Consider the following 144179-nt stretch of genomic DNA (forward strand, 5'->3'; position numbering starts at 1 on the left):
TGGTTACATCAACATTTTGTTTTCTATAGGATTAATCATTTATCATTTGTCATATAATATTTAATTGTCCTATTTTCCTACTTAGATTTTCATTTAACCCATTTAATATGATATAATGATACATCAACACTTATGACTGTACAATTTATCTGATGTGTTTCATCACTACTGTATGATAATGTCAATGGCACTATTTGCAGCATGCCTACTGTAGTACAGAGTAACACACTATAGTAAACATAACACATTGCATCTCATTTAGTTTTTACAATCTGCTTAACTTTGGTTCTACAGACAGGAAAGGTGAGATTGAGGACAAAAAATGTAACTTCCCTGGAAAATCTGTTTCAGTACAAGCCAAATACTGACTTTTCTATTATTTAAGCAATATATTATATATGAACTGAGGAATATAATTTGCTTTTTTAAATTATATATCATTATCAAAGAGTTCCTTTAAGAAATGTAGTAAGCTTTTGTGCAGGATAAAGGCAGCACCCTTATAGCAAAATTTGATAAATACAGACCAGAAATTGAATACAACATCAGATCAATTTCCCTGTTGAATATAGATGAAAATATTTTCAATGAAACATTTGCAAGCTAGTTTCAAGAACACTTTAATGAATCATACAACATAGTGTACAATGGGTATCATCCAACTGATATCAGGTTTATTTAACACATTCTATAAATACATTTTTAGGTCTAGAGACATGGGTCAGTGATTAAGAACACATACTAATTTTGTGGAATACACAAGTTCTGTTCATAGAATTTTGCTGCTCACAAGTTCTTATAATGCTAGCACCAACTTCCTCTTCAGGCATTTTCACTTAAATTGTGCATGAATCCACACATAGACACATACATATACACAGATTCAAAAATAAAAAATAATAAATGAATAAATTAATTAATTAATACATTTAGTGACAAATCACTGGATCCTCTCAATAAATCCAAACATGTATTTGTTGAAAAACAGCTTATTATCAGAAACAGTCATTTTGCTCTTTTGTTTAAAGAGAGTGCATTTTATAGTTATCATACTTTTACAAATGCTTGAGAAAATAGTACTTCAGGAATAAAAACAAATAGTAATAGTAAATATAATAAATGAGCCTGATGTTTATGGACTTGCCAATACAGATACTTATTTTAAAATTATTTTATTAACTAAATTTTTCTGATATTTAGATGTAAGTTCATTTGTATTTTATACTAAATTTTATGATTCTGAATCATTTCCAGATTACTCTAACATAAATACAAAGATTTGTAAGATTTAACTCTTTTTATATTATTTTTTAACTTTTCTTATTGAATTTTATTGAGCTCCACATTTTTCTCAGCTCCCCTCACTGCCTCTCCCCTCCCCACTTTAACCCTCTCCAAAGATCCCCATGCTCCCAATTTACTCAGGAAAGCTTGTCTTTTTCTACTTCCTATTTCCCATGTAGATTAGATCTATGTAAGTCTCTCTCAGTGTCCTCATTGTTGTCTAAATTCTCTGAGTTTATGGTTTGTAGGCTGGTTTTCTTTGCTTTATGTTTAAAAACCACCTATGAGTAAGTACATGTGATAATTACCTTTTTGTGTCTGGGTTACCTCACTCAAAATAATGCTTTCTAGCTCCATCCATTTTCCTGCGAAATTCAAGATGTCATTGTTTTTTTTTTCCTCTTGTGTATTACTCCATTGTGTAAATGTGCCACATTTTCTTTATTCATTCTTCAGTCAAGGGGCATTTAGGTTGTTTCCAGGTACTGGCTATGACAAGCAAAGCTGCTATGAACATAGTTGAGCACATGTTCTTGTGACACAATTGAGCATCCTTTGGATATATACCCAAAAGGGGTATTACTGGGTCTTGAGGAAGGTTGTTTTCTAATTTTCTGAGAAATCACCACACTGACATCTAGAAAGGTTGTACCAGCTTGGATTCCCACCAGCAATGCAGAAGTGTTCCCTGTTCCCCAAAACCTCTCCAGCATAAGTTGCCATCAGTGTTTTTGAACTTGGCCATTGTTACAGGTGTAAGATGGAATTTCAGAGTTATTTTGATTTGCATTTCTCTGATGATTAAGAATGTTGAACATTTTCTTAAATGTCTTTCAGCCATTTTATATTCTTCTGTTGAGAGTTCTCTGTTTCGGTCTGTACTCCATTTTTTACTGGATTACGTGTTCTTTTGATGACTAATTTCTTGAGTTCTTTGTATAGTTTGGAGATCAGACTTTTGTCTGATGTGGGTTTAGTGAGATCTTTCCCCATTATAAAGGCTGTCATTTTGTCTTGTTGACCATGTCCTTTGCTTTACAGAAACTTTTCAGTTTCAGGAGGTTCCATTTGTTAATTGTTTCTCTCAGTGTTTTTGTGCCACTGGGGCTATATTTAGGAAGTGTTGTCCAGTACCAATGCTCTTAAGTGTATTTCCCACTTTCTCTTCTATAAGGTTCACTGTGGCTGGCTTTATGTTGATATCTTTGATCCATTTGGACTTGAGTTTTGTGCATGGTGATAGATAAGGATCTATTGTCATTCTTCTACATGTTGATATCCAGTTATGGCAGCACCACTTGTTAAATATGCTTTCTTTTTTCCATTTAATATTTTTTACTTCTTTGTCAAGGACTTAACTCTTTTACAGTACAGTAATTTCTCCTGTAATGCCTCACACATCTATTTTTTCAGAGAAGAAGAGGTTAATTCTCTCACAAGAATATGGCTAGGAAAGTCATATGAAGGAACCCTTGTAGACAAATCAGATCACCAGATTAATGACAGTGCTAAAAGCTACTTTATTTAAATAAAAATTCACTGCTACCATGCAAGGCCCTAGTGGCCAACAACTGCAAAACATTTTACAGTCACCTTTAACAAGTAGGTCTCATGACAACCTAGGGAAGATGAAATAACTAGGCATTTTCCTCCTAATAAATATGTCCTCTCATTCAATATTTATTGTGCACATTCCACATCCAAAATATATACTAATCATTAGGGAAACAGAATACACGTGAGAGACAACATTCTCGTTTGTTTCTATGTTAAATTACACTTGCATTTTGAACTGAAGGATTTTAGAGATTTGTGATTTCTTTCACCAGTTGAAATTATGAATTATAAATTTTTCATTTACTTTCAATAATCTGCCATTCTTTAGTTTCTTCAAGGTTGCTATGTATGCACTCTATTACAGACTACTCTTTGTATGACAAAGACAGAAGGTCATTGTTTCCATGGATCTTAGAACGAGACAAAGATTAAAATGGAGAGTGACTGTATGAAAAAATCATAATTGCCATCAAAATAAATAAGGACAGATTAAAAAATCTTGAAATTCATAGATCATAGGAAATTCATCTTGTAAACAAAGCCTTTGAGGGGAAAATCTAAAAGAAATTATGACAAGAAAAAGTAATACTAAAAAAATATGCTTGGTATGATTCCCAAAGAGTAAGAAAGACAGTGGAAGAGAAGAGTGGCCAGCTGCAGCTGAGGTCAGATGCATGGAAGTCACTCAGGCTATGCACAGCTTGTTCAAAATTGTACAGAAATTGGATTTAATTCTAAGTTGTCTTGGAAAGAATGAGATGGTTTTGAACAGAGAAATGATATTGTTTGCTTTAGATTTAAAAGGATCACAGTGTTTGATGTGTAGAGCATATTTGTAGGGGGACACAGGTTGAATAAGGGAAATGAGTTAGGATAGTTTGGCAATAATTAAGACAAAGGATGGATGATGGCCTGAATTAGGATGGAAGGCATGCATCTGCTTAAAAGTTATTGAAATGGTAAAATTTCTGTCTGCTAAATAGGAAAAACTTTTGGAGTAGAAGTATGGAAGGGAAACCACGATTTTAGTAGTGAACATACTAGATTGGAATGCAAGCATCTAAATAGATGTAGATAAGTAGTTGACTATATGAATCTCAAGTTCAAACAACAGGTGTGAGCTAAAGATAAACATTTTAAAACCCTCAATACGAAGATAGCATTAAATGTCATTTGAGTAGATGAAGTCAGCAAGGGGATATGTGAAGAGCTTTAGAAATTTAAAAAGTAGCTAGCAAGTGTAGGAGAGAAGCCAGGCAAGAATGGCTCTCTAGTATGTTCATTTAAAAGCTGTTTGAGGTGGACATGATTGGCTATGCCAATTCTACTTCAGTTATTCAATAATTTATCACTAAAACCTCACTGTTTTATAGGCATGCTCTAAGGTTTTTGATTCAAAGCTAAAAGAATATTTTTCTTTTTATTCTGCACCAAAGATACACAAAGCTACAGATCATGGTGACCTGTGATGAGCAGTGCTAGAATGATTGCATTCCTAGCTACAGTGGGAATGCATGCCTTCTCTAGTATGTGATATCCCTCTTAAAATCTTATGATTTTAAGAAATGATTGGCATGAATAGATCATGCTTACTAATGGGGTTCACTGACTGTTTATTGCCAGAGATATACTAAATCATTTTCCAGGTTTTTTTTAAGTGAGTTGTGTGCAAACCACATTTCTTGGGAGCTATTCCTCATGCTAACAAAGAAAATCCTATATCCATGAAGGAGGTTGATAAACAGTCTTATACTTTGTATTATCATTGCAAGTAAACATGGAGAAAGGTATATAATGGTTTAAACATATGGAAGTACCAAATGAGTGTTCTTTATCTAAAGCAAATGATCTTTGTTAGGAGCACATGGCTTTCTTCAGAGGTAGAGAAATGGTTAAATCAAATTCTATAGCCAGGCCACCTTGCTTTGAATTCTGGTCTCACCATTTACTGGCTGGAAGAACTTGAAATCTTCTGTGATTTCTCCATCCTTTAGTGTTCTCTACTGTAAAATGAAGATGATAAGAATAGAACATGGCTCGCAGGGTTATTGTGAGTTCTGAATATGCTACTTACATACTTAGCAAGTTGTCCCTAGCACAGTAGTACATTCAAAGAGTTTGCTATTATTATCTGGCTCTGTCTGGCCTCACCAGCTGCTACTCAGAAACATGCAGCCTTTCTCCAGCCAATCAAACTTGCTTAAAGGGAAGAGCAGGAAGAACAGCTAGAAGGTTATTCCACTGTTGTAAGCAAAAGCTGATGGTGTCAGGGGAAATGGAGAGATGTTGACTGATAGGGATTATTTTGACAGTTGAGCTTTTTTCTGTAATGAATTACACGTGTAGTATATATGAGGAAAAATAAAACAAAAATACTCTGGCTACCTGACTGGAGTAATTGGATAAAGTGTACTTTGAAGAAGGTAAAATATTCTGCTGAAGATGCATTATGGATTCTGTGCATATTTGAGTACACATGCAAAATGGGAAATTGGATAATACATCTGGGTTTGAGTGTAAAAGTCACAGATATGTTTGCAACTCACCAGTATATGCATATTATTTAAAAAACAAAGCCATAGAAATAGGGCCAATCCCTTAGTAGCTACCCGCACTAATAGTATATATTTGGGGATTTTTTTTCAAGGTTTACATGAGAATGTCCATGTTTTTCACGCAAAATTGCTGTTATAATGTAGAAAATATATAATTAATATTATTGATATTATTAATAATTATTAGTACTGCTATTATGATAATTATCACAAACCTAGGTTATTCTTTAGAGGCATGCCTCCAAACCCTACCTCTATCCTTTCTCATGCAGCAAATGATGTCATTTGAACAAAAACTGGGTTAAATTACTTTGCATGAGATACCTGGTCTTGTCCAGCTTCTCCTAGAGATTTAGACATAAATACCCTCAGTGATGGCATTCCATTCTCAGAACATTAGTGCAACAATAGGATTGGGACTGTCTAGACTCTAACCATAATATTTGGAGTATGACTCATAGACTAAAGTATGACTATACTTGGGAACTTGGTTTCCAGTACAGCATTTTGAACCCATTTATTATTAATATAAGTTAATAATATTCATCATGTAATTTCTCTGTTTCTTAAAAAGTGAGGAGCATTGATTTATAAACTAATTTTGTAAATCCTAAATATCCATCATGTGTATAGACTAACATATGACTTTCAAATTAAGGATGATCATTCTTCTTTCTGATTTCCAACAGAAGCTATATTTTGTCTGTTAGATCCTGATAAAATGGGGGAAATTATAGCATTTTTTGTTTGTTTGTTGATAAACTTCTCAGTAATATGTGAAAGTTCTCAGGTCCATATTTAATTGTGTTCCATTTGACAAGGATACTTTATACCTCCACTGTGACCATTCATGTGCATTACGGCTAGCTTGCGATTATCACTTGAGCTTGCAGGTCTGACATTTGCTCTCCAGAATGGAGTTCATAGGAGAAAACCCAATATCTCCCTGGGGACCATGGAAATGCCTGTTGAACTGAGCAAATTCCAAATTCGTTTTGATCTATGAATTGGTCAGTTAGTTTACTCTTCAAAATTCTTCATAATACAGACAGTGTCAAAGACTTCTTTAAATTATATGAAAATAATACGTTAACATTTTAACATTGATATGCACGTTTTAAATTTTTCACTGTTTGAGAATTGTGTACAGAGGAGGAGACGACAGCTGGATAAGGCTGGACTGAGAAGTGAAGACAAATGATGCAAAGAGCTGAATGGCAAGGTGAGAAATTCATATTTGTTTGCTATGGAGCAGTGGCACACATCTGTATGCATACATGAGGAGAAAGGAGGCACCCCACAAAGATAAAATTCATATATTCTCTTCACAGTCTCGTGTATTTACAGCATGTGCATGCAAAAGCCTCATTGCTTTACTGTCTTTGAATTAGGCATGAATTACCTTATGTCTCAACTAATTCCCTTCAAATAATTACAACGTCCTTTAGAAGACAAAAAAAAATTCCTACATTCATATGATATGCTTTCATCAAGTTAATCACCATTTCTCTCCTCTCTTATTCTCCTGCTTACACTGCTTACAACTATTCAGTACCAATCTCTTTCCTCTCTCTCTCTCTCTCTCTCTCTCTCTCTCTCTCTCTCTCTCTCTCTCTCTCAATTCATAGAGTCTGCTAGTGTAAGGGCATCTATTCTATCATAGGTAGCCTATCATAGGCTACTCTATCACAACATCCATTAGTTGTCAATTACTCCTCGGCTAGTAGTGGGATGTAACCACCTCCTCACTCTAGGTTTGATTTCTGCCTAGCTTGTTCTTGTACAGGTTTTACATGTGCTACCGCAACTGTTTTGAGTTCATGGGTGCAATTCTCTAATAACCTGAAAACAAGGTTTCCCTGTAGCCATTTACTGCCTCCAGCTCTAACAGTCATTTGGCTTCTGTTAAACATCTATGAACATTGGGAGGTGGGACTGTGATGTCCCAGTTAGAGTTAACCATTCTACAGTCTCTTATTATGTGTACCTTGACCAATTCTGGTTTTCTATGTTAACTGCCATTTATCACAAAAAGAAGCCTCTCTAATTGGGACTGAGAAATGAACTGATATTTGTATTTAGTGATACAGTTATTAGGCTTTGGATTAATACTGTGTCCATTTAGCAGAACAATTATACTAGGCTTGCCTCTAGGGTCTATGGCTTATTTAGTCACAGGTTATTAGTTCCAGTTGTTGTGCACAGTATGGGATAGATCTTGTGGAATGGGTTTTAAGTCAAATCAGAAAATTCTTTATTACTTCCATAACATTCATGTCACAATTGCACCAATGGGCCTATCTTACCAGTCTAGTTGCTATCTTATTTTTCCAGGGTCCACAGCTGTATAAGACTGATGATTGTTTCTCATGCGAAGCTTTTAGAGTACCCTCTAGAACTCTGAAAGCTGGCCAGTTAGAATGAAGCTTCCAAGAAATATAGAATTGATTTCTACATGTTCCAAGAATTGAGTATGTGGATCTATAGGTAGCCTATAATGTTAGGGGGATCTATAGGACCAAGTGGCCAACAACATAAAAGAATGTATTGATGGTATTGATTTTGATTTTTTTTTACTTTTGTTTGCTTTTCTGAGACAGGGTTTCTCTAAGTTTCTCTAGCCCCAGCTATCCCAGAACTTGTTCTTTAGACCAGACTGCCTTCAGACTGAAAAGATAGCCACCTGTCTCTGTCTCCTGAGTGCTGGGATTAAGTGCATGTGTTGCCTCCCTTTTTCATTAACCATCTGTGGCTAAGAGGCATTCATTGCCCTTCAGTTATAAGGTATCTTTTTTCAAACTATATAATATAAAATATAATGTAATTATATGTATATTATATGTAAATATATTGTAATTATATGTAAATATATTAGGACGCTTCTGCAGTAATAGGATTCTATATGACATTTTTCAAAAAGTATTTAGTGTAGGGCCTCCCCACAGGCCCTAATCTACTCTCCCCATCTATCCTATCTATTACTTCCTATTGTGTGGCAGTCTTGAGGAACCTGGGGACATTCTTTATGCCTTCACTATTGGAAGATAATGTTTTATTACAGTGTTTAGAGTCTTGGCCATATATGATAACACAGGTTTCAGAGGGTTCTGAAGACATTTTTGTATAAGGTAGAACTACTCCCTCTTTGAGAGCTATCATTGTGAGAAACAGTCTATAAGTATCCAGTTGGATGGCATCCGTTGAATAGTGTTGATAAAAAAATACTGTGATTGAAACGTTTAAAAGATCATGAAATATGAAGTCTGTGTATGTATCTAACCCTTGATTGATATGATACATGCAGGCAGAACTGTACAGTCTAAATAGACCTGTGAAAAAGTTGAAGAAAGACTAATGAGTAAAGAAAAAGCAAGAGAACAGGACCCTTGATGTAGTTAAAACCAGCTACCAGAACATCCTGTGATGGCAGAGAAGAGTATTCTTTCTTGTGCCCTATCTAATTTAATTACTTGTCAAAGATGACGTGGGTTAAATTGAGTTAAAAAAAACTCTACTAGCCCTTACCTTCTATAATCCTAGTCAAGTTGGTAAGGTCAGTTTGAATTTTAGTCAGCATGTTGAGGATTCCTGAAAATAAGTATATGACCACAATCACAATATTAACATATATTAACTATCCTGAAAAAGAATCTTCATGATCGTTAACCAATAACAAGAAAAATTTTGACAGTTGTGATGCATGATATGAAGGAACAAAACAAAATTCTTGGTCCCCTTGGACATCATCTGAAGCCCTACAGAATGAAACCTGGAAAATGCAACAAATAACGCGTAGAAGAAAGATGACTTTTAGGTGTTCATGTTACAGTGCTTCAGAGACAACTTTCACTCACTATGACCAATCAATCATCATCAATGAATAGTCAGACTCTTTGAGAGGAGAAAAACCTTTGTGTACACAAAAATTAAGCAAAATGCAGTGAAAGCATGTTATTTTTAATTGCCTCTGAGGATTTGAAGAGAGTGATTACCATACTCTTTATTCACAATCTTTGTTCACAGTGCAGTCTGCAGGAACACAGGGACATGGCAGAAATTTCCAATTCTCTGAAAGATTGTTTTTCTTTGCAGGACATATCACTGTCACCCTAATTAGATTTTGTTAGCCAAATACTTTAAAATCCCCATGCATTTGAATCACTGAGTACATTTCCTATTCTGATTAATATTCATGCAAGTGAAAAATCATAAAATTGCAACGCGAAATTGAATAACAATAAAATGAGTAAGACCAACGAAAATGAAATGTAAATATTTAACATGCTTTGCTTTTTCATTTTAAGTAGTTAAAACCAGCAGTAGCTTATAATTATAGGGCAAACTGTGGAAATCCATCAGCCAAACAGACAAAACTTGGAAAGCATCATATCTGCTTACATAACCTCCATTTTAGAAAGATATTTGGGAATACAAATTGCAATGTCAGCAGTTTTAATATTGGTCCTATAAACAAAACAGGTTTCTTCTTAATGGTAGACAACCTGGGCAGAATAACCTGGAGCTTGAGATTGGAAGATATTTGAGTTCTTTCCTACTCTGCCTGTATTCATTGCTATGTGATCTTTGGAATATCATTGCATTTCTCAGAATTTTCTTCTCCTCAATCATAAAAGAAATGAAAACATGTTTCACGAGGACAGCTGAGTCAAATAAAATACAATAGAAGATTCTTTCCATACAAAGAACTTCCATACAACTGTATCTTGGTGAATCTGTTATGTAAATAACACTACTTTCCATGGGGGAGTCTTAATATGTTAATGACCTAAATCTGTCTGAATTTTTTTTATTTTTTTATTATTTATTTATTCATCTATTTATAAAAAATTTCCACTTCCTCCCCTCCTCCCAATACCCTCCCACTCCCCCCACTTCCTCCTCTCCTCCCTCTCCAGTACCAAGAGCAGTAAGGGCCTGTGCCTCCCCGCGGGAAGTCCAAGTTCCTTCCCTCTCCCTCCAGGTCCAGGAAGGTGAGCATGCAAACAGACTAGGATCCCAGAAGCCATCACATGCAGACGAAACAAGACCTAGCGCCATTGTCAATGGCCTCCCAGTCAGCCCCCATGTCAGCCACATTCAGAGAATCTGACCCAATCACACGCTCCTTCAGTTCCAGTCCAGCTGGCCCTGGTGAGCTCCCACCAGATCAATCCCCTTGTATCAGTGGGTGAATGCACCCCTCGCGGTCCTGACTTCCTTTTTCTTGTTCTCCCTCCTTCCGCTCCTCATTTGGACTTTGGAGACTCAGTCCAGTACTCCAATGTGGGTTTCCATCTCTATCTCCATCCATTGGATGAAGGTTCCCTCCTATCCTGCCTTCCTTGCCCGCACTCTCCCTCCATCCACTTCCCATGCGGACCCAGGGAGTCAAGTCCAATGTTCTAATGTGTGTCTCTGTCTCTATCTCCATCCATCGCCAGATGAAGGTTCTATGGTGATATGCAAAACATTCATCAGTATGGTCATGGGCTAAGGCCAGTTCAGGCACCCTCTCCTCTGCTGCCCAGGGAACAATCTGAGAACCTCTCCTTGGGCCTGGGAACCCCTCCAGAATCAAGTCTCTTGCAAACCCCAAAATGGATCCCTTAGTTGAGATGCACACCTCCCCGCTCCCACATCCATCCTTTCTCCCTCCCCCATCCCACTCCCCCAAGCCATCCCCAATCCTCCCCCTCTCCCTTCTCTCCAACCATCTCCCCTTACTTCCACCTTCCCACGCTCCGTACACCCAAGTTTGCCTGGCAATCTTGTCTAATTCCAATATCCAGGAGGATAACTACATGATTTTCCTCAGGTTCACCTTCTTATTTAGCTTCTCTAGGATCACGAACGATAGGCTCAAAGACCTTTAATTAAGGCTAGAATAAACTTATGAGTGAGTACATACCATATTCCTCTTTTTGGGTCTGGGTTACCTCACTCAGTAAAGCGTTTTCTATTTTCATCCATTTGCATGCAAAATTCAAGATGTCATTGTTTTTTGCCACTGAGTAAAACTCTAATGTGTATATGTTCCACACCTTCTTTAACCATTCTTCTATTGAGCGGCACCTAGGTTGTTTCCAAGTTCTGGCTATGACAAATAGTGCAGCTATGAACATAGTTGAACAAATACTTTTGTAATATGAAAGGGCATCTCTTGGGTATATTCCCAAGAGTAGAATTGCTGGGTCCTGGGGGAGGTTGACTCCCAGTTTCCTGAGGAACCGCCACACTGATTTCCACAGTGACTGCCCAAGTTTGCATTTCCACCAACAATGGATGAGTGTTCCCCTCACTCCACATCCTCTCCAGCATAGCCTATCATTGTTTTATAGTTTAGCTATTCTGACAGGTGTAAGATAGTATCTCAAAGTTGTTTTGATTTGCATTTCCCTGATCACTAAGGAGGTTGAGCATGACCTTAAGTGTCTTCTGGCCATTCGAAGTTCATCTGTTGTGAATTCTCTGTTCAGTTCAGTATCCCATTTTTTAATTGGGTTAATTAGAGTTTTAGTGTCTAGTTTCTTGAGTTCTTTGTATATTTTGGAGATCAGAACTTTGTCTGATGAAGGGTTGGTGAAGATCTTCTCCCAGTCAGAAGGTAGCCTTTTTATCTTACTGACAGTGTCCTTTGCTCTACAGAAGCTTCTCAGTTTCAGGAGGTCCCATTTATTCATTGATTCTATTATTGTCTGTGCTACTGTCTGAAAATTTTTTAACAAACATTTTTTATGAGGAAGGTTGGGGTGGGAGTAAATAGAGTAAAGGGGATATTCTGTGAGATGAAAGATAGAATTTTCATTTTTTTTACTATTTACTGCTATTATGCAGGTATTTGAGTGCTGTGCTATATCTGTCAGAAAGCAAGACCTCAGCAAGTGTTCATTGTTTGCCCTTAACCTTTGTCATACAGAATGAGGAAAAAGTCACTATTTACATACTTTCATTAATAAGAGAAGCATGGTATTCAAGAAGGAAGCAAATAATTTAATTAATGATAAATATGATATGAAATACTCTTATACTTTACATTGTAGTGACTCTTTCAATGTTTGTGACAATGAAGCTGTCCTGGCTACATCTTCAATTGTATTTTAGTGACGGTCAAATTTATCAATTGCATGAGATCAGGAAAAGCATATTACTTGTTTGAGTTTCCATTTATTCAACTACAAAATGGGATTGTTCAAGATTTCCTTGTAAAGTTGAAATTATTGATTTATGGAAAATATATGCTATGAAATGCAAACTTTACAAAATGTTATTATTTTAAATTTTTGCCTATGCTTGTTCATGAGATGGGGTTGGGTATGGTGGGTACATGTGTTCATGTGCATATAGAGACCATTAAGATTTCTCAATTATTTTATTCAATATATTTTGTTTATTTAAAGCATGTATGAATGCATTTTCTTTCAAATTATCTTCATGGCTATGAATTGCATACACTAATCCATTTTCAGCATTATTCTGAAGTATAGGCAATGTACTCCTCATAAGAGTTATTTAAATGCAGTTTAATTTATTACTTGAGAATATTACATATAAACATCATGTATTTGGAGCATATTCACCCCTTACTCTGCCCTCTGTCTCTGCCAAGCTATCCTTCAACAAGTTCTACTCCCAACTTCATAACCTATTTTGAATTTTGTTTTAAATTGCTGAGTCCAGCTAATGTTACTCAAATGTACATGTGTGCAGAGTCATCCTTTGAAACACTGGGGAGGTACCATGAACTATATCAAAACTGACAAAGAATGATTTCTTCTTTTACTTCAGAAATTTCCTATTAATAATTCTTCAGGTAGGGGTGTGGCCTTCAGAGATCATTTCTTGTTTATCATAAAAGTTTTAACTGGCTTGATTCTGAATAGGTCTTGTGTAGGTAATTATATCTATTTTGAGTTAATGGGTGAGAAAATCACATCATGTTCAGAAAACAGCATTTGACAGACCTTCTCTCTATCCTATAGCTTTTGTATTCTTTCTGCCACTTTTTGCTGGATGTTCCCTTTCCCTTAGGGGAAAAGGTTGATAGAGATGTCGAATCTATGATTGAGCACTCAGTGTAGCTTGTTTTCAGCAGTGTGAAGTGTTCTAAATCTCTGTACTAATCACTGCCTACTATGTAAAGAAACTTCACTAGTGAAGACTGAGAGCTCTACTAATCTATGCACCTTACTAGGTGGTAAGTTTAAGGAAATTTTTTCTAGCTAGTTTCATCTTTATAGCAATCTGTGATCAAAACCCTTTAAAACTGATTTTAGGTTTACTATTTATTTCCCAAATGAAGCATAGCTACCTATGCTTATAAAATGTATTGTGCCCAGAAATAATGTGCTCCCAAACTGCACATCTACTATATAAAAGTACCAATATTTAAACTTAGCTTTGCTGACTCCAATGTCACTAACTACTCTTTTCCTGCTTCCTCTCTCATCTTCAGATCATTAAAATGAATTATTTCCCTTTTAAAATGCATCATTTCACTTCAAAAATCCTGCAAGTTTCCTCACTCTCTGCATTGTGACTTCCGAAATAAAATTTAACAGTTATTGAGTCTTAGCCATAGATGGTTGGACCCTTATGGTTAATGAAGGGGGACATAAGTTTTTCTTCATTTCAACTTGAGTCTTTGAACATGACATCAATTAAATAATCTATATTATTTTCTTCAATATCATGTCCTCTATTTATCTATTTTGTCACCATATAGTAACCATGCTGAATATTTGCAAAGTGTAAAAGTTCTTCTTTTAAAGCAGAATATCTGGAATGGCAAGTGACTACACATATATAACTAGTTCCTAAGTTGTAGGGACTCAGTCTACAATTCCAAAAAGAGTCTGTTAGGAGTTTAATTGATGGTAGATTGTGAAGAGAAAACATTAGTAATAAGGCTGATTCTTCCTCGACTTGCTCAAAAGAAATGCAGTTGAGACAGCTGTTTGTGATGATAAGACATCAAGGGTGCTTGTATACAAAGGATGTTAATTTTTGATTAACCAATTTAATAAGATTCATACTTACACTTACTTTCACAGGGAAACAAAGAAAATCTCAGCATGAAACTAGCCAATCAGAGGGCTCAGAAAATCCCAATAAAAGTTATTTCAATATAAATAGTTTTTGTGACTTTTCAACAACTTATATTTCTTATTAGTCATAAATAATTGTTTCAAATGCTCATTCCATCTTTATGCAATCTCTCTTCCTTCATTTCTCTCTTATATTCTTAAGTCCATTCTATACAGAGTAACTGAGGTCATCCTTGGAAAACACAACTCTGGCAATGTCATTCAAATCACCTTTGCAATTTCAAGTCTTCTAATAATTGTCTAATAAAAAATAAAAGTTTCTTCAAAGTCACTTATGAAGATCATATCAGGAATTCTCAAAGAGACTAACCAGTCACTATCACTTCTGAACACTTCTCATTGTGTCTGTTTTTAGTCATCATTGCTTTCCCATTTTTGAACATGATTTGAAGACCTTTAATAGGTGTCTCTGTACTGCACAACCAGATAGAAGTGCTTAAGTCAGGCTTGGTCTAAAGGGCTATTTTTATATGGACCAAATTAGATTTGTGAGCAGGCTGCCAGACATTACTGGAAACTAGGCAGTATTTTCCACACCCTGTACTCTTCAACCAGATCACTAAATCTACTGCCAGAAGCATCATCACCAGGATTTGTGCAGGGCATATTCCTCTGCCAGCCATGACTTCTTGTCTCTTGCCTTAATCTTCTGCAGCAATCTGAAACCTTTGGTTCTGTACTGTAGTTAGACTTCATCTTCTGACCTTGTGTGTTCTTGTGACACATTTGAAACCCTTTCTTCTGATGGAAGACTGAAAGGTTCTCCCAAAACTTTGTTGCCACTGCCCTTTGGCTCCACATAAGACAGCAATGAACTATCTAATTCTGGCAAGCTTGTAGCAGCTTAGAGGTGATGACCAGCACTACTGAGTCCAGTGATGCTACTCTGAGAACAGGAATGGGTAGTAGACAGATGCAGCATTTTTACAATAGTCTTGATTCTGCCTAATTTAGTTTATAACTATGAAGATAAAAATTGATTGAGTAGTACATCTGATAATATAATGCTAAAATAATAATGAGTATCCTATGAGGTAATACAAAGTTATTTAGTGACATGTTTCGTACCTAGACTAAAATATTTTTGGCAATGAGATTTGTTAGAAATAATAACTGTCACTGATTGCCTTTCATTTGCAATCATAAAAGTAACTAAAGCTATAAACAAACAGGTTTTCACTGGGATCTAGATTAAAATTCTTATTCAATTTACTTACTATTTCTTACCTCTCAAGAATTCAAGTATACCCATAACCCATTACTAGTTTATCCAAATATTCTAACAAGTCCTTGAAGATAGGTCAAAACTTTTGATATTCGGACATGATGGCATCTACAAAGCTTATGCTCTAGAACTCCACAATTGAACTGCAAGCAAATCAAACCAAAGCCAAAAGCCCCACATAATATTTTTAATAAGTTTACATGTTTTAAGTAAGTATACAATTTTATGTTAGGTCACAGTCATATATCTATCCTGACATATATCCATGACTTACTGATAACCCAGAACATTTTTGCTTCAAACTCTGCAATATTCACCTTAATTTTGAAATGGAATACTTTACTTTGACCTTTTCATTTGTGATAATTTGGTGGGAGACTCCTTAAATAAGGAAAGCACTAAGGAATCTACTAGGTGATTGTTCACATGTATGGTCTTTTGTTCTTGAGGTTTTTTAAACCTCAAGATAAATTTTCTCAACAGTATCAGAGGAATTCTGACTTATATTGAGGCATTTCCTTACATATATTTTTGCAAATTTCATATTTATATAACAAGTTGAAAATAAACAATATTTTGAGTATTATTTAAAACACGTGATATTGAATAGACAATGATTGCAAATCTTCTTGTAATCTAAATCCTATCATTGAACTTTTACTCTACTTTACTTATCTTGTATATATTTTTCCAGTCATTCTTATGTTATTCTTATTATTGAGTGTATTTCAAACTAAAATATAGAAATTATTGTATCTCTGGCAAAATAGTTTATATTCAGCTCTACTAAGCCCAGTGAAACCATTCACAACTCAACTTCACTGGGTCTCAGTTTCTGAATATTAAAACAAGGAGGGCATGTTCAGATGTCCTCCTTTGGCTCAGTTCTCTTTTCTGACATTCTGTAGTTGTCTGATATTTGCCTTTTTAATTGATTGACATGCTTGTGCAAAAATGCCTTCTAGTTGGATTCAAAAAGGATTATGACAGAAAGTGCGTTGTGTTTATCCATGGGTTATTTGCTTAGACAAAGCAAGGGTGGCTTAGAATAGCCCTGCTTATGAGTCCATTGTGCTTTTTAGACAAGGCAGATGGTTACAGGTAGCTAGGGAAAAAGACAACAATATGTCAGATGGATGTTTACAAAGTTAATGGAAAAATCATTATGTACTGGAAAAAAAGAAAAGTGAATAAACTTGCAATTAAAAATGAACTGCAATAAAACTTCTGGCCCAGTTTTGGGGGAGGGAGATGAAATATCTCATAATTGAAAAGCTGAGCAAAGGAGGTCAGAGGACAGATGCCACAGAACCTGAAAGCACTATTTCTTGTTTTAAGAAGGTTACGTACTTCTATTCTTGTCATGTAAGAAAACAAATTTAAATAAAACAAACAAAATAAGTAAAACTGATTGGTGTAATAGGCACTCTCAGAGGGCAACGTGGATGCTTCTAGAAACATGTATCAAAAGGAAGAAATCTCACAGAATCAAGTAAAAGAAATTGAGAATGCAAGCCTGACCGGCTGCAATCAGCCTCTTTCTGTGGACTAGGTTATGTTGAAACAGGCCCTACATGCCATTTTCTGGGAATCCCTGAAATAGCTCCTGCATCAAGCATGCAACTTATCGATTCTAGCACTGGTGGGACAGAAGCACTTTCCATGGATAGAAGTATCAGCTCCAACTGAAACAATGCTGTACAGACTGTGCTGTATTCTTAGATCTCACTACAAAGAGATTATTTTCAGTAATCTCAGTGAGATTAAAATTATCTGTGCATTTGTTTTTCAGAATGGCCATAGATTCCCTAAAATTGCCTGTTTCAGGAAACTTCCAGAAATCACACATGTCAAACAGAAGGATCACAGAGACAGATGTTCAGTACTATAAAAGGTAGAATATGAAGTCTTAAGTAAATTTGGTATCAAAGAATCTGTGTTAGAACATACTTCCCCCCCCCCTTTTAATCACATTTCCTTGGTTCCATATCTAAACTAGGAAAGATTAATGATTAACATGCTATTTACATTAAGAAAATAATATTGTGGAAAATCTAAAAATAATATGGAAAACTGCATTTCAAATACTGTTTTCCTTTTTCCATCTTAACACTCTATTGCTTATGATGATGGCTCATTAGGCACTGTCAAACATTTCAAAACCTAATTCTAAAGCTTATTTGAAAATGGCTTCATTAATTTGGCACTCAAGTACCCAGTTACTGAAGGCATGGTTAAATTTGTTAACCTTGTATAAGTTTAGGTTAGGTAATAATCCTTTTTATATAAGCTCTATTGGTTGAAGGTTATATCTGTGTATATATATATATCCTATGTCTGCCTTGACAGTGGAGAGAGAAATGGAGGATTGTATGGTACAACCATAATATAAAGGTTTACATTAGAGTTACATTTTGCAATTCTGGTCAGTATAGATTATGAAAATTAGCAGATGTGAGGCTTCTTCATTAAATTTTTTTCATATTAGCAACCTATTTGATTAGTCCTCCACCCTTTTAAATTAAATTACAAAATAATTATGAGTTCTACTCCTAAAATATTTCACTGAGAATGACAATAAACTGTTCAACACAGAAATCAGTGTATGACACATTAATGTGAATATTAAATGCCTGTAAATTGCCAGTTAACCTGGCATGTCTTTAGTACCTAGTAAAACAAGTGTTGATCCAGTTATTAAACAACTGGAAAGCATTCATCTTTGCTACAGCCAACTGCAAAACATTCATCTTTGCTGAAGTCATTGTTTTAGCTTGGTAAAATTCTATTGAATATATCAACAGTCTGCTAGTCAGAGAGTTAGTCAGAGAGCCAGTCGCCAGCACGCATATCATCTTACATCTGCATTTATTAATGGCTTAGAATGTTCATCTGTTGTTCTTAGTAAGTGGAGCCCTATGAAGCAAAGGATTCTTTGAGTAAATCTATATATAACTGTTCTATTTATGGGGAAAAGCTCCTTGGAATGTTCCTCATAAATGAAAAACAAGGACCAAGTGTTTGTCAGAGAGAGAGAGAGAGAGAGAGAGAGAGAGAGACAGAGAAATCATCAGAGTCTGCAAAGCTTGAAATGTAACACAATAGAATCTTCTCATCCAAGCAAAAGATAAATTCGTTTGATTCAGATCAAGAGAACATTTTCTCTCAATATCATAAAATTGTGTTTGTTTAGATTATTGTGATGGTTTGGGATGATAGAGAATATAACAAAAGAGAAAACAGCAACAGCAGCATCAGAAACAAAACTTTAGCAAGTATTTCATGAGTTATGTGTGCTTAAATAGCGTCACATACTGAATTTAATTTCTTTCTGGTTTGGGGTTACACCTGGAATTGAAGAACACCATGATTAAAACATTGTATTACAGTAGCTTTTTAAAGATAGTTTCCAGCATTCTTTGTGGTCTTTTCTTAGAAAAGTGCAAAAGATTACATTCTAGTGTAGAGCACTAAGGGCCAGCATAATTCCTGCGAATTTGTTCAAGTGACTACAATGGAAAGGCTGACAATTTCATTTTCAATGTAAACAATATAGTATCCTAATATACTCATAGACAAGAGTAGCTAATCCTGGAACTAAAACAGCAATGCCTCAAATTAGGCTAGGAATTAAGATTCATAGAAAGGTTTAATTTTACCAATGCATTCCAATTGGATCATATAGTTTTGATATACCACATACAGGAAGAAGGAAAATAAAATTGTTCATTTGGAATACATAATAACATCACCTCATTCTGATGCCATGGAGTCTAACAGCAATGTAATTAGTATACCCATGCTGATCAGGGTGGTGATATTAAGAGATAAATTTCTGGGAAAGAAAACTGTTGACATGCTGCATGGTATATAATTGGAAGAATAACATCTAGATATAGATAATGTAGAAAACAAAGTACAAATAAAAATGCATCATTTTTGTAGAAAAGAAACAGATTTGATTTAGAGAAATCACAAGTTTAGCTTAATAAGATTCTCAATTCATGTTAAATGAAATAATTCAGTCTGAAGTATACTTGAGAAATTAGCAGTACTTTTATCTGGTTGTTTATTTGACTTGGAAAGGGAATGTGATAAGAACTTCTTTTTAATACAAATTATCGAAGGTTGATGTGCACAAGTTGTGTACAAGTTACCTTCATCTTTCCTTCATTTCAGACTGCTTTCATCTCTTCTTCTGAAGGTGAAACAAAGAGAAAACTAGGTCATGATAAAGAGGACATTTTATTTCACTTCAAGTCAGCTTTGTAAAATCTTCCAGTTTTAGATAGGCTTTCCATCCCAGACTTTTACAACTGATGGTAAATAATGATGAAAATGCAAATCAGGATTCATCTCTTTTTGATAAAGAACTGAAGGTGTTCTATTTACATATAACTGGAGGGCATCTAAACTCAATATTGGTAAATATTTACACTTCAGCAGTCACCACGAACCCTCATGTTCATAGCAATACATATTATTTTGTACATGGAAAGAGTACTTGAATTGCTGGTAATTTTATTTGCCTTAATCTCCTATCTTCCTTCACAGGAAACATTCATTATCACTGGCAGCATTAGCTAACACAGAAGACAATGGAATTAAGTTTATGTCTCAACTAATAAAGTAATCTTTTAATAAGTGTCTGCAGGCATCTTGCAGATAGAGTGGAGCTGCTTCATCAATATTTCAAGGAAATAACAAGGGAATAACAGAATGGGTTTACATCCTCGTTTTATCTTTTTTGCATGTTGTTCTCAAGTGTTTTGGCTTTGAAATATATAGCTCGTGTTGAATACAATATGGAAGATTCTGTGGCCACACAGAATAAGACATCAGATATGTAACCATTTGTCCCTGGACCCAGATTTGTTCCCTGAAAGAAAATCATCACGCTCTGTGGGACTCCCCAGGAGCTCCAATTTTCCTCAGAAAATCACATAGAATTTGATGCTAAGAATTGGTATTTTTCAATCAGATGGTTTTTTTTCTCTTTTTAACCTAAACTTGAGAGTCAATCAGGTTTGTCTTCTTTGCCATCTCCCTACAAGTGCAATCAATAAACCCTTTCCATTCCGTTTGACCAGTCAATGACCTAGCATAGGCCTCCTCTTCTCTCAGGTCTAACATTGTCACAGTCTTTTAAATGATTTTCCTGTCTCTAATCCTGCCTAGCTCTAATTTACACTCAAAAGCCAGAGTGATATATCTCTTAACACCCCCTCCATCGCTGCTCTCTCCTGCTGTGCATTACCTACAAAAAGAAGAACAGCATTATTTTTCACATATAGCAGCATTATATTGGTTATTTGTCTCATTGCTGTGAAAAACAAACAAAAACAAACAACATAAAAATACCTGTGTAAAACAATCTCATGGCTGAGAGGTTTATTCTGGATAACAGTCAGAAAGTATAGTGCATCATAGTAGGGGAAGTATTGAGGTGGGAGTGTGAAGCAGCTGGTCTACTGCATGTCCAGTTAGGATGCAGAGAAAAATAAAATATGCTGCTTAGTGTTTTAGTGCTTTCACCTTCTTAAATATTTTATATGGGTGAATGTTTTGTACCTTTTGTGTGCCAGTTCTGGCAGAGGTCAGGTGGGGCATTGTAACCTGTTGTCTGAGTTTCTGTCCTGCCTGGTTCCCACAGTCATTAAGTCCCAAAGAAATCACACAGAGGTCTACATCACTTATAAACTGAATGGCCCATTATCTCAGGCTTCTTATTAACTCTTACTATTTATTCTTGTCTATGCTAGTCACATGGCTCGGTACCTTATTCAGCAAGGTAGTCACATCTTGCTTCTTCTGTGATGGACTCACAACTGCAGAAAGAGCATCTTCCTTCCCGGAATACTCCTGTTCCCATTGACCCATCTCTACTTCCTGTCTTGTTGTCCCACCTATACTTCTTGCATGGCTACTGACCAATCAGTATTTATTTAAAATATAATTGACAGAATACAGTTGTCCAACACCACTTAGCCCTCTTTTTTTAAAATAACAAGAACTCTGAATCTAATATCCTTTGTTTAGCTTTTCTCCTAACCATTAGCCATAACATGTAACCAACATCCTAAACAAAGGAAAATATCTATCGTCCATTATTTTTGCAAATGTGGGCATAATTATCCAAACTACTTCCTGTTGGTTGAGGGTGCTTATGAGGACCTAAAGAAAATTTAGAATTATGATCTAATCTTGACTGGAGCATTCTGTGAGGCTTGGTTATCTCAGGCAGCATCTTGAATCTGCTATGGATGTAGAACTCAGCCATCTGGGCCATCTGTTTCTACTGGATATTTCCCAGGTGGTCTTCCTTGATCAAATCTGATTTTTCTTAGCTCAGAATAAATCCACAGCCTCTCATTTTCTGTGGAAAAAAAAGGTAAAACTTCTTCTCCAAAGTAATATATCTTTTGACTGAAATTTTGAAGTCAAGGTATTTTCAAACTACCTATCTTGAATTAATTCATCAGCATTTATTAACAAATATCTTTTTGGCAGCTATTGCTCCTTCCTCAACGTTCAAGCAATTCAAAGGCAGCATAATAATAAACCATATCCAGACTCTCTGTGTATTATTCATCTTTATGTGGCTTTATTTTAACCTCTATTTCTTTTACTTTTAATTTTTGGCTTTTTGAGACATGGTTTCTATTTATCTTTGTCCTGTAACTCACTCTGTAGACTAGTCTGTCCTTAAACTCACAGAGATCTGCCTGTCTGTGCCTGCTAAGTACTGGGATTAAATGTGTGTGCCACCACACCAACTACTCTGTTTTTTGAAAAGACTTTAACCTTTTTCTTCTCTCTCCCAAGCATTCATATATTTTTAACACACTGTAAAACATTTAGAGGTTTTCTTTGTCTTTGAAGCTCTCTTTACTATATATCTTTCTTTTTCTGACAATGTGAGTCTTTAATTTGCTAAGCAACATGGAGAAAATTAAAGCTGTGGCCTTGACAGCTGGATCAACTCATTCCTTAGCTTTCTGAGATTCCAGCCTCATGGCAGAAGTACCAGCTGTAGCCATATCTATTGCCACACGTCTCTGGCATTTCACGGTCTCTGCCAACAAGCAAGTTGCAGCAGTATGCTTACAAATCACACTCAAATGCTCTGTAGGTGGACCTCCTGCCTAAAAGAGTCAGAGTATTCACTGGCAGGATGGCTCAGAAAGCCAGCATTTTAAAATGGTGCAGCTTTTTTCATGCTACAGCTGAAAACCAAGAAGCATGAAGTTTTTCATCAACATCATTTAAGTCTTATGTGGCAGGACCTATTAAAAGAGCTGCAAGGTTTTACAGCTAAAACAGAGTCAGGAATCCTCTCTTAAATGAGAACACTTGCCTCTAGTAAGCAGAGCCCACCAGAGAAAATTCTGCTATCAATAAGCTGTTCTTAACTCTATTAGTTTAAGTCTAATATTACTTCCCATGTTTCCTCAGGCTTTTTGTGGATACAGTTGTCCACATAGATGCCATTTGAAATGATGCACCTTCTCATATTCTGTCTAGAACTCCAAATGAGAACTTTGAAAAACAAAAGGAAAAAAAATATTAACTGATCAGAAATTGTTTGCAACTATACTAGCCAGTAATTTTGGAACTTAACTACCACCTAATTTTTACAGGATCTCATTAAAAGACCATCACCCCCATGACAGCAGAAAGCAATTTTAGAAGACGACACCCCCTATCCTAAAAACGTTTGTCCATAGGGTTGAGAACACTATTTAAGGGTTGTTGTTGATTATTACTTGTACTAGATAGAGAGTTGGAGTGAAAACTGTTTGTTCAAAAAAAGAGAGAATAGTAATAGTGGACAATAGAGTGAATACTTGTGAGCTATTATTTATGGATAATTTACATTGGTATAGTTTTTGTGTATTGATACAAGTTCAAATTATATTTGTTACTTTTGTTTACATTATTTGTACATATATACTAAGTTATTTTGTCAGATTGTATATATGCATGTTTCTACTTTGGTTTAGGACATTTTGTATATTGACACAATTTTTTTTTTTTTAGTAAATTTTATTAAATTATAAAAGTTTCCATTTCCGCCCCCCCTCCCAACATCCTCCCACTCCCCCCACTCCCCCCCTCCTTCCCCTCCGTCCCCCAGGGCAGTCAGGGTTTCCTGCCCTGTGGGAAGCTCCAGCTCCCTCCCCCTCCCTCCAGGTCCAGGAAGGCGAGCGTCCAAACAGACTGGATCCCCAAAATCCAGCATATGCAGAGGAAACAGGTCCCAGTGTCATAGTCAATGGCTTTTCAGAAAGACCCCGGGCCAGTCACAGTCAGAGAATCCGGCCAAATTCCGAGAATCTGGCTAGATCACGTCCTCGTTCAGTCCCAGTCCGACTGGCCCTGGTAAATTCTCATCAGATCCGTTCCCTTGTATCAGTGGGTGATAGCATCCCTCGCAGTACTGATTTCGTCTTTCATGTTCCTCCTCCTTCCGCTCCCCCTCCGGACCTCGGGGGGCTCAATCCGTTGCTCCAATGTGGGCCTCCGACGGCATAGCCGTCCTTCGCCAGACGAAGGATCTATGGTGATAAGCAAAATATACATCAGTATGGTCATGGGCCACGGCCGATTCAGGCACCCTCTCCTCTGGTATATTTTCATATTATTATAGGTCAATAGTTGTTCCTGTTTACTGTACATACAGTTAGATCAATTAGGTTCTTTAGATACATAGAGATTGTATTCTGTCTAGATAGGTAATCTTCAACCACTTCAAGGATCTGTGTAACATGGCATTTAAATAACTTAGGGTTCTGTTGACATGAGACATGATTGCTTCTGACAGCACCAATCCAGTCCTGAGAGAATGTTGAGCACCAAAAACACTGCACTTGGAGCTTGTTTTCTTCTTGGCAAAACTGGACTTTGGACAAGGAACTAACAATGCCTCAACCACAGAAAAGTTGCATAGTATCCAGAAATGGATAGGCAGGACTGTCAAATCTTGCCAAGACAGGGTAAAATGGTTTTGAAAAATTTCTTGCCTCTGAAAATGGTCTGTCAGTTACACTAGGCCTTAGCCAAAATTGTTTGCTTCAATGTTGCAAAATGAGACTTTGGGTGATTGCTCAGGTATCTAATGGTCTCTGTCATATATTGCTTACCTTGGAAGCTACTTGATTGTACTTCCTGCCTGCACAAGTATTATTATCTCCCTTTTCAGGTCTTTGATGGGGTTGAAGATTAGATAGTCATATTTACTGTATTCTTATGATCTAGTCAAACAAATTCCTATACAAGACTTAGACTCCACAGAATAGAATGTTTATTAAAACATTTAGCATATGTTCCTTGCTAAGTATTGTCTATGCTGGATGTAATTTTAATTTTCCTTGATATCTATTCCTAGTGTATATAGTTTTGTATTGGGTTTGGAATTCTCTTATTTAAACAAAATGAGGAGGGGCTGTGGGAGCACATTCTGATCCTTCAGCCAATAGTCTTTAAGATACCAGCCCACAGGGGCATGATCTCTTATACTTTAAAAAACAGCAGGAACTGTGCACGCTCTCTCTCTTGCTTGTTGGTCCTGTTGTAGTGACTAGGCATTCTGTTTCCTGTTTGTGAACAGAGGACTATTGTTTGTGACAGTGTTCTTTAAGTTTTCCCCCTCAAATAAATAACCTTTTTTATTATTCATAGTTCTTAACTGGTGTGGGATTGTTTTGCAGCTTCAGTATCCCATGGAACTGGAGTTTCAGATTGTTGGGTATGGCCAAGTGGAGCTGAAAATTAACTACTGAGCTCTCTGTCTCTCTAATCATGGTTTTGTATTTTTCATAACCCTCTCACACTAGTCCAAGGATTTGTGTGTTTTGTCATTAAGGTAGTTTTTCTTACATCAATATACCAATTCCAGAAACTCCTTCACAGGCATGACTTGAAGCTTATTTACATGGTGATTCTAAATCTCACCAAGCTGGCAATCAAGATTAACCATCAGAATTTGGCTAGTAAGAAGACAATAGTAATTAAATGGATGTGGCTTCAGGCAGAAACTATGGTATATGTGAGAGCCTACAGACTAATTGAAAGGAGATATTGCACATTCTCCTGGGATTGTGGACTACTAGTTTACAAATTCTGTCTAAGAGGAAATCCAAACTGTTTAATGTGTTCTACAAAGTCCTTCATGGACACCTTTAGGTTTACATACTGAACCTCATTTATTATACCTCTTACCAGTTCTACCTACAAAAATAGACTTCAAAATTCTATTTCTTTCTTTCTTTGCTGCTATTCCCCTATTTTAGGGCATCATAATCCTTTCCCTGGATTACTATAATAGCCTCTTAACTGGTTCCTTTGTTGAAAATGACTTCTAGTTCTAAATCGTTTTATTCAAAATGTGATCTTTATAAATGCAATGGTGTGATTTATTGAGAATTTTATCTAATGGGGTGACCTATTGAGAAATTACCTAGTGTTGGTTTTCCTTGTCAATAACTCATCTAGAAAGGATAAAAAAGCATTTTCTATCTCCTAGGAGGAGTAGCTACAGCAGTATATTATAAAAGAGATGGAGAAGAATGACTGTCAGCAGAATTTCTTTACAGTATCTGGCTAGGGAGCTGTACTTTGAGGTTGAACTTGATCCTAGGACACTATAACCTCATAGACAGCAACCACCATTAAGTTTATGCAGAACCAGTACCTACAGAGAAGAAAGTTGCATGTCTCTGAACTCTATTAGGGTGATAACTGTTTTATTAACATTTTTGAACCTAGATTTCATCATGGTGCCTAAAATTCAGTCTCTACTTAGTAAAAATACTAGGCTTCATGAAGAATTCAGTAAGAAACCTGGCATGGATCTTTGAAAAACTATGGTTCTTCTACAGGCATTTTAACATAGATAGGAAGACTTCATGGACTTCTACAATATTATTGCTGATAAAAAAAAACATTAATGGAAAAAAATATATATCATTTATTATAAAGCCAATATTACCAATAAGAGCCTGAGAAATTGCATTTAGATTGTTGCCAATACCATGTTTCAACATGCTGCTTCTTAAGATGTTTATTGTTACAGAGGTAAGTAAAGCCATAAATCTATGCATTTTTCAAATATATCTATGAAAATAGAGCTAATGGGTTACAGTAAATTGTGGAAATATATGTAATAGGTTATAAATTCTGATGACTTTCTTAGCTTTTGCATCAGGTGGAATCTACTGATAAGCTAAGGTAATACACATCAAAGGGTTTCACCTGATATTCATTCACAAGGATAATATGTCAAATAAAAGTTGGTCAAAGTTATAGGGACTAAAGACTGCCTAACAGTTGGCTTAGTATTTTTAATACTCCAACTGTACAGAATTGCAAAATTCTAATTAATAAGCCTTGTATAATTTTTAATGTGGGTGTGGCATTCTCTCTCTCTCTCTCTCTCTCTCTCTCTCTCTCTCTCTCTCTTAGCATGTTTTAGTTGGGGGAGGGGAACTGAGGTCACATCATTTACATATGTGTCACAGACTTAGCCATTACTTGAAAATACAAAACTTTTATACAGAAGATTTATTTCTGGCACATGTATTTTCTGTGTCTACAAGGGATTAAACTAGGGAGACTATGCTGACCAAGGCAATAGCAAGTAAGGGAAATTCCAGTATGATAGTAGAATACTGGCCATAGACACGGGTGATCAGAAATTGTGCAGTGACACTTGATCCAGATACATACAACTTGGACCACATAACTTCTTGCCATTGGACATATATGAGTTACATGTACTTTGGGGGCTATGTAGACTACTTGGTTGAGGGTTGTTTTGTGAAAGTTATTTTGTGTCTTAGGTATTTTTCTATTTCCATGGTAAAGCAATGTGACCAAGGCAATTTATAAAAGGAGGCATTTTAATTGCAAGCTTACTTAGAGTTTCAGATGGTGAGTTCATGACCATCATGCCAGGTAGCATGGCAGAAGACTTGCAGGCATGGCATTGGTGCAGTAGCTGAGAGCTCACATCTTCAGACAACGACAAGCTAGATAGAACTAACTTGGAATGATGTAAGTTTTTGATACTTCAAAACCACCCCAAGTGACATACCATTAACAAGGCCATACCTTGTAATCCCACTTAAAAAGTTCTACCCCCTTGGGGACCAAGTATTCAAACATATGTGGTTATGGGGGGCATTCTTACTCAAGCCACTACATATTTATTTCTCTCTTATTTTTTTATATAACTGCCTATAAATAACATTCACTTTAGAATAAATTTGAGCTTTCACCATTAATTTCAAGAAGTTGGTTTGATTTTGTATTCGTTTAAGAAACCATGTGTCAAGACCTTTAGATAAATTAATGAACTTAGTAACATTTTTCTAATCCTTTCTTTTCCCAAACTCATAAACTTGGTTTTCTGTTTGTTTGATTGTTTGTTTGTTAATTTAGACCTGAGAAATACCCTGAGAGTGGGGCATTAGTAGATTCACACATGAAGAAAACAAGTCTGTCCCTGATCTTTGTCTTTGATCCTTTTGCACTGTCATAGTAATTCTAAAGAATATAAATTCAACATATACTTAGTGCTGAGTGAGTGAGTGGGTGAGTAAGCCAGAGCCCTGAGAATGTAGATGGCTCTGTGCTGTAGAGATGGAGACTGCAATTCTGCCAATGAAGAAATTTTATCTCTTTCCTGGTCTCCTAAGTTCACACTTAAATCTTTCCCTAATGACAATACTCTTCTAATTTAAAAAGATAGTAGTTTTCATTTACTTTTAACTATATATCCTAGAAATATATGTATTTTAAGGAAACTATTTTTCTGAACAATGAAAAAAAGAATACTTTTTTTCTCCAAAAAAGAACTAGAAAAACAACTTTATTATTAGTCAAGCATGAAGAATGCTACCTCATCTGTTTTCAAACTTGAGCCTCAGTTTCTCAACTACAAATTGAACGTGTTGCTCATAATTTCTGCAGGATCCCAGATGGAGGAAGATAATGTACAGAAAAAATCATTTAATGTATAATTATTTATACCATGGTAATGACGCAATCAATATTAATATTATTTCCTTAACATTTCACTAAATAAAATGGGGGAAAGAGATAATTCATATTCACTGATGGGGGAAAGTTTAAGTATCTTATTCACATTTTTAGAACTATTTTTAACAATGTATTTAATTTGTCAATATCCCAGTTAGGATTATAGTTGCTCTGATGAAACGCCCTGACCAAAGCAACATGTAATCCTATTTCTCCAAAGACAAGCTTTATTTTAATTTTGTTCCACATCATTGATCATCACTGAAGTAAGTCAGAACAGAAACTCAAACGTGACAGAAACCTGGAGGTGGGAACTGGGGCAGAGACCATGAAGGATCGTTGCTTACTGGCTTGCTCATTGCTACTTGCTCAGCCAAACTTATTATAGAATCCTGGACAACCAGCCCAGGAGTAGTACCTTACAGAATGAATGGGATGAGCCTTGCCCTGTTGATAACTAATTGATAAAAAATGTCCTATAACTAGATATTATGGGAGCATATTCTCAATTAAGATTCCCTTTTTTGCAGATGACACTGGCTTGTGCCAAACTGACACAAAACTAGGTAGCACAATGTGTATGTGGGTGAAGTTTTTATTTCCTCCTTTCACCAGGTAGGTTCTAGTGATTGAACTCAGGTCATTAGGCTTGACAGCAATTGCCTTTATCTGAAAAGACCTCTCTCTCTCCTAGCTGTGAATATATTTTGAGTAGTTCAATCTGAAATCTCATGGATATAATAGAGCAAGAGAACTGCTAAATGATGTGTATTTAAAACAAAGCAGCAGTCGTTTTATAACACAGCATCCATTTTGATAATCAATTAGGCCTTCAGAAATTTCACTGGTCCCAGTTCTCTGTTGGAACTGATCTCTACAAAATCGACATACCTTTGTATACTCACACACACACACACACACACACACACACACACACACACAAGTTTGTGTGCTTGCATAACTGTTAGGAACTACTTAGTTAACTCAAGAGACTGTAAATATTTGCTTTGCAAACTTAGCTCCTAACTATTGATACCTTCCAACAACAGACTATACTGTAAACTGTAAAGAGGCTTCTATGATACTTAGTCATTTTTGGCAGCAGCTAATGCCAATCTTCAGATGCTGCTGGATCCCTGCCAGTATAAAGAGAGTTCTGGCCTCTCATACAAGTCATTACATTATACCAGAGCTTAATAAGCTCAGCCAGAGGCTTTCTATACAATATACACTCAGAATCTCTGTCATGTTTTTAGAAGGAACAACTCTTCCCTCCTCCCCCGTGGAATGTTGCAAAATTGCCATAATTACATGTGAGCTACAGAGACTCACAGTCAAATCAAAATAGACAATCAAAATAAATATATTTCACAAACAACTTTCAGAATGAGTCAAATCAAACCAAAATACACTACTAATTACTTAGGTGTATGAATGGAGACATACTCATTTTTATTGACTTAAGGAAATTTAGCTCTGTGCTACTTTAATTTAAGTAGAGAGACCTTGCTTTAAAGCAATCTGTTAGAGAAACTCTTATTTAGAGATTAAAATGGGGTTTTTGTTCTTTGAATATTTTTGTCACCTTGGAAGTCTGTTGAGAAAAACACACAGGACAATTATAACAATCAAGTTAGAGATCACAAATTACCTTTTCTCACTCAGTCTTACTGAAGCCCTTAAAGAAATCACATGAGGAAAGAGGAAATTTTTTTTCAAACTTTTTTTGTATGCATGAAACCAAGGAATCTCTCTAGGTTGTCAGTTTTGTGAATGGTAAAGCCAGGAAAAGGACAGTTTGATGATTTCCTCCTAATCAAAATTAGTGAGTCCTTTGCAAGTGATTTTGGCACAGATTCAGATGAATAAACACAAAGCCTATTGACATAACCAAGAGCATCTACAGGATTTAATCAAACATGGTTGATTTTTGATGAATTAATCAATGCAGGAATAAAACAGACTAACAAATGTTTAGGAAGAAGATGTTTGAAAATGACTAAGTTTTGAGAATGGTAGTCTATGGAGTGAGTCTTACCTGAGCTTAAGGATGTTGGTGAAGGACAAAAATGTAAGAATTACAAATTTCTATACCCATTGACCTATTTTCTTCTCCCTTAAAATATTCTTTCAGGTTTCCATCCTTCTCTGAACCCAAGATACCTTTATTTAACCATCTTATTGAAACTGAACTGATTAGTTATGTATCTCATATTATGACAAAATACAAGACAAAAACTTACTTTGGCTGACAGAGTGAGAGGGTGCAGTTCATCATGATAAAGGAATTGATGCCCCATGTTAGCATGTGATTGGGATTATTCACTTCTCTACTGCAGCAGGAATAAGAGACTGGGGACAGCTGGAACTTGTCTGATTTACTCATTTTTCTTTTTCAATTAATCTAAGTGCCTAGTCAATGAAAGGCTTTCACCCATTTATACAGTGGGCCTTCTTTCCTCAGTTAGTCCTCTGTGGAAGGTATCACTGACACACCAGAAATATGCATCACAGGTGATTCTGCCTATTCGACTCAATCAGAAAATAAGGATTAACCTTCACATCAACTTAGATTCTCACTCCACAGAAATGTCTTAAATTCTTCTTGTTACTTTCACAGTTAGGTAAAATGTATAGTAAATGTTATACTTCATTGAAGATGCAATGTGCATCCTGTTCTTTTCATTGTATACAAGCACCTTCACATTGAAGGCTTGTAGAATTCTGCTGGGTTCATAAAACGATGTTAATAAGTCTTTGCTAAATGAAAAACAATTATTATCAAACTACTTAGTAAGACCTATTAACCCTCCAATCCAAAGTTCCTTCCATTACACGATAGTGGATATTTCTTTCAAAAGTTTAGTGTAACTTCTAAATAATTGTTGTCTTGCCTTCCCCTTCCAAATTTTGGCATTAAAATTATGTATGAATGTATGTACAGATCTTCTGTTGACTTGAAGAAAAAATATAGTTTTAAAAAGCTTTTTTGTATAACTTCTAGACTTTTACAGCTATAGGTTTTTAAATTAGATATTGTAGCAGTCAGGCTTTTTTTGTTTTGTTTCATTTTTTTGTCAAGCTGACACAAATTAAGTTTATCTGAGAAGAGGTAACCTCGACTGAAAGAATGCTTCCATCATATTGACCTGTAGGCAATTCTGTCAGTACATTTTCTTGATTAATGATTCATGTGGGAAGGCCCAAACCACTGTGGGCAGTTATGGTCTAAGAAAAGTAAACATTTTCTCAGAGAGCTCTCCAGTAAGCAGCACTCCTCTGTGGTTTCTGCTTCAGTTCCTGATTCCAGACTCCTGGCTTTCTTGAGACCCTCATGTAACTTTCCTCAGTGATGGAATATCGTCAAAACATTGAAGATGAATAACTTTCTCCTTTTCAAAGTTTCCAAAATTGGTTTTGGTTAGGAATTTGGTGTGTGTGTGTGTGTGTGTGTGTGTGTGTGTGTGTGTGTGTGTGTGTATTTGTTTGTTTTTTTTTAAACATAGCAACAAAAACATACTGGGGCAGATGTGTATTTGAATTCCATTCTGAATCTGATTTTTTAATTGCATGATATTGTGAATTAATTGTTTTTCTGTACCTTTAGTGACCCAACAATTCCACTCTTGGGAATATACCCTAAAGATTCCCTAACATACTACAAAAGCATTTGTTCTATTATGTTCATAGCAGCACTATTTGTAATAGCCAGAACCTGGAAACAGCCTAGGTGCCCCTCAATAGAAGAATGGTTAAAAAAAGGTGTGGAACATATACACATTAGAGTTTTACTCAGCGGTAAAAAACAATGACATCTTGAATTTTGCATGCAAATGGATGGAAATAGAAAACGCTTTACTGAGTGAGGTAAGCCAGACCCAAAAAGAGGAACACGGTATGTATTCACTCATAAGTGGATTCTAACCATAATTAAAGGTCTTTGAGCCTATTATTCATGATCCTAGAGAAGCTAAATAAGAAGATGAACCTGATGAAGATTATTTAGCTATCCACCAGGAGGTAGGAAATAGACAAGAGTCCCAGGTAACCTCGGGTGCATGGGGGGGGTGGGAGGGCCGATGGAAGGGGAGAGGGTTAGAGAGAAGGGAGTAGGGGAGGAATGGGGAAAGCTTGGTGGCTGGGGATGGGGGGGGGGAGGGAGGAAGGATGAATATGGGGTCAGGGAAGAATATATTTCAACTAAGGGAGCCATTTTAGGGTTTACAGGAGACTTGATTATATATGGGATCCCAGGTCCAAGGAGAGATCCCCCAGATTGCTCTCTGGACAGAGGAGAGGGTGCCTGAATCGGCCGTAGCCCATGACCATACTGATGTATATTTTGCTTATCACCATAGATCCTTCATCTGGCGAAGGACGGCGATACAGTTGGAGACCCACATTGGAGCACTGGACTGAGCCCCCCGAGGTCCAAATGAGGAGCAGAAGGAGGAAGAACATGAAAAACGAAATCAGTACTGCGAGGGATGCTATCACCCACTGATACAAGGGAACGGATCTGATGAGAGTTTACCAAGGCCAGTTGGACTGGGACTGAACGAGGACGTGATCTAACCAGATTCTCGGAATTTGGCCGGATTCTCTGACTGTGGCTGGCCCGAAGTCTTTCTGAAAAGCCATTGACTATGACACTGGGACCTGTTTCCTCTACATATACTGGATTTTGGGGATCCAGTCTGTTTGGACACTCACCTTCCTGGACCTGGAGGGAGGGGGAAGGAACTGGAACTTCCCACAGGGCAGGAAGCCCTGACGGCCCTGGGGGATGAAGAGGGAGGAGGAGGGGGAGTGGGGGGAGTGGGAGGGTGTTGGGGGGGGGCGGAAATGGAAACTTTTATAATTTAATAAAATTTACCAAAAAAAAAAAAAGAAAAGTGGTGTTGACAGAGGTTTCTGTCCCACCAGGTCCCACAGTCCCAAAGAAACACACAGAGGTCTACACTAATTATAAACTGTTTGGCCAATTATCTCAGGCTTCTTAGTAACTCTTATAACATTTTAGCCCATAATTCTTGTCTCTGTCATCCACATGGCTTGGTAACTTTTATTATTGAGGCATTCTCATCTTGCTTCCTCTGTATCTATGTCACAACTGCAGACTGACTTTCCTCTTCCCAGAATTCTCCTGTTCTGGTTGCCCATCTACACTTTCTGCCTGGCTACTGGCCAATCAGAATTCTATTAAACCAGTACAACTGATAAACCTTTACAGTACAAGGCAATTGTCTCACAGCAAAGTGGGGCTATGAATACATATGAAACATGCAGATTTGTACTTCAATAATATGCATACACACACACACACACACACTTCCTAATATCCTGATAATTTTGTGGTTAGTCAATAGATGACTGTGACCAAATGGTAGCATTCATTAGGTTGGTAATGGGCTGTTTTCTTCTTTTAATTATTTTTTGGCAAAAATCAGTGTTGTGGTAAGTGTAACAGAGAAGCAGTCATCAAATTAATTAATTCCCTACCAGTTATGATTCAATTATTGTTCAACTGCATCAAAAATTATTTTTTTCCTTTGCAGTGGAGGAAATGAGAATAGTTCTTAATCTTCTCAGAAAAATGAAATCCACTCAGTTCTCTATACTGTAAGTGTAAGGATCATTCTATCTTGAGTTTTCTTTGAGATGAAAAGATTAGGGAATTTAGAAAACACCATGGTGGGGTATCATAAATTTAGGTCATGTTCTCTACGGAAACAATTAGATACAGAGGATGGAGATGCTAAAATAAGCTAAGGGTTCAGGACAAGTTGCTTCAAAAGTGGTGCGGGAGAATTGTCTGTATTCTGTCAGTCATGTTTCAAATAAACGCTGATTGGCCAGGCAGGAGGTGTAGGTGAGAAAACCAGACAGGAAGTGGAAATGATGCAAGGAGAGCATGAGAATTCTGCGGAGGAGGAAGTTGATTCCTCCCACTCTTGCCCAGATCACCGAAGCAGCAGGATGTGAGCTACACCAGTGAAAAAGGTACAGAGCCACATGGCTAACATAGATCAAAAAAATGGGTTAATCAAGATGTGAGAGTTAGCCAGTAAGAAGCCTGACCTAATGGGCCAATCAGCTTTATAACTTAAGGAGTCCTCTGTGGTTGATTTTTCTCTGGGCCTAACCAGCTAGGGGGCCGGGCAGGGCAAAAACCCCAACAAGCCTTCCCTTCATGTTACACAAAAGAGGTAAGTGTGTTAAGAATGAGAATAAGAGAGTAGTCACCAGAACCTTTGGGAGAAAGAAGATGCTGATAATAGGTAGGTATTAAGCTTCAGAGATCCATTGTACTATAAGGTTACCATAAATAATATGTGATCCATATATTATACATAGATAGTATATGACCATAGATAATATATAATATAAAAATATTTTTTGCTAAATTTCTCAGAAAAAAAAACAGATTTTAATGTCTTCACCAAAAAACTTGGTAACATGATGCATATATTACTTATCTTAATCACATTTTCAACAATATATACATAGATCAAAACATCAAATTGTAAATTATAAATAAAATAGCTATTATTTGTCAATTAAAAATAACAAAATAAACATAAGAAAAACTTTAAAGCACAGAAGATAGAATTGAAGTCTTATAGTGGTGGTCATTACTTACAAATTTAGAATAGATTCCAATATATATTTGACTTATATTACTTTCTTTTCTTATTTGATCTCAATAAAAATGTACTAAGTGTTTTTGGTGATGTCATTCAGCATGATATTTTAATTATTGTACTGGGCACTAACTGATCAAACCAAAATAATTAGCTTTCTTTTTCTCTATCACATTCAAAATGGTTGGATACTTTTGTCTCTTCTTTTCTCAGTCATCATAAAACATAAAAATGAGTTTTGATGACCTGTTGCTATCCCACTGAGCTGCAAAATAATAGAACGCTAAGCTCAGTATGTACTTTGTTACCTGTTATTTGAATTACCCCGAGCATACTCTCCTTTCTTTGTATATGGGTGCTTTGTCATCATGTATGTCAGTGTACCATATCTATACAGTGCTCATGGAGGTTAGAAGAAAGATATACTCATACTATTAATTCAAGTTACTCAAAGAAGAGATAACTCAGGAATAATTGTCTTAAAATGCAAGAATCTTCACAGTGCACAGCTTGATAGTTATCAGAAGTCCAAATATTAGTATTACTCATAGAAATTACCAATATTTTGTGATTTTTTGCTATATCCCTGATATAGTAAATATCTGACACCACAAGCAATATGCAAAATAACATTATCCATATAGCTATCACGTAATGAAATATATTTTATAGCTATGGTATGATAAAATTCACACCCCTACCCCCCTATACAGACATTTTATTTTTAAACGATATGAAAAGAAAGTAAAACAGGAATAATTATATGTCTGGTTGGTTTGTGATCCTCTAAAAAGGGAAATGGAGTCTCAGAAAAATTTTCCTTACAACTGAGTATGTAGGAAATTAGCAACATATCTAGTATCATGTCAGTAAGGAGATTGAAAGTAGGTATTTTTGTAATAATGTTCAAAATTCATGGGATTGCAAATTGTTACAGTCAAGAAGAAGTAGAATGGAGAACTGATTACTTGTCTCTGGGCCTAGCAGATTTGTGCTTTGTTGACAGATGTATCTGGCAGTGCCTGGTACAGCAATGTACATAATAAAATCTCAGTCAACGATATCTTGCTGCAATGCAGCAAAATGTTGCAGTGCATATATGTTTTGATCTCTAGGTAACATTTTTTTTTCTTTTTTCCCAGCAAGCATTTCTACTTGGATGTGTTTTTGCCAACTTTCATTGCAAGAATGCATATGCATGAGAATGGCAGAAGTTAGTGCCTCAACTAAACTAAAAAGCCACAATAGGACCCCCCATGGAGCTTCTCAAGCATAGTCTTCCTAAACTCGGCTTATAAGTGCACTGAGTGACAAGGAGCATAATCTTGAATGATGTTTCTCTACTGTGAATAAACTTTCCTTTGCATTTCAAATTTTCAGAAATGGAACGAAAAAGGAGAGTAGACAAACATTTATTAGTGTTTACTCATTCTGATAAGGTATTTTATATGTATCTGTGCATATATGCCAATCTTATAAAGGTTCTTTGATCCTTTGCATTTTAGCCCTTTAGGCCAATGTAGCATATAATGCTGGGTTAAAAGCATTTGACAGTGAAACTGAATCTTAACTTGGTCCCTAGCAGTATCATCACCAGGAGCATTTGCTATTTGTTCCTTTTTTTCTCCAACCTTATACTTTGAATTAAGCAAAGCTGCTATTATTTTTAGCTTGTTGCTCTACTTCTAAATACCATCCCCTTTAACTCAAGAGATTAAGAGCTAGGGGGTCTGTGCTACTCAGTGAAAGTATCTCCATCTAGTGGTTGCAAAAGAAACTATAGCGTGAGCCCCAGAGGGGTTTCTTGAGCCAGAGCTATCTAGGTGAGGGAACCAAAGTTGATGTGTACTGTTTCAAAGGCACTATTAGGCATGGGAGTGAATGAGAAAATCACCTGAGGCAATAGATAAGAGTAAAGAATAAATCCAATTCTTAAGATAAATTATATTTCATTAATTAATAACAACAAAATAAAAAAATCATAACTAACAGATTTATGAAAGAATCATTTAACTAGTATTACTTCTTCATGGACTTTATGACATTTCTATGAAACAGTGGATTTCTATGAATGATATAAAACTTTTACGTACTTGAACTGTAACCATACTGAAGCCAAACTCTACTGTCCTGGCCTAAATTCCTAGGTCATAATATGTAACACTTTTTTTGGACTTTTATCTTTTATGTTACACAGAGGTTATTGAAAATGAAAGTGAATTTTGACTAAAAAGCATCACGACTCAATGATGTAAATGGTTGTAGTCATAATGACTAATGTATTAATTTTTGTATGGTGAATTCACTTTAAGATACGCTTTTGTGAACTGGGAAGATGGCTCAGCATGGAAAAAGTGTTCTTGATATTCAAACATTAAGACCTGTGTTTGGATATCAAGCATCTATGTAAAAAGTCAGGTGTGGCCAGGTGGGGGTGATACACACCTTTAATCCCAGCACTTGGGAGACAGAGGCAGGCAGATCTCTGAGTTTGAGTCCAACCTGGTGTACAAGAACTAGTTCTGAGACATGTTCCAAGGCTAGAGAGAAATCCTGTTTTGGAAAATAAAAAAAAAAGACAGGACTGGCAATATGTGCATACTTATAACCCAGAATTAGAAATATTCGTGTAGAGTCAAGAGAATTGTTGGAACTTGCAAGCTCCAGGTTCTGTAAGGAATCCTTACTCAAGGTAATGACAGACATTGATAGAACAGGACAACCAATGTTAACCAACATACCCACTTACACAGACAAACACAAAAGATGACCCTTTGGTCTGACTCTTCTGTTGAAAATGGAAAACATAAATGGAATATCTATTGCATCATATTTGAATCAACCAACAACTATAGTTTACAGTTATCAGATAATTTAAAGTGCTTTTGTACAAATATGTCTACTCTGGAAAACAATATAAAAGATATTCAATTAGTATCTGAAATTTTTATTAGATATGAGCATACATTGTTTTAATTGTCTCTTGTTAATACTATAAGTAATATGGCACATAAATTATTCTTCAAGATGACAAGTAAAAAGTACTTTTGTTAAAATCTGTTTGGACATAAGCTCTAGAATTTTTAAGCACCTATTAAAATATCCACTAACCAACAGGAAAAAAATCAGGAAAAATCATTTGCTTTTGTAGCTGTTTGTTTTCTTACCTAACAGTTATTCTGTTTGGAGAGACCCTAATATCAAAGCTCTAAATATTGTCTGACAGTCTCAGACTACTACTAATGTTTCTACCTATCCATCAGGCATGCCTTTCAACAAATGTAAGAGTAAAGCAATCTCACAACTTTATGCTGTGCAATTTCAAAAAGTCAAGAAAATATTTTCTCCATTGGTACCTATTTACTTCATCTTAACAGTGAATAATGTGATTTATTTGAGGGGTATAATTAAACTGTTGATTATTTGAAGCTAATGATTCACTATTAATGAACTTGTCTAATTGTAGATTGTACAAAGATAACTGACCTGTGTAATGCCATATAGACTTAACTAAATTCTGGAGATTATCTCAGAGGCAAACTGCAAAGAACGGTTGCCATGGTAATAGCAACAGGAAGATGCAGCCATCTTGATGTAGGCTTTCCAGGAGAAGAGGGAGTAAGGAGAAACATCGACATCTTGGTAGAGGTTGCACATCCACTCAAACTGAGCTTGAAGGTAGAAAAAGTAAAGGAGCATTCTGATGATGTTTGATATTGGGGGAACTATCTTTATACTGATCATATTGTAGAACCAATTGAAGGAGTCATTTTCCCAAGTCTCTCACTGAGAAGTATTATACGATGAAGAGCCTACCTGAGGATATGAAATTCATGTAAAATTCAGGATACAAGGAACTATTGTTTTCTGCAGATTATTTGTAAGAGACACTTTATTATATAGACAATGACTGACTTGGCACTTTCTATCATTTACCTTAGTTCAGTAACATAAATAAAATTATATACAGCAAAAATATACATGTTAGCTACCCATAGCTGTAAAATATTTGAACGTAATCAGGCAACACACACACATGAGCTAGGCCTACCTTGACTCTTTGTAAATGAATCAAGAGCAAGAATTCTTTTTTTCTTTGCCCTTTTTACTCAGACCCCGGAATAGTGCTCTTGATACTATTTTCTGGCAGAAAGACTCGATCTTAGTCTTTACTCTGCATCACTGAGCAAACGTCAGTAGTTTCTATCTGAAAACTTCAGAAGACACTAAAACTATTTCCTGCTTAGTACTAGGTTTTCCCGTTTAGAATGTATGTATTTATTTTTATTTTTTGCAATATTTTTCAATTTATTTTAAACTAGATTTTTTTGCTAGGTTTAACTAATGTATAGTACACAGGATAATGTGATATGAGATTCCCCTCTGCATGCTGTGATTACCATTGGTTAATAAAAATGTGTCTTTGGATTACACAGGGTAGAATAGAGCTAGACAGAGAAAACTAAACTGAATGCTAGGAGAAAGAAGTTGGATTCAGGGAGATGCCATGTAGTGGCCAGAGGGGAAAGATGCAAGCTGCTAGCTGGAACCTTACAGGTAGGCCATGAGCCTTGTGGTAAAATATAAAATAACAGAAATGGGTAAATTTAATATGTAAGAGCTTGCTAGGAATATGCTATAGAGTCATTGCCCAAGCAGTGTTTTAAATAATATAGTTTATGTGTGATTATTTCTGGTCTGAGTTGCTGGGCAGTCAGGAGATGAACTTGCAGCCCCCTACTACAAATTAGTGCTCCAACGTGTGCTAGCTAAATTCACATAAAACCTGAGAAGACTTGGACAAGAATTATACAAAGTTTAACCGCATGTTTTTGTTTTTCTTTTCTTTTTTTTTTTTTCAGATGAGCTCTGCTTGCTGGTGGCCATGTCACAGCTCCTTTAAGAGAGGTCTTCCTGATTCAGCAGTAGCAAAAGAAAAAGATATGGAATTTTGAAACTGTGGTTTCATGGTCTGTGAAGTCATCATAAACTCTGACTCTTTCAGGAGACTGAGCATTTAAATGTGGTTTGTGACCAGAGTGCTACAACTTGCTTAATGGTGACAGAGACCCACTGTGTGACTGAAAGTAGGACTGAGAGCATGGACCATGCTGAACAGATCTCCACCATGTTGGATTGGGTGGAGCCAAGATGCAAAGAAGGCTTAGTTTTAGTAACAACACTTGGCCATTTAGCATTTTAATAAGTGCTCCTGGGAAGAAAAAGGTTTTAGATACATAGTAAGAAAGATTAGGACATAAAAAACCTCTAAATGAGACATGGTATGTTTACAGAAGCCATAGATTAAAGAAGTAAAGATAATAAAATAAATATTAAACTTGAGGAAACATTAATAGAGTAAGAAAAATAACCAGCGTAAAGATGGAATATACAGAGAGTCTGGATTATGTATATAATCGCATTGTCTTTGAATTTTTTTTTACTGTGAAGGACCTAAGTACAGAGAGACATTTCATTGTACAGGCTGCTAAGCTAAACCAACATATACATCAAGATATACATCAAGGTGTCTTGACTTCAAAATATGGATCTAAAGATATGTTGCTTTGAAAAAGAGGTTCTTCTTTTGTTTCCACAGAAAATGAGAACCAATGGAATCATTCTGGACTAATGTGGTTTGATGAACCAATACCCTCTGAAAGGTCACCATAAACACCCCCACCCAAATTACTTTGACCAATAAACAGCAGGAAATAGTATGGAGATAACTAGGCCCAAAATCCTTAAATGATTGTTTGTACATGTTTGTTTACATTTAAACGGGGGTATGCAATAGAGATCAATACTTTGCATTGTTATGAATATTGGTTTATTGATACAAATTTGAGATCAATTTTGTTATATGTATATTTCTTCTCTTAATTAAGGTGTTGTGTTTGTGCGGTTCATTTAAAAATGTGATGTATAATTTAAAATATAGTTTGATAGATGATCATCAATAATACTCAAGTTTGTAGTCTTATTAGTTAGATTTTCTAGATATATAGAGATATATTTCAGTGAGATACGCTTTCTTCAAACCTTAAAAAGACAACATAATATAATATTTAAATGTTTAAGAACTTAAGACATTGCATGACATGAGACACATCTGCTCCTGTCAGCACCAATCTACTTAAAGAGGACGATGGGCATTGATGAGTCTCCTCATAGAGTTGGTTAGGCATTTGGGCAAGAAACTGATCTTGACTGGACTGCTTGATGCTATACTGTGTGAACTGGACATGCAGGACTCACAGAGAAATGACTGTTAAACTTGCCTAAAGGTGAGACGTTCCTTTGGGGTTCGTGCCTCACAAAAGTGTCTGCTAGACATTCTGTAGGATACAGAAGAAAGTGACTGATAAACTGCCAATATAGGCAAAATTGTCTTTGAAATTTCCTGCCTCGTGGAAAAGTGTGCCAGATACTATGGGCTTATGGGCTGAAGATTGGATGGTCCAATGATAAAAAAGAACTTTGAGTGACTGTCCAGGCAGCAAGATGTCTCTTTTAATTCTAGAGCTTTAGAAGTTTCTTACAATGCTCCTGTTTACTTAGGTAATACTATATCCTTCTGGAATTTTTAATGGAGTTGTAGAATAGCTAGTTATAATTATAGTTTTCTTTAGTTATGATAAAAATAAAGTAGATATAAGTGTTATAACTATAACACTCATATGATACCTGTTTTGTTATATGTAATTTTTCTGTGTTAAAGTTAAACCTTCCTTTTTATTTTAACAGAAAAAGAGAGGTGATGTGACATTTTCCTCTGTATGATGTGAATACCATTGGCTAATAAAGAAATCCGTCTTGGTCTGAGACATGGTAGAGTAGATCTAGGTGAGGAAAACTAAGCTGAATTCTGGGAGGAAGAAAATGGACTCACAAGACACCATGTAGCAGCCAGAGGGGAAAGACACGAGCTGCCAGTTGGAATCTTGCCAGTAGGCCAAGAGCTGCATGGCAAAATATAAAATAATAAAAATGTCATAATTTAATATGTAAGACCTTGCTAGGAATATGCTATAGTGATTTGCCAAGCAGTGATTTAATTAATACAGTTTTTGTATGGTTATTTTGGGGCTAAGCAGCCAGGAAGAAACAAACAACTTCCCAACTACAATAACAGGACAATTTTGTCTTTTGAAATTTTTTGTGAGTAGGCAACACAAAAACTGCCTGCCACATGAACACATAGGGCTTAAAATGTTAGAATGTCAAGTGAGATTAAACCATAATTTTCATATATTATAAATAAGGAAAATGATGTCCAGAAATGTTTTAAAAGTTATGCTGATAGTCTTCTCTCTGTTCCTGACCTCATGGAAGTTTGCAAAGGCTATTTTGAAAGTATAATTCAATAGCACAATTATGATCTGTTAATATCAAATGATGGCAACCATTTGTGTTTAGTAATGTATTCAGCAGAGCATGTAGGTTAAAAGAATTGACTATGCTGAGAGACTTCCATGAGTCTTCACTCTAGTTCCATTGTGTACAAGTTGTACAATCATGACTGAATTAGTAAAACATTAAATTCTCTAGAGATTAAATTCTCACATGTGGTATGGGGCTAATCCTCTATGCTTTATCACAACTTGACACACAGAGATTTAATGGTGTTGTCTATGTAAAAGTTCATTGCTTTAAATTTGATTTTCTTTTTTAATTTATTTACTAAAAAATTTGAGATAAAATCTCAGTAAAACTTAGCCAGGACTTAGGCTCATTATTCTCTGGCTTAATTTTCCTGAGTACTTGGATTGCAGGCATGTCCAACCATTCTCACTTTTCTTTAACAATAATTTAGCAATTATTTAGTATATTGCAAGTACTTTTCTAGTCCCTGTGTGTTGTAGGAGGCTGCTTATTCATTTTCTGACTGCCCAGACTTCCAAAATAATCACACAGAAAATACATTATTTATATCACTTTTTGGCCAATACATCTAAATTATATCTTAACTTGACCTATTTCTATTAATCAGTGCATTGCCATGAGGCTGTGACTTATTAGATAAAGTTCCAGTGTCTGTCTCCAGTGGGACTACATGGCTTCTCACTGACTCTGCCTTCTTTCTCCCAACATTCAGTTTAGTTTTCCTCACCTATATTCTGCCCTGTGAAAGCCTAAGACAGTTTATTTACCAATAGTATTCATAGCAAACAGAGGGGAATTCCACATCACCTCCCTTTTTCTGTTTGAATTTAAAAAAGGTTTTAACTTTAACATAATATAATTACATATAACAAAACAGGAATCAAGCAACAATTACAGTTACAATATTTATAGCTACTTTATCCTTTACCATAACTAAGGAAAACTATAACTATTGATCTTTCATCTCCATCAAAGACTACAGAAGGACATGATATTAACTAAGTAAGCAGGAAGTACATTGTAAGCAACCTCCAAATCTCTAAAATTGACAGACTTCTTTCTGCCTTGGCAGTCACCCAAAGTTCTTCTGTAGAGTTGGGGCATTCATCTTCAGCCTACAGGCCAATAGTTTCTAGTAGAGTTTTCCACAAAGCAGGAAATTTCAAAGACTGTTCACCTATATTGGCAATGTGTCAGTCACTGTCTTCTGTGTCCTGCTGAATGTCTAGCAGAATTTTTCATGAAGCAGGAACCCCTAAGGACTATCTTACCTTCTTTAGGCATATTCATCAGTCATCTCTCCATGGTTCCCACATGTCCATCTCACACAACATAGGATCAAGCAGTCCAGGCAAGTGCAGTTTCTTGCCCAAATGGCTAACAATAAAGGACTTCTTCAGTGTCCATCATCCTCTAGAAGTAATTGGTGCTGCCAGAAGTAGATGGGTCTCACTGTCATGAAAAGTCCTAAGCTCTTAAAACATTTTAAATGCCATATTCTGAATGTCTCTGAAAGATTTGAAAAAATACCTATGTAACTGAAATTTATCTCTATATATCTAAAAAACCTAACTAACATGAGTACTAGCTTAATGGATAGATGATTATCCATTAACCTATATTTTTAATTATATATTACATTTTTAATGAGCTGCACAATCACAATATCTTAATCAAGAGCAGAAATATATATATATATATATATATATATATATATATATATATATATATATATATACAGTATAGCAAAATGACCTTAAATTTGTATCAATAGATCAAGATCCATACCAATGCAAATTATTAAGCAAAATTTTCAAATTTGGGAGTAGTCCTCTCCCAACTGCTTCCTGTTTATAGTTGGACAAAGTATTTTTGGGAGTGTTCACAATGACCTTTTGTAGGGTCTTCGTTCATCAAACCACATTAGTCTGGAAGGATTTCACAGTTTCTCATCCTCTGTGGAAACAAAAGAAAAACCTCTTTTCCAAAACAACATTTCTTTAGACTCCAATTTTAAAGTCAAGAAACTTTTAAAGCATGTATGTTTGTTTAACTTAGCAGTCCCCAGAATCAAATGTCACTCTGCAGTCAAAAAATTCAAAGAAAACACAATAATGTATATAATCCAGACTTTCTGTATATATTCCAATTTTATGTGACTTATTTTTTTATTCTATTACTTTTCAATATTTATTTTATGATCTTTACTCCTTTAATGTATGACTGTCTATACTCCATCTTTTAAAATACTTTGTTTTATTTTTTAAACCATTTACTTCTTTTTATAATTATACCCTTTTTCTCTCCCAATCCTATGTACATTTATCCAACATTGTGACCCAATTAGAGGTCTCTTTTTTTGCTAAATCAGTCTTTGTTGCCAATCTGTAATCTTTTCCTGACCTGAAGCACTTTTTTTAATGCTATGTTGGTGTGGCTAAGATCAACTCTGCAGCCCTACCTGTTGGCTCTGTCCAGTCCATCATGGTGGAGACATGTTTGCTGTCTCTGAGAGCCATGAACTTTGCCCCATTTTCTGGCACACAGCAGGTCTATGTTGTCATTAAGCAAGTTGTAGTACTCTGATCACAAACCCCATTTAAATGCTCCACAGCAGGACTTACTGAAGAGTCAAAGCCACTTGTGCTGATGAATTGGGAAGCCACTGTTTTTTGTTTTTTTTTTTTTTTAAAGAAATGCAGGGTTTTTTTTTTTTTGTTGCGACTGATAAGTCAGGAGGTCTTCTCTTAAAAGAATCATAGAAAAGGTTAGGTGATGTGGAATTCCTCTCTGTATGCTGTGAATACCATTGGTTAATAAAGAAACTCTCTTAGGCCTGTGATAGAGTAGAGTAGAGCTAGGCATGGAAAACTAAATTGAATGGTGAAAGAAAGGAGACAGTCAGGAAGAAGCCATGGAACTGCCATCAGAGACAGACGTGCCTGAACCTTGCCATTAAGCCACAAGCCTCATGGCAAAATATAAAATAACGAAAATGGGTTAAAATAAGATGTAAAAGCTAGTCAGTATGAGTTAGAACTAATAGACCAAGCAGTAATTTAATTAATACCGTTTCTATGTGGTTATTTCTGGAGTCTGGTTGCTCAGGAAATGAACAAATGGTCTCCTACACCTGTGGGTGTGTGAGTTCACAGAAGAATCAGCTTGTAATGCCATGCAGCTCATATTCCACAGGTGGAGACAGTTAACAAACTGTTAAAGGCAGAGTGTCATAGGATGCTGACCTCTATGGAAAAGCATAAACAGGAAACAAAGAATAGATTAACTGTGCTCTACTTCACATTCCCTGGAGGAATCAGAGAATAAATTTTTACATGTTAGAAAGTTGGAAAATATATTAAAGGAAATGAAAGGACAAGTCAGAGAAAGAGGTGAAGGGCATCTGACAGAGGACACAAGTATAAATATAGTGAGTTAATAACATAAGATTTTTAGAAAATTCAGCAAGGCTTTCATGATTATAAAAAGCTGATAGTTAGGAAAGGCAGAAATGGAGACGAAGCCAAAAATTTTAGTGAAACTTGTTTCTAAGTGGGCATGTGATTGACTGTAAAATTTAGATTTTACTCTTAATGAGAGAATGACACTAAGGTGTTGATAGAGAAAAATAGCTAGTATAAGACATGTCTTAGACTCATACCTGCATATTTGGTGATAACCGTTATCATGTAGCTTATCTATAAGGTGCGGGTAGTTAGAATCACTTGAACTAGATGAATGTGAAACACTTTGATTAGACATGTGATGAAAGTGAACCAGTTAGAAAGAATTTCACAAGTTTAGTGAAAACTCACTCAAAAGTCATAGGTGATGATAATGGAAATTCTCATATTAAGGTGCTGTGGGATAATGCACTTGTACACTATAAAGATTTGTTGCTCATATTGGTTTAATAAAATGCAGACTATTAGTATTTAATAAAATAGCCTATTAGTAGCCAGGAAGGAAGAATAGGCAGGACAACCAGACTAGGGGAATTCTGGGATTAGGAATGCCAGAGAGTTAGTCAACAACCAGATGCAGAGGAAACAATATGAGAATACCTCACTGAGAAAAGGTACCAAGCTACTTGGCTAAACATAGACAAAAATTATGGGTTAATTTGAGCTGGTTAATAATAAGCCTAAGCTAATAGGCCAAACAGTTTATAATTAACATAAAACTCTGTGAGTTACTTTGGTACTTGTGAGCTGTGATATTGGGTGGTACAGATACGTCCATCTACAGTAAGATATACCAGCTAAAAGTTATTAACTTCTATAAAAGAAAAATGACTATATTTAGAACAGAAAACATTAATAATTTAATTTTGTTCTAATAAACATTCATAGTAGTATAAAGCAATACCCTTGTCTTTGGACATATAATACCTGTGTCTGTAGAGTAGCAAAATAGCTAATGGAAAAGTTTAAATTTTAGCCATCAGATTAAAAAAAATAGTGTAATAGGCCTTCTAGAAACAATAGGACTGGTGTACTTTTGAACTCACAGAGGCTGTGACAGAATGCACAGGGTCTACATTCATCTGTACCAGACAGAGTCCTAGAGCTGAAAGAAGTAGACATATACCTATGACCAATTGATTCCCACTCAGAAATGGAATTTTAGTTTGATTCAAGGGATTTTCACTGGGGAAAAAATTCTCCTAAGGGAAGGCCCCATGCCCAGCAGTAGCTGGCCAATGTTAAATAAACACAAGGATATTTTTGAGAGTTCTTTTTCTTATAATGTTATGTAAAAACTTTAATTAATTAATTATCTTTATTTATACATAAAATAATAATGTTATATATTATGTATTTGATATATATTTTATAAAGAACTTTAATTAATTATAATATTTTAATTATTTAATATTTATGTAGAGGCATGTTTCCTATATATTATGGCTTCTTGTTTTATGTTTTGTTATTCCTGTGTATACAAACTTGTGAATCTCCACATCTACATTCTTCTATTTTCTTTGGCTCTTTTTTGTTTGATATTCTGTCCTACACTAATTTGTTTGTTTTATCTTATTTTATTATTATCCCTTAGATGCCTATTGGTTTTCAAAGGAGAGACAGAAAGGGATGGATTCAAGTTGGAGGGGAAGTGGACAGGAACTATGAGTAGTAGAGAGAGGGAAAACCATAATCAGTATATATATATATATATATATATATATATATATATATATATATGAAACAAATTTATTTTTTAAAAAAATATTTTATTTATTTGTCTCTCATATAGTAGTTCCCAACTGCAGGCTACCCACCTTCTCATCATCCGCCACTTCCACTCTCCCCAACATCCACTGCCTCTTCATTTCCTTTTAGAAAAGAGGACCTCCAAGTGATTTTAACTGAACTTGACATAACAAATGCAAAAAGACTAGGCATAAATCCTCATATTAAGGCTTTATGAGGCAATCCAGAAGGAGGAAATGGGTCTCAAGGACAGTTAGAGTCAGAGACACACCTACTCAACAACATCAAACTAAAGAATCATAGCAGGTGTACAGAGGACCTAGCATAGACCAATGCAGGCTCCATGGTCGCCACTTCAGTCTCTGTGAGCCCTGTTTAATTGACTCTGTAGGCCATGTTTTCTTGGTGTTCTGGACACCTCTGACTACTATAATCTTTATTCTCCCTCTTCTTTGGAGTTCCACAAGCTCTGTGTAATGTTTGACTGTGGTTCTCTTCATCCAGAAGCCTCTCTTCTGATGACTGACCTAGCCACTGATCCTAAGACTATAGGAAAATATCATTAGGAATTATTTTATTGATTTGTCAGTCGTGTTTGTCTTCAAATTAGGTATTTGAGCCTTCCAACTTCTGGATTCTGACCTGGTTATAGAAGATGACTATCTAAGGCTCCATATTCTCCATTACTAGGAGTTCTTATTAGGGTGACTTAAAAGGTTCTAGTATGTTTACACTACACTATGTTTCCATATAGCCCTCTAAGTGCCTATCTATATCAGTTGTCTATCCCCATGGTTTCTTCCTCTATCTCTTTGTCCCCAACCCAATCCCTATTTATTCCTGCCACCCATCAATCAAAAATATCTATTCTATTTCCGATTTCCAGGGGAATCCATGTGTCTCCCCTAGACCTTTCCTTTCCATTTAACTTCTTTTTATCTATGGATTGTAGTGTGAGTATGCATTACTTAACAGCTAATAACATCTTTATATAAGGCAGTTCCTCATCAAATTGGAAATCAATTTATATCAAGACACAGCAATACCACTTCTGGGCATATACACAAAGGATGCCTGTTGTGAATAAAGCCACTATAATCATAGTTGAGCAAATGATCTTCACAACAGCCAGAAATTGGAAACAAGCTAGATTCCTCTCAACTGAAGAATGGATAAAAGGAATTTGGTACATTTATACAATGAAGTAGTACTCCAGCTCTTTAAAATAATAACACAATGGAGTATCATTCAGCTATTAAAAATAATATCATCAGGAAATTTTCAGCAAATGGATGAAACTCAAAAAAATAACCATGAGCAAGTAACCTAGACACAGAAAAAAGTATTTTCAATAAAAGAAAAAAAAGAAGAAACACAAAGAAATGGTATATATTTGGCCCATTATTGCTGTGGGGCAATGGTCTTGTACCCTGTCACTGGTATTATTTTAATAACATGCTGATTAGCCAGTAGCCAGGCAGGAAGCATAGGCAGGGCAGTCTGGCAGGAAGTAGGGATGGGGCAACAAGAACAGGATAATTTAGGGAAGGGGAAAGACTAAGTCTCCTGGTGTCACCCATATACAGAGGGAGCAAGATGAGAATGCCTCACTGATAAAAAATTCCAAGCAACATGACTAACACAGACAAGAATCATGGGTTAATGTAGGCTGTAAGAGTTAATAAGAAGCCTGAGCTAATAGACAAATCAATTTATAACTAAATTAGACCTGTTACATGGAGTGCGGGCCCTTTGTTCTATTCTGGCCGCCCGACTAGCTTACACCCAAAATAATCACACAGAAACTGTATTCATTTAGACACTGCCTGGCCCATTAGCTCTAGCTTCTTATTGGCTAACTCTTATGTCTTGATTTAACCCATTTCTATTAAATCTGTAATGCCACATGACTGTGGCTTACCAGCAAAATTCTAACCAGCATCTGTCTCAGGCAAGAGCTCCATGGCGTCTGCCTGTCTGCACTTCTTTCCAGTATTTAGTTCTGTCATCTCCATGCCTACCTAAGTATTGCTCCTATCAAAAGACCAAGGCAGTTTCTTTACTCAATCAATTAAAGCAACACATAAACAGAAGGACTTCCTATACCATAATGGCTGTGGGATTGGGAGGGACAGAATCCTCTGTCAATATATTATTTATGACTTTGAAGCTAATATGAGTTTAATTTGAAAGAAAGAATATTAAAAAAAGAGGAGAGAGAGAAGCTGTTTCATTTACTAAATTTATGGAAATAAAAGGCATGAGCCTTCAATAGTTGATTGTAAAATTACTTTTAAATTAAATTGCTGTATTTTATTCAATAGTAGGATATGCTTATTATAAAATAAATTGAAATAAAAAGATGCTAGGCAGTTAAGAAAAAATACCTATACAAAATATACATGGCATATTTCCTTCTGGTTTATTAGGTTTGTTGCTGCCACTATAATTACTTTAAATATTTGATATTTCATGCATTTCAAATTTCACATATTATCAATTGGTTTACCTACATTCTTAAATTCTGTGTAATTTTTGCTATATTTGCACACTGTTGTGATAATATAGGTCATGATTTACTTTCTTGTAAAATAATTTCAAAAATTGATTGTGTACTATAAATGATGTCACAATGTTATTATTGTATATAAAGTTTGAATTCCATATTAAAGAACATTAAGGAGAGTACTCATAACTGAGATCATTGCAACAAGTAAACATTTAAGTAGAAGCTATAAGATAGATAGATAGATAGATAGATAGATAGATAGATAGATAGATAGGTAGGTAGATAGATAGATAGATAGATAAATAGATAGATAGATTGATAGAGTGTTTGAGTGTGTGTGTGTGTTTGTGTGTGTGTGTGTGTGTGTGTGTGTGTGTGTGAGAGAGAGAGAGAGAGAGAGAGAGAGAGAGAGAGAGAGAGAAGGTGATAAATGCCATAGTTGCTAATTAATAAATATGGTGCAAAAAACTAGACTACTTAAGTTCTTGTTAATTTTATGTTAAAGACTCTTCAGAGATGAAATTTAGGGATTAATGTAAATTTAAAAGGGAAATAACATATAAATCCCAAGTCAAACTCCAAATCGTATGATCATAGATTATAAAATATTAATGAAGAACCAATTACTTTTAAATACTAAGTGCATGAAATCAAATAATTTCAGCATGTGCATTTAGTTAGATATGCTTTCATATGTTGTCAATGAATATCATGTATGATACTTATTTATGAAATTATAAACTCTGGCATTTTGAAATCATATTAGTTTTATTAGTCAATGTGAATTAAATCATGAGACAGGAAGCTATGGGAGTTTTTTTCTATTGTCTCAAAAATTTTGCTCAAGTTTCAAAAGTGAGAACAGTGCATACTCACACATTTTATGGAGAGATACTAGTCATATTCTTGTAGGGTGTGGTTAAAGAAATAGGGTGTTGTTAAAGAAATAGGGTGTGGTTAAACAAATGTCGGGTAATTATAACTATTACCCGACACTCACTTCTTATCTATTTCAAATATGTTAGGAAATTCCCATGGCATGTTTTAAATGGAAATTTATAGAAATTAATTAGTATTTGTCATTTGACTTTCTATAACCAAACTCGGCAAATTTTTACTGAGAAAATGGAGGCCCATAAAACAAACAAACAAATAAACAAACAAACTCCAACACCTTTCTTCCTATCTGATACTTTGTTTGGTAGTAGAAAATGTAGGCAGGCAGCTTGCACCATGAAGGTGACAGACAATATGACAACTTCTAAGAACAGGGTCATTAGGGTTCTCTTGATTTTGAAGGCTTTGGTAAAAATTAGAGTCAGGTGACAATCTCTAACACAGAAGAGCCAATAATGGGAAGTGATGGGGTGCTCACTTGATATTGTACTAATGACTAAGTGGATGTTTTACTTGAAGAGGTATAAACATTTCACAATTTCTGGGTTGTTATAAGTGATGAGCAGTAACATATATCATTCAAAAGAAATACTAATAAAAAGGACATTTTGCTAGATAGATGTAGTAGGTGGCCACTTGTTTGTTTCACAGCCACCCTGACCCAAAAGAGTCACAAAACTATATTATTTGCAATACTTTTTGCCAATAACTTAAGTGTATTGGTAGCTGGCTTTTACATCTAGAATTGATCCATTTCCATTAATTTATATTTAACCTGAGGCTCATGGCCTACCAGAAAGGTTCCAGCTAGCAGCTTGCGTCTTTCCTCTCTGGCAGCTCCATGGCGTGTCTCTGACTCCACCTTCTTTCACCCAGAGTGCAGTTTTTTCCCCTGCCTATCTCTATTATACCCTATCACAGGCCAAGGCATGTTTTGCTCATTGACCAATAAAAGCAACACATACACAGAAGGACTTCCCACACAATTTCCCCTAAAGGAAGGGTTTAACTTTATCATAAGCTAATTACATATCAAAAACAGGCATCAAGCAAGAATTACAGTTACAGCATTTATATCTACTTTATCTTTTATCATAACTAAGGAAAACTATAATTATAACTATTATTCAACACTTTCAAAGACTTCAGAAGGATATAGTATTACCTAAGTAAACAGGAAGTGCACTGTAAGCTACTTCCAAAACTCTAGACTTGAGAAAGACATCTCACTACCTGGGCAGTCAAGATTCTTCTGTATCGTTGGGGCATCTACCTTCAGCCTACAGGCCATAGTATCCTGCAGACTTTTCCATGAGACAGGAAATTTCAAAGACAGTTTTGTCTGTATTGGCAGTTTATCAGTCACTTTCTTCTGTATCCTGCAAAATGTCTGGCAGACACTTTCATGAAGCAGGAACCCTGAAGGAACATCTCACCTTTAGGCAAGTTCAACATTCATTTCCGTGTGGGTCCTGCATATCCAGTTCATACAGCATAACATTAAGTTGTCCAAACAAAAGGAGTTTCTTGCCAAATAGCTAACCAATTCCATAAGGAGCCTCTTCAGTGTCCATCATCCTCTTGAAGTTATTGGAGTTGCTACAAACCGATGTGTTTCATATAATAAAAAGTCCTAAGTCATTTAAACATTTTAAATGCCATATTCTTTAGTCTTTGAAAGATTTGAAGAATACCTAACTGAAATATATCTCTATATAGCTAGAAAACCTAAATAACATGACTATAAGCTTGACTATTATAGATAATTTTCTATTCCTATATTTTTATTTATACATTACATTTTTAAATGAGTTGTACCAACACAATATCTGAATCAAGAGCAGATATATAGATATAGCTATAGATATATACATAAGAAAATGGATCTTAAATTTATATCGATAAACCAAGATTCATAAAAATGTAAATCTCTATGGCAGATGGAAGTTGGTCAGGCTATTGTAATAAATGCCTTGTTACATTACTTTAACTTAGAAGGAACCTATTCATTTTTGAAACATTATCTCTGGAGGCCTTTTAAAGTCCTTTACTAATAAAATATTCTAGTTACAATTGCAGTAGAAAGAGAAAATGCTCAATAATTAAAGTTTTGCCTGAAACTAAATTTTAACTTGTTATTTTTTGATTTTATTTGTTAAATGTGTTTTGCAAAATCTGTCCAACAACAGCAATATGTGTACTGGTGAGCATAAATATTTGTATATTTGTGTTAGTACCTTTGTTGTTTATACATAAAAAGAAAATATTACTTGATTTTTTATAGTTCTCTAATTTACAAAAACATTTTATGTGATATTAACCAATTATTTAGATAAACTCATTTACAAACCTGCTCATGTACATACGTTGTTACTTACTGCTTTACAATCACAACTTGCTTTAAACTTTGCAATGACTCAAGTAATATTCCCATTTCTACATGGTTCAAGAACTACTGAAACCTTCCAAGATCACAAAACCAATAAGAGGGTAAAGGGAAATTCAGGCCAGGTTCATGTAACTAAGTTAGGAAGTTTTTTTAACCACTTGTGCTCTACAGTTCTTCAGTGTGAGCCAGAAAAGTAAGAAAACTGCCTCATTAAAATGTCCCCCACAGGGATATTTTAAACCAGAAACAAGAGAAAGGAAAATACTTTTCATAAATAGAAACTCAAGTGTGACTTTAATTTGTGGGAGATAGTATCATTCTCATAGGGAAGTAAAAATAGAGTGATTTTTCAGGAGAAAAGGAAAATAACAAGCTTTAGTATTAATTAGATATGATTAACAGTTCTAAGCATCTGATTTATGGAAATGTCCTTTGCATAGGCATGTTTAAATTTTCTTTCTAAACAGGATATCAAAACCATGTCCTGAGGTGAAATTTTTATTTGAAAATAGAGTGGAAGAGTGACCCTTCTTCAACAAAATAGAGGTGTGACTTGTATCTTAAAATTCATTGTACATATATTTCAAAAAATAAATAGAAATTTGCCATTTCTCCATCAACTTGATGCTGTTGGTTATATTTGACTGAAAGGGACCACACATAATAGCTCCTAGTTTTCTAAGAATAACTTTATTCTTTATGTTTCTACCAAATAGAATGGTATAATTGGTCTTTAATGGATATGAGATGACTATTACTAGTGAACAGTCATTTGAGATTGCCTTTATATAATCATCAAATTATTCAGTACTCAAAGATGTCATTTTAGGTCCCCTCAAATAATTGAATGAAATGAATGAAACCCCCTTTCAGCTGCATCTCTAATTCACCAATCAAAAATGCATTAATCTCTGTCATCTGATGGAAATGATAATAATTCTTTGAAGAAGTGTTTCTGTAAGTATCTACCTTGGAAATTCTTTTATTATCATTTTGGTATTTCTATTCATTTAAGATAATTTTTGTCCTAGGGTTGTATTTTTAAAGTTTTGAAATAATGACATGAATGCTATTGTATTTTTTTTGACTCCATGCAGTGTTTTTCAAAATTTGCACATCTATTATTGTATACTATTAAAGTAAATGCCTAAATTTTTACAGTCTACCATTAACCAAGTTATTCTTGGAACTATCTCCATTATTCTGGATGGTTCCAGAAGAAAGGTACTTAAAAGAAATCTCACACTAACTCAGAATTGAGTATAGTAGAGGGTTCTTTATTTAGGGATAGGCTTGCAGATTATAGTCCTCTGCACTAATGGGAAACAGGAACCGAATCACGCTGCTGGAAAAGAAGCTGGACAAGTACTTTACATTGACAAATATATTATAAGAGACCATGCCCAAGTGGGTAGGTAACTTAAAGGCTACTGGTTGTAGGAATTCCTATAGCAAGCTCCTCTTGCTTTTTAAATCAGACTACATTTCAAAAAGTGTCTTCATTGTGTTTCTGCAAATCACAAGACACATTTTTGTTCCAAATTGCAAACATGGACATGTAGCTGCTTTCCACGAAGAAAGAAAGTGAGAAAATTATTTTGTGTATTGGTGATGAAAGAATTCATTCATATAGCTTCTCATTGGTATCTGAAGGTGACTTGATTCGTGACTGATTTTATTTTTATCTTTTTCCTTTCACTTTTTAGCACTTTTTATTTTGCAAATAGATTCTTCTCTCATGCAATGCAACCAAATCACAGTTGCCTTCCCTCCACTCATCCCGGTTTTATCTTTGCTGCAATGACATCCCCTCTTTCCCAGATACACTCCTCTCGTTCTCCCTTAAGAAAAGAATAGGCCTCAAAGAAAACACAGCCAGGAAAAACAAAAGAAAATACCATAATACAAGGCAAATCATCTCACACTGATGCTAGACAAGGCAACCCAACAGGAAAGAAAACAGCCATAAGTACAGGCAAAAGAGACAGAGACATCCCCAACCCAGATCTACATATCCTCAAATTTTCACATGAAGTAGCTTAGGGTGTGTACTTTCTCCTTTATTCTGGAAATCACGTTGAGAGTATTTGTAACATCAATTATATTGTGAATATTATACAAATAATTATTAAATCACATTGTTTAGGGACCAAAACCAAGGAAAAAGAGTCTGTATAGATCAAGAACCATTATATTCTCTTGGTCCAAACATTTTTGGTCTGTGATGATTGAATTACAGGTACAGAACCCATGTATATGGGAATATGAAAGCCCTGTCTACTTGAAGAAACACTTCTAGCAGTAATATACAGAAATCAGTGCAAAGTCACCTATACTCCCTCCATTGGACTTACCATCTGCTTCTGTTTAAGTTTGTTAATCTAGACTACAATTTTAAAATGTCACAATTGACCAAACATAGTCATGTGTGTTTAGGTTGTTTGTTGTCGTCTATGTGAAGAATGGCTTGGGGGAAGTGGTTAATTGTCAGGAAGGTAGGAAGAGAGAAATAAAGGTTAAGTGGAAAGAGGAATATGTGACTTCTTGTAGGTGTTTTATCATGTAATATATATTATATATAATATGTTACAATATATTATATATAATAACATTCTATAACGGTTATAAATATAAATGGTTATAATAATTTCCTAGTTGGATATATTATTATATATTATATGTGATGATATTGTATTATATATAATATATATTTTGTATATCATATAATATATATAATTAATATACAAATATTATTATAAATTATATTATTTTTGTGCTCACATTCACATATATAATTTTATATGATCTAATCCTAAAATCAGTCTTATGAAGCAGGGCATATCATTGTGAGGTAAGGAGAAATATTCATATAAGATGAGTGATATAGGATTCCCCTCTGTATGCTGTGAATATCATTGGTTTATAAAGGAACTGCTTTGGGCCTATAACAGAACTAAAGGGGAACAAAGCTAGGTGGGGGAAAACTAAGATGAATACTGGGAGAAAGGAAACAGAATTCGAGAGAAACTATGTAGTCCTGCCAGACACAGATTCTGGAACATTGCCGGTATGCCAAAAACCTTGTGGTAAAATATAAAATAAATTATATGGGTTAATTCTAGATATAAGAGCTAACTATCAATATGCTTAAGTAATTGGCCAAGCAGTGTTTTAAATAATATAGTTTCTGTGTGATTATATTGGGGCTAATCAGCCGGGAACCAACAAGCAGCCGCTCTTCTTCCAACAAATTGGTGCCAACTTGACCAACTAAAATCCACAAAAAAAATACCAAAAAAAAAAAACCACACCAAAAAAAAAAAAACATAAATTAAATCCTAGACACAAAAGAACAGAGTTAAACATGGTTTGGTAGCAATATTTTCTTGTCTTGGCTCTGTTTACTAGAAGAAAGCAGAGGCATAGCTCCTTTAAGAGAGGAATTCCTGATTCAGCAGTAGCAAAAAACAAAATCCACAGTTTTAAAATGCCGACTTTCTGGGCCATGCTTCCAGTGTGACCTCTGACTCTTTCAGGAGGCTGAATATTTAAATGTTTTTTGTGGACAGCATGCTGCAAGTTACTTGGTGGCAGCAAAGGGTCAACTGGTTATTAGAGTTGAAATGGTGAGGACAGCTCCCACCCACCAGTCTTAGGCAATGAACAGACTTCCACCATGTTGGACTGTGTGGAACAACCAGGTAGGGCTGTATATACCTTAGTAATGACACAGCTTAAGTTTTTAGAAAACACTTAGCTTTTTAAGAAGCACTTCTGGACAGTAAAGAATTACAGACACACAATAGGACAGATTCAAATGTAAAAGACCTCTAAATGAATCACACTGTTCAATGTATGTAGGCTTAGGAAAGAGAAGAAAAAGAGTATAGAGAGTGAGAAAAAGAAATAAACAGTTTAAAAATAAAATAAAGTCTTTAAAGAGACAGAGTATAGACAGTCATAGATTAAAAGTAGTAAAGAAAATTAATCCATGTAAAGATGAAAAATTCAGAGTCTGGAATAGGTATATTATTGTGTTTTCTTTGATTTTTTTGACTAAGAAGGAAATAAGTACAGAGAGACATTTTATTTTATGGATTGCTAAGCTAAACCAACATATATACTTTAAAGGTATCTCGAATTCAAAATATGAATCTAAGGATATGTTGCCCTGAAAAAGAGATTCTTCTCGTATTTCCTCAGAGTATGAGAACATGTGGATTCATTCCAAGCTAATGTGACTTGATGCACCCTGAAAGGTCACTGTGAACACTCCCAAAATTACTTCACCTAACAAAAAGCAGGAAATATTTTGTACACAACTATACCCATATTCCCAAATAATGTTTATAAATGTTTGTTTACATTAGAAGGGGATATGCTATAGAGATTTGCATTAGTAAGGATCTTGGTTTATTGATACAAATTTAAGATCAATTTTGTTATACTGTGTATATGCATATTTATGTTCTTGATTAAGGTATTGTGTTTGTGCAGCTCATTTAAAAATGTAATATATAATTAATAAATATAGATAAATAGATAATCATGTATAATAGTCAAGCTTGTCATGTTAGTTAGATTTTCTAGTTGTACAGAGATGTATTTCAGATGTATAGGCATTCCTTAAACTTTTCAAAGACTACAGACTATGACATTTAAAATGTTAAAGAACTTAAGAACTTTTCATGACAATGAGACTCATCTGCTCCTGGAAGCACCAATCTACTTCAAGACAATGATGAGCATCAAAAAGGCTCCTTATGGAATTAGTTAGACATTTGGGCAAGAAACTTTTCTTGCCTGGACTGCTTGAAGAAATGGACATGCCAGACCTGCAGAGAAATGACTGCCAAACTTACCTAAAGTGAGACGATCCTGTGGGGTTCCTGCTCCATGAAAGAGTTTGCTAGACATTCTACATGATACAAAAGAGAGTGACTAACAAACTGCCAAAATAGGCAGAACTCTCTTTGAAATTTCCTGCTTCGTGGAAAAGTCTGCCAGGTACTTTGGGCCTGTAGGCTGAAGATAGATGCCCCTACAGTACAGAAGAACTTTGGGTGACTGTCCAGGCAATGAGATGTCTCTGTAAATTCTAGAGTTTTGGAAGTTGTTTACAATGAACTTATTGTTTACTTAGGTAATATATCTTTCTGGAGTATTTGATGGAGTTGAAGTATTTGTAGTTATAGTTTTATTTAGTTATGATAAAAGATAAAGTAGATATAAATATTTTAACTATAATTCTTGCTTGATACTTGGTTTATATATGTAATTTTACTATGTTAAAGTTAAGAAAACTTTTTTATTTAAAAAGAAAAGGGGAGGTGATGTGGGACTCCCCTTTGTATGTTGTGAATATCATTGGTTAATAAAGGAACTGCTTTAGGCCTATAGCAGAGAGATAGGGGAACAGAGCTCGGTGGAAGATACTCAACTGAATGCTGGAAGAAATGAGACAGAGTCAGAGAGTAGCCATATAGCCCTGACAGAAACAGATGCCTGAAACTTGGCAGTAGGTTATGATCCTCATGGTAAAATATAAAATAATAAAGATGGGTTAATTCTAGATGTAAGAGCCAGCTAGCAATTTCTTAGTTGTCCAAGCAGTGTTTTAAATAATATAGTTTCTGTGTGATTATTTTGGGGCTAAGTGGCCTAGAACCAATAAACTGCCTTTTTTCCTCCAACAGATGAGCACTTACTCCAGGTTACAGAGTTGCAAACAGTCATAAACAGGAATAGAGCTTTGGTCTTTTTCAGCAAACCAGTGACTTGTATTTACTAAATAAGTGTAAACTAAGACTATAAGTTAAACTTCAGTAGACTTATTCTATGCCCTTTCCATTGGCATGGGAAAAATTAAGCCCTTCTAATTTATGTCAATGAAAATCATCTCCATGAGGTTTCCTTTAAAGCCCATAGGTCAATAAGTGAAGAGAATATAATGCAAAATATAAAAGTTAATATTAATTATCCTGGTACTGATATAATAAATGACACTAACCATGCTGCTCTGAGTCTGTGTCTATCAACTCTGCCTAGGCATCAAGAGTGAATTCTGGTGGTTGTAAAAACTCTGTGCATAAGTCTCTCAAGGTGCCTTCAATTTACTTGGACGTGTTGTGGGATGTTTGTATACTGTGTGAAGGAGTATTGTGGAGTTGGTGTAATAAAAGGGTGAATGTTACATAACTAGACAGGAGGTATAAGTAGGACTTTTGGGCAGAGAGAAGAAAGAGGAGAAGGAATCTAGGTGCAAGAGAGAAATGTTAGGAGACATGGAAGAAGCAGGATGGATAGTATGCAACAGAACATAAATTACTAGAAATGGGTTAGTGATGACTGGGACTTCACCCAAATAATCACATAGAAACTATATTAATTGCAATGCTATCCAGCCAATCATACAGGCATATTTCTAGCTAGCTCTTACATTTTGAAATAACCTGTTTTTTATTAATCTATATATCAGCACAAGGCTGTGACTAACTGGTAAGGATCTGGCATCTGTCTCCTTTAGCAGCTACATGACCTTTCCCTGACTCTGCCTACTTTCTTTCTCTATCTCTGTTCAAATTTCCTGCTTGGCTTTACTTTGCTCTTATTTGCTGAAACAGCTTTATTTATTAGACAATAAAAGCAACACATGTAAAGAAGGACTTCCCACAAGACTTTAGTTTAAGTTATAATAGCAAAATAAAAACAAGCTTAAGCTAAGGCCAGGATTTTATAATTAATATGTCTCTGTGTCATTATTTGTGAGCTATCAACCCAAAGAAAATTCCAAAAACATGCATGCATATAATTTTGACAGAATATTTTAGTAAATGCTATGTAAGCATGATATTTTTAACCAGAGTTCTCAAGACTTCAGGGACTAAATATTTTAGTGTGTGTCAACCCTGTGGTTTTTGAAATTTGCTACTGTACCCTAAATCAATCTAGGTATCTATGCTTTAACAAAACTATATTATGAAAACAAGTAGTTATCTGACAATAAATTGACAATGTTTTCTCTATAATATGAGCTTACTGGATGAATATTACTAAAATATACACACATTCAAACCTCCTGCCTTTTCAATACAAGTAAGCTATTATAGAACATATTCTAATATTGTAATATAAATCATGTATAAAATTACTAATAACTCACACTTAAATTAATTAATTAATTAATTAATTATTTTTAACACATGTTGGAGGATTTTTTTTTTTAGCCATGGAAGCAGTAGTTATTAAATAACAGACAGCCATGGAGCAGTTTAATTACTAGTCACATGAGCTGAAATTGAGACAGTGAATGAAAATCAGGTTACAAGTTACTTTAGGAAAAACTGTATTTGGATTTTGCTTCATAGTTAATGATTATCCTTTGTACGTGGAGTACCATAGTTAATGTGGAGAGGTCAAATGTACAACTTGGCCTAAGATGGCCTCAATGAGGCATCAGTTTCAATAGCAGCTTTCAGGCACTCCTATATCCAAGTTCCAAGACTTCCAAGCCACATACTTCTAGTACTACTAGGTACAGGTTTGTGAAACTTAATGGGGTTCTTCAGTGTAGGATACAAATGATTTGCTCTCTGGCTGTATCAAACTCCAGCGTTGTCAAGTGAAATTTTATTAATAGCATCCAAGGTGAAAATTATTTATTTTTATGCTATACTGGTATTTCTGTATAAACTACTAAACACTTTAAAATATGATTGGTAAAACATAGCCTGCTACTACATAGAGAGGACCAAGTGGTGAGTGACCACCCACCCAGTGGGATACCTCACTCTCTAGGCCTCCCATACCATGGCAAAACCCCAGGCCCTTCCCCCACCTGCCTTAGTTTCTCTAGCCAGCCAGTAGGCAAGCTTCCTGTAGTTAGGCTGATCCAACAATCCCATCATAACCATTAGACCTAGTAAACTATAAGTCCCACTCTGTCCCCCAAACACTCCTATAACCCACAACCTCAGAGGAACTCTGAAACATAGGTTTCAAATAAACAGAGTGGACCAAGAGGTAAGTGACCACCCACCTGGAGAGATACCCCACTCTCTAGGACCTCCATACTGGAACAAAATCTGGACCATTTCCCTGTAGGTACCCATGTTTTTTTTCCCTTTTCTTTCCTGACAATTTGCAGGGCCTTTTGACCTCTGGCTCCCTGGAGATTCTGCACTAGCACTGGCTTGAGGGTATAGCTTAGAAAGAATTTGACTCTCTTTTGTTAGGGTAATTCCACCTGTAAACAAGGTTCCAGCTGCAGGCCATATACCCTGCCACACCTGGCTCCCCCAGCTGATTCTGCCTGAAGCGCCAGGCACCTATCATCCTATTCCACTGCTCCTGATGGGAGGGGGCCATGCCCTTTTGAACCCTCTTGCCCACTGGTATAAATACCCAACTTGAGTTTAATAAAGTTGCCATTTACTCTTTGGTAAGTGAGCAGGTCTCTTTGTGTGTCTATTTAAACCCTTAGGACAATCATCCATTCTCATGGACTCGAGTTCAGGAAAGCGCACGCCTGAATCGGGCCTGGGTATCCACAGAAAAGTGCAGAGGCTACATTTCCCTATTTACCTCAGCTTCTTTAACCAGCAAGTAGACAACTTCCTGCAGGTAGGCAGTCCCTAAACCATCATCCTATTCATTGGACCCTGAAAATTACAAGTCCCACCCCTCCCTCCAACCTCCTATCCCAGGAAATCTGGGACACCATGAAAAGACCAATCCTAAGAATAATAGGGATAGAAGAAGAGAAAGAACTCCAGCTCAAAGGCACATTAAATATATTCAACAAAAGCATACAAGAAAACTTTCCCAACCTAAAGAAGGATAAACCTATGAAGCTACAAGAAGCTTAAAAAACAAAAAATAGACTGGATTTTAAAAAAAAGTCCCCTCTCCAAATACTACTCAAAATGCAAAACGTACAGAATAAATAAAGAATATTAAGTGCTCCAAAGGAAAAGGGTCAAGTAACATATAAAGGCAGGCCTATCAGAATTATACCTGACTCCGCAATGGAAACCATCACAGTCAGAAGGTCCTGGACAGATGTGCTATAAACAACAAGAGATCATGGATGCAAGAATAGACTACTCTATCCAACAAATTTTTCAATCACCACTGATAGAGAAAACAAACTAATCCCTGACAAAACCAGATTTAAAGAATATTTATCCACAAATCCAGCCATATAGAGAGCACTAGAAGCAAAACTCCAACCCAAGGAAGTTAACTATACCCACAAAAACACAGGAAACAAATAACCTCCCACCAGCAATCCCCAAAGAAGGAAAACACACAAACCCTACCACTGATAAATAGCAGGAATTAGCAATCACTGGTCACTAATATATCTTAATATCAATAGACTCAATTCACCTATAAAAAGACACAGGCTAAGAGAATGTATATGGAAGCATGATCCATTCTTCTGCTGTATACAAAAAAGACACCTCAACATCAACGATAGACATTGACCAGAATAAAGGGTTGATAAAATTTTCCAATAAAATGGCCCTAAAAAACAAGTGGCTGTATGCTATAGGAATTCCTTCAGTCAGTAGCCTTTAAGATACCAGACCACTTGTTTATGGCCTCTTATACTACAAATGCCACGTAAAACATGCATTATGCCGTGCACCGTGCCCCATGTCTGCACTCTATGCACTAGAATCCATTTCATGAGCTTCAGGCAAGGGGCTGGAGGTTGAGGAAACACATGCAGAGAAAGACCAACACACAGACTTCTAATCGCTGGTACAAAAGCCCTTCTTTAATAGCACCAAGGAGGCTTAAATACCCTGCAGCCAATGGCCAACAGGTGAAAATCCCATTCTCTGATCCTCTAGGCTAGACACAGCTTCAGGTAACTTCAATTAGAAGTCTCTAGCAGGGAAAAGCAACTGAAGTCCAGGACTCAATTGGTCCCAATAGCATTCCATCTCTCTTTCCTGGCTTCTGGATTTGGTTTCTGTTCCTTGTTCTTGCAGAGAACTGTGATCTATGAGTCTACCTCTAAATTAATAACCATTTATTATGCTCAATTATGAGCTAGTGTGGGATTATTTTTTAGATTCCATCTTCATCTGGCTTCCATGTTAATCATAAATCCACACCTATGGTGATAGGCCAAAAAAGACCAAAGGGTCTACAACCCTGAAGGACTCCCATTCCTTCCTGTCTGGCTTGATTTCACTGACTAAGCAGCTTTTTTTTTGCCACACCCTCCATAGCCACCACAAAGCTACCATGTAGTGACTTGGCAATTTTCCAGGCTCATGCATGCTTTCCCCTGCTTGCCATTTTCTTTGCTGCACAGTGACTTGCACAGCTTCTGATTTGTGTTCCCTGCTCATGAGCTCTGTGCTCCTTGCTACATGCATGGAATTTATTTATTTGCTCTAAATTTGTCAAACAAAGCATATTTTTCAGTATTTAACCAGGCACCAACACATGGAACGAAAGTGCTGAGAACAGTTCCACTCTACCACTGGTTGTGTCTCCCTGCCACAAGGATGCAAACATGACACCTTCTGGTCAATAAAGATTATTACATCTTTAAAAAATTACTGAAAACTAATGGTGGCAAGTAATTTAATGAATTTGAAAGTTATATGATTATATTATTAGGAAAATGGTTTGATAACAGAGCCAAGAATGAGGCACTTTTAGAAATGATACACTCTTTAGATACTAATAATGAGCAGCTAGTTGAAAAAAATTAATACTATTGAAAAGGTTAACATTAGTTTGACAGAAAAAATCCAGTCAATGTTTGTAACATGAGGGGGCCAGCTTGTTGGGGTTTCCATCCCGCCCGGTACCCCAACAGCCAGCAAATCCCAAAGAGAAATTACACACAGGACTCCATAATGTTATAAACTGATTGGCCCATTAGGTCAGGCTACTTGTTAACTCTTATAACTTATATTAACCCATTATTCTCATCTATGTTAGCCATAATGGCTCCGTACCTTTCTCAGCTGGGCAAGTTACATGCTGCCTCTTCAGTGGTCTGCACAGGAATGGCAGAGGAACCTCTCTGCTTCCCAGAATTCTCCTGTTCTCATTGCATCACCTCTACTTCCTGTCTGGTTTTCCCACCTATACTGCCTGCCTGGCCAATCAGCGTTTTATTAAAATATGATTGACAGAATACAGATAATTCTCCTGCAAATGCTGGAGGGTGCCAAGGAATTATCTGAAAGAATTTGTGTTCTTAAATTTAATAATCAGAATCTGTTGAAAAGTTATGATAAGTTAATAAATAGGTATCTCCCAAGAAGGCAATGTGCATGCCATCAAATTTATATCTAAGGAAGAGACATTATTGTTACTGGACAAAATTCATACCTTGGAATCATCAATGAGGGCATTTGAACAGAACACTAGACAGGGAGATTCAGACTTTACAAAAGACAGTGGTAAAGAGATTTGAAAAGATTGAAGAAATTATTGAACCTAATAAGCAGGGAGAAAAGGTACAAGGACAGGATTTAGCCTCATCAGTGTGTGCCAGAATCCAATATGACTTATTCAGAGCTTTAGCTACCTATCTGTTATATTCTTTGAGTAGCCATCTGGCACAAAATACCCTAAAGGCAGTCAAAAATATACATGCACCCTATACATATGAACAGTCTAAAAGAAATTAAGCAAGCAACAGTATCTTATGGACTGCATTCACCATGTTAGGGAAAGCAATAAGGCTACCCCACAAGATTGGCTTCAATTAATCTCAGTGGTCCTAGAAAAATGGACCACCACTACTATGAAAATGCTATTGAAGAGGCAACAATTTTAGAAAAACAGGGAAAAGCAAGAGGATTTGAAGATTCTCAAGATCAAATTCTTGGTGAGGCCCATTAATATGATCCTTAGGAACAGGCTTTCAATTAACACACCTTGTCCTCATACAGCACAACAGTTCTAAATTCTTGGGACAGGATTCAGGAATGAGAAAAGATAATTGAATCATATATCATGGTTATAAAGGGCCTAAGAGGACCATTTAGTGACTTTTTACAAAGATTAACTAAGGCTGTACAAGTAGGAGAAAAAGACCCAGAAGCTAGATGTGTACTTATTGAATCTCTGGCTTTTGAAGATGCCAACTTAGAATGCAAAAAGATACTTGGCACTTTAAAAGTTAGATCAGCACCAATGGATGAATGGATCCTGAATACAATGAACATTGAGACATTTGACTATAATACTGAGGCTTGGGTAAGAGAAACAATTTCCAAAGGATGAGGAGACATCAAAATGCCAAAAGTTTTAATTGTGGTAGAACAGGACATCTGAAAAGGGATTGTAGACAAGCAATTCCTAGGAATGTCTCCTCTGGGAATGGTAAGAATGGGTATTCTCTGCTTTCTGCAATGTGTAGGAGGTGTGGCAAATGCCGATACTGGGCCAATGAATGCACATCTACAAAAGACAGGCAAAGCAACCAAATAACATCAGATAACACTTTGGGAGGGACTTCTTGAAGGATCCCATGTCTAACATGGTCCAGTCATTCCCACCCACTGTGCTGCAAAAGGTCATGACCCCATAAATTCATTGCAATATTTGCTATGCATGACCTCAGTCTTTCTTTCTGTCCTTATGGTCCTATGCATTCAACCCATCTTGCATTTTTTTTTCACTTGAGATAGGGTTCCAATTCCTAGGAATTAAACATCTGCTTATTGAAGAGGCCAATTCAGATGTAATTCTGTAATAATGATACTCATATTTCTACCCTCAATTACAGTGTTATTTCTCAGTATTCTTAGCTTTGGTCTTTGCTCATTTATGGAAGTCTGCCAAAATATATGTTTCCTATTTTATACTGGAGTTTTTGATTTATTCTTCATGTCTCTTTCATCACCCAGAACAGGATGGTTTTTTACAGTAAGCACTGGATTTTTTAATTTTCCTTGCGAGACATGTTCTCCACAGTGACTCAATATAATTACTGATTCACAATATACAGAAAGAATTGTCTTGCATATAGAAGTCATTAAATTTATACCAGGTGATACAGAATTGATTTCATTATTCATTCAGGTTTAAGACATAATCAGGAATAGGCTTTTCCCCATATACATAACACATGTCTGATCCCATATGAGTATGCCATGTCCTCTAGCACAAGCATAAATTGACTAATTATTGATTGGAAGTGTGCTGAAAACCTCAGAATTTCATAAGAAATATCTTGTCAGAGCAAAGCTTTAAAGAAAAAGTTTTCTATTACATGACAAGAAGCTAAGAATATTATAAAGAGTTGTTCCACTTGCTCTTTCTGTAATCAAATACCATTACCTGCAGGGAGTATCCCAAATGATACTCAAAGAAATTAAATCTGGCAGATGAAAATATTCCACTTTACAAAATTTGGAAAGTTAAAATATGTTCATCACAACACAGACACTTATTCAGGTTTTCAGTGGGCAACTGCTTTGAGTTCAGAAAAAGCTGATTCAGTAATCATACATTTATTAGAAGTTATGGTCATCCTAAGTATACCTGTACAACAAAAGACAGACAATGATCCAGCATATGTGTCTAAGAAAATAAAACATTTTTTGCTTATATTAGGCACATTCCAGGTATACCAAATAATCCTATAGGTCAGGCAGTTATAGAAAGATCAAATAGAACTATAAAAGACATGTTAAACAAACAAAAAGAGATGGAAAATACTCTCATAAATGGACTGCATAGTGTTTTACTAAGTTTGAATTTTCTTAATGCTAATGAGAAAGGAACAATGGCAGCAGAGAGATATTGGATAGTAGAAAAGATTTCTGAACTAAATCAGCCAGTGTATTTCAAGGATATGTTGACCTCAGAATGGAAATGGGGAGATGTGTTACATTGGTGAAGGGGTTTTTCTCTTTCTTTCACAGGAGAAAAAAAGCTACCAATGCCATCAAAATTAATAAAAAATTTGATTTGAAAAAAAGAAAAATCTTGAGACAGAGAAATGACACCTCATCCACAGAGGTGACAATCATACAGGTGGTCAGGAAACCTCAGAATAGTTGGGGCATGATCCTGGTCTTATCTTTGCAGGAATATGTACATCTTCAAAAATCAAGAGATTGTGGACATTAGGATGCCAAAAGAGGAAAAGAAAACTATCCAGAAAGGATCACCAAACAAAGAGGAATACGACTTAGGAGGAGAGGTCATCTGCAGGGTAAAATTTTATATTTACATTCTCTGTATATATATATATATATATAATTATCTAATACCCAGTAGAAATATAAGCTCACTTAGAAATCAAAGCTGGCTTTGGAGTTGGACAATGGCTATTTTTCTCTAAATCTAAGCATGTTGTTAAAAGAAAAATTCAGTTTCTTCCTCATAGCAGGACCCATCTGATGTGAGACAGAAAGAAGAAAGATCTTAGGAAAAATTTCACTTTTCTCCATACATATTTTGTCTATATTGTAGCTTTCATTGAATATATGTCCATATGAATAATGTTTAAGTTTTCACAATGAACAACAGATTTTGCTGCAGTAATCTTTGATGTTTCCAGGAAGAAGCTGGGGCCCAACATCAACTTTACCTGGTTGATATGATGTCATAATGCTAATACTGTCACTTTAAGACTGGTTTGAGTATCAGCTACTCAAGATGATTCCAACTTGATTAGCTGAAATGGTGCACCTTCTTACAATATTCTGGCCAGAACTCTAAAGAGAAACCCCAGAAAAACCCTATCAACTATTCAGAAGCTATTTGCAATTATAGCAGCCAGTAATCTTGAAATTTAGCTATCATTTTACTTTTACAGGATCTCATAGAGAGAATATCAGCCCCATGAGAGTTGGAAGAAATTCTAAAAGTTGACATACCTTCTTCCAACAAAGTTTGTCCTCAGGGCTAGAGATATAAAATAGGGGTTGATTTTTAACTTGTATAGGGTTGGGGGTTGGATGGAAATTATGTAGGTTTAGGGTTCTCTTTGAGAAAGGGGGATTGGATTGGATAACAGGTAGATTAGTGTAAGTTTACTCACACTAATTATAATAGTGAGTGTTAGAATGAATACTTGTGAGTTATTATTTACAGGCAATTTACATTGATATAGATTCTTGTATAGAGATACAAGTTCAAATTATACTTATTAGATGAATATGCTCCTATTTCTATTTATAATATTTGTGCACCTATGCAAAGTTATTTTGCCAGATTGTATTGTGCATGTTTCTACCTCTTTTTAAGGCATTGTTTATATTGATAAAATTTTAAGATAGATTTATCATATTAGAGTATACATTTTTACCTCTGATTAAGATACTTGTACATTGTTTACATTTTTAGGTCATTGTGCTCAGTTGCTACACAGTGGTTTAAAGATTTTTTAATATTCTAATATGAAATCTTAGTCTTTAAGTTGTATAAGTATTAAGTATTTTAGGTCAATAGTCATTCATGTTTGTTACACTTATAGTTAGACTAATCAGATTCTTTAGATACACAGAGATTATATTCTGCATAGATAGGAAATCTCCAACCATTTCAAAGAACTGTAGAACATGGCATTTAAATAACTTATGCTTCTGGTGACTTGAGACACAGTTTCTCCTGGCAGCATCAATCTATTTCCAAGAGATTGTTTAGCACTAAAGTCACTCCACTTGGAGTTTGTTTTCTTCTTGGCAAAACCAGCTTTTTGGCAAGGACCTTCCTCAGCCTCAATCACTGACAAAATGCATGATGTTCAGACAGGACAAGCAGGATACAAGGAAAAAGGTTGCCAAAGCATGCCAAGACAAGCTTAGACAGTTCTAAAAATTTTCCTGCCTCGGAAAATGGTCTATAAGTTACTCTATGCCTTAGCTAAAGTTTTTTTTTATTGCAACATTGCAAATTTGACTTTGGGTGATTGTTCACGTAGTCAGTTGTCTCAGACAACTACTGCATATTTTGGAAGCTGCTTATTGCACTTCCTGCCTACTCATGTAATATTATCTTCCTTATCATGCTTTCAATGAGCTTAAAGATTAGATAGTCATAGTTAATTTCTTCTTATGATTTAGCCACGCCATTTCTATTACGAGACTTAGACTTCATAGGATAGAGTGATTATTGAAACATTTAGTGTATGTTAATTGCTTAATATTGTTTATGCTGGTTATAATTTTAATTTTTATACTTGATATTTGTTCTTATTATATATAGTTTTGTATTAGGCTTAGAACTATTTTATTTATCCAAAAGGGGAAGGTGCTGAAGGAATTTCTTAAGCTAGTAGCCTTTAAGATACCAGACCACTTGGGTGTAACCTGTTATACTATAAATGCTGACAAAAAGGGCACACTTGCTCTATCTCTCTCCCAGCTTCTGGATTTAGGTTACTCTTTCCTGTTTGTGCAGAGAACTGTGATCTCTTATCCTAACACCCTAAATAAATAACCCTTCATTATATGAAATTCTGAGCTAGTGTAGGATTATTTTATAACTTCCATCTTCAGGTGTAGCTATCCTAATATTTAACAAAATAGACTTCAAACTGAAATCAATCAGAAGACATGGAGAAGAACACTTTATACTCATAAGAGGATTAATCCATCAAGATGATGTCTCAATCCTGAACATCTATGCCCCAAATATAAGAACACCCATATATGTAAAAGGAACATTGTTACAACTTAAATCACACACCAAATCCCACACTAACAGTAAGAGACTTCAACACCATTCTCTCCACTATGAACAAGTCAATCAGACAGAAACTTAACAGACAAATAAGAGAAATAACAGATGCCATAACTCAAATGGACTTAACAGATATCTACATAACATTCCACCCAAACAAAAGAGAATATACCTTCTTCTCAGCACCTCATGGAACCTTCTCTAAAATTGACCACATACTTGATATCAAAGAAAACCTCAACAATACAAAAATAATTGGAATAACCCTATGTATCTTATCAGATCACCATTGATTAAAGTTAGAATTCAGCAACAACAGTAATTGCAGAGATCCTACAAACTCATGGTAATCGAACAGTGCTCAATTTAGCCACCCATGTGTTAAGGAAGAAATAAAAAAATAAATTAAAGTCTTCTTAGAATTCAATGAAAATAAAACTTCAACATACCAAACCCTATGTTTTGCTATAAAAACAGTGTGAAGAGAAAAGTTCATAGCACTAAGTGCCTATATAAAATAAGTGGAAAAATCTTACACAGGTGACTCGACAGGATACTTGAAAGCTCTAGAACAGAAAAAAAGTAGACTCATCCAGGAGGAGTACATGACAGAAAATAATCAAATTGAGGGCTGAAATCAATAATATAGAAACAAAAAAATACAAGAATCAATGAAACAAAGAGCTGAATCTTTGAAAAAAAGTAATCAAGACAGACAAACCCTGATCCAAACTAATTCAAGGCTGAGAAAAAACATCCAGATTAACAAAATCAGAAATGAATAGGGGGCATAACAACAGACACTGAGGAAATCCAGAGAATCACCAAGTCATACTATAAAAAAAAAACCTGTATTCCACAAAATTGGAAAATGTAAGAAGAAAGAACAATTTTATGATTAGGTCCAACATATAAAAATTAAATGAAGACCAGCTGAATAATTTAAATAACCCTATAACCTGCAATGAAAAAGAATCAGTCATCAAAATTATTCTAACATAAAAGCCCAGGGTTGCATGGTTTCAGGTTAGAATTCTCTGAGATCTTCAAAGGAGAACTAAAACCTAAACTTCTTAAAGTGTCCCACATAATAGAAATAGAAAGAACCTTGTCAACCTCTTTTTATGAGGTTACAGTTACTCTGATACCAAAACCACTCAAAGACTTAAACTAAAAAAGGAATTCCAGACCAATCTTACTCATGAACATAGGTACAAAATTATTCAATAAAATACTGTCAAACCAAATCCAAGAACATTTCAAAAAATCATCCACTATGATTAAATCAAATTCATCTCAGAGGAAAAAAAATTAAGAGACATCACACTTCACAATAGCCACAAATAACATAAAATATTTTGGTAACACTAACAAAAGCAATGAAAGACCTGTTTGACATGAGCTTAAAGAAAGAAATAGAAGAAGATACCAAAAAATGTAAGGATCTCCCATACTCTTGGATATGTAGGATCACAGTAATAAAAAATGGCAATCATACCAAAAGCAATCTATAGATTCAATGCAATCCCTATCAAAATCCCAACACAATTTTCACAGGCCTTGGAAGAACAATAATCAACTTCATATGGAAAAACAAAAAAACTGGGATAGCAAAAATAATCCTTCACAATAAAAGAACTTACAGAGGCATTACCATCCCTGACCCCAAGCTCTATTGTAGAGCTACAGCAATGTAAATAGCTAGGTATTAGTATAAAAGCAGACAGGTTGACCAATTGAAGTGAATCAAAGACCGGGATATTAATCCGCATACCTATGAACACACGATTTTTGACAAAGAAACTAAAATTATACTATGGAAATAAGAAAACATCCTTAACAAATGGTGCTGACATAACAGATGTCAACATGTAGAAGAATTAAAAGTGATCCATATGTATCCCCATGCACAAAACTCAAGTCCAAATGAATTAAAGACCCCAATATAAATCAGATCACACTGAACCTGATAGATGAGGAAGTTAGAAGTAGCCTCCCCATGCATGGGCACAGGAGACCACTTCCTAAATATAACATCAATAGCACAGACACTGAGAGCAACAATAAATACATGGGATCTCCTGTAACTGAGAAGCTTTTGTAAAGCAAGGACTCAGTCAATAAGACAAAAAAGATGCCTACTGAATGGAAAAAGATCTTCACTAACCCCAAGTCAGACTGATCTCCATAGCATATTGAGGACACAATAAATTATACATAAAAATTTCAAATAATCCAATTTAAAAAATGAGTACAGAATTAAATAAATAATTCTCTACAGAAGAATCTCAAATGACTGAAATACACTTAAAGAATGTTTAACATCCTTAGTCATCAGGAAATGCAAATGCAAATGATTCTGAGATACCATCTTACTCCAGTCAGAATAACTAAAATCTGAAATAGCAATGATAGCTTATGCTGAAGAGGATGTAGAATAAGGGGACCACTCCTCAATTACTGGTGGGAATGCAAACCTGTGCAATCACTTTGAAAATCAGTATGACAGTATTTCAGAAGAATTGGGAATCAGCATAACTCAGGAACCAGCAATAGCAGTTTTGGGCCTATACCCAAAGGATGTTCATTCATATTACAAGGACATTTGTTCAACTATGTTCATAGCAGGATTATTTGTAATAGCCAGAACCTAGAAACAGCTTAGATGCCCATCAACTGAAAAATGTATAAAGATAATGTGGTACATTTACACAATGGAGTACTACACAGCAGAAAAAAATAATGACATCTTGAATTTTGCAGGCAAATGGATAGAACTAGAAAACCATGCTGAGTGAGATAACACAGACCCAGAATGATGAACATGGTATGTACTCACTCATAAGTGGATACTAGTTGTAAAGCAAAAGATAACAAACCTATAGTCCATGATCCTAGAGAATCTATGCAACAAGGTTAACCCTAAAAAAAATGTAGATCCCCCTGGAAAGGGGAAATAAAAAAAATCGTCTGACAAAAATGGAAGCATTGGGGTGGGGAAATAGGGAGAACAGACGTGGAAGAGGAGGGGAAAACGGGATGGGGAGGAGAGAGAATGGAATAGTCGAGATGGAGGAAGGACAGAGATGAGAGCAAGGAAAATTATATTTTGATTAAGGAAGCCATTATGGGGCTATAAAGAAAGCTGTCACTAGAAAATTCCCAGGAATCCACAAGGATTACCCAAGTTAAGACCCTAAGCAATAGAGGAGAGGGTGCCTGAACTGGCCATGCCTTGTAGTCAAATGAAAGAATATCTTAAATTTCACCATAGAATCTTCATCCAGTAACTGATGGAAATAGAGGCAGAGACTCACAAAGGAGCACTGGACTGAGTTTCCAAAGTCCAGTTGAAGAGTTGGAGGACTTAGAATATGAGTAAACAGGTCAAGACCATGATGGGTACACCCACTGAAACAGTTTATCTGAGCTAGTGGGAAGTAACCAACTACAGCTGAACAGAGAAGGAAATAGCGTAGGTCCAAACTGGACCCTCTTAATGGGTGACAGTTTTATGGGTGGAGCAGATTTTTGGGCCACTGGCAGGAGGACCAAGATTTATTCTTTCTGCTCGTACTCACTTTTTGAAAACCCATTCTCTTTGAATGGATACCTTGTTCAGCCTAGATATATTGGGGAGGACCTTAGATCTTCCCCAAAGCAATGTGACTTACCCTTTCTGTGGAGTGGATGGGGAAGTAGAATTTGGGGGAAGTTGGAGGGAATGGGATGAGGGGAGAGTGTGGGAACTGGGATTGGTATGTAAAATTAAAAAAAAACCGTTTGCTTTCTTCTTTTTAAAAAATAAAATAAAAAAGTGAATCCAATAAAAAAGAGATAGTTGGTTGCATTCTTGTACAGGATTGTAGGTAGTAGGTCACAGCTCTCTTCAGCATTAATTGAAAACAAATTAAATTAGTGTTCCAAATGTTTGCTTCTATAAAGTAGCTCATTATAATCATTTGTAAAAGTATTACATAGTCTAAGAGCAGTTTTCCATTTATACTCTTACCATAATTAAGGCTGTGTTTACATGTTATGGGATATTTTCTTGTTAGCCAATGTTGCCTTATATAGCCCCTTCACATTAAAACTTAGTAAACATTAATGACCTTTGTAAGTGTGGGAAAGGTGAAAGAGTTTATATAAAATTTGTTTTAAAAATAAAGATCTGAGCTCTCTTCCCCCCCTCCCCTCTGGAGACACAAGATCTCCCCAGAGCTGCTCCCTTGCACGCTGGGCCTGGACTGTGGGCTCGGTCCGGCAGGGGCAGCTCAGGTGCTTTGAGAGCCTGTCTAAGGACAGGCAAGTCCTGTCTCAGTTCAATCACATTCCTGGCCAGCAAGAGAGAGTGAACTTCTAGCAGACTTCCATTGGAGGTGGGGTGAGTTTTCCCCTGGCCAGAGGGCTCCCTCTAGGAGGAATTCAGCCTTTCCCCGCCCCCCTCGACAATCTGGTCACCAGGCAGAGGCGACTCCTCCGTGCAGAGCTCTCCTGAATCCCCTCCCAGCCTTTATCCAGGTACACCTTCCTCTCTTCCCCCCCTCCCCTCTGGAGACACAAGATCTCCCCAGAGCTGCTCCCTTGCACGCTGGGCCTGGACTGTGGGCTCGGACCAGCAGGGGCAGCTCAGGTGCTTTGAGAGCCTGTCTGAGGACAGGCAAGCCCTGTCTTAGCTCAATCACATTCCTGGCCAGCAAGAGAGAGTGAACTTCTAGCAGACTTCCATTGGAGGTGGGGTGAGTTTTCCCCTGGCCAGAGGGCTCCCTCTAGGAGGAATTCAGCCTTTCCCCGCCCCCCTCGACAATCTGGTCACCAGGCAGAGGTGACTCCTCCCTGCGGAGCTCTCCTGAATCCCCTCCCAGCCTTTATCCAGGTACACCTTCCTCTCTTCCCCCCTTCCCTCTGGGGCCACAAAATCTCCCCAGAGCAACTCCCTTGCTTGCTGGACCTGGGTTGTGAGTACAACCCGGTAGTAGGGAGTGCCTGTGTGTCAATAGACTGCCTGAGGAAAGGTAGGCCTTCTGTCAGTGAATTCCCTGCCCAACAAGGGAACCTGACCTGGTACTAGAAGATCCAGTAGAGAGCGTTTGAAGGAAGAGATGGGCAGACGCCAAGGCAAGAACTCCTCCAACAATCTAAAAAACAACATGAAAACACCAGAACCCAATGACCCTACAATAGAAGGACTTGAACCTCTTAATTCAAAAGAAGCAGGAAAAAACGCCATTATGAAAGCAATAGAGTCCCTTAAACAGGATATGAATAACTCCCTTAAAGAACTGGATGAGAAGTATAACAAAAAGATTGAAGAAATGAGTAAAGAAATGGATGAAAAATATAAAAAAAACATCGAAGAAATGAGTAAATCCATGAATAATATATTGGGAAACCAAGAAAAAACAATCAAACAGGTAATGGAAACAGTTCAAGAATTGAAAACTGAAATGGAGGCAATGAAGAAAACACAAAACGAGGGCCGGCTGGATATGGAAAATCTAGGTAAACGAACAGAGACTACAGAATCAAGCATAACCAATAGGATACAAGAGATGGAAGAACGAATCTCAGAGTCTGAAGATACCATGGAGAAAATAAATGCTCTGATCAAAGAAAACAGCAAATCCAATAAATTCTCATCACAAAACATTCAAGAAATCTGGGACACAATAAAAAAACCAAATCTAAGAATAATAGGGATTGAAGAAGGAGAAGAACTGCAGATCAAAGGACCAGAAAATATATTCAGCAAAATTATAGAAGAAAACTTTCCCAATCTAAAGAATGATATTCCTATGAAGGTTCAAGAAGCATACAGAACACCGAATAGGCTTGATCAAAAAAAAACATCCCCTCGCCATATAATAATCAAAACACAAAACATACAGATAAAGAATATTAAAGCTGCAAGGGAAAAAGGGCAAGTAACTTATAAAGGTAAACCTATCAGACTCACACCGGACTTCTCTATGGAAACCATGAAAGCCAGAAGGTCCTGGATAGAGGTACTGCAGAAACTAAGAGTCCATGGATGCAAGCCCAGACTAATATACCCAGGCAAGCTATCATTCACTATCGATGGAGAAAACAAAATATTCCAGGATAAGAACAAATTTAAACAATTTGCAGCCACAAACCCAGCCTAACAGAAAGTAATAGAAGGAAAATTGCAACCAAAGGAGTCCAACATTGCCAGCACTGCTTACAATAACTCAGACATCTAGCGACCCTTCAAGAGCTTGACTCAAAGAAGGGACACATACAAACTCTATTAATCAAACAAAAAATAATAATAACCGGAGTCAACAATCACTGGTCATTAATATCACTTAATATTAATGGACTCAATTCACTTATAAAAAGGCACAGACTAAGAGACTGGATACGAAAACAGGATCCAACATTCTGCTGTTTACAAGAAACACACCTCAACCACAAAGATAGACATTTACTCAGAGTAAAGGGTTGGGAAAAGGTTTTTCAAGCAAACGGACCTAAGAAACAAGCAGGCATGGCCATTCTAATCTCCAACAAAATTGACTTCAAACTAAAATCAATCAGAAGAGATGGAGATGGACATTTTATACTCATAACAGGAACAATTCATCAGGAGGAAGTCTCAATCCTGAATATCTACGCCCCTAATATAAAGCCTCCTACTTATGTAAAAGAAACACTTCTAGAACTCAAGGCAGTCATCAAACCACACACACTAATAGTAGGAGACTTCAACACTCCTCTCTCTCCAATGGATAGGTCAATCAGACAGAAACCTAACAGAGAATTAAGAGAATTACTGGAGGTATTGAATCAAATGGACTTAACAGACATCTATAGAACATTTCACCCAAATAGGAAAGAATATACCTTCTTCTCTGCAGCTCATGGAACCTTCTCGAAAATTGATCACATACTTGGTAACAAAGCAAACTTCCACAGATACAAAAAAATATTAGTAACCACTTGTGTCTTGTCAGACCACCATGGATTAAAGTTAGAATTCAAGAACAGTGCTACCCCCAGGAAGCCAACAAATTCATGGAAGTTGAACAGTCAACTACTGAATCACCCTTGGGTCAAGGAAGAAATAAAGAAAGAAATTAAAGTCTTCCTTGAATTTAATGAAAATAAAAACACAACATACTCAAACCTATGGGACACTATGAAAGCAGTGCTAAGAGGAAAGTTCATAGCACTAAGTGCCCAATTAAAGAAAACGGAGAAAGCACACATTGGAGACTTAACAGCACACTTGAAAGCTCTAGAAAAAAAGAAGCTGATTCACCAAGGAGAAGTAGAAGACTGGAAATAATCAAACTGAGGGCTGAAATAAACAAAATAGAAACACAGAAAACAATCCAAAGAATCAATGAATCAAAAAGCTGGTTCTTGGAGAAAATCAACAAGATCGACAAACCCCTATCCAAATTAATCAAACGGCAGAGAGAGAACATGCAAATTAATAAGATCAGAAATGAAAAGGGGGACATAACCACAGACACAGAGGAAATTCAGAGAATCATTAGATCTTACTACAAAAATTTATATGCCACAAAGTTGGAAAATGTAAAAGAAATGGACATTTTTTTTAGATAAGTACCATATACCAAAGTTGAACCAAGAACAGGTGAACAATCTAAATAGACCTGTCAGTCGTGAAGAATTAGAAGCAGTTATTAAAAATCTCCCTACCAAAAAAAGCCCAGGACCAGATGGTTTCAATGCAGAATTCTACCAGAACTTCCAGGAAGAGCTAATACCTATACTCCTTAATGTATTTCACAATATAGAAACAGAAGAATCACTGCCAAACTCTTTTTATGAAGCTACAGTAACCCTGATACCAAAACCACACAAAGTCACAACCAGGAAAGAGAATTACAGACCAATATCACTCATGAACATTATCGCAAAAATACTCAATAAAATACTGGCAAACCAAATCCAAGAATACATTAGAAAAATTATCCATTATGATCAAGTGGGCTTCATCCCAGAGATGCAGGGCTGGTTCAACATACGCAAATCTATCAATGTAATCCATCATATAAATAAACTGAAAGAAAAAAACCATATGATCATTTCATTGGATGCGGAAAAAGCATTTGACAAAATTCAACACCCATTTATGATAAAGGTGTTGGAGAGACTGGGGATACAAGGATCTTACCTAAATATAATAAAAGCAATATACGGCAAACCGTCAGCTACCATCAAATTGAATGGAGAGAAACTCAAAGCCTTTCCACTAAAATCAGGAACACGACAAGGCTGTCCACTCTCACCATTCCTCTTCAATATAGTGCTTGAAGTTCTAGCAACAGCAATAAGACAACATAAGGGGATCAAGGGGATTCGAATTGGAAAAGATGAAGTTAAACTTTCGTTATTTGCAGACGATATGATAGTGTACATCAGCGACCCCATAAACTCTTCCAAAGAACTCCTACAGTTGATAAACACCTTTAGTAATGTGGCAGGATACAAGATCAACTCCAAAAAATCGGTTGCCCTCCTATATACAAAGGATAAAGAAGCAGAGAGGGAAATCAGAGAAACATCACCTTTCATGATAGCCACAAATCGCATAAAATATCTTGGGGTAACTCTAACCAAGGAAGTGAAAGACCTATTTGACAAAAACTTTAAGTCTTTGAAGAAAGACATTGAGGAGGATACCAGAAAATGGAAAGACCTTCCCTGCTCTTGGATAGGGAGAATCAACATAGTAAAAATGGCAATTCTACCAAAAGCAATCTATAGATTCAATGCAATTCCCATCAAAATCCCATCAAACTTCTTTACAGACCTTGAGAGAAGAATAATCAAGTTTATATGGCAAAACAAAAAACCCAGGATAGCCAAAACAATCTTATACAATAAAGGAACCTCTGGAGGCATTACCATCCCTGACTTCAAACTGTATTACAGAGCAACAGTATTGAAAACAGCTTGGTATTGGCATAACAACAGAGAAGTCGACCTATGGAATCGAATAGAAGACCCGGGTATTAACCCACAAACTTATGAACACCTGATTTTTGACAAGGGAGCTAAAGCTATACAATGGAAGAAAGATAGCATCTTTAACAAATGGTGCTGGCATAACTGGATGTCAACCTGTAGAAGAATGAAAATAGATCCATATCTATCACCATGCACAAAACTCAGGTCCAAATGGATAAAAGACATCAACATTAATCCGACCACTTTGAACCTGATAGAAGAGAAAGTGGGAAGTAGTCTACAAGATATAGGCACAGGAGACCACTTCCTAAGCAGAACCCCAGGAGTGCAGACAATAAGAGAAACAATAAATAAATGGGACCTACTGAACCTGAGAAGCTTCTGTAAAGCAAAGGACACTGTCAGTAAGACAAAAAGGCTACCTTCTGACTGGGAAAAGATCTTCACAAACCCTGCAACAGATAAAGGTCTGATCTCCAAAATATACAAAGAACTCAAGAAACTAGACACTAAAACTCTAATTAACCCAATTAAAAAATGGGGTACTGAACTGAACAGAGAATTCACTACAGATGAACTTCGAATGGCTAAAAAGCACTTAAGGTCATGCTCAACCTCCTTAGCAATCAGGGAAATGCAAATCAAAACAACTTTGAGATACCATCTTACACCTGTCAGAATAGCCAAACTCAAAAACACCAATGATAGCCTATGCTGGAGAGGATGTGGAATGAGGGGAACACTCATCCATTGTTGGTGGGAATGCAAACTTGTGCAGTCACTGTGGAAATCAGTGTGGCGGTTTCTCAGGAAACTGGGAGTCAACCTCCCTCAGGACCCAGCAATTCCACTCTTGGGAATATACCCTAGAGATTCCTTAACATACTACAAAAGCATTTGTTCTACTATGTTCATAGCAGCACTATTTGTAATAGCCAGAACCTGGAAACAGCCTAGGTGCCCCTCAATAGAAGAATGGTTAAAAAATGTGTGGAACATATACACATTAGAGTTTTACTCAGCGGTAAAAAACAATGACATCTTGAATTTTGCATGCAAATGGATGGAAATAGAAAACGCTTTACTGAGTGAGGTAAGCCAGACCCAAAAAGAGGAACATGGTATGTATTCACTCATAAGTGGATTCTAACCATAATTAAAGGTCTTTGAGCCTATTATTCGTCATCCTAGAGAAGCTAAATAAGAAGATGAACCTGATGAAGATTATTTAGCTATCCGCCTGGAGGTAGGAAACAGGCAAGAGTCCCAGGTAACCTCGGGTGCATGAGGGGGGTGGGAGGGGTGTCAGAAAGGGAGAGGGTTAGAGAGAAGGGAGTAGGGGAGGATTGGGGAAAGATCGGGGGACTGGGATGGGGGTGAGGGAGGAAGGATGGATATGGGATCAGGCAAGTATATACCTCAACTAAGGGAATCATTTTAGGGTTTACAAGAGACTTGATTATAAAGGGGATCCCCGGTCCAAGGAGAGATCCCCAGATGGTTCTCTGGACAGAGGAGAGGGTGCCTGAACCGGCCTTGGCCCACAACCATACTGATGAATATTTTGCATGTCACCATAGAACCCTCATCTGGCGATGGATGGAGATGGAGGCGGAGAACCACGTTGGAACACTGGACCTAGCTCCCTAGGTCCAAATAAGAGGCAGAAGGAAAGAGAACGTGAGCAAAGAAGGCAAGGGCAGAGGAAACCTTCATCCGACGTTGGATGGCGATACAGATGGAGACCCATATTGGAACACCGAACTGAGCACTCCACGGTCCAAATGAGGAACAGAAAGATGAAGAAAATTAAAAAAGTAATCAGGACTGCGAGGGATGCGAGCACCCACTGATACAAGGGAACTGATATAATGAGAGTTCACCAAGGCCTGTTGGACTGGGACTGAACGAGGACAAGATCCAACCAGATTCTCTGAATGTGGCTGGCCCGGAGCCTTTTTGAAAAGCCATTGACAATGACACTGGGACTTGCTTCCTCTGCATATACTGGATTTTGGCGCTCCAGTCTGTTTGGACTCTCACCTTTCCTGGACCTGGAGGGAGGGGGGAGGAACTTGAACTTCCCACAGGGCAGGAAACCCTGACTGCTCTAGGGGATGGAGAGGGAGGAGGAGAGGGAGTGGGGGGAGTGGGAGGGTGTTGGGAGGAGGGGCTGAAATGGAAACTTTTATAATTTAATAAAAAAATAAAAATAAAAATAATAAAAAAAAATAAAAATCAAAAAAAACAAAAAAAATAAAGATCTGAGCTACTAAAATTGGTGCATTTCTTGCTTTATGGTTAAGATATCTAAAAACTTATTTGTAGGTTTACTACACCTCACAGATTCACTTAAATTGATTATTTCAGTTTTTCTTCACAAATGCATTTTTTTGGGGAGTTTTTTCCTTTGGAAACAAGATCTCTTTTGTAGCTCAGACTGACCTTGATGTTACCATTCTCCTGCCTCAATCCCCTGAATTCTGGGACTGTGTGCCTGACCTGCCACACTGTGTAATAATCGTTTTACAATGGAATTATCCCAAATATCTTGACAGTGTATTTGTATTTGAGTAACAAAATGAGAGCAATAAACATACTATATGGAAAACACAGAATTTTATTAGCTAGAATGCATATAATGCCTACGGGACAATGCAAGAACCTTTTGTTTAAAATGTTTAGTCAGGAGGGTACATATGTGATGTTTGCATTCACTCACACAGCTGCCAACTACAATGTAGAAAGCAAGACCACTCAGGACCCAATTGCTAATTGAGTAGAAAGAAGTGTGTACTTCTTTGGAAAAAGTGCATCAATATCCACAATGCATGTCTTAGGATTATGTTTCTGTGAAAGACACCATGACCATGCAACTCCTATAAAGGAAAACATTTAACTGAGATAGCAGCTTACAGTTTCAGAGGGTCTACCCATTATCATAATGACAGGGAACAAGGCAGTGTGCAGGCAGACAAGGTGCTAGAGAATTGTACATCTTGATTTAAAGGCATCAAGTGAACCAAATGCCACACTAAGCAAAGTTTGAGCAAAAGAGAACTCAAAGCCCACCCCTATAGGGACAATTTTCCTCCACAGCTTTTCCAACAAAGAACTACCACAGGGATGGCTGTTATCTGGTTTTTATTCAGACAAATTTCTAAGGTTGCATAAGATAAAACACAATAAAAACAAGCATTTAATATGTGTTGCTTCATAACAAGCTCAAGAAAAAAACAATTGAATAAATCTCAGCCTGCATATTCAAATAATACAAGTCCTTACATTCTGATTGAATCTTTATAATTATTATTGCTGTTGCTGCTGCTGTTGTTATTACTTTGATAATTTTGTTACCCTATCCCTACTATAAATAGCATTGACTGCCTTTTCATGAGTATAGCCAGTTTTTTTTTATCTTTTTATGTTCCCTCCACCCAGAAGGCATTTTAGAAGACCTATAAAATCTAACCATTATAAAAAATGTGTTATGAATTCGCACCACATTAGAGAGAAAATCTTCTGTTCCAAGAATTCTATACTTAATATCTTCTTTTTATTTTTGTCTCAGTTTCAGGTGATTTTTGTATATTAGCTAATGTAACAATAGTACATGATGCCATCTCTAGTTCATAGAGAACTGGGTGAATTCATACCTCCTGACTTGTGTGCTTACATTTTTTACTATCTTATTTTGACTAGTTTTCTGTCAATTTGACAGAAGCTGGAGTCATCAGAGAGGAGGGAGTATCAATTGAGGACATGCCTCTCCTGTTGTGGGTGGTGCCATCCCAGAGCTAAAAATCTTGGCTTCTATAAGAAAGCAAGATGAACAAGCTGTAGGGATCAAGACAACAAGAAGCACCCATCTATGATCTCTTCACCAACTCCTGGCTTTAGGTTCCTTCCTGTGGGAGTTCCTTTCCTGACTTCCTTCAATGATTGAATATTATGTGGAAGTGCAATCAAAATAAATCCTTTTCTTCCCAATTAGCTTTTTGGTCATGATGTTTCATCACAGCAATAACAAACCTCACTAGGGCATATCTACACTCTTTTGTAGTGTAGTGTGTCTTCATTTTTTAATCAGAATGAACAAAATTTTGCATTTATTAATACTTTGCATACTTATGTCCATGTGCCTTAAATCTGTCTTCAAATTTTTCTTGTTCACATTGAATTTTCCATGTCCTGGGATAGGCAAGCAAGGTGATGAAGATCTAGAATACATAATTATGAACAATAAAAAAGTTATTAGAGACCACTGTAAAAAGAGTCCTTGTCTTCCCAGGATTTGAGTTGCCAAACTGCTTCCCTTGGTCAGAGTGGTAAGGTTCTAAAGGACCAATAGGCATGAATTTTACAATTATCTCCCTATTTGTGTTGAAATTCAAACTTCATGTCACTTTTCCGGGACACATTTGTCTTGGCCTCAGTCTCTGGCTACCATGTGCATATTTATCTGCATCTATTATAGGTTAATTTTAGTGAATCTTTTCCAAGGAAAATTATAAAATGCATGCATGAATTTATTTTAGAATTTTAAAAATAAGGATTATAGAATGTGATCCATATTTAAATCAGTTAGCATTTGTGGTTTTGGATATTAAGATGATTTCAAAGGCAGTGTTGTTTTCAAATAATGCAATTGGGTACTTTTTCATCAGTTTCCTACTGACAGGCCATCTTTTGATTGTCAGCCATGTGTGTTTGCATTCTATATTTACTGTTATTTTATAAACCATGCATTGCTTTTATTTGTCATTACATGAATGGTACAAAACACATGAATGGATTTTACTTGTTATTGTACCTAAGGCTCAAAATTTCCTGACAAAGAAGGCAGAAAATGTACTAACCCAATATATAGCATGTTGAAAATAACTTATTTTTCTCATATGTATTTTGGTTTAAAATGTTATAAAGTCTGCAGTATTTTTTTCCAACTCACACAGAATTAATTCATGGATTTAACCAGCTCCAGTAGAATCTGGACTATCATCTACCAAAGAACAATGTCCTTTGTACTTTGTCAACATGAAGATATATTGTTTCAAGTCTTTAAAATAAACGAAATCACAGTGATTTTGTATGTAAACACAGACAAAAATCCAGGAGCAGTAGCAAGAAGATAAAAACTTGGCTTTAAACTTTAAATGTAATAACTATATCTGGTTGTTTAATCATAAACATTTGAGCAGATCTTGGCCAATTAAGATAGCCATTGGAAGGCTAGTAGCATCTCACAGAACAAACATACACACACACACACATACATACACACACACATACATACACACACATGCATCAAGATGGGTGTGATAGCAATAAGATTTCATGGAAAATGAAGTAGAAAATGCAGCTACAATCTTCCCATGGTTATGTAGGACTTTTTAACATTTGGTCTTTATTTGTATTGACAAAGAGACACCATACCATTTACCATGCAAAGATTTGAATGTATCTTTTATCTTTAACTCCATTTAATCTTACGTGTATCTACAGCTATATTGTACCCAAACAGGTCGTCTTTAGTTTTCCTGGGTTGTAAGCCTCTAGAAAGCTCTATCTTTTTTTTTTTTTTTTTTTTTTGGCTAGGCCAGTCAGTGTTCTACCACTGAGATGTTTATTATTATTTTAAATTTTAAACAAATATAAAAAGTAATGAACTCCCTCATAATATTTTCCTCACATCCTCATTCTTTGATCTTTACCATTCCTTTCCAGTGTTTTCCTCATGTCCCACCCTGCAATTTCTCACTAATCTGCCTCTTCTTTTTTTTCCTCTTTTTTAATTAAAAATTTCCACCTCCTCCCCTCCTCCCACTTTCCTCCATCTTGCCCCATTCCTTCTCCCCCTCCCTCTCCAGTTCAAAGAGCAGTCTGGGTTCCTTGCCCAGTGGGAAGTCCAAGGTTCTCCCCCCTCCATCCAGGCCTAGGAAGGTGAGCATCCAAACAGACTAGGCTCTCACATAGCCAGTACATGCAGTAGAATCAAAACCCAGTGCCATTGTCCTTAGCTTCTCAATCAGCCCTCCTTGTCAGCCACATTCAGAGAGTCCCGTTTGACCACATGCTTCATCAGTTCCAGTCCAGTTGGCCTTGGTGAGCTCCCATTAGATCAGCCCCATTGTCTCAGTGGGTGGGTGCACCCCTCAGGGTCCTGACTTCCTTGCTCATGTTCTCCCTACTTCAGCTCCTCATTAGGACCTTGGGAGCTCAGTCCAGTGCTCCAACGTGGGTCTCTGTCTCTATCTCCATTCATGGCCAGCTGAAGGCTCTATGGTGATATGCAATATATTCATCGGTGTGGCTATAGGATAGGGCCAGTCGAGGCACCCTCTCCTCAGCTGCTCAAGGAACAAGCTGGGGCCATCTCCATGAACCCCTAGGATCCCCTCAAGAGTCAAGTCTCTTGCTACCCCTAAAATGGATCCCTTAATTAAGATATATACTTATCTTTTCCCATATCTACACTTCCTCCATCCCAACCGTCCCATTCCCCCAAGCTCTCCCCATCTTCCCCTTCTCACGTCTCTCTTCCCATCTCCCCTTATCCCTGCCCCACCCCCACCCCCAAGCTCCCAACTTTTGCCTGGCAATCTTGTCTACTTCCAATATCCAGGAGGATAGCTACATGTTTTTCTTTGGGTTCACCATCCTATTTAGCTTCTCTAGGATCACGAATTATAGGCTCAATGTCCTTTATTTATGGCTAGAATCCACTAATGAGTGAGTACATACCATATTCATCTTTTTGTGTCTGGGTTACCTCACTAAGGATAGTGTTCTTTTTATTTCCATCCATTTGCATGCAAAATTCAAGATGTCATTGTTTTTTTATCGCTGAGTAGTACTCTAATGTGTATATATTCCAAACTTTCTTTATCCATTCTTCCCTTGAGGGGCATCAAGGTTGTTTCCAGGTTCTGACTATTACAAATAATTCTGTTATGAACATAGTTAAACAAATGCTTTTGTAGTATGATAGGGCATCTCTTGGGTATATTCATAAGAGTGGTATTGCTGGATCCTGGGGTAGGTTGATCCTGAATTTCCTGAGAAACTGCCACACTGATTTCCAAAGTGGTTGCACAAGTTTGCATTCCCATCACCAATGAATGAGTGTTCCCCTTACCCCACAACCTCTCAAGCATAGGCTATTATTGGTGTTTTTGATTTTAACCATTCTAAACAGGTGTAAGATGATATCTCAAAGTGGTTTGATTTGCATTTCCCTGATCGCTAATGAGGTTGCGCATGACCTTAAGTGTCTTTTGGCCATTTGAACTTCTTCAGTTAAGAATTCTCTCTTCAGTTCAGAGCCCCATTTTTTTAACTGGGTTAATTAGAGTTTTAGTGTCTAGCTTCTTGAGTTCATCGTATATTTTGGAGATCAGACCTTTGTCTGATGAGGGATTGGTGAAGATTTTCTCCCAAACAGTAGGCTGCCATTTTGTCTTAACGACAGTGTCCTTTGCTTTACAGAAGCTTCTCAGTTTTAGGAGGTCCCATTTATTCAATGTTGCCCTTATTGTCTGTGTTACTGGGGTTGTACGTAGGAAGTGGTCTCCTGTGCCCATGTGTTGTAGACTACTTCCCACTTTCTTTTCGATCAGGTTCAGTGTGTTCGGTTTAATATTGAGGTCTTTAATCCATTTGGACTTGAGTTTTGTGCATGGTGATAGATATGGATCTATTTTCATTCTACCGGTTGACTTCCAGTTCTGCCAGCACCATTTGCTGAGGATGTTTTCTTCCTTCCATTGTATGTTTTTAGCTCCTTTGTCGAAAATAAGGTGTTCATTGATTTGTGGGTTAATAACTGGGTCTTCTATTTGATTCCATTGGTTGACTTCTCTGTTTTTATGCCAGTATCAAGCTGTTTTCATTACTGTAGCTCTGCAACAGTGTTTGAAGTCTGTGATGGTAATGCCTCCAGAAGTTCCTTTATTGTATAAGATTGTTTTGGCTATCCTGGGTTTTTTGTTTTTCCATATAAAGTTTATTATTGTTCTCTCAAGGTCTGTGAAGAATTTTGTTGGGATTTTAATGGGGATTGTGTTGAATTTATAGATTGCCTTTGGTAGAATTGCCATTTTTTCTATGTTGATCCTACCCATCCAAGAGCATGGGAGGTCTTTCTATTTTCTGGTGTCCTCTTCGATTTCTTTCTTCAAATACTTAAAGTTCTTGTCAAATGGGTCTTTCACTTCCTTGGTCAGTGTTATCCCAAATTGACAGACTCACCCAGGAGGAGTAGAAGACTGGAAATAATCAACTGAGGGCTGAAATCAACAAAACAGAAACACAGAAAACAATCCAAAGAATCAATGAAACAAAAAGCTGGTTCTTTGAGAAAGTCAACAAGATTGACAAACCTTTATCCAAACTAATCAAAAGGCAGAGAGAGAACATGCAAATTAAAAATATCAGAAATGAAAAATAGGACATAACAACGGACACTGAGGAAATTCAGAGAATCATTAGATCTTACTACAAAAGCTTATATGTCACAAAGTTGGAAAATGTAAAAGAAATGGACTTGTTCTTAGATAAGTACCATTTACCAAAATTAAATCAAGACCAGGTGAACAATTTAAATAGACCTGTAAATCGTGAGGAAATTGAAGCTGTCATAAAAAATCTCCCAACCCAAAAAAGCCCAGGACCTGATGGTTTTAATGCAGATTTTTATCAGAACTTCCAAGAAGAGCTGATACCTATACTCCTTAATGTGTTTCACATAAGAGAATCAGAAGAGTCATTGCCAAACTCTTTTTTATGAATCTACAGTCACCGTGATTCCAAAAGCATACAAAGACCCAACCAAGAAAGAGAATTACAGGCAAATCTCACTCATGAACATTGATGCAAAAATTCTCAATAAAATTCTGGCAAACAGAATCTAAGAACACATTTAAACATTATCCATTACGATCACATAGACTTCATCCCTGAGATGCAGGGCTGGTTCAACATACAAAAATCTATCACTGTAATCCACCATATAAATAAACTAAATGAAAAAAAATGATCATTTCATTAGATGTGGAAAAAGCATTTAACAAAATTCAACACCCCTTTATGGTAAAGGTGTTGGAGAATTTAGGGATACAAGGATCATACCTAAATATAATAAAAGCAATATATAGCAAGCCAACACCTAAAGTCAAATTAAATAGAGAGAAATTCAAAGCCATTCCACTAAAATCAGGAACAAGAGAAGGCTGTCCATTCTCACCATATCTCTTCAACATAGTTCTTGAAGCTCTAGAAATAGCAATAAGACAACATAAGGAGATTAAGGGTATTCAAATCGGAAAGGAAGAAGTCAAACTTTCCTTATTTGTAGATGATACGATAGTGTACATTAGTGACCCCAAAAACTCTACCAAAGAACTCCTACAACTGATGAATTACTTCTGTGATGTGGCAGGTAACAAGATCAACTCAAAAAAAATCAGTAGCCCTTCTATACACAAAGGATATAGAAGCAGAGAGGGATTCAGAGAAACTTCACCTTTTCCAATAGCCACAAATAGCATAAAGTATCTTGGGGTAACACTAACCAAGAAAGTGAAAGATCTATTTGACAAGAACTTTAAGGCATTGAAGATAGAAAGCTCTATCTTTATTTGTGAGCATGAACATTTGAAAAATATCAGAGATTCTTTCATCTTTGTCAACTGTTAGAGACTCAGTAAGTTACTTTTTACCCTCTTAGAGTATCTGTTTTTTTTTTTATTGAAAATCATTTTTTTCACACAATATATTCTGATTACAGTTTCCCTACCACCCCAACACATCTTAGGTCATCCTAAGGTCCTTAGGTCACCAGAAGTTTGATAAATTTCTTAGCATGGGCATTACATTTTTTCTCTATTTAAAACAAGAATAATACCTCTTGTGCTATTTTCCTGATTAAAGGCATGCAGCATAATGAATTGTAACTATATAGTAATTGGCATATAGCTCAAAAGTTATTATGTCATGTTGCCAAAAAATAATTATAAGTGATTAGTTTTATACACACAACTCATAAGTAAATTTTATATCTTTTAAGACTTTATAGTTCAAATTTTAAGATGGGAGTGTTTTATTTACTCTAACTATATATCTAATAGATTGAAATTTTACTTTGTGTAACTTTTATTATAATGTTTTATTTTTCTTTATGAATTTTATATGGGCTTGAATGTAGTTGAGGAATAGTATCATCATACTGATTTATTACTGATTTATCTCATAAACAGTCTGTCTAACAAACTCTCCAAGTGGAAAAACAAGACATTATCTTAACTTTGTGGGAGCAAATTATTGCAGGTATGGTAATGCTTCCCTAGGACCCTAGAATGTCCAGGTTGGATGTATATTTCTTTTATTATTAATATTTTTCTGGTATTTTCATGTTTGGAGATCTAGAAATTAATGCAGATTTGAAAGTATTGATTAGTGAGCTGATTTACTATTTCAATGACTTACTTCATAATTAGCAATTCCCTAAAGACTAAAGTACTTCTCTACATCATTTATTTGTATTTATATAGTCTTCATTTCACAGATAAGGAAGCAGACCCCCAATTTCACAACTAATTAGCAACTTAAAAATGATGGCTGATTCCAATCAATTTATCTCATGCTTTTGTATTTTTTCTGCATAAAGATTCCTCTTCTTCATTGTTTTCTTTGTGTTTTGCAGTTTTGCTAACAGCAGTTCTGCAGTTTAACATAAATAATGCTGTACCATGCAAGACATTATATATTATTCTGGTAGGCATGCTGTGCTCTGGGCAATACAAAATAAGGAATATTACAACTCAGATCACATTTTTTTCCACCAAATAATTTCACAATATTTATAGTCAGGTGTATCTTGTTGAATTGTTGAAGACAAAAATAGCTTGAGTTCCTAGAGAACTAGAGATTAACTTCCTTCCAAACAGAGTTATGCATCCAGGACACAAAAAAATTATTGGAGATATGGTATAAGTCAAAGTATTTAGGAAATATTCAACATCTGGTAGACTTCAGTATGCTGTTTTATCACAAGTTTGTTAAGTAAACAGTGTATTATATTTTGCTAAATATTTAACAAATGACTTTGGAGTTAAGTGTTAAAGTCCAAATTCAATTTGCTTATTTTCATTGTACATATATATACAGTAAAGCCAATTTCAAGCTCTCAGCATGACACTGAATGTGTGAAAAAAATTCTGGTCACCAGATATCATAAAGCAGTTGCATGATTTTAGCACACCACTAAATATATACTTAAAGTACTTCAATTTAACTGAAGCAAAAACTTCACATAATACTTTGGATTTTGACTGATTTTAGTGTGTATTGTTAAGTTAGTAAAGAAGATCCACAATTTAAATGTATATTCTTGTGTGATTGACACCTAATAGCCATACATACTTAAAATATTTTGATAAATATGTGTAATATATAATGATCATATGAGGATAACAGAAACACATCTATCATCTTAAGCATTTAGTTATTTTTCAGTTTTGGCAACATTAAAAATAGGCTCTATTAACTATTTTATTGTAAACAATTAATTGCTTTCATCCATACCTCACTGTGCTAGAGAACATATGAAGTTTTTCCTTTTATGCCATTATACCATTGCAGCTCTTAAATATAGATATTCTAAAACATTCTGTGTTGCCTACATATAAAGACTTAAAATATCTCTCGACTGCTGAGGAAAATTATAATGCAAAGACATTATATCAAAGATGAGAATGTTGATACATGCCTGTAATTCCAGACTTGAGGTGGCTGAGTCCAGAAATCCATGAGTTCCATGTCAACCTGGGATATATAGTAATTTTCCTATCACTCTAGCTTAAGAATCCAATGTTCACTGCCAAAGTGAGAATAGTTTGAGTCTGTAGATTAGGATGCTCCTGCTTTGTGCATTTCATACTCATTTGCATCATTGTGCTACTGGCCATGTGCTTTGAGATGGTAAGATATTTTTGTATCATCTCTATATTATGATGAATTTTAGATCTCCACTGCGAGAAACTCAAATAGAATCAAAGGTTGACAGGTATTTCTTTGGAGAGGAATTGTAGGTCATCAAGATTCTTCAGAGAACCTAAGAGAAAATGTGAATTGCTGAAGGTCAAAAATAGATAAAAGTAAGAAATGAAATAGTCTTATATAGTGTCTAGCACTCCTTTCAATTGAGTCAGCACCCCATTATCAACAGAATAATATCATCTATGCTGTTGAAAATACTATTAGCCACAACTTGCTAGTAACTTCTGATGAACTGCTAAATTTGTGGTTGGTATGCAATATTAAGTTGATTTCTGAGGAATTTAGTGTCACCTTAATGTGTTACCATAAATATAGTATGCTTTCACTTCTTCTTGAGTACTTTCTAGTGCCATTTATTTTATAAATATCTTCTGGTATTTCCAGATATCTTTACACCTAACCACAGCTCAGCCATGCATGAAGCTGTTTTTGGTAAAATTTACTGATAGAAACTTGAAATGTAATTATTTACTTATGGCAAAGGGAATCAAAGTTAAATTTCATTCTAGGTAGTACCAAAAAATGCCATTTTAACTTTTTCATTCACTTGCAATCTTAGTTACATTATGAATGTCCTTGCAATTAAATAGATTCCAGCTTTACTGGTTTAACTTTAATTTTGAGGTGAAAATATGAATATTAATTTAACGGGAAGCCAGAGTTAACTAGGTAACTTCAAGTAAATTTATGAACAAAAAAAATGTGAACTTTCTTTAATAGAGGAAACACAAGAGTATTTGACAGTTCAAAGTGTTGGGTCCCTAGAGGACAGGCCGTCAAACCTCCAATTGATCTGTTTTGCACTCTTGAGGTTGGTTGAAAACAGGAACAAAAACAGGAACAATCTGTTGTTTTCAACAATGTTTTAAAAGATGTTTACCCTTAAGCCATGTGAGTTACCGTGATGAGCTTCCTGTTGTTGCTGGCTCAGCTTCCTCTGTGGAGGACTATATATACTGTGTAAGAAAGTGGAATAAAGGCTTGTCTGCAGAACCTGAAGTTGTATTGTGTTTTAATCCCAATGTCCCTCACTCAGAAGAACTACAGTTGTCATGCTGGTGTGGCACAAACGAAATATATTTGCTAGAAGCATGTCTGTTTTCTGCAGCATATTTGTTAAAGTAGCTTGTTTATTTGTGACTGTACTAGAATGCTATATAACATAGATATGGATTTCATTTTAATTTCTTAAAGTCTGTCACTTGGGAAATTGCTGATGCCTTCAGGGGCTATAGCAACAAACATGTTTCTCAGTTGGTTTTGTCATTTTGTATAGATATAAATATTGTAAGTACACTGACATCATATCATCTACTCTGGTTCATGGCTCTTGCACAATATGCACAAGTCATTTGGGCTTTTTATTGCAGGCTTCTTTTAGGAGACACTGATTGTTAACATTCAAGCATTTACACTGGCCTGACCTAGCACCTTAAAAGACACAGCAGCAGCAGCAGCCAAGATGTGACACTGTGACTATTGCCACCACTGAGTAGAGCATTTCCCTATGCACATGTGCTATATCCCCTTATAAAAAGCAAGTCATTCTTGCCCACTTTCTGTTCCTTTGTCTCTTCTCAGAGGCTTCCTCTGCAAACAGACCTTTGAATTTGTCTTGGTCTGTTGATAGGGCAGAGTATAACTAGGCAGGGAAAACTATACTGAATGATGGGAGCAAGGAGGCAGAGTCAGGGAAAAGCCATGGAGCTACCACTGGACACAGGCATGCTGAAATTTTGCTGGTGGGCCACAACCTCGTGGTGATGCACAGACTAATGGAGATGGGTTAAATTAAGATGCAAGAGTTAGCCGATACAAAAACTAGAGCTATTGGCCAAACAGTATTGCAAATAATATGGTTTCTGTGTGGTTATTTCAGGACTGAGCGGCTGGGAACAGAAGTTATTTTACACAACCAACGTAGACTCCAGCACAATAATCAGTACCTTATAAATATCTTCACAACCTTCAAAGTAGCACTAAGAGTTAAGAATAACATGTTTTTTTTTATAGATGGTAAAATCCTGGTTGGAAAAGAGCAAGTGGAGAAGACAAAAACATATATGTACAGTTTGGAAAGCAAAAGGGGCACTAGAAAGCTTAATGTTACAGGCAAGACATGTGTTGCAAAAGAGGCTATGACTTTTCAGGAGATAAGCACCTCTGAATAAATGTTTCCCACTCTGCACTGAAAGAAAGTGAAAGGTGCTGCTAGGCAAGACCTCACCCAGCAAAGTTTCCACCTTGTGAGAACAGAAAGTCTAAGCCTTTGCTTGCTACTAGAAAGCATTAGTTTCAACATATGCAAGTTGTTGCTGGTGTATTCAAACTGGAGAAGGGTTCATTCCAACCTGGAAGTATTATTTGATCATGTTGTCCATGTGGTACATGCTTTGGAGGCTTGAAAGACACAAGAATGAAGGATTGTGTATTCTTGTATTCAGGTTTCAGAAACATGCTGAGGCTAGGCAGAGTGCAGCAGTACCAGAGCTTCTGTGAGAATAAAGCAAGAGAATGCAAGGTGCCTAGAAGCCATTGCATGAAACTGAATGTGAGTCCTGGTTTACAGTGGAGGTGCCATAATATTGGAGATGTAGTAACTGTTTGAAAACTGCCAAGGAGGGATGAATTCAGGGAGTTGAACTTGCTAGAGAGAGAGAGAGAGAGAGAGAGAGAGAGAGAGAGAGAGAGAGAGAGAGAGAGAGAGAAAGAGAGAGAGAGGTCACAGACAACCATTGTCTAAATCCTGTTGAACTGTAGTCCCAGACATCAGACATGGAGCAAGATTTGTTGTTTGTTCTATTGGATGTTTGTCTTTTTTAGTCCAGTATTACTTAACTGTGCTCAAATTCTTTCCATTTTAATGTATATTCTGTATGTGGGTTGTTAGTATGAAATTTACTCTTTTAGTTTACAGAGGGTCAAATTTAAGAAATGAACTTAAGCCTCAGAAGAGGCTTTGGACTTTTGAGCTCTGTTTAGACTATAAAATACTATGGAAACCATTGATTCAGAATCAATTGGTTTCAAACTAAATGCATTTTTCATTATAATGTAGCCTTGACTCTCTGGGAAGGAGGAGTAGAATAAAGGAGTTTGAATGAGAATTGACTTCCATGTGGAATTTGAACACTTGGTCACAAGTTCTGGTTAATTTGGGTGGAAGGAATAGGAGTTGCAGGCATACTGGTAGAAATATGTCACTAGAAGTAGGCTTTAGAGTTTATTGTCTCATGTACCTTCCAATTTGGTCTCCAATTTGTCTTTGAAGTTTTTATTTCAGCTTTCTGCTCTGATTATCTGTTTCCATAACTACACTATGATTATGATCATATCCCCTGGAACTCTAAGCCATGTAAACAGAGACTGCTTGTTCATTTACCAGCCACCATACCTAAAATAATTACACAGAAACCACATTAATAAAAACTCTGATTGGCCTGTTAGCTCAGGCTTCTTAACTAACCCTTACATCATAAATTAACCCATTGCTATTTGTAGATACCTGCGTAGTGCTGCACCTTAAAGATGACGCTGGTTTCTGCCCTCCACCTCCCCAATGGTGAGCACTCTCAGTCACAAACAACTCCATATATGGCTAAGGCTAAAGATCTGCCTTGCTTCCGTATTTCTGGATCTATCTGCATGTCCCATGTAGCATGCTGTGGTTGGCTACCCAGAGGCTATTTAAGCTGTGGGCTGACTTTCCCCTGGATCAGAAGATTGTTCAAGGTTCCTGAATAAACCGCAGTGAGAATAGTCTGGTGTTGTGTCTTCCTTGCTGGCGAGGTGGTTGAGACAGCTATTATTTTACATTTTATTACAAGGCTTGTGGTGTACGAGATAGGTTCCCAGATGTCTGTCTCCTTCAGCAACTACATGACTTATCCCTGACTCTGTCTACTTTCTCTATATATCTCTTCCAGCCTGGCTATATTCTGCCCTATTATAGACCAAAGCAGCTTATTTATTAACCAATAATAATGAAACAAAATCACAGCATCAAGAGGGGAATCTCAAATCACCTCCCATTTTCTGTTTAAATAAAAAGGAAGGTTTTAACCCTAACATAGTAAAATTGTATCAAGCAAGAATTAAAGTTACAATATTTATATATTTTTTTCTTTTATCAAAAGTAATGAAAACTATAATTGTAACTATCTATACTTCAGCACCATTAAAGAACCCGGAAGGATATAATGGTACCTAAGTTAACAGGAGGTGCATTGTAAGCAACTTGCAAAACTCCAGATTTGACAGAGACATCTCCCTACCTGGAGAGCCACCCAAAGTTCTTCTTTTTTATTTTTATTTATTTATTTTTATTGCAATTCTTCTGCAATGTTTCAGCATCCATCTTCAGCCTACAGGATCATAGTATCTGCCAGACTTTTCCATGAGGCAGGAAATTTCAAAGACTGTTCACCTATATTGGCAGTTTGTCAGTCACTTTCTTCTGTGTCCTGCAGAATGTCTGACAGACTCTTTCATGAAGCAGGAAACCTGAAGGACTGTCTCACCTTCTTAAGGAAAGTTTAGCAGTCATTTTTCATGAACTGCATATCAAGTTCATACAACATACCATAAAGCAGTTCAGGCAAGACCAGTTTCTTGCCCAAATCGCTAATCAACTCCAACAGGAGCCTCTTCAGTGCCTATCATCCTCTTGAAGCAGACTGATGTTGTCAGCAGCAGATGTGTCTCATTGTCATGAAAAGTCCTAAGTTCTTATAACATTTTAAATGCCTTATTCTGAAGCTCTTTGGAAGGTTTGAAGAATATCTAGTCATCCGAAATATATCTCTGTATATACAGAAAACCCAACCAACATTACTAGAAATTTGACCATTATAAATGACTATTTACTAACTCATATGTCTTAATTATACATTATATTTCCAAATGAGCTATACAAACACAATACCTTAATTAAGAGCAGAAACATACATATAACAAAATTGACCTTAAATTTGTATTAACCAAGTAAAGATCCATGCCAATGCAAACTATTCATCTCTATAGCATACTCCCCTTTAAGTGTAAACAAACATTTATAAACAATATTTGGGAATTTGGGCATAGTTCTCTCAAAACTGATTCCTGCTTTTTGTTGAGTGAAGTAATTCTGTGATCCACAGAGATTTTTCAGTGCTTCTTGGTCCATCAGATCACATTAATCTGGAGGGAATATGCATGTTCTCATCTTCTGTGGAGACAAAAACAGAACATCTTTTCCAAAGCAACATAACCTTATACCCAAATTTTGAAGTCAACATACCTTTAAAGTATATGTGTTGATTTAGTTTAGCAGCCCATGTGATGGAATGTCTTTCTATACTTTGCTCACTTATGGTCAAAAAAATTGAAAGAAAACACAATACTCATAATCCAGACTCTCTGTATAAATTTTATCTTTACATGGCTTATTTTTTTACTTTATGACTTTTTCTACAAGTTTAATATTTATTTTATTATCATTATTCCATTAATATCTATGACTTATGTACTCTTTTATATTACTCTTACCGTCTCTTTACTCTTTTTCTTCTCTCTCTCAAGCCTATGTACATTTATTTAACACTGTGATCCATTCAGAGGTTTTTATATCTGAATTTGTATTTATTGTGTATCTGTAATAATTTTCTGAACAGGAGCTCTTTTAAGTGGTAAGCAGCTTGGTCTCATTGGCCCTGGATGCTGGCTCCTCTACCTCTCTCAGATTTTCAATATGGTGGAGGTAGTTCATCACTGGCTCTGGAAACACTGGGAGGGAACCACATACACTAATTCAACTCTGGGTAGCAAAGTAAAACATATAAACCATTTTTATTTGAGTAAAAGCTAACTCTACTATGCAGTACACTGCAAAACCTGGAAATATCTCTGTATATGGCAATGGGAATCTGCCATGCTCTCCTGCTTGTGTACTCCTAGCAGACCCAATCCTGCCACCTTTCTAGGTGGACATTGCTGAGCCAGGGTAGGGTATCAACTACTTTCCTCCCAATGCTGAGCTGACACACAGGCACCCATATTCAAAAAGGGTGGTGTGCATCAGTCACATATGTTGGGCACCATTCTTTAGTTGAATGTAGCTTCTTCATTTCCCATTTACACATACCTGAAATAATTACACAGCAACTATGTTAATTATAACACTGCCTGGCCTATTAACTTGGACTTCTTATTAACTCTGGAACATTAAGTTAACCCATTCCTATTATTTTATATTTTACTTTGAAGCTTATGGTTTACTGGTAAGGTTTCCAGGCATCTGTCTCCTTCAGCAGCTATGTGGTATATTCCTGATTCCCCCTACATTATATATATATATATATATATATATATATATATATATATATATATATATATATATATATTCCAGCCTGGCTATATTCTGCCCTTATATAGACCAAAGAAGATTCTTTACTAACAAATAATAATAAAATATATTCACAGAATACAGAGGGTAATCCCGCATCAAACCCCAAATATATTTTCTCTACCATAAGTCACTTTTGGCAGTGCTGTTTTATAACAGCAACTAATGAAGCAACCTGCCTCCCTCTTCAGCATAAGTCATCTTATAGTAAAGACAAAATATAATCATTCCTGTTGATGATTAAAACTCTTTTCTCACGTATTGAGCTATGCCCCACCTATAATCTTAACTAAAAATTATTCTGTACTGTCTGTTCCAAGAAACAGAAACCTTATTTTTGTATCAAAACCATTTTGCAACCCTACCTTTGTTTCAAAAGGTTGTTATAATTACCTTGTTATGTCTATCTGTTGCTATGACTACCTTGCTATGAATACCTTGAAATCATGTCCTTGTTTCTGGAAATCATTATGACTAACTTGTTATTCTTATGCTTTACTCTGAAAAACTTGTCTTCCTCATGTCAAATTCTGTTCTTTTGAACCCTACTTTTATGAAGAGAACCTGTGTACACCAGTAAAATAGCTTGATTCAATTAATTGCTTGCATTAATTAATTAATTTCACTATGGAGATTTGGGTTGGTAATTTTTACCCTTGTATTTTTGGGACTAACACGACAAAATTAACTAACACACCTCAGTTGTATAAAACACAGTGGGAGATTTATATTTAATGGGGAACATTTAAGAATGACTAAAAAGGAACTAATGATAAATATTGATTAACTTCATTAAAAGTGGGACTTTTGTTACCCATGTTCAGTATTTGTTTAATTGTACATCATCTATTCTACTAATAAACATTAGTTACCTTGCTTTAGATGCATTCTACAGTAGATGCAAAAAATTGAAATGAGAGAAGTATTTAAAGTTGGGATTGTAAATGATGTTAATTAGTAAGAGTTGTTTAGAGAATATGTTGCATTCAAATTATAAATGTATACCTCAAATTTATACAGGACATATAATCAGTAGCCTTCGAGAGCCTAAATTAAATAACAACAGGTGTGTATAATCAGTATTGTAATTCAACAGATATGACTAACTTCCATCAGATTTATTTTATAAACATTGGTAAAATCAATCTGTGCAGAAGGAATGGCGGGCCGCTTCCCACCACCTGCTCCGCTAGCTTTACCTGAAAATAATTACACGGAAACTGTATTTTTTTAAACACTGCTTGACCCATTATCTTTAGCCTCTTATTGGCTAACTCTTACATATTGATCTAACCCATTTCTAATAATCTGTGTAGCACCACGAGGTAGTGGCTTACTGGGAAGGATCTTAACCTGTGTCCATCTTGGAGAGGAGAGCTATATCGTCTGCCTCACTGCCTTCTTCCCAGAATTATGTTCTGTCTACTCTACCCACCTATATTCTGACCTATCAGGCCAAGGCAGTTTCTTTATTAACCAATGAAAGTAACACAATAGACAGATGACCTTCCTCCATCATTAGCCCTTTTTCTGTTTAAACAAAAAAGAAAGGCTTTCATTTTAACATAGTAAAATTACATATAACAAAACAGTTATAAAGCAAGAATTACAGTTATAATATTCATATCTATTTTATCTTTTATCATAACTAAGGAAAACTATAACTAACCATTCTTCAACTCCATCAAAGACTCCAGAAGGATATAATATTACCTAAGTAAACAAGAAATAAGCAACTTCCAAACTCTAGAAATGACTGAGACATCTCACTGCTTGTACAGTCACCCAAAGTTCCTTTATACCATTGGGGCATCAATCTTCAGCCTTCAGGCCCATAGTATCCAGTAGACTTTTCCATGAAGCAGGAAATTCAAAGACAGTTCAGTCACTATCTGCTGTGTCCTGCAGAATGTCTTGCAAACTCTTTCTTGAGTCAGGAACCCTGAAAGACCATCTCACCTTTAGGCAAGTTCAGCAGTCCTCTCTCTGTGGGTTCTTTGTGTCCAGTTTATTCATCAGTCCAGGCAAGAGCAATTTCTTGCCCAAATGGCTATCAAACTCCATAAGGAGCCTCTTCGATGCCCATCTTCCTTTTGAAGTAGATTGGTGCTGCCAGGAGTAGACGTGGCTCATTGTCATGAAAAACCCTAAGTCATTAAAACATTAAATGCCATATTCTGTAGTCTTTGAAAGATATGAAGAATGCCTATCTTACTGAAATATATCTCTATATATCTAGAAAATCTAAATAACATGACTACAAGCTTGAGTATTATTGATGATTATCCATTAACAACCTATATTTCCTAATTATACATTACATTTTTAAATGAGCTACATAATCACAATACCTTAATCAAGATCAGAAATACATATACATATAACAAAATTGACCTTAAATTCCATACCAATGCAAATTATTCATATCTATATCATATCCCCCTTTAAATGTAAAAGAACATTTATAAACAATATTTGGGAATATGGGCATAATTATTTTTCTCCAAACTTCTTCCTGCTGAATAGGGGCGCTGTTAATCAGGTCTTTCATGATAACCTGTGTGCTAAGTTTATCTCAGTTGGCAGTTGAATGAAGTAATTTCTTGAGGATGTTCACAGCAACCTTTCAGGAGGACATGGTCTATCATACCATATTGGGATAGAAAAAATCCACAGGGTCTCATAGTCTGTGAAAACAAAAGAAGACCCTCTCCAAAGCATCATATCCTTAGACTCAAATTCTGAAGTCATTATACCCTTATGATATCCATTCTGGTTTAGCTTGGCAGCCCATATAATGAAATGTCTCTCTATACTTAGCTCCTTCACAATCAAAAATTTTAAAGAAAACACAATGTACATAATCCAGACTCTCTGTGAATTTTCCATTTTTACGTAGCTTATTTTCCTTTATTTCTTTTAATCTATAACTATCTGTAATCTGTCTCTTTAAAGACTTTACCCTTTTTCTTTAAGGCATTAACTTTATTTTCTATATTCTTCTTCTTCTCTCTCCCAAGCCTACGTACATTCATCCAACACTGTGACCCATTTATAGGTCTTGTATGTCTGAATCTGTTCTATTGTGAATCTGTATTTTTTTTAGTATCCAGGAGCAGTTTTTAAAATGCTAAGTGCTTCTTAAAAACTTTAGCTTGCGCCACATAGGGGTAATACGGTATCCCCTGTTTCCTTCCCAGTCTAAACCTTAACTGCATTGTTATTATGCTAATTATGATAGATCCTGCCTGGGATCAGTACAGTTCAGCATGGTTGAGCTGAGCAGGAGCTGCTCCTGCCTTGGCCATTTGGTGCCCCCAAGCCGAGCACAGTTCCAGGCACAAAGCAAGTCCACATTGCCATCAAGCAAGCAAGGATTTTAATCACAAAAACCCTATCCAAGTTCTCTGTCTCCCGCAAGAAACAGAGGTCGCAGTAGGAGCATAGCCCAGAAAGCCGGTGTTTTAAAAATTCACGGCTTTTTTTTTCCCCCTGCCTTCAGGTAGGAGCTACACTCAGCACTTTTAACTCTGAAAATGAGCTTTTTATCTCAGTTACAGCCTAATCTGCCAGGCAGAGCACTGCACAGCCTGGAAACATCTCTGTGTGTGGCAGGAATCCGTCATGCTCTCCCACTTCCCTAAGCCTGATCCCACAGTCTGCCCAGGTGTAGACTGAGAGCGCTGAGCCATTGGCATGGTCTCAGAGTACTTTCTTCCCGATCCTGAGCGGGCACACAAACATCTAGGCCCAGAAATGCTCCATAGCCGGAGTTTGCACCAGTGGCAGGGCCCAGGAAGCTGTGTTTTAAAATGACGCAGCTTTTTTTCTACCGCTAATGCTGAAACAGGAAATATCTATAGCACGCCCTAGCAAACAGCAAAATCTGTGTTAAACTCTCTTTCCCTTACGTTTAAGCTCTCTCAGGTTTTTAAGTGGATTTAGTTACCATGTTGGGCACCACTCTGTAGAAGGAATGGCAGGCCGCTTCCCACCACCTGCCCTGCTAGCTTTACCTGAAATAATTACATGGAAACTGTATTCTTTTAAACACTGTTTGGCCCATTATCTGTAGCCTCTTATTGGCTAACTCTTACAAATTGATCTAACCCATTTCTAATAATCTGTCTAGCACCACGAGGTAGTGGCTTACTGGGAAGGATCTTAACCTATGTCCATCTTGGAGAGGAGAGCTATATCATCTGCTTCACTGCCTTCTTCCCAGCATTCTATTCTGTCTACTCCACCCACATATATTCTGACCTATCAGGCCAAGGCAGTTCCTTTATTAACCAATGAAAGTAACACAATAGACAGATGACCTTCCTCCATCAAATCTGTTTCATTATTCTGTTTACATTAAGCAATTGTGACAAAATATCTTTGTTTAAAACAGTATGTTTTCGACTTGCTAGAAGACCAATTAATTGAAAATAACAAAATAGCCATGACTAAAGTACAGGCACTACTAAAGTGAGTAATAAAAATTACTGTTCAAAATTGGAGACAAAGGCTATTGTTCCCTCAGGAGAAAAATCACGTTTTCCTCCTGGTTTCACTGAATGTAGAAAAAACACATAACCTTGTACCTCCTTAAACAAATCTCATGTCTCTCTCAGTTACCATCCACTAATTTGGAACTTCGTGTAATTTGTAAACTCAATGTGCCACTGTTCTTTTTATCTGCTTCAAAGGGGTGTTATCTATGATCAAATTATTTTTTTTTAATTTTAAAAGAGGTAAAGGGCAAAGTCCCTGAGAGAAGCAGTGTGACTGTGACTGCAATTCACTTTATAAATTACTAATGATCTTGAAAAGAAGTAGAGAGTTTGGTTTAAACAAAGGCAACAAAAACATTGAACATGTTGTTGTGGGAAGCTATGGGTAGTCATGCATCAAAGAGATCTTTTTGAAAAAAGCATATTAGGATATTGAAGGGCTCTGATGGATTAAAGTGATGGAAACTATGACTGTCAGCATGAAATTGTGTCAGGAGTGCCACAGAGAGGTATTGCTATCTCAATATCCAGTCAAAGGTAACAGTGTACTGGGAATCAGGGAGGTTAGTACTTTGTGTTCAACAATTAATGTAAGTTATCCATACAATTGCTACTTCTAATTTAAAGGATGTCATGCTATAGGGAATCTTATGTCACCTCACTGTCTAATGAAGAGTTAGTTAATACCTATAAGTTGTTTTATCTGGACAAATGATTATAAAGTAAACCTTTAAAAAAATAACTACTTTTGGTTTTATTATTGATTTTACCCATGGACATATATGTAATTTTAAAGTAGAGTCCAATTATTATACTTTAAAGGTATTGATCACAGATTTAATTAAATATTGATTGGTAAGTCATAAAATAAAGGAAATTAAATGTGAATTAAGCTCAGTTCATAATAGAGCTGAGTTCAAAATGCAAGTCCTGTTCTAAACGTTCCAAACATAGGAAGAGGAAAATGTCTGCGTGGATTATAAAAACACAGGAATAATATTGCAAAATGTTTGGGTTGAGGTTAACTAAGGAATATAAGCTTAGAACTGAGAAAAGACATGCTTTCTGAACTGCAAGGAAAACCAGACTTTTTTCCAGTATCCTTAACGACTCTTCAAATAGCTTTTTGCATAAAGTCATCTAACTAAAGGATTACCACAAAGAACTGTATGTATTTACTAGGGGAACTACACAGGGTAGTACTATGTTTTTCTAATTTGAATTATGGTGAAGACAGGAAAATAACATTCTCCTGTTCTTTTTTTTTAAAGCATGGCTCAGAATACTAGTTTTTTAAGATGTATTACATATGTCCCCAGGGGTTCCAATGAGGTCCATTAAAGAAGTAGACAGGAAAGGTGATTTCTAGAATCGATGATTATACAAGGAAGAGAATTTAATCAATTGCATCTGTTTCAGGCTTAGGTTGACTCTAATATGAATATGTAATTTGGTATACAAGTATTTGTTATTCACCAGCAAGTCATGAGAGAAAATAAGGACTGTGTGTGTAATAAGTTTTATGAGAATGTAGCAGAACTTTTATATTTGAATAAACTTTACTTAAGCAAATCCAAAGAACAAAGTATGAAAATCTCTAATTTGCAATTTTGTGCTAATCTTAAACTATTTAGTTAAATATTTTGTTTTAGCAATTTTTTAATGTGTGAATATCAACCTGCTGAAATATTTACAAATGGTTTTCATAAACACATGATAAAGCCATATGTGAGATATGATGTATATGGGCTATTTTTCATTTAATGTTAAAAATTTTGAAAGTGAAAATCTCTAATCTAGGGTCATTCCTAATATTTTATATTAGAAAAGAGAACTCTTGGATGACTACTAATGTGTTGTTTCAAAAGAAATTTTAAAAATTTAGTTTGAGTGGATTTATAGCCTTAATTATCCAAAATAATGTAAACTTTCCTTTATTTTCCTTAACTGATTTTCAGTTAAGTCCTTCTGTATAATGAAAAGAATTAAATTAGTATACCTCAATTTCTTAACTTCTTTAATCTAAGTTTTAAGGACCTCATATTGTGACTAGAAATGCTATGTATGATATCCATGAGCTCTTCTTACAACAAGATAATCCAAGAAGTGCCATCTACTAACATACTCATGTCTGTCTCTTCAACTCTGTCGTCATGGACACTTTACTCTTGCTGGTTCTCTAGCCTTAGATTTTGTTGTTCATTTATATAGTAGGGAGAGGGCCCACTTTTTTTTCCCTGCTGCCTGGCTAGATTTGCCCTTAAATAACCACACAGAACTTGTTTTAATTAAACCACTGCTTGGTCCTTATCTCTAACCTTTTATTGGTTAATTCCCATATCTTGATCTAACCCATTTCTATTAATCTGTATATTGCCACATGGCAGTGACTTACCGGAAAAGATTCTAACCACTGTTCATCTTAGGTAGAGTATCCATGGTGTCTCTCCAACTCTGCTTTTTTTCCTTCCAGAAATCAGTTCTGTCTTCTCTGCCTACCTTAGTTCTGCCCTATCAACTAGGCCAAGGCAATTTCTTTATTTATTAACCAATGAAAACAACATATAGACAGAAGGACCTCCTACACCACTACCCCTTTTCTGTTTACACAAAAAGGAAGGCTTTAACTTTAACATAGTAAAATTACAAATAGTAAAGCAGTTATCAAGCAAGAATTACAGTTACAATATTGATATCTACTTTATTTTATAACTAAGGAAAACCATAACTATAAATTCTTCAACACTATCAAAGACTCCAGAAGGATATGATATTACCTAAGAAAACAGGAAGTGCATTGTAAGCAACTTCTAAAACTAGAAATTACAGAGATATCTTGCTGCCTGAACAGTCATCCAAAGTTTTTCTGTACCATTGGGGCATCCATCTATGGCCTTCAGGTCCATAGTATCTGGCAGACATTTCCAAGAAGCAGGAATTTTCAAGGACAGTTCCACATATATTGGAAGCTTTCAGTCATTTTCTTCTGTGTCCTGCAGAATGTCTCACAGATTCTTTCATGAAGCAGTAACCCCGAAGGACCATCTCACCTTTAGGAAAGTTCAGCAGTCATCTCTCTGTGGGTTCTGCATGTCCATTGAAGGAGTCCAGGCAAGAGCAGTTTCTTGCCAAAATAGCTAAGGAGCCTTGTTGATGCCCACCTTCCTCTCAAAATAATTGGTGCTCCCAGGAGCATAAGTGTCTCATTGTCATAAAAAGTCCTAAGTTATTAAAAAAATTAAATGCCATATTCTGAAGGTCTCTGAAAAATTTTAAGAAGACCTATCTAACTGAAATATATCTCTATACATTTGGAAAAATCTAACTAACATGACTGCAAGCTAGACAATTAAAGATGATTATCTATCAACCTGAATTCTTAATTATACATTACATTTTAAATGAGCTACACAAACACAATATCTTAATCAAGACCAGAAATCCATATACATACAACAAAATTAACCTCAAATTTGTATCAATAAACCAAGATTCATACCAATACAAATTACTCATATCTATATCATATCCCCCTTTAAATGTAAAAGAACATTTATAAATATTAATTGGGAATATGGGCTTAAATTTGTTTATACTGCATTCTGCTTTTTGTTGGTACTGTTAATCAGGTCATTCATGGTGCATCCTGTGTGCTAGGTTCATCTCAGTCTGCAGTTGGGTGAAGTAATATTTTGAGGGGTTCACGGTGACCTTCATGTGGGTGTGGTCTATCAAACTATATTTGTCTCGAAGCAATCCACAGGTTCTCATCTTCTGTGAAAACAAAAGAATCTCTTTACCCAAGCTACATATCCTTAGACCCAAATTCTGAAGTCAAGATACCTATATAATATACATGCTGGTTTAGCTTAGCAGCCCATACAATGAAATGTCTCTTTCTACGTAGCTCCTTCACAGTCAAAAAATTCAAAGGAAACATAATAATATACGTAATCCTGACTCTCTTTGAATTTTCTATCTTTTCATGGCTTATTTATCTTTACTCCTTTTAATCTGTCTCTTTAAAGACTTTTTTAAAAAATGATTTATTTATTTTCCAACTCTCTATACTCTTTTTCTTCTCTCTCCCAAGACTTCATACATTTATCAAACACTGTGTCCCATCTAAAGTTGTTTTATGTATGAATTTGTCCTATTGTGAATCTGTAATTATTTACTCTCCAGGAGAACTTCTTAAAATGCTAAGCACTTTTTTAAAAGTTAAGTTTCATCATTAGTACAGGTAATATGGTACTTTCTGTTTGCCTGCTCAGTCTAAATCTTAAACTGTTTTTGGGGTTTTCTGTCCTTCCCAGTTCCCACAATCATTAAGTCCCAAAGAAATCTCACAGAGGTCTACATTAGTTATAAACTGATTGACCCAATAGTTCAGGCTTCTTATTAACTCTTATAACTTATATTAGCCCATTATTCTAGTATATGTTAATTACCTGGCTCGGTACCTTTTTTAGCAAGGCAGTCACATCTTGCTTCTTCTGTGATGGACTCATAACTGCAGAAAGAGCGTCTTCCTTCCCAGAATACTCCTGTTCTCATTGACCCACCTCTACTTCCTGTCTGGTTGTCCCACCTATATTTTCTGTCTGTCTACTGGCCAATCAGTGTTTCTTTAAAATATAATTGACAGAATACAGGCCATTCTACCACACCAGTGTGTTGACACATGCTGGTAGTATTTGCTGCAGGATGCAGAGGCAGGAGGATCATGAGTTTGAGGTCAGCCTGGACTATACATTCTGGCATGAGTACTACAGAGGGCAGTGACCTCTTCTAAGTATCCTGGTCACAGTGTGTATACACTCTAGCCTGAGGGGATGTGAGACTGTGGCTTGTGTCTTCACCCCGCCACTGTAGAAAGACACTGATGGGACCGTTGTGACACTCTACTTGTTCACTGTTTATATTTGTTCTCCCTTCATTCTGCACAAGAGAATGCTGCAGTGATACCTGTTGTCCTAAGACCTTCTGACCACTAGGTCTTGGGTGACATTCTGAGGAATAATTAGTGACATATAAAATGGTTAATAAACTCATTCTGCAGTGGCCAACTGGAAGATATTCTGTCCTAGGCTGCACAGGGCCAGATATTCCCTGGCCCAGTAGGCCTCTGCCTGTCATAGCTTCACCTTGACTCCCTTTATGAAAGGCAGACCCATGAGCACCCGCTTTTTATATGCCAAATATTCCTCCCCAAAGAATTGAATCAGTGAGCTCTTCTCCTCTTCTGTGTGATCACGAAAGAAACGCCAAACTGTCAGGGGATAAACAAAACTTCAGATGGGGTTACACAGCATCACCTGGGTTCTGATACTCCAGTAAAATCACCCCACATAGGAAGGATGCCAGAACCAGGCATAGACCCTGATCATCACCAGAGAGTGGGTGTCTGACTTCTCACTCTACACCACATGGTTGAAATTAGAGCCAGCTGTAAACATGGCCACTTTCCGCAGGCATTCTCCAAACACCACCATCAGCATCCCAGTGGTGCTGAGCCAGGTGATCTGCTTCAGTTCTGGCCAAAAGATATTTTCAAGTGTGAACTCTATCAAGGAAGAAAGATCATCCACCATGTACTCCAGACTGTGATTCAGGAGGAAGGAATCCAAAGAGAGATTTTTGGGATTATTGACAGCTGTCACTAAGTTCTCAGAATAGTGAAATAATGACAGGGAGCACAGGGACCAGCCAAAGTGCTTTCAATAAGACTGGCTGAAACTTCGCACCACACAATAGCCAAACATAAAGCCAAGGAAACAAACTCAGATGGCTATCTGGTAGCGCTGTGGCCAGTAGAACAGCAGCAGCACATTGAGCCTGGATGACTGTGGGAACCAGGCAGGAGAGCAAGAGCAGGGAGGGCTCCTGCTGCTTTCTAAAGCAAAAGAGACCACACTCAAATGAGCTGGTATATTAAAGGCTATTGGCTGAAACAGCGGAAGGAGCTCAAGAAGCTCCTGCAGCATTAAATTGTGCTGTTATTATGATAATTACGGTAGTTCCTGCTCACTCTGCACAGTCCAACAAGCTAGAGCTGCTTTTTTTGCCTCTGAGCCAAGCACTCTGCCCCAGTTCCAGGCACACAGCCATTCCACATTGACGTCAAGCAAGCCATCGCACTTTATTCACAAACCACAACCAAATGCTCTGTCTCCAACAAGAGCCAGAGGTTGCACTAGTAGCATAGCTCAAAAAGTTGGAATTTTAAAACCGTCAATTTTTTCCTGATGTGGCTGCTAAGTCAGGAAAATCTCTCTGTGGCACACTGCCAGCAAATAGCAAAAAAGCTGTGTTAAACTCTCTCTCTCTCTCTCTCTCTCTCTCTCTCTCTCTCTCTCTCCCAGGTATTATGTGGAGTTAGTTGACAACATTGGAGCACCAATTGTTGTAGGGAGAGGGCCTGCTTGTTCTTCCCGGCCACAGGGTTAGCTTAGCCAGGAAATAACCACATAGTTATTAATTAAATAACTGCTTGGCCCGTTATGTCTAGCCTCATATCATATCATAGTTATTGGCTAACTCTCACATCTTGATTTAACACATTTCTCTTAATCTGTATATCACCACATGGCAGTGGCTTACCAGGTAAAATTCTAACTGGCATTCTTCTCAGGCAGAGAATCCATGGCTTCTTCTCTGACTTTACTTTCAACCTCCCATCATTCAGTTCTGTCTTCCCCGCCTACCTTAGTTCTGCCCTATCAATTAGGCCAAGGCAGTTTCTTTATTCATTAACCAATGAAAGCAACATTAGAAAGAAAGACCTCCTACACCACATTTACCATGGGTCTCCTAACTCAGAGAACATCAGCAGCCTACTCCTCCTCCTCCTTGCAAGGGAAATGGGAATAGAAGAGAGTGAGCAGGATTCAGAACGTTGTTGAAAACAATTATCCAGGATACAATTTCAGTAATACAGCTCAATTTTATTCTAAAGTGAGGGCATACACATTGGAATGGAACAGCAGCTGGGACATCACCTAGTCTACATTTGGCAGCATGTTCCTATCATAAAGCATGATGGCTAGTTATCATATGGGCAACAGAGTAAGAGCATCTGCGAGATCTGTGTCAAAGGTCAGACATCCAAGCTTAGGGACAGTTTTCAGATAACATCAGGCCTCAGGTCTAGAGAGAGACACCATCCAAATAGGGAGGGAGGGAGCACTGTTATAAAAGAACTACCCATTTTCTACTGAGCCCAGAGAGCTGTCCAGATATGGCAGACTACAAATTTAATAGCAGAGTATTCCAACAATGTACTAATTTCCAGTTTGAATTTTCATTGACACACACTCAATATTAGTCAGGTATATGAGAAATGCAAAAGATTTTCTACTCAAGCTTTTGTGAATCTAACCCTAAAGTAAAGGATTGTCTTCTGTGTGACCTTTGGTAGACATTTTCTACTCTAGCTGCCTAAATGCAGAATTAATGCAAACATATCTGTTCAGAACTACTGAGGAATATAAATTTTAAAAAGCAGCTATCAGCTCAAAGTAACTTTTATACTTCATTTTAGAGGGGCTCATATGAAAGAAATTTTGAGAAATCTTTGATGGTATATGGGATAGATAAATACATGCATTACAATATATCTTATAAGGACTAACAATGGCCACCAATGATATCATTCTGTGAAACATCAAGTTTTTTATTTTTTATAATTCAGCTGTCAAATAAGTTCAGTTTTGATGTATTTCTAAATGCTTCAAGGCACATTTTCCATCCCAATTTAAACACAAGAAGCAAAAATGCATTTTTATGAGAATGCAGAAATCAGGAAACCTGACATTTATTATCCAAGTCCTGGAATTAATGCCAAAATTCATTAACATTCAAATTATGAATTAGCCATCATACAAGAGCACCTCAATAAACAAAACAAGGTGTATTCTGGGTCTTAGATGGCTGGTTTTAATTTTAGAGTTTTGGGGAACACATTAGGTGGGATATAGGGTAGCAATGTTTTCAAACATGTCCTAGGTTATTCCCAATCTATATAACCAACTCATAAATAATAGTATCATTAAACCAACTTGCAAATAATAATACCCTAAAAAATTGCATGAGCAACATAATTCTGTAAGGAAACAAAACAGTAAAAACAAATTTGAAAAAAAAATAAAGAACGTAGTATTTAGGAGTCAATCCGATATGTAATGTTTTTTTCTCTTGTTCATTCCAATATGTAATGCTTTTTCTCTTATTCATTCCGATATGTAATGTTTTTTCTCTTGTTCATTCTGATATGTAATACTTTTTCTATTTTTCTTTGTATTTATTAAATTACCATGCAATTTACTTTCTATATTTTTCTAAATTATTCATAACCCAATCCTTAAAATTATTATAAAATTGATTTTTTCATGAAGGGGAAGAAACATGGCATTATATTTTGAGGGAGATCAAAAAATAACTTTCAGGAATTGATTCTTTTTTTGGTCATATGATTCCCAGGGATCTATCCAGGATATCATGCTTGGCAGAAAGTATTTACCCACTTAATCATCTTATCCATTTTTATGTGCACTTAATTTTAAGAAAAACTGTTGTGTGATACTATTTCTGATGATATGAGATCAAACATTAACTCACCTCAAATGGAGAACTAATGGCTGACCTATGTAAGGATAATACTAAAGTTAACCATGATGAAACAATGAGATTAGTAATTCTCAATCTTGTTTTTCAACTGCACAGCATCTGGACTTAACTAAAGCCCAAGTAACTGTGCATACCTATGAGAAATTTTCTTGATTGGATGATTTGAGTTAAGAAGACCCATCGTAAATGTGTCACATACCTTCTGGTCGATGCCGATGTTTAAAAAAAAAAAGCATGGAAAGAGGAAGCTTTGAGTTTTTTCTGCTTTCCCAATGGTACTTGAGGTACAAATGACAGATAGGAATTTTGTTTGGAATGTTTAGCTGGCCCTGGTAAATGAACTATAGAGAAGATCCTTTGAATTTTCAATTAAGGTTTTATTGTCATCTGCTCACAGCTATTTTCCCTTTGAAAGATAGTTTTTGTTTTACATAATAGTGGGCCTTAGAGGAAACCAAATGTTTTGAGGAAGTACAGAAGGCATAGTAAAGAGAGGCATTTAAAAATACCAGTTAGTTAATGTTAAGTTAATGTCACATGAACAGTAGCAGAAATAAACATTATGACTGATTTAAGCATTGATGTTTTAAGTGTGTTTGTGCACATAAATGCACACATTAGTGATGGAGGAGGGTTAACTGTCTATGTGTTACTTATATTGGTTAATAAAGAAACTGTCTTGGCTTTTGATAGAACAGCAGCTTAGATAGGTCGAGTAGACAGAACAGAATGCTGGGAGGAAGAAGGCAATGAGGCAGTCGCCATGACTCTCCTCTCCAAGACAGCTGCAGGTTAGAATCCTCCTGGTAAGCCACCACCTCGTGGCCCTACACAGATTATTAGAAATGGGTTAGATCAATATGTAAGAGTTAGCTAATAAGAGGCTACAGATAATGGGCCAAACAGTGTTTAAAAGAATACAGTTTCCGTGTAATTATTTCAGGGGTAAAGCTAGCTGGGAGGCGGGTGGCAGGAAGCGACCCACAGCTCCTTCTACACATTAGCAATTAAGCAATTAACTATGTTTGTTTCCAATATTTTTTATCATTTTATATAACATAGAATGTGAGAATATCAGTTGGTTTTGTTACATTTAATTTATGAGGCACTAAATGACTAAGTATTTCTCACAGAATACATACATATATATATATATATATATATATATATATACATAATGATAAATATACATGAAACAATTTTGTAGTTGTACATAGGATGATGACATCATTGTAGATGGAATTATGACCTACTAATTTCTTTCATTTGAAAATTAAGCATGGCATGTGAAAAATATCATCATGGGTCAAGTCAACAAGTTGTGGACTTGAGATGACATCAATTAAAACCAAATCAACTGGTCACACCTGAAAGGGAATTTGCTGATTGTATCACTTGAAGTGGGAAGACCCATCCTCAATCTGAATCATTTGAAGTGAAAATATACACTCTTAATGTGATCATACCTTCTGATGACAGCCTACATAAATGGACATGAAAGAAGGAAGCTATAGCATAGTTTTCTGTTTGTCCTTAATCTTGGGGGTAAGATCATCTACCCTATTGTTGAATTATTCCTTCACTGATGCTAAAAAACACTTCAAGATTTCAACATAGACAGAAGATTAGCTGAGACATCTAGTCTCATGGATTGGACAACTATTAGGATCTTGGCCTTTTCATCATGAGACAGTCATTGTTGGATTGTCAAACTCATAGCCTGTAACTGACTCTAATTGATAAAACATGTATGTGTTATGTATATATAAACACACATAATAAATAGAACAAAGATATGATTCATATATATGAATTATGTATATTTTATATAAAACTGTATATATAATATATATGATTGTATAATATAATCATGTTAGTCTATTATATTATAATTATACATAATATGTATTGTATGATCATATATAATATACAATCACATGTATTATATAAAATTATACTTAGACATATTATTTATTCTCTCAATTCTTTTCTTCTAAAGGATACTTCCAAGAATATGCATGCGGTTACTTACAGGAGCAGAGATCACTCAAAAACAGCTACATCCCCAAAAGTCCACCACAGTATGGATGGGCGATGAAAAAAAAGCTGGAAACCTTTCTTGCATAGTTTTATAACAATTTAATACAAACCAAATTAATCTGAGAGGAGGGAAGCTCAATTAAGAAAATGCCTACATAAGATAAATTTGGTCTGTAAGAAATATTTTTTTTAATTCAGTGACTGACATGAGTGGGACCAGTCTATTGTGGGTGGGGTGGGGTCACCTCTCCATGTCCTGGACAGATGGTCCTGAGTTCCATAAGAAATCAGACTAAGCAAGCCATGATGTGCAAGTCAGTAAACAACACACCTTCAGGGCCTCTGCATCAACTCCTGCCTCCAGTTTCTGGCCTTGTTTGAGTTCTTACCCTAACTTCTTTCAACAATGGATTATGATGTAGATATATAAGCCAAATAAAGTCTTTCTTACACGAGTTACTATGGCCATTGTGTTTTATTATACTGATAGTAACCCTCACTAAAACTTAAGTTCACCCACACAATTTGAAAAGTGCTCAAAAGGTATGATAGTGTCTTTTCTGGGTAGCTCATTTGGTATGAGCCTCTTCAAAGCAGTTCTGCTAATTTGTTTCTTCTAGGAGGCCTGCTAGTCTGAAACCCTTCTAGGCAGCTCAGTCTTTCTGAGAGTATCATTCAGCAATCCTTATGAATTATATATGCTCGAGGAAGGAGGAGTGATGTGGAATTCCTCTTTGTATGCTGTGAATGCCATTGGTTAATAAAGAAACTGCTTTGGGATTATTGCAGCCCAGAAAAAAACAGGGAAGAAATTTCAAGCATATAGAAGAGTAGAGAGTGATGGAATCAATGAGAACTCATGTAGCCATAGGAGGAGACAGATGCTGGATTCTGGATGGAACCTTACACCTAGGCTACATCCACATTGTGGTAATACACAGGTTAATAAAACTGAGTTAGTTTAAGATATAAGAGCTAGCTAGAAATATACTTTAGCTATTGGCAAAATGGTAGTATAACTAATACTCTTTCTCGGTGATTATTTTGTGTCTCAGTGTCTGGGAAATGAACAAGCATTCTATAGAATGGCCTGTCTATAGAAGGGCCTAGTGTATTTTGTTAATTTTAGAGTCTTTCTACAACTTTGAAATTGGTTACTTCCTGACCTTAAGGAATTTCACTGGAGGATGGAATGTTATACTTACTTTTAGAGCATCCTATTGCTTATCATATTTCAAACATCCTTTGTCTTAGTGAGTTTCCCTTAAGGCTGGAAGGATTTAAACTTGGACAAAACTGTTGTTCAGCAACTAGCAATTTATACATATATTCATTTATGTACCTCTAAATAATTGCCAATGCTTTATCAAATATACTTGTGATTCATACTATACTATTAAGTATGAGAATTAACTGCATATTAATATTAACATGGAGAAGAGGATACATGCATACAACTACTAATGGAACACCTGCAAGGTCTTCTAAAACAATTTTTATGATGGACATATTGGAGACATTGTGATAGTAATAGTAAATTACCCAGTATTTAATAAATATTTATGTATTGTGAATGTGCAGAAGGCTTTGTGTGCATAGTCTCATTTAATTTCCACAACATTTCACTAATTTGGGAAATTTTATTATCTCCTATTTAATAAAAGCAAAAGCTGGCACTTTTACAGAACTCATTGTTTAAAATAGTTATTTATGTCATACTTATTTAGAAACTAGCATCTCTATATTGTTTACTGAGGTTAGACCCATATCAATATCAGTAAGTTATAAAACAGTAATTGCTAAGTGGCAGCTACATGTTAAGCACTGAGGTAAGTGTTGTTACATCATATCTCCATTGTTTCAAGATTATAGGCAAGGTATTGACTGAATTCTTATTCTGTATGTGTAGAGAAGAAGGCTCACAGACATCAATTCCTTTATTGAAATGAGTAATACTGTGAGGCAATAGAGATGCAGTCAATTAAGAAATTTAAAATATGCCTTCTTTCCTTGTTTTTTCCTTTCTACCAGGCTTTTCTGTATCTATGAGTCTCCATTTATTTGTTACTTTCTTCTGGCCTGCAAACCTTATTCCTCTATATGTATTTAAGTTGTATTTCCTTCATCAAAAAAGTAAACAACAACATCAATAAAAAAAAAACATGTTCCTCAAACTTGCTGAATTTTCAGAACTTTTTTCTTCTCTTTTTCCTCTTAAAGATTATTTTAACTTCCTTCATTTCCCTTCCTCACTCACATTCTGCAATTGGAAGTGAACATTCATCAATTCTGAATGCTGTTCCCTACAAGGTCATAAAACTCTGCTTACTAATATATGGAAGGAAGTTTTCTTAGTTCTCATCATCTTGGACTTCTCTGCTCAGAGTGGTCAACAAAGACTACAGAGCAAGAAAGAAGTGACTAGCAACTTGGTTGTTTAAACACATTAGTAACTTGTTTTTTTTTATTTATTTTGTTTTGTTTCCTAGTGTTTTGTTTGTTTTCATTTTTCTCCTCATAGGCCAAGACTTTGTAATAGTGAGCAGCATTTTCAAGCAGAGATGCACCTGAACAGTAGCTCTAAGAAATTTCATTTGGCTATTCTGGGATGAACTAGAGTGTCTGTATTTTTAACATTTTCCCATGTAATTCCATCTTGCACCAAACATTGGGATTAGCTACTGGAAAATTAGTATTACCTTTAAAAATGTACTAGAAGATAATTACTTTCTATATTTGTATCTTACTTGATGAAAGTGCTTTATTAACTATATTTCTTATTTAACTTTTTGAGACTGGGTCTCAGTATGTAGCCCAGGCTGGTGTTGATCTTGCTGTGGAATTCATTCTCTCCTCAGACTTATAATACTCATATCTGTTTGCATTAGTGCTGGGATTGTAGGTTTTCACCACCTTAACTTGCAGTTGTTCACTTTACCTGTTTCTTTGTGGTCTTCCTTTTTCCTCTTTGTTTTCTTTTGATTGCTGAAAATAACTTATATTCATTTAGTGATTGTAGATATGGTTTTATATGTATAGCCACATGACAATCTTATGCCAGTGAGCCATTTGTTGGTCCTCTTTATTTTCAAACCTTAGTTATTTATTATTTCATTTTCCTGCTGTTGATTTGAATATCCTGTAACTATGACCCTGATAAACAAAACTAAAGCTTATGTATATTTACCCTTTCATGCTAGGAGTTTAAAAATAGTAAATAGAATAATGTAAATGTAACTTTCTTTAGAAGTTTGACAAATCACTTTACCATTTAGTAACAGCTTTATAGAATTATTATATGACCCAAAACATACATTTTGCTTTCTGGACAATTTAGTTAGTGAATAGAAATAAAACTACTTGTAGATTTTCACTGTTCAAATGATCTTCTATATGCCACATTAATTGTAGAAGTTATATAATATTTTATTATTTTATTATAATATATCTAGTTCTTCAATGTAGGCCAAAATGGTTAAAAACACATCATATAATATTTCCTGGAGGAAATTAAAAATTTACTGATGTCTTTAAGGCATACTTTCTCTAGTAACATAAAGTTAATCTCAAATGAATTAATGTTATTGGTCAATACTAATTGAACCAATATCAGAGAAGATGCTTCAGAGTAACTATTGTCATCCTATGAGAACTGGTTGAGTTAGAAAAGATCTTTGAAGTCAAAAGTATCATTTATCTTTTATTTTGTGTTAAATAATTGTTTTAGAGAAATAATTATACTGATCTGTGTAGATTATTTTTATGGAATCAAAAGCCAATTACCTTTTAAGTCAATTTCAATATAAAATTTCATTTTAAATGTATTTCTTATATGTGTACTATAGCTGTATCATTTCTAAATTACCCATTTCTCTGTCCTCTTCAACTCCAACTGTGGATTTCACCTACTGTTTTCCTTTGCAGAGTGTCCAGTGATGACCACTTGTGAAGGGATAACCTACCACCCCATCTAGGGGTTAGGAATTGTGAATTTTCCCCATTCATGTTGGCACTTCAACTGGTCTTGTCACTATTAGGTTAGCATATTCATAAGATTTCATGAGTACAGCTTCTTTATTATATACAGAAGATGCTATCTCACAGCAAGTTTCCTGGTTCTCAAGTTCTTACAATATTTCTGTTCCTGCTTCTGTGATTTTACCTGAGGTAAAATACCTTAGGTGTAGGAGTTGTGTTGTAAATATGTCAGTTGGGTTTGAGAACCCCACTCTCAGCTGTTTTCTACATTTTGACCAATTGTTGCTTTCTGTAGTGCTGGGATGTTAGTTATAGCTATGATGTGGGGGAACATTCTGCTCCTTCAGCCAATAGCCTTTAAGATACCAGTCTGCTTGTGCATGGTCTCTTATACTGTAAAAGCAGTGGTAAACGTATGCCTGTTTTCTTTTTTCTGACTTCTGGTTCTGGCTGCTAGACTCTGGTCCTATTCACTCAGAGGACTGTTGTCTAGGACTGTGATCTGTAAGTTTTCCCCTTATAAAAATAACCCTTTTATTATTCATAATTCTTAACTGGTGTGTGATTCTTTTGTAACTTATGCCATCATTTGGTGCCCAAATATTTGGTTTTAGAACCCACCTGGCTCTACTGCCCACTGTCAGCTCAGAGTGTGATAGGTTAGGCACAAGTCCTCCTTCAACTGGCTGCAGCTGTGTGTGAAGCAAGCAGTTTATTTGGATACATAAGAATGATCTAAAGGAAATAAAACAAGCAATTGTATCTTATGAACTACATTTGTCCTTTGTTAGGGAAATGTCCAAAAAGTGGGCTTTAAGTAGAAAAGCAATGTCTCAAGATTGGATACAGTTAATCTCAACAGTCTTAGAAAGTGAACCACAATTACTTTGGAGGTGCTTTTTTAAAGAGGAAGCAAGAATTTTAGAGCAACAAGCAAAAACAAAAGGACTTGAGATTTCCCTAGATTCTCGGTGAGGAACTTTACTCTGATCCTTGGGATCAACCACTTTATGATGAACACACCTTGTCCCTATGTAGCACACCAGCTTTAAAAGCTTGGGACAGGATTCAGGAATAGGAAATAGAGTTGAATCATATATTAGGGTTGAACAAGGTCAGAGAGAAACTTTTAGTGTCTTTTTACAAAGACTAACTAATGCTGTACATATAGGGATAATTCACCCAGTAGCTAGACATATAATAATTGAGTATTTTGCTTATGACAATGCCAACATAGAGTGCATAATGATCCTTAGGCCTTTAAATATCAGATGAGCACCCATGGATAAATGAGTCTTGCATACAATGAATGTCAAGACACTTGACTATGGTAATGAAGCTTGGGTTCAAGAAGCAATTTTCACTGGTAAGAGAAGACATCAAAATAACAAATGTTATTGTAGTAGTTGTAGTAGAATGGAACATTTGAGAAGGAATTTTAAACAGCAGATTTCTAGGAATAATGTCTATTCTGGGAATGGCAGAAATAGGAGGACTCAGTCTTCAGGTATATGTAGGAGGTGTGGCAAAGGTTGACATTGGACCAATGAATGTAAGTCAATGAAAGATAAACAAAGCAACCCAATATCATCAGGAAAGGGCATGGGGGGCTTCTTTCTGGCCACCATGACAGGGGTCCAGTCATTCCCAGTTACTGTGGAAAACGGATCACACCAGAAAAATAAAAAAGAAAAAATCCAATGACTGCTGTAAAAAGCAATATTGGTCTGAATGATGGGATATATGTGAAAGATGAGTCAAAACCTCCAGTAGGACATAGGAAACATATATTCTGGCAGACATTTAAAAATGTTCAAAGACCAAAGCTAAGAGTGTGTATAAACGGCATTTTTTTCTTAAAAGTTTATTAGACACAGGTACTGATGTAAGTGTCATTACTCCAGAATACTGGCATCCAAATTGGTCTCTCCAGGAGGCAGATGGTAAGTTCCTCAGAATTGGAGCCCTATCTCATTAAAACAAAGCATTAGATGGTTTAAACACATAGGGCCAGAAGGGCAAGTAGGAGGACTAAAGCCATTTATAGCCAATATTGCAGTGAATTTGTGGGGTCATGACCTATTACAACAATGGAATACACAAATTAACATTCCTGCAGCCCCAAAAATTATGTTTCTGAGGAAAATATTAGGAGATAGTATAAACGATGAACACAGCCATTCGGACTGTACAAGAACACAGAACAATTGATAAACCTTCAGATGTAACAAAAGCCCTAACTTTAAAATGGTTAATTGAAAAACCATTATGGGTTAAGCAGTGTCCTCTAGCTGAGGAAAAATTGTAGGCTTTAGAGCAGCTGGTACTAGAGCAACTAGATGCTTGACATATAGAAGAATCTACCAACTCTTGGAATTCTCCAGCATTTGTTGTTAAAAATAAAGCTGTAAAATGGAGAATAGTGACATATCTGAGGGCTAACAATAAGGTTGTTAAACATGTGGTCAATCTATACTGTGGAATTCCTCTGCCATCTTTGTTACCAAAGGGATAGCCTCTCATAGTTACTGATTTAAAGGATTGTTTCTTCACTATACATTTACAAGAAAAGGATAGAGAAAAGTTCGTGTTCACAGTGCCTACTTATAATAATTAGCACAAGTTGATGAACATATTGATCAATTATTGATTGACATTGTGTTTCAGGCCTCGGAACTTCATTAAAAAACATCATGTTAATAGCAAAGGTTTAAAGAAAAAGTTTTCTATTAGATGGCAACAAGTTAAGGAGATTTTAAAGAGATGTCCTACTTGCTCTTTCTATAATCAAACACTGTTGCCTGCATGGTGTAACCCAAAGTGTACTTAAAGGAATGAGATCTGGAAGATGGATATGTTCCACTTTGCAGAATTTGCTAAACTAAAATATGTATACCACACCATAGCCATATATTTAGGTTTTCAATGGGCAACCACCTTGAACTTGGAAAAGACTGATTCAGTAATCACATATTTATTGGAAGTTATGGCTGTCATGGGTATACCTGCTCAAATAAAGACAGACAATGGTCCTTTATATGTATTTAAAAAAATGAAGCATTTTTTGCTTATTATAATATAAAACACACTACAGGTATACTGTAACATGAAGGGGCCTGCTTGTTGGGATTTCTGTCCTGCCTGGTACCCCACAACTGGCAAGTCCCAAAGAAAATCACACTGAGATCTTCATAAGTAATAAAACTGATTGGCCCATTAGCTCAGGCTTATTGTTAACTCTTTTAGCTCATATTAACCCATTATTCCCATTATTCTTATCTATGCTAGCCAAATGTCTGGGTACCTTTCACAGCAGGGCAGGTCACATGTTGCTTCTTCGATGATCTGACCTGGATTGGCGAGGGAGCTTCCTGCTTCCCAGAATACCCCTGTTCTCCTTGCTTCACCTCTACTTCCTGTTTGATTTTCCCACCTATACTTCCTGCCTGGCCAATCAGCATTTATTTAAAATATGATTGACAGAATACAGACAATTCTCCTGTACCAGTATACTGTATAATCCTACAAGTCAGACAGTTAAAGGAAGGTAAAATTGTACTTTAAAGGATAATCTGAACAAGCAGAAAGGGATGGAAAATAGTCCCAGAAATAGATTGCACAAAGCTTTATTAAGCTTTAATTTTCTTAACACTGATTAGAAAGAAACAACAGCAGCAGAGAGGCATTGAAAAATGGAAAATTTTCTGATTTGAATCAATGGGTATACTTCAAGGATGTGTTGACCTCACAATGGAAACCAGGTGGTATGCTAAGTTGGGGAAGGGGTTTTGCTCTTGTTTCCAAAGGAGAAGAAAATTATGAATACCATCAAAATTAATAAATATTATTTTTGAAAAGTAGAATCCTCTTGAAAAAGAGAAATAGGAGCTCATCCACAATGGTGACAACCATATAGGTGGTGAGGAAAGCCATATAGGGTTGGGGTAGGGTTCTGCTCTTGTCTTTGCAGGAAAACAAACATCATCAAAAATTTAAGTGACCCTGGATATTAAATGCTAACAGAAGGAAAAAAGCTATCCACTAAGGACTGTCTAGAAAATGGAATATGGATTAAATATAAAAGTACTGGTTACACATTTACACAAACACACATACAGATACACACACATAGATATACACACACATATATTCAGCTGGTTTTAGAGTTGGACAATGGCTCTGTACTTCTCTAAATAAAAGTGTGTCCTTAAAAGGAACATTCAGAGTTTCTTTCTCATATCGGGAACCATCTGGTTTGGGACAGAAGGAAGACTTAAGGAAAAAATTTACTTTCTCCTTGCCTATTTTGTCTATATCATATTCTTCATTGAATGTATGCTTATAAGGTTTAAGTTTTCCATGATGAACAATATATTTCCCTACAGATCCTTTTCCTACAGTAATCTTTGTAGTTACCAGGAAGAAGATGGGTCACCACACAACAACTCCACCTAGTTGAGATGACATTGCGATGCTGATAGCACTGCTATAAGACTGCTTTTTTGGGTACCAGCTGCTGAAATGGTGCACCTTCTAATGACATTCTGGCCAGAACTCCAAATAAGAACTTTGAAACAAACAAACAAACAAAACAAAAAACAAAAAACCTATTGACTGCTCGCAAATTATTTGCAACTATATTAGACACTAATTTTGAAACTTAACCATCACTTTACTGTTGCAGGCTCCCATTAAGAGAATATTGCTCCCATTACAGTGGAAAATAATGCTGGAAGACAATGCCCTCTATTCCAAAAAAGTTTGTCCATAGTGTTGGGAACACTGTTTAGGAGTTGTTGATTATTACTAGTACTAGATGGAGGGTTGGGGTGAAAACTGTTTTTTTGGAAAGACAGGGACAGTAATAGTGGGTAATAAAATGAATACTTATGAGCTGTTATTTATGGATAATTTACGTTAGTAGAGTATTTGTATATTGATACAAGTTCAAATTATAGTTGTTATTTTTGTTTACCATTGTGTAAATATGCAAAGTTGTTTTGTCAGATTGTGTATATGCATGCTTCTATTTTGGTTTAGGATATTTTGTATATTGATACATCTTTTTGTATATATTTTCATATTGCATTATATATTATTCCTACCTCTGATCAAGATACTTATAGATTGTTTACATTTTGAGGTTATTGTCTTCATTTGTTGCACATTTGTTTACAGATTATTTAATATTCTGACATGAAATTTTAGTCTTTAAGTTATACAAGTATTCATTATTATAGATCAATAGTTTTTCACGTTTGTTGTATATACAGTCAGATCAATTAAGTTCTTTTGATACATAGAGATTGTATTGTATCTAAATAGGTAATCTTTAACCACTTCAACGATCTGTGTAACATGGCATTTAAATAATTTAGGGTTCTGTTGACATTAGACATGATTGCTTCTGACAACACCAATCTATTCTTGAAAGAATTTTGAGCTCTGAAGACACTCCACTTGGAGCTTGTTTTCTTCTTGGCAAAGCTGGCCTTTGGGCAAGGAACTGACAATGCCTCAACCACTGACAAGTTAAACGATATCTGGAAATGGATAAGCAAGACTGTCAAACCTTACAAAGACAGGGTAAGACAGTTTTGAAAAATTTCCTGATTCTGAAAATTATGTCAGTTATGCTATGCTTTAGCCAAATTTAATTTCTTCAGTGTTGCAAAAATGATACTTTGGGTGATTGCTCAGGTAGCTAATTATCTCTATCATATATTGCTCACCTTGGAAGCTACTTGTTTGTATTTCCTGCCTGCTAAAGTAATATTATCTCCCTTTTCAGGCCTACGATGAGGTTAAGGATTAGATAGTCGTAATTACTGTACTCTTTTTATCTAGCCAAGCCATTTCCTATGCAAGACTTAGAATCCATAGGATAGAATGTTTATTAAAACATTTAGCATACATTCCTTGCTTAATATTGCTTATGTTGGTTGTAATTCTAATTATATTTGAAATCTGTTCCTAATGCTTTGCATTGGGTTTGGAACTCTCTTATAAGCAAAATAGGGAGTTGCCATGGTACTATACTCTGCTCCTTCAGCCAATAGCCTTTAAGATACCATCCCACTTGTTCATCGTCTCTTATACTGTAAAAACAGTGGTAAATGTATGACTGCTCTCTTGCCTCTGGCTCCCAGTTCCAGCTGCTAAACTCGGTTCCTTTTTTCAGAAGACTCTTGTCTAGGACAATGATATGTAAGTTATCCCCTTAAATAAATAATAATTTTATTATTCATGATTCTGAACTCAGGTGGGATTGTTTTGTGACTTATGTAATCATAGCTGAATTCCTCCAAGTCTTATGTTCAAAGTGCATGTGTCTTCAGCGATATGGTCTTATCTTTAAGGTTTGAAAGGCAATCAAGGGCAATGGAAATTCTTAATACTGTTTTGAGTATTTCTAATTCTCTAATGACCAACAACTCTTAAGTAGGTTTTCTTTGCCTGGCAGTGGGATTCTTGTTAGTTAGTCTGAGTCTTCATGGGGCATTATCAACTAAAGTGAGAAGCTTCATTTAAAGTAATATACATATGTATTTTTTTAAGTAAGGTCATAGTGTTTCTCTAGGGCCGTTTCAAGCATCCATGGTATTAGTTAACCCACCTCACACAACTCCTTCTCATTGCTATCCTTACCCACTGCCTCAATATAGACATCTTCTGTTTTGTCTCATTTCATCCTTCATAGCACTTATGTTCGACAAACCCCTCTCTATAATTCCTTATACTTCCACCATGTTTTATTTATTTCATGGTTTCTGTAGGCGGAGACAACTCACTAATTTCCCTGCTGCCCAGACCTGAACAATAACACAGAAACCATATTGCAGCACTGTTTGGCCAATACCATATACATATTTCTTGCTAACTCTTACATCTTTAATTAGTCCATTTCTACTAATCTGTTAATCATCACGAGGCTGTGACCTACTGGTAACATTTTGGCTGGATGAGGGCATCCTCCCTTGGCAGCTACATGGTGTCTCTTCAACCAAGCTACTTTCTCTCTATATCTCTGTTCGCATTTCCTGCCTGGTTTTTTTCCTAAGTCACTGGCAAAAACAGCTTCTTTAATAACCAATGATAATAAAACATGTTCATAGCCTACAGAGGAGAATCTTACATCATATTCACTTTTCTTTCTAAATAAAAAGGAAGGTTTTAACTTCAACATAGTAAAATTAAACACACAAAAGAGGTATCAAGCATGAATTATATTTATAATATTTATATCTATATTTTATCATAGCTAAGGAAAAAGATAATTATAACCATCTATCTTCAAATGTATTCAAGAGTCCAGAAGGATATAATATTGCTTAAATAAACAGGAAGTTCATTTTAAGCAACTTCCAAAGTTCTTTAATTGACAGAGACAACTCACTTCCTGGACAGTCTCTCAAAGTTCTTCTGTACCATTGGGACATCCATCTTCTGCCTATAGGCCCATAGTATCCAGGAGAATTTTCCATGAAGCAGGAAATTTGAAAAACTGTTTCACCTATGTTGGGAGTGTGTCAGTCACTTTCTTCTGTATTCTGTAGAGTGTCGGCCACTTTCTTCTTTGAAGAAGGAATGCTGAAATGCCATCACTTCTTTTTGGCTGTCCAACTATCACTTTTCTGTGAGTCCTGCACATCCAGTATATACAGAATACCATCAAGTAGTACAGGCAAAAGCAGTTTCTTGCCCAAATAGTTAGCAAACTCTATTATGAGCTTTGTCAATGCCCATCATCATCTTGAAGTAATTGGTGCTGCCTGAGTAGGGCATGAGTCACTGTTTAGAAAATTCTAATGTCTTAAAACATTTTAAATGTCATATTCTGTAGATCTTGAAATGTTGAAGATTATCTATTTAAATAAAATACATCTGTATATCTAGAAAATCTAACAAGACAACAGTTTGACTAATAGAGACGACTATCTATTAATCTGAATTTGTTAACTATACATTACATTTTTAAATGAGCTGCACAAACACAATACCTCAAACAAGAGCGGAAACACATATACACAGTGTGAAAAATCTACCTTAAGTTTGTATTAATAGATCAAGATCCATACCAATGTAAAGTACTCACCTCTATATCATTTTCTCCTTATTTTTAAAGAAATTGACTGTGATAATTAATTACTTATAAACAACCTCCTTTAAAAAGCATTTATAAACAATAATGGGCTTAGATTTTTAGACTACTTCCTGCTGATTGGGGGCACAGTTATTAAAGTCTTTCGTGGGGGTATCCTGCATGGTTAGTTCATTTCAATCATTATTCCAGACTGTTGTGGGATGGGGGCTTATTTGAACAAACCATATATACCTACAAGGAATGCACAGATTCTCATCATCTGTGAAAACAAAAGCAGAACCTCTTTTTCAAAGAAACATATACTTCGATACAAATTCTGAAGTCAAAATTCCTTTAAGGTACATATACTGATTTAGGTTAGTACAATGAAATGTCTCTCTGTACTTAGCTCATTTAGAGTGAAAAAAATTTAAGTTATGCACAATAATATACTTAATCCAGACTCTCTGTGTATTTTCCATCCTTACGTGACTTATTTTTCTTTAAGTCTTGAATCTAAGACTGTATGTACTCTGTCTCTTTAAATACTTTACTTATTTTTTAAATCACTTATTTCTTTTATATAACTGTCTATATTCTTTTTCTTCTCTCACCAAGCCTATGTATATTTATCCAATACTTCCAACACTGTGACCTATTCAGACAATTTTTTTCATTTGAATATGTATATATAGTGCTGACAAAATGATATGAAGTTTTAAGGTACGCCATGTGAGGATGATCCAAGATAATAAATATTTGAAACTCACCCTAGGAAACTTGGAGATACTGTACTGCAGAAAGAAACAAAGAAAGAAATGAAGGAAGACAGACAGGGAGGAAAGAAGGAAGAGTGGACAATAAAGAGAGCGGTGAGAAAGATGAAATATGGATGCCAATTACTTAGAATATTCAAGATAAATATAACCAAATTAATCATGTGTGTGTGTGTATATAAAAGTAATGGTAAAATCTCTATGTAATGACTACATGCTAATAAAATATATGGTATTGAAGATGAAAAATTTTGTTTAGGTTTTCTCCTTTCTTAGTTTAGTTTTGTGTATGCAAGCAATAAGAAACCTGAATAAGAATTGCCTCTATAAATTCTCAGTGACTGCCCAGTATTTTTATCTTGAAAATTCCAAGGTAATTTTGGGGGTGACCTACTCATTTCAGATTAATTGAGACTCCTCCAAATGTAAAACTAAAAAAAAAGCCAAAATTCTGGAATTATTCATTTGAGAAAACAGAAATAGCATCTCACCATATATTTTTCTTGTTTATTTTTTTTGTGTGTATGCCTAATCCTACCTCACTTTTTTTTTTATGAAATCCCCTCTTCATGAATGGTATAAAAGAATGTTTAACAGTGGGTACTATGTTCTAAGATCTTCATGTGCTACTAAGCAAAAACCATGGTAACTAATACATTTCTGTTCATAAGGTAGTTACATTTTATTAGAAGAGAATTATATAAAATTTTACTGCAATGATGTTAATTACAGAGAAAGTCAAAGGTCGTATATGATAATGAATTCTAAGAAAGAAGTTGTTCTGCATCCTTCCCCTTCTCCTACCCCCTCTCCCCCTATCCTAACCAGCATCCTCTCCTAAAAGGGGGAAAAGCCTCTCTTGTGATTTCAAAAGAGTCTGGCATAACAAGTTGAGACAGGACCAGGTCCCTTCTGCCTGTATCAGGACTGAACAAAGCATACCACCATAGGGAATATGATACAAAAAGTTAGTTCATGCACCTGAGATTTGTCCTGGTTCCACTGCCAGAGGCCTCTCAAACATATCAAATCACACAACTGCCACCCACATTTGGAAGGCTTAAGCTAGTTCCATGAAGGCTCCCCAGCTGTCAGTCTAGAGTCCTTGTGCTACCACTGGCTACTTTGCTGTCTCTGTGGATTTCTTCACCATGATTTTGACTCCCACATGCTAATATGAGCCTGCCTCTAACTGTTCAACTGAACTCCAGGATTTCAGTCCCATTCTTGGCTGCAGGTGATCTGGGATTCCCCTCTGTATGATTTTAATACCATTTGTTAATAAAGAAACTGCTTTGGACTTTAGCAGAGCTATAGGGAAACAGAGCTATAGGGAAACAGAGCCTCCCATTTTGTCTTATGGACCATGTTTTTGTTTTACAGAAGCTTCTCAGATTCAGGAGGTCTCATTTACTAATTGTTGTACTCAGTGTCTGTACTGCTGCTGTTATATTTAGGAAACATTCTCTTTTGCAAATGCTTTCAAGACTACTTTCTACTTTTTCCTCTATGAGATTCAATTAACTGGACTTATGTTGAGTTCTTTGATTAATTTGGACACTAGCTTTGTGGAATACAATAGATACCGGCCTCCTTGCATGTTTGTACATGCAAAAAAAATTCAGTTTTACCAGCACTATTTGTTGAAGCTATTTTTTCTGCATTTTATAATTTTGCTTTCCTTATCAAATATAGGGTGTTCATAAGAGTATGAATTAGTGTATGAATTAGAGTATGGATTAGTGTAATGGTCTTTGATCAATGGTTCATTGATCCATGTGTCTCTTTTTATACCAATGCCAAGCTCTTTTATTAATATTTCTCTATGGTAGAGATTGAAGGCAGGGGAAATGATATCTCTGTAAGTTTTTTTTTATTGTACAGTGTTGCTTTGGTTGTCCTGTGTTTTCTGTTTTTCCATAAGTAGTTAAGTATTATTCTTTGAGTTCTGTGAAGAATTGAGTGGGGATTTTGATGGGTATTATATTCAATCTATTGTTTGCTTTTGATAAGATTGCCATTGTTTCTATGTTAATCCTATCTATCTAAGAGTATGGAATATATTTCTATTTTCTGATATCTTCTTCAGTTACTTTCTTCAAAGACTTAAAGTTCTTGTTATACATTTGTTTAATGTGTTTGGTTCATGTTACTCCCAAGATATTGAAGCACAATTAATAAAAGCTTATAGAATAAAATTGGGGTTCAAGCTGAAGGTCTAAAAAGCAAAGCAGTAAGCCACTGGCTCTTACCTTGACTTCAGTCCAAATTGGTGATCCTCCCTCCAGGGTCTTCAGAATGAGATTGTGTAGAGCTGTTTCCTCCCATTTTATAATCCTCTCTAGTTCTGGGACTAAAGGTATGCACAACTGAGATTAAAGGCACACACTTCCTGGTTTCAAAGGCAAAGAGTGTGCAACTGGAATTAAAGGTGCGTGTCACCACTGCATGGTTGTAAAGCTGGACAGGATGGTTGTTTTAGTCTCCTAATTACCATGATTTATTTATTAAAATGCAATCGAAATGCCTACACAAGGTATTTTATTTTATTTTATTTGTGGCTAATGTAAAGGATAATGTTTCTCTGATTTCTTTCTTTGCCCATTTATCATTTTTGTATAGGAGGGCCACTAATTTATTTTAACCTTGTAATCTGCTACTTTAGTGAAGGTATTTGTCAGCTGTGGAAGTTTCCAGAGAGAACTTTTGGAGTCACTTATATATATTATCATATCATCTGCACAATAGCCAAATTTTGATTTCTCCCTTTCCCAATTTTATCACCCTGATCTTCTTTTGTTATATTATTGTTCTAGCTAGAATTTTTAGTACTATATTGAGTTGATGTGGAGAGAGTGGACAAAACTTAAAAACAACCTAGATGCTCCTCACCTGAAGAATGGATAAAGAAAATGTGGTATATTTGCACAATTGAGTACTATTCAGTTTTAAAAAGCAATGACATCTTGAAATTTTCAGCCAAATGAATGAAACCAGGAAAAAACAAATATTCTTATTTAGATAACCCAGATCCAGAAAGATAAACAGAGTATGTGTTCACTCATATGATGTGGGATTCTCCTCTGTATTCTCTGAATACCATTGGTTAATATAGAAATGGTTTTGGGCCTGTGAAGGGAATATTAGAGCTAGGCAGGGAAATCTAAATTGAATGCTGGTAAGAAGGCAGAGAGGAGTGAGAAGTCATGTAGCCCTACTGGAGACGGACCTCGGAACTTTATCCAGTAATCCAAAATATGCAGATTAATGGAGATGGGTTAATTTAAGACATGAATTAGCCAGAAATACACTTAAGCTATTGGTCAAACTGTATTGCAAATAATATGGTTTCTGTGTGAAAATTTTAATTCTGGGCAGCCAGGAACAAACAAGCAACCTTACAAGTTAAATCCACATAAAACCTAGAAGGGCTTGGAAAGGAACTCTAGATACTAAAAAACAAAGTTTAGCCATACTTTTTTTTTTTTTTTTTGGATGGGCTCTGCTTGCTCCCAGCATGCTGAAGCTCCTTTAAGAGAGGTCTTCCTGATTCAGCAGTAGCAGAAAACAAAAACAAAACAAAAGCAAAAACAAAGAAACAAAAAAAAAACCCACTCAGTTTCAAAATGGCAGCACAAACTGCTCTGGCTCTTTCAGGAGGCTAAGCACCGGAATGGTTAAAAGGCGTTTGCGGGCCCAGGTGATTGCCTGCCCACTCAGGGTCAGGAGGAAAGTAGCTGAGGCCATGCCCACAGCTCAGCACTGCCTGCCAGCACAGGCACTAGAATCAGGTCTACTAGGTGTGTACAAGCAGGAGAGCATGCAGATTCCTGTTGCCATACTCAGAGATATTTTCAGGATGTACAGTGTGCTGCATGGCAGATTAGCTATTACATATTTAAAAGGGGGTTTTGTGCTGTACACTTCTTTTCATAGTTAAAATGGTGAGTGTGGCTCCCACTCAGTAGTCTCAGAGGCAATGAATATATTTCCACCATGTTTGACTGGGTGGAAAAAGCAGGCAAGGCTGTGTTTGCCCTAGCAACACTGCTGTGTAGGATTTTAAGAAGCACTCAGTATTTTAAGAAGCAGTCCTGATAAGAAAAGGATTGCAGATACATAATAATGACAGATTCAAACCTAAAAGACCTCTATATGTGACACAGTGTGTTTTTAAAAATAGACAAAGGCTTGGGAGAGAGAAAAAAGAATATAGAGTTTTATAAAAAGAAGTAAATGTTTTTTTTTAAAAAGCAAAACAAAGTATTTAAAGAGAAAGAGTAAACTTGTAGAAAAAGTAATATGAATAAAGAAAAATAAGCCATGTAAAGATAGAAAATACACAGAGATTATGGATTATATTTATTATTATGTTTTATTTGAAAATTTTGACTGTGAAGCTTTATACAGAGAGACATTTCATTGTATGGGCTTCTAAAATAAACTAACATAAAGGTATCTTGACTTTAAAATTTGGGTCTAAGGTTTTGTGGCTTTGGAAAAGAAATTCTCCTTTATTGTTTCCACAGAGGATGAGAACTTATGGTTTGCTTCTGGACTAATGTGGTTTGATGAACCAAAACCCACTGAAATTTCGCTGTAAACACACCCTCATCAAAAAAAATTACTTCACTCAACAAAAAGTAGGAAGCAGTTTGGAAAGAATTATGCCCAAATTCCCTAAATGTTTATAAATATTTGCTTACATTTAATCATGGATATGATATAGAGATTTGGATCTTGCTATATTGACACAAATTTAAGGTTAATTTTGTTATATGTGTATTTCTTCTCTTGATTAAGGTATTTTGCTTATGCAGCTTATTTAAAAATATAATGTATAATTGAGAAATTCAGGTCAATAGATAATCATCTATAATAGTCATGCTTGTAGACTTGTTAGTTAGGTTTAATACCTATATTGAGATTTATTTCTGGTAGATAAGTTTTTCAAATTTTTCAGAGACCTTCAGAATATGGCATTAAAATGTTTTAAAAACTTAGGACTTTTCATGACAATGAGACATTTCTGCTTCTGGCATTACCAATCAACATCAAGAGGATAATGGTCACCAGAGGCTCCTTATGGAGCTTTTTGGGCAAGAATCTGCTCTAGACTGGACTGTTTGATGCTATGCTCTATGAACTGTTCATGCAGGACCCATAGAGAAATGACTGCTGAGCTTGTCTGAAGCTGAGATGGTCCTTTGGGGTTTCTACTACATGAAAATGTCTGCCAGACACTCTGCAGGACAGAGAAGAAAACAACTGATGGATTTTGCCACTACAAGGCAGAACAGATCTTCAAATTTCCTGCTTCATGGAGAAGTCTGCAGATATTATGGGCTTGTAGGCTGAAAATGAATGCTCCAATGATACGCAAGAACTTCGGGTGACTCTCTAGGTAGCACCATGTCTCTGTCAAATCTAGAGTTTTGGGAGTTTCCTACAAAGCACATCCTTTTTATTTAGGTAACATTATATTCTTCTGGAGTCTTTAATGCAGTTGAAAAATAGATATTTATCATTATACTTTTCCTTAGTTATGATAAATGATAAAGTAGATATAAATATTTTAACTATAATTCTTGCATGATGCCTTTCTTGTTATATGTAATTTTACTATGCTAAAGCTAAAACCTTCCATTTTATTTTAACATAAAAGGGGAGGTAATATGAGATTCCTCTCTGAACACTGTGAATACCACTGGTTAATAAAGAAATTGTCTTGGACTTTTGCTGGGAAAATTAGAGGATGGTAAGGAAAACTAAACTGTATGCAGGAAAAAAGAAGGCAGAGAGGAGTGAGAAACCATGTAGCCCTGCCACAGACAGATGCTGGAATATTACCTGGCTAACCATAGCCTCATGGCAACACACAGATTAATGAGGATTGGTTAATCTAAGATTTGAATCAGCCAGAAATACACTTAAGCTATTGGCTAAACAGTATTGTAAATAGTATGGTTTCTGTGTGGTTATTTCTGTTCTGGGAAGCCAGGAAGAAACAAGAAGTCTTATATTACATTCTTAGGTCGATATTAGACATAAAACAAAGGATAACCAGCCTACAATTCACAATTTCAGAGAAGAAAGATAACAAGGCAAACCTCTAGCATTTAGTTTTTATTACAATAGCAAATGAAGTGAATTTCTTTTGTGAGAGCATTTTCATCATTAAAATATCAGCATATCATTCTCCCTTCAAGAAAGAGTTACTTCAAAATTCACGATGCCGTTATTTTTTTCTGTTGTGTAGTACTCCATTGTGTAAATGTACCACATTTTCCTTATTCATTCTTTGATCGAGGGACATTTAGGTTGCTTCCAGGTTCTGGCTATGACAAACAAAGCTGCTATGAAATTCATTGTGCACATTTCCTTATGGCTCAATTGAGTATCCTTTGGAAAAATATGCAAAAGTGGTATTACTGTGTCTTGAGGAAAGTTGTTTCCTAACTTTCTGAGAAATCACCACACTGACAACCAAAGAGATTTGGTTGCATTCCCATCAGCAATGCAGAAATGTTACCTTTTACCCACCACCTTTCCAGTGTAAGCTTTCAACAGTGTTTTTGATCTTTGCTATTCTTAGAGGTATAAGATGGAAGTTCAGAGTTGTTAAGATTTGCATTTCCCTGATGACTAAGGATGTTGAACATTTCCTTAAGTGTCTCTCAACCATTTTATATTCCTCTGTTGAGAGTTCTCTGTTTAGGTCTGTATTCCATTTTTTATTGGATTTTGTGTTCTTTTGGTGACCAATTTCTTGAGTTGTTTGTATATTTTGGAGTTGGAGCTAGAAAACATTATTTTAAGTGAGGTAACCCAGACACAGAAAGATAATTATCACATGTACTCACTCATAGCTGGTTTTTAAACATAAAGCAAAGAAAACCAGCCTACAAACCACAATTCCAGAGAATTTAGACAACAATGAGTACATTAAGAGAGACTTACATGGATCTAATCTACATGGGAAGTAGAAAGTAGATAAAGACAAAATCTCATGAGTAATTTGGGAGCATTGGGACCTTGGGGGAGGGTTGATGGGGGAGGGGAGAGACAGGGAAGGGAGCAGAGAAAAATGTAGAGCTCAATAAAAATCAATAAAAAGCAGCAAAAAAGTTACTTGAATGTTAAAAATTATATATATTGTATATTCCCAATAACAACCTCAAAAAACAGACAGATTTTTTTTCTTTTTGTTAGACAAAGTCAGCTATAATGCAGTGAGTTCTCTTTAGAATCAGCAAACTGAAACCTAAATGCATCAAGTGACTGAAAATGAAGCACTAAGAAGAAAGGATTGTTTTATGGCCTTCTTTTTGAAACAGGATCTTCAAAATCTGTTCTATTAACCACTTTTATTTCAACTCACATCTGAGATTGGAAGCTCTATTATAAATGGTTTGGATTCAGAAATAATAGTAGTGTGAAAAACAACTCTTTTTAGTATCAAGTTCATTTCCATATGGGAGAAATACATGATATCTTGATTTCTCATCATCAAACAATGGTTTTCATATGGAAATAATTTGCTGCATTTTGTTACTGGCTATTGTCTCAATGCTAAGCTTTCTAAATGAACCATGTGCTTATCAATAATGGGTATTGCAACAAATGTCTTTAAACAATCCTAGTATAACTCTATCACCCTCTAGAATTAAGTTGGATTGTGAAAACAAATGGATACTGTATCAATGCTTGTTAAAGTTCCAAGCTTTAATCCAGAATTTGTTATCATAGATATCAGCCATATTGTGATCCTTTTTGTCAGATTCAGTAATCCTTTGTAGTTATTCTTACAATAAATGAGAATATCACTAGTTATATTAATTCAGCAGCAACACCCTGTAGTCTCTCAGGCACCAGAATTATTTTATTGGATGCACCCTATTCTGGTTACTTTGAATTCATCAATATGAATTTAGGAAAGATTACTTAATGTAATTTTATACTCACTGAATCACTAATCTACTTTTTGATAAAGAAAACATACTGGAGAAAAAAGTAACCTGATCTTTGTTGCTTGAGATCACATTGTATAATGCTTGGCACATAGAAGGGAAGCAAAATATTTTTTAGCTAAAAGTAATCTTAAACATTTTTCAGGCCACTCTGGAATCTCTCATGATTCCATTTATCTTCACCAGCACTTTTCAAAATTCTCTTCTGTCATTTCTTGAAATATAGAACTTACGTGTGAATACATATTATAATGTATTGAGTAGATGCAACTTTTTCATTGATACAAAAAAGCAATACGAATAGCCAAAGTTTCCCAGAAGTCCTGACTACATTATCTGGTGTAATAAGTGATAAACACCATCCAGCATCTGGAGTATAATTTGTAATAAGGTTTCATTTATAATTAATTATATATAGTTGCTCCTACAATGTATACAGATAAATTCCAACTTATAAACAAAGTAACTCTAAATAGCTTATTTAATGTTCTAAACTTGCTTGAGATGACCTAAGTATTAGCATTACTCCACTAGATCTCTGAGCAGGTTTATTATTTATTGGATGTGTAATATCATTATTATTTACTGTGAATTACTTGCTTTTTAAAGTAGAATAGTACAATATTTTTGGTAAATTGAAAAATAAACATACTTTTTAGAGAAATCTTTCTGTCAAAAATGTATTTTAGAGATAAAAGTAAAAATTAGAAATTTAAGCTATACATTAAATAAGTTTTCCTTCTTTGGAGCTAAAATGCAGCAAACTATAAATCTCTGAAAATGACATGGTAGCAAAATTTAAAATTGTATTAAACCTTTCTTCTAGTGAATTATATACCCCCTAGGAACAAAAAGCAAAAGGAGACTTTTATATATTTTTAAATTTATATTCTAAAGAGAGAAGATGAAAACTTTTTTTGAGTGTGTACTGCTGGAAGCTTTATGGAGACATAAGTTTAATCAATAAATGGTTTTTAATTATTTATTCTTTATAATGTTTTATATACTTTTGTGGAGATTTGCTGCTAAAGTGGTTCTCACGCATGATAATCAACTCTTAGAACCTTAAAAGGAATACAGAAAATTAAGAATGGTACATTCTGAGTGCCAAACTAGCTAGCATGCCTTGTTTTATTTTTGGTAAATTATGATCATATGTATATGATTAATATTTTCAGTATAATAAAAGCAGAAACTGGCACTTATTCTACAATACATATTTTCTAACTGAAATATAGAGATATTTAGGTATGTATTCAAACTGCAAATCTGTTTTATCTTAAACAATGCACATACATTTTCAGATTGTCAGCAAAATCAGAGTATAAGTAGCTGATTGTCACTGTTATAAAATAAAACATAATCACAAAAATAGGAATATTCGTTTTTGTTTTGTTTTGAGACATGATTTAATATATCTTACGACATCATTGTACTTGACTTTGAACTTCTAAACCTCCTGTTTCTACTAATGAAGTACTGGAAGTGCTGGATTCATGCAAATAGTCCACTACAATTCATTTATGCAGTTCTAGATATTGAACCATGACTTTGCATATGCTAGAAAATAGACTAGAACCCGAGTCACATTTCCAGCCCCAGGGAATCTATCAATATACAACACATATCTATATCCTAAGACAATATAGAGAGTATAACATTTCATTTGTTGACAGTTTGGAATGGGTTCAGCTTAGCAGTTATTTTATCTTATATTACTTTTCTCATTAATTGTTACACATCTAAAAGTTAGGAAAGTGACTCTTCACTGAAGTTTAACCATCTACTGGCTTCAACAATTAGAGTAGTTGACTAACTGTCCTTTCTTTCAGAGATTTTGCTGTGTATCTTCATATAACTTCTTGGTAGGTTTGAATTCATGTAGCAGTAACACACTCCACCACTTAGTTTTAGAATCTGATTGAGACATTTTTTATCTTCATTGCATTTATTAAGACAAAAATGAATACCACTACAACTGTATGCCATTTCTTATTTAATATTTTTTAAATACTCATTTGTTTTTCTTTTTTTTCCTTTATTATCTTTTCCTCTACACCTCCTCGGTTTCTCTTCAGAAAAGGGTGTTCCTCCCATGGACATTAGCCAGTCATGACACAGAAAGTTGCATCAAGGCTAGGCACCTCCCTTTCTATTATGTCTGGATGAGACAATCCAGCAGGAGGAAAAGGGTCCCTCAAACACGCAACAGATTCAGAGACATGTCCCACTCCCACTGCCAGGAGTCACACAAGAACACCAAGTCATACCACTGCAACATATGTGTTGAAGGCTGTAGGCTGTGCTGGAAGCTGCTCTCAAATAATTACTCAGAATCTTAATATTAATTATAAATGCTTGCCTGATAACTCATGTTTATTACTAACCAGTGTCTACAACTTAAAATAACCCATTTCTGTGCATTTCTGTGTTGACATATGATTCGTGGCTCCTTATATCATTTTGTACGTTTTCTGTTCCTCTGCATCTCCTGGTCGCTCATCTGACTCTGCCCTTCTTCCTTGCAGCATACTCAGATTTGTTTTGCCACGTAACCTTAACCCATTCAGCTACTGACCAGTTAGCTTCTTTATTAAATCAATCACAATGACAGATTTTCACACAGTGTAAAGAAATATTTCACAGAGGACCAAGATCTGTCCCATGATGGCTCCACGGTTATTGATTCATTCGCTGAGAGTCTCCATGAGCTTAAGTTAGATGGTTCTGTGGGCTTTCCCATGTTGTCCTTTACCCCACTGCCTCTTATGTTCTTTCTCCCCACCTCCTCCACTGGATTCCCCAAGCTCCACCCAATGTTTGATGTAGGATTTCCCTCTGTATGCTGTGAACATCATTGGTTAATAAAGGAACTGATTTGGGCCTATAGCAAAACTATAGAGGAACAGAGCTAGGCAGGTAAAACAAAACAGAATATTGGGAGAAAAGAGGGGGAGTTAGAGAGAAGCCATGTAGCCTCACTCGAGGCAGATGGAACATTAGCCAGTAATCCACAGTCACGTGATGATATACAGATTAATGAAAATGTGTTAATTTAATATATAAAAGCTAGCCAATAAGAAGCTAAAGCTAATGGGCCCAGTAGTGATTTAATTAATACAATTTCTGTGTGATAATTTCATGGCAAAAAGGCTGGGAACCAACAAGTGTCACTCCTCATTACAACAAAAGTTTGACTATGGGTCTCTTCCTCTCTCTCCACCAGTTGCTGGATATGACCCTCTGATGACAGTTGGGTTAGGTACCAATTTATGAGTATAGCTTGTATCATAATTGAACAAACTTTTACTAAACATGAAAGCTGTCATTATTTGTCTTTTCTAAATAACATCCTGGAGGACACAGAAATCTTGAAAATGGCTATGGGGAGATAATTATATTTCAAACATAATCCAGTATTACAAAGTAAACCTAGTGCAAAATGGGTTAGTTGTCATTTTTCTGTATACTACTGACAAAGCAACTTAGAAACCAGTTTAGATTTGAGTGGAAAAATTAATTCTAACATTTGCTTAGAGGAGGTAAAATTCCACATGCCTTCAGCAGAATATATAAGAAGTAGGTGAAGTAACTTTTTTCCCTAATGTAATAAAATGCCTAGTATTTCTTACCTTCATAGATGAGAAGGTTGATTTAGTTCAGTTTCATTGATTTAAGGATACACACTAGATGATGGCCTTCTTGATGTTTCTGATTACCAAGGTACCACATGGAAAAATACAAGGATCAAGTACAAAATGTTTATTTTCCTCTTCTTTTTCTCTCTCCAACTTTTTCACTCTCTTGCTCTTCCTCTTCTTTCTCTTTTTGGTTCGTCTTCTTCTTCTCTTTCCCTCCCTCTCTCCCTCCCTCCCTCCATCCATCTTTTCTTCCTCTAGATATAGCTATCAGAAATAAATTCATAAAGTTTTATTCTTTTGATTCTCTCTAATCCTAATTATCTCCAAGAAAAACATTCAGTATGTAGGTCATATAACTTTCATATTCAGCATTTTTTCTTGATGCAATTTACCGAGTATTGTTTTAGCTGTACTTTATGGCCAGATAAGTCACAATCCCAATTTACAGCATTTCTAAAATCATGTTCTGGAATTGCACAATATCTTAAAATAAAATATTTAAAAAATCCCTTGAACCCACACATTTTGAATCTATTGGAATGACAATTAACTTAATATAAGCAAATCCTTTGATGTTTATTTTTAATTTTTATAAGATTAGATTATTTTTGAAGAACTCCATTTCTGGATGAATATTAATTCAAAATCACAAATATATTTATATTTTCTATTTCTTGGGTTATCTTTATAGCATGAGACCAGTATATAGTTTCCTAAGGTATCAAATTATTTCATAACTAGAGACAAATATTGATTTTGAGCTATGGTTGAAAATTTCTAGCTTTCTTATGAAAGAAATTTTAGTTTTAACATTTGGAAAATGAGTGTATGCTTCTCCTTGGGTTTTCATCATAAACTTTTTAACATGCAATCTACTTCTATAATCATATTGTATATGTGCATGCATCTCTGCTTTATGATTGCTGCAGTCGTTTTCTGATGATGGAAGTCAAAAACTATCCTAAACTAGTTCTGAATTATGAATAATAAAAGAATTATTTATTTAAGGGAAAGCTTACAGATTATTATCATAGATAACAGTACTCTGCATGAACAGGGACAGAGTCTAGCAGCCAGAAGCAGAAGCCAGAAGCAAGAGAGCAGATGCATGTTTAATGCTACCTTTAAAATATAAGAGACCATGCCCAAGTAGGCTGGTATCTTAAAGGCTATTTACTGAATGAGTGGAATGTGCTCCCACAGCACCTCCCCATTTTGTTTGAATAAGAGAGTTCCAAACCCAATAAAAAACTATATACACTAGGAACAAATTTCAGGTATAATTAGAGTTATAACCAGTATAAACAATATTAAGCAAGGTATGTATGCTAAATGTTTTAGTAAACATTAAATCCTAAGGAGACTAAGTCTTACATAGAAAATGGCTTGGCTAGATCATAAGAGGGTGGTAACTATAGCTATCTAATCTTCAACCCCATTGAAGGCCTTAATAGGAAGATAATATTGCTTGAGCAGGTAGGAAGTACTGGAATACATAATGGAAACAATTAGCTACCTTAACAATCACCAAAAGTCTTATTTACAATATTGAGGCAACCAAATTTGGCTAAGACCTAGTGTAACTTGCCTTCCCTGATTTATTTGCATTAGCATAAAATGTACAGTCTCCAGTTATTGGTGCATCATGTATAATTTGGGGAAGAATCCACGAAGTTCCCTTATAAGATTAAGTTTATTGCTTTTTGGATAATTGCTGTTAATTTCTTCAAAAACATTGCACAATCCCTTTGCCAGGGTTCATTGTCTTCCCACAACATTTTTATTTTTTCAGCAGTAAAAGGCACTGTAATATCTGCTGAATCTTTACCTGCTAATTGTTGAAATCTCAATTTACCATTTTTAGATAATTCAGAGATGTTTTCCATATAAGTTTTTAATTTTTACTTGATTTATGTGGTAAAAAGATCCATTCTAAGATAATATTGCCCCTCTACATTAAAATTCTTGAAGAAGAAATTCTGTAAGGCAATGTGACTGGAATGCAATTAAGATTTGGACTCACCCTAGCCATATGTGTCTCCTGTAATTTCTCCTAAACAATTGTCAATTCCTTTTCTGCTTCAGCTGTTAATTCTCTAGGACTATTGAAGTCTTTATCATCACCTAAGGTTTTGTTTAAGTGAATTATTTTATCAGGTGTAATCCCACCAGCCAGTCCTAGAGTGGAAATGTCTCTTAATAATCTTTGAAAGTCATTAAGAATCCGCAACTGGTCTCTCCTAATTTGTGTCTTTTGTGTTCTAATTTTCAGTAAACCTATTCTGTAACCTACGCAATGAACAGAACGTCCTCTTTGAATCTTTTCAGGAACAATTTGTAATCCCCATTTAGGAAAGACTCTCTTTACTTCTCTAAACATCCTTTCTAAAGTATCTTTATTTGAATCAGATAACAAAATGTCATCCATGTAATGTAGATTATAGACTTGGGAAATTGCTTATGTATTATTTCCAAGAGCTGTCTTACAAAGTTTTAGTACAGGGTGGGCCTATTGAGCATTCACCATGGGAGAATGGTCCATTGATATTTCCAGGTAGGCTGAAAATTATTAAAAGTAGGCACTGTGAACACAAACTTTTCTCTATCCTTTTCTTGTAATGGTATAGTGAAAAAAACAATTCTTTGAAACAATAACTATGAGAGGCCATCCCTTTGGTAACAGAGAAGGCAGAAGAATTCAAGATTTTAGAGGACTCATAGGTTGAATAACCTTGTTAATAGCTCTGAAATCTGTCACCATTCTCCTTTTTCCAGATTTCTTTTTAACAACAAATACAGGAGAATTCCAAGGGCAGGTAGATTCTTCTATTTGTTGAACATCTAGTTGCTCTTGTATTAGCTATTTTAAAGCCTTAAATTTTTCCTCAGCTAGAGATTACTGCTTAACCCACATCTGTTTCTCAGTTAACCATTTTAAATGCAGGGCTTTTGTTACCTCTGAAGGTTTATCAGTTGCTTTGTGTTCTTGCACAGTTCAAATGACTGGTGTTTATCGTCTATATCTTCTAATATTTTTCTCAGAAACATAAGTTTTGGGGGCTGCAGGAATGTTAATCTGGGTATTCCATTGCTTCATTAGGTCACAACCCCACAAATTCACTGGAACATTTGCTATATATCGCCTCAGTTGTCCTATTTACCATTCTGTCCCTTTGTTTTTAACCCATCTCATGCATTGTTTTACCCAAGATAGGGTTCCAATTTCTAGGAATTGAATATCTACCTCTTGAAGAGGCCAATTTGGGTGCCAAGATTCTCTAGTAATGATACGCATACCCATACCTTTGTCTATCAAACCAACAATTACAATGCCATTTATACACACTCTTAGCTTTGTTCTTCATCATTTATAGGAGTCTTCCAGAATTTACATTTCCTATTTTCTATTGGAATTTTTGTCTTATGTTCAACATTTATTCTATCATTCAGATCAGTATTGTTTTTAACAGCAGGCATTGGATTTTTTAATTTTCCCTTTGAGACATGTTCTCCACAGTAACTGGGAATGACTGGACCACATTTGTCATTTAGGTCTGCAAGAGACCCCCCACGGCATTTCCTGATGGTGTCAGGTAGCCTTGTCTATCTTTCATTGACAATCATTTATTGGTTCAATATAGGCCTTTGCCAGATCTCCTACATATACCTGAAGGCTGAGTCCTCCTAATCCTGCCGTTCGCAGAGGAGACATTATTCCTAGGAATCCATTGTATACAATCCCTTCTCAGATGTCCTGTTTTACCACAACTAAAACACTTGCTATTTTGATTTCTACTCTTATCAGTGAAAATTGCTTCTTCTACCCAAGTTTCAATACCATAGTCAAGTGTCTTGACATTCATCGTATGCAAGATTCATTCATCCATGGGTGCTGATCTGATCTTTAAAGGCCCAAGGATCCTTTTGCATTCTACATTGGCATTATAAAAAGCCAAATATTCAATTATTATACATCTAGCTTCTGGGGCAGTTACCCCTATTTGTACAGCCCTAGTTAGTCTTTATAAAGTTACTAAAAGGTTCTCTTTGACCCTGTTTAACCCTAAGATATGATTCAATAATCTGCTGGTTCATGACTCCTTTCCCAAGCTTTTAAAGCTGCTGTGCTTCATAGGGACTAGGTATTTTCATCATAAAGATCTTGGTCCTGAGAATCAGAGTAAAGTACCTCACCTAGAATTTAGTCTAGGGAAACTGCAAGTCCTTTTGCTTTTTCCTGTTGCTCCAATATTCTAGCTTCTTCACTAAAAAAGCACCTCCAAAATAACTGTGATCCACTTTCTAGGAGTGCAGTGATTAACTGAGTCTAGTCTTAAGGCACTGTTTTGTTACTGGAAGCCCATGTTTACACCAATTCTCTTACAAGAAACTAATGTATACCATAAATTACAATTGCTTGTTTAATTTCCTTAGATAAGTCATATATATATATATATATATATATATATATATATATATATATATAGGCTCCATTAAATATTCTTTGACAATCTGAGGAAATTTGAGGCCAGGTACTCTTTCTGATGTTATTATGGGAAAGGCAGGCAGAACTCTGGGGAATCTATCCCAGAGATTTTTACATACCAATCAGGTTAGATTATGACTTTGGACCTTTTGTCTCTGTTAATCAAATTTTATAAGTACCTCAATCTTTTCAAATCTATTTACCATTGCCTTTTGTAATGTCTATCTCTCCTGTCCAGTGTTCTGTTCTAATGTTCTTTTTGAAGATTCCAAAGTATAAAGTCTGTCCAGTAGAGATAATGTCTCATTCTTGGAAATAAACTTTATATCATGCATATTACCTTCTTGAAGAGATATTCTCTCAGTCAATCTGTCATACCCTTTCAACAGAGTCCAATTAATTAATACATTAAACACTAAGAATTCTCTCAAATAATGTTTCATCACCCACTGTCATTGATTGGATTTTACATGACAAATCGGTGGTATCCTTCTCCAGAATGTTGAGCTTTTCTTTAAATAGATTACTATAAGCCTGTACTATTTCTAAAAGTATATTAGTTGACTGAGTTTTGTTAGTTAAATTGTTCATATCCTTCTTCAGAGTTACAACCTCTTTTTTTCAGAAGCCTCTTATCAGTCTCTAAAGACTGTACTATTTCTCAAAGGACCTCATTCTTATCCTTATTGTCAAACCATACTTTTAAGAAAAAAATATTGAGGATGAGATTAATTCCCAGAATCAAAAATTTTTATGAAGAAGGGACATAAGTCTTGTAAAACCTCGTACATGGTATAAGTAAGAGGTTATTGAAATGTTGGATGGTTAGTTTGTCTGACATATTGTCCTATTAAATTACAAACTTGTGATTTATATTCTTAGATATTAAATCTTACCTGTGGTTTAGTTAGCTGGGATAGGTGCAATAACCATTACCTGCCAGTAGGTGTCACGGGCCACCTACAAAATGAACCCAGCTGGGCCTAGCAGCGCACTTGGAGTCACAAGATTGGTCTGAATCTAATTTTATAGTGGAACGCTAAAACATATGCTTAGATTAAAAATATTTATTCAATAGAAATCACAGGCTGTGTACACCTCTGTTGGCCCTGATTGCTCAGCAGCTGCAGGAGCACAGGGATAACAGTATAATAGAAGGCACCCAGGAAAGCCTGTATCCTATATGAGTTTTTGCATGGTGTGTGGTGGTGAGCACTGGCACTGGTGCAAGCGCATGGGACTTGAAGCTGCTCCAAGGCATATAATGAGATAATATAAAGAACCAAGACTGATCCATAGCAAGAAAAGCCACTGTGGGAAAATTTTATAAGAAGTGTTGTCTCAGAGAACAGGCCATGGCCAAGGCAGGCTGAATGGGTATGCTCTGAGTATGGCAGCATGCTGCAGAGTCAGGGTTTCTAAAACCAAATGGTGGTTGCCTGATGATGATGGAAGTCACAAAATAATCCCACACCAATTCAGATTTATGATTAATGAAAGAATTATGTATTTAAGAAAAAATTACAGAACATTGTTCTAAATAACAGTCTTCTGGGAGAACAGAAACAGAGTCTATCAGGTGGAAGCAGGAGCTGGATGCAAGAGAAAGGACGCATGCTTTACAACTGCTTTTAAGTATCAGAGACCACACCAAAGTGGGCTGGTATCTTAAAGGCTATTGGCTGAAAGAGTGGAATGTGCTTCCACAGCATTTTTAATAAGAAAAAGAGGCATAATTAGTAACACTGTGTTGACTTATTGGATTCTAGACATAATAATTAGCTTTTAGTAAAAGATGGATTCTTCAAATAGTGTCCATCTATTGCTTAATGCAACTCCAGGAACTGTTTTCACATTTAACTGATTACATTTTATTTTAACACTTGGATTCTCATATGTTTTCTACTGTGAAAATAAGGGCATGGGAGGCAATTTATAATTTCTCACAAATAAACAGAGAGTCTGAATTATGTTTATTATTGTGTTTTCTTTGACTATTTTGACTGCGAAGGAGCTAAGTACAGAGAGACATTTAATGTATAGGCAGCTAAGCTAAACCAGCATGTACCATTGTAAAGGTATCTTGACTTCAGAATTTGGGTCTAAGGATATGTTCCTTTGGAATGGAGATTCTGATTTTGTTTCCATAGAGGATGAGAACCTGTGGATTTGTTTCAGACTAATATGATTT

General features: G+C 35.8%; 1 pseudogene; it reads right to left on the minus strand.

Moving 5' to 3' along the window:
- Positions 1–107521: 107521 nt before the first annotated feature.
- Positions 107522–108373, minus strand: LOC125415353 (protein-S-isoprenylcysteine O-methyltransferase pseudogene; annotated as a pseudogene).
- Between the last annotated feature and the right edge of the window lie 35806 nt (positions 108374–144179).

This window comes from Myodes glareolus, chromosome X (assembly GCF_982192425.1).
Source record: "Myodes glareolus chromosome X, mMyoGla1.1, whole genome shotgun sequence".
Classification (NCBI taxonomy): domain Eukaryota; kingdom Metazoa; phylum Chordata; class Mammalia; order Rodentia; family Cricetidae; genus Myodes; species Myodes glareolus.